Source organism: Triticum urartu, chromosome 1A (assembly GCF_056163025.1).
Source record: "Triticum urartu cultivar PI428250 chromosome 1A, HENAU_Tu73, whole genome shotgun sequence".
NCBI lineage: Eukaryota > Viridiplantae > Streptophyta > Magnoliopsida > Poales > Poaceae > Triticum > Triticum urartu.
Window position 1 is genome coordinate 10,637,887 of NC_141873.1, and position 144,179 is coordinate 10,782,065.

General features: G+C 43.6%; 3 long non-coding RNA genes and 10 pseudogenes across 3 annotated transcripts; 3 read left to right on the top strand and 10 right to left on the bottom strand.

Moving 5' to 3' along the window:
- Positions 1–485: 485 nt before the first annotated feature.
- Positions 486–1,399, bottom strand: LOC147988300 (uncharacterized). The gene is made up of 3 exons (XR_015610729.1): positions 1,102–1,399; positions 947–997; positions 486–710 (listed from the first exon to the last, which is right to left on the bottom strand). It is a non-coding gene; the product is annotated as an uncharacterized LOC147988300 (long non-coding RNA).
- A 752-nt stretch (positions 1,400–2,151) lies between these two features.
- LOC147988301 (glutenin, low molecular weight subunit PTDUCD1 pseudogene) lies at positions 2,152–3,416 on the top strand (annotated as a pseudogene).
- Positions 3,417–27,409: 23,993 nt separating this feature from the next.
- LOC147988302 (uncharacterized) lies at positions 27,410–29,608 on the bottom strand (annotated as a pseudogene).
- Positions 29,609–43,927: 14,319 nt separating this feature from the next.
- Positions 43,928–46,622, bottom strand: LOC147988303 (putative disease resistance protein RGA3; annotated as a pseudogene).
- Positions 46,623–50,058: 3,436 nt separating this feature from the next.
- On the bottom strand, positions 50,059–50,993 carry LOC147988304 (uncharacterized). The gene is made up of 3 exons (XR_015611180.1): positions 50,675–50,993; positions 50,520–50,570; positions 50,059–50,283 (listed from the first exon to the last, which is right to left on the bottom strand). It is a non-coding gene; the product is annotated as an uncharacterized LOC147988304 (long non-coding RNA).
- A 732-nt stretch (positions 50,994–51,725) lies between these two features.
- On the top strand, positions 51,726–52,990 carry LOC147988305 (glutenin, low molecular weight subunit PTDUCD1 pseudogene; annotated as a pseudogene).
- Positions 52,991–70,281: 17,291 nt separating this feature from the next.
- Positions 70,282–76,043, bottom strand: LOC147988306 (uncharacterized; annotated as a pseudogene).
- Positions 76,044–77,001: 958 nt separating this feature from the next.
- Positions 77,002–79,200, bottom strand: LOC147988307 (uncharacterized; annotated as a pseudogene).
- Positions 79,201–93,538: 14,338 nt separating this feature from the next.
- On the bottom strand, positions 93,539–95,661 carry LOC147988308 (putative disease resistance protein RGA3; annotated as a pseudogene).
- A 3,996-nt stretch (positions 95,662–99,657) lies between these two features.
- LOC147988309 (uncharacterized) lies at positions 99,658–100,574 on the bottom strand. The gene is made up of 3 exons (XR_015611569.1): positions 100,274–100,574; positions 100,119–100,169; positions 99,658–99,882 (listed from the first exon to the last, which is right to left on the bottom strand). It is a non-coding gene; the product is annotated as an uncharacterized LOC147988309 (long non-coding RNA).
- Positions 100,575–101,325: 751 nt separating this feature from the next.
- On the top strand, positions 101,326–102,560 carry LOC147988310 (gamma-gliadin B-I-like; annotated as a pseudogene).
- Positions 102,561–127,704: 25,144 nt separating this feature from the next.
- Positions 127,705–133,426, bottom strand: LOC147988311 (uncharacterized; annotated as a pseudogene).
- Positions 133,427–134,384: 958 nt separating this feature from the next.
- LOC147988312 (uncharacterized) lies at positions 134,385–136,583 on the bottom strand (annotated as a pseudogene).
- Between the last annotated feature and the right edge of the window lie 7,596 nt (positions 136,584–144,179).

The window sequence follows — 144,179 nt, forward strand, 5'->3', positions numbered from 1 at the left end:
AAGACCCGGTGGCAAGTGGTTAATTTCCTGTGCTTTTTTAGTGACACCTCTAACTAACACTGAAGGGGCATGACCGAGTTCAGAGATGAGCATAATAAGCTGTCAGATGACTATCCCATTTTGATATGGACAAAGGATACACTTAATATGCTGATATGATAAAACACAACTTGTCAATCTCCTGTTATTCGATGATGAAAGATACATATGAGTACGCGATATAATTTGGTGAGCATTTTTATCTTTGACGGATACAATTTGGTGAGCTTAATATGTTCCATTATTGTGAGACAGTGAAAACCGGCATAGGAGCCATATGGAATTCTTTTTATCCGCTAAATAATGAGATCGGCTTGACTAACTAAAATCAGATGATGCCTGACTTGGCAACCATACAACGAGGGCAAAAAAAAACAAAGACAGGGAGCTAGAACAACAGTGGTGTTAGAAGATAAATTCCAGTGCCCTTTTATTGATCGCTTCCTATGGCCATATAAATGAAATGAGATCTGGGACTCGGCCAGCTGCAACATGCCTCTAGCTAGAAAGCACATTTCCTCTGATGCACATATGAAATACGACAGTCCAAAACAGAATAAACACTGAGATTATACAGATGACTGGATGCTGTAACTAACTTGGACATCGCTCCACCGGAGATGAACTTTCTTCTCACACATCAGAGAGGAACGGAATGTCCTCCACTCCACCTGCATAGTGCGCAAAGGAGGAATTTGATGATTATTTGAACTTTTGAAGCGGCATCCACATAAAGCACAGAGTTACTCAGCTAGCAAAGCACATATGTACATCGCTGTTTGGCTATGCAGCTGAATTATGCTTCGTGCTGACCCTCCTGATTCACGCAGCTAGCATGGAGATGGGCACGCCTCTCTAATTCGTGTGAATCGAATAGCTGGAAGAGACGAACAGACAGGATCGATACCTTGTGTAGACGGGGAGGCCAGACTGGCTGCCAACGGAGGAACTCCGAGATCTTCTTGTCGAGTCCATCCACAATGGAAATAAAAAGAGCTGTTAGAAGAGGATACCAGAGAGGTTGAGGGTAGGAAAGAATGGGGAAGGGTAGCGAGTGGGTACCTCGAGAGGTGGCGGTGGTGGTGGGGGGCCGGATGCGGAGCATGGAAGGGAGGTTGACGCCTCCGCCGCCTCGCACGTACGTGGAGCGGCCGCGGGCAGTGGGATCCGGGAGAGGCTGTGCCGGCGAGCGGTCCGGCCGGGGAGGAGGAGGAGGAGGAAGGGAGACGAAGAAGACGCAGATCGGCGGAGTGTGGGCTGAGCTTCTAACGTTGGGGCCTCCGAAAACTATAGCCCAGTTCGAATTTGGTGCCCTAACACACACAATGCTTACGTTGGGCCTAATCTCTCACTCCAGGCTGGGGCCTCTGTTCCAGCCTCATCTACCATTCCCCCCCCCCCCAAAAAAAATCCTACACCCATAGATGAAACTATTTCTCAAAAAAAAACATAGATGGAACTGATTGTCTCAAAAAAGCCATGGAACTGATGATTTCTCTCTCTCAAAAAAAAGATGGAACCGATGATAACGTGTCTAGAGTTAGGACCCGATATATGCTAGTAGGAGTAGCTTGTAAGAAATTACCATCCTTTACATGTAAAGGGAATTCGATGAGTCATGTCATGCTCTCTAGGTGTTAGTTTATCTTATCATCTTAGAGAACAATACAAAGTTAGTTTTATGAAAAGCAACTGAGTCTAGAAGAACCCTCCACGTGCAAGGCTTTAATAATCAAGCATATCTTAACAGACCACACACGATTGCAAACTTAGTCCTACACAAGTTTTGTCTTTCTTGTTTATGGCTGACAACCTATACAAGGTTCCAAACTCGGTTGCAAAAGTGATACTATACAGATAAGTGTGTGACATGTAAAGTGAATAAGGCAAGTCATCTTTAGCAAGCATCAGGATTTCTATACTTTGTGTATGATCATGTGCACAACTAAAAAGCAACCTTGATGATCAATCCAAAAGTATGCTTGTAGCTAGCGCAACCTAACACAATGTACCAAAAATTCATTTCAGATGCATCCAAACAAAATTATTAAAGCTGATGCAAAGAAGGAAAGAGGTGGTGCCCGGGCTACTATAAATAGGCATGAAGTACAAATATCATCACAAGCACAAGCATCAAAACCAAGAAACACTAGTTAACACTAATCCACTATGAAGACCTTCCTCATCTTTGCCCTCCTCGCCGTTGCGGCGACAAGTGCCATTGCACAAATGGAGAATAGCCACATCCCTGGTTTGGAGAAACCATCGCAGCAACAACCATTACCAACACAACAAACATTATCGCACCAACAATAACAATCCATCCAACAACAACCACAACCATTTCCACAACAGCAACCATGTTCACAACAACAACAACAACAACAACAACAACAACAACCATTATCGCAGGAACAACAACCACCATTTTCACAACAACAACCACAATTTTCGCAGCAACAACTACCACCATTTTCACAGCAACAACCACCATTTTTGCAGCAGCAACAACCAGTACTACCGCAACAACCACCATTTTCACAACAACAACAACCAATTCTACCGCAACAACCACCATTCTCGCAACAACAACCAGTTCTACCGCAACCACAAATACCATTTGTTCATCCATCTATCTTGCAGCAGCTAAACCCATGCAAGGTATTCCTCCAGCAGCAATGCAGCCCTGTGGCAATGCCACAAAGTCTTGCTAGGTCGCAAATGTTGCAGCAGAGCAGTTGCCATGTGATGCAACAACAATGTTGCCTACAGTTGCCGCAAATCCCCGAACAATCGCGCTATGAGGCAATCCGTGCCATCATCTACTCGATCGTCCTACAAGAACAACAACAGTGTCAGGGTTTCAATCAACCTCAGCAGCAACAACCCCAACAGTCGGGCCAAGGTGTCTCCCAACCCCAACAGCAGTCGCAGTAACAGAAGCAGCTCGGACAATGTTCTTTCCAACAACCTCAACAACAGCAACTGGGTCAACGGCCTCAACAACAACAGGTACCACATGGTACCTTCTTGCAGCCACACCAAATAGCTCAACTTGAGGTGATGACTTCTATTGCACTCCGTACCCTGCCAACGATGTGCAGTGTCAACGTGCCGTTGTACGGCACCACCAGTAGTATGCCATCCAGCGTTGGCACCGGAGTTGGTGCCTACTGATAAGGAAATATCTCTAGTAATATATAGTTGGATCACCGTTGCTTATTCGATGCATATGTCGATGTAGCGGTGACAAATAAAGTGTCACACAGCGTCGTGTGTGACCCGCACAAAATAGTTTAAATTCTGAAATAATATACAAATAAAGTTTTATCTAGACAATGTTCGTACTGGTGTTGTGTGGATGTCGATCTGATTGCCATGCTTGCAAGTTCATAAATTCGTCTTGCCTGGTTACAAGAGCAACCTGGTGTGTTAATTAATTATTCATGTATTGCAATAATCAAGATTTAAATATAATAGTGTCATTGTAAAATTTGGGTTGAACTGAAGCAAGGACTAACATACAACTCTTTAATGGTTGCAGATCTGAGATCTTGTTTTTTATTGGTTTGTATCTGGTTCCGACTATTACCATTGTGTACAGTGAATGTAGGAGTAATCCAAACATACGTCTGTTAGTTAGGGCTAGTACTGTTGCGATCAGGCTTGCCGGTGATTATTGTACTTGTTGGAGTCTAGCTATGTGTACGTGTAGGTAGTAGTTTGATCCCGGTTAGGATTCCTGTCAGGTTCATGTTGATTCCGGTTAGGATTCTAGTAATCTAGTACGTGTAGGTCTTAGGTCGGTTGGTCAATGCATATATATATATATATATATATATATATATATATGCACGGCTACGTGAGTTTTGGTATTGAGTAAGAAAAATGAGAAAAGAAATAAAGAGGAAATAACGGCACGACAAGCGCCCTTGGCTATCAGCTTTTGTGCACGTGTGTTTATGTAATTTTATCTGATCGAACCTGAGGGTGAAATCCAAGAGTGAAAACACAAACCGGTTTTATCGCTAATTCTATTTGCTTTTTTTGGCAAATACGTTTATTGATTCTTTGCACATTAACTTGTCGTCGAGAAAAAGTCCAGCTTTTTCTTGAACTCCATAGACACCACTAGCTAGTTAATTTTAAATAAGTTTCCAGTTTTTTCCTTGTTTTTATGTCCTTTGACTGGTTGCAGAAAATCACTACATCAATCCACAACAATTATTGTGGTAGGTACAGAAAAGGAGTTGCTGGCAGAATGGTCTGGGGGAGGGGAGGGGGGGGGGGCTATTCTTTGCACATTATTTTGTTTTGTTATTTTCATGCTCTTATACTATACCACATTTGTTCTTGATGGAATGCAAAATAAGCAACCCAAGGTAGAAACCATATAACTTGAGAGTGTGGGTGTGTGTCTACTTCACATCCTTCTCCTCATGGGTCTTGCTAGTTCAAGAATAGAAGAATTAACATGGAAGCGTGGATATCCTAGTTGACTAGTGCAGTTAGTAATAGCAATAGCTATTCCTCATGAGGTTATACAAAGTATCATTTTAATTGGAAAGCAATAGCCCTCATGAGATCAGACAACCATACACAGTTCCAAAATAAACAAGGTGTTGGCATTAAATATGCAGGATTTTAATTAGTCAAATGGCTAAATTGAGGCACCGTCAGACATATTAGACAATGTGCACTGCAATTAAAACATGTCCATGAGCATGTAATCTAGAATATTGCAAGTAGAGCAATATATTATGTATTTATGTCAAACCATCCAATGCAGTTTTTCAAAATGACGTTCCATTGGCTATGACCTTAGCAAATGATACTAATTTTCTTTCGAAATACTACAAAAAGTTGCAGGATTGCAAATTAAACAATTACCTCCACTGACTAGACGTGAAAAAACACACCAACTTCGTAACCATAAAATATAATTCATCTTGAGCAGCACCTACCGTGCAGGGAGGAACACAATTGGTTTTCATGAATTCTTTAAATCTTGAATGCATCACATGCTTACTGCTGAGGAGAGAAGACCCGAAAGCAAGTGGTCACTTTATTGTCCTTATCTGATGGCACCTGCAATTAAGGTTGAGTACATGATCGAACTCAGAAGTGATCATAATCTGCTGGCAGATGATTATTTCTTGTTCATGTGAACATACATAATATTTAATGTACTAACATGATAAAAGACATCTCGGCAATCTCCAGTTATTCAATGATGAAAGGTATGTTATGAGTATGCGATCCAGTTTGGTGAGCTTAATATATGCTGTTATTGTGAGACAGTGAAAACTGGAATAAAGGGCCATGCGGAATTCTGTTTATCTGCTTAGCTAACTAAAATTAGATGAAGCATAGCTTTTAAACCATACTACGGCAACAACAAAATCGAACATAGAGAGCTAGAACAACAGTGAGACCAACATAACACTACTAGGGAAAAGCCTAGCAGCAGCACGGGTTTTGGGCCTCTCAGTAGCGCGGGGACCGGCGCTACTAATAAGGCGCTACAGCTAACGAATAGCTGTAGCGCTCTTTAGAAAAGGGCGCTGCTGATATTATTTGCAGCGCTGTTTACTGGGAAGCGCTACTGGTAAGGCGGCTCTACTGCTAAATCCCCCCCCCCCCGCTACTACTAGTTTTATCAGTTTTTTTCCCTGCATATTTGTTTTGTATTTGAATAGGCTTTATACAATAATCTTTAGCATATCATACACATACAAATGTAATCATAGCATATACATACAATTAGTCTCATCAAATCATGTCATCATCATAATCATCATCCAACACAAAGTGGTCTCTCATCATCATCTAGAAAATAGCGATACAAGTCTCGATTACTTGCAAATACATCGTCATCCATCTAAACAATGATATACGCGAGAAGAGCTATCACTTTGAGTACATGAGTTCGTATCCCTCTCTCGCATTAGCGTGAACGTAAACTAACTACTGCCTGTCGCTCGAAAACAGGAAAGCGGTACACCTGGGCCTGACACTCCGGCCACTTGTCGTATATATACTCCTGGCGTAGCACTTTTTTGCCATCTATGATCTATGCACCTGCATCGTCACATGAGTCGATGATATGCAACATATATAGTTGAGCAACAGAAAGAGATAGACTTGGCAAAAATAGAAACAACATATCATAAGCATAAATAACAAAGTTCATCGTACCCCACAATGCCCTAACTAGAGTGATTTTCGCTAGTCGAGGAGGAGGACGGTTTAATTACATCACAAATAAAGTTTCACCGTGCATAACTCAAAGTTTTGTCATACAGAAAGTATGGACTAAACGGACACATTGTCATATATCGACAATCACTCCAACATGTCGTTCCATCCATCCAAGTTAGGGAGATAGTCCTCGAGCTTAGTGAAAGGCTTCATGTCGAGACGCTGAGAGGCTATCCATGTTCGGACGTCTTCCCGCGACATTTATCCTTCTCCGTAGAACATCCGTGTTTTTCCGACGACCTCCTTCATGATGATTTGGGCAAGTTCGCGCTGGATGTTATAGAACTCAGCTCGAAGTCAATGATCCTCGATATCTCCTATGTCCTTTGCCCATTGCAGAATATGGGCATCGCCGGATCTAGGTGACATGCAAAGGTTCTGGTGATCCTGTTTATACTCCAGCATGTGGTGTAGGACATAGAATCCATCATTAAGAGAGTCGTTCGGTTGCTGGATGCACCAGAAGTCGGTCTTATGACCGAAGGCGACCCTGCCGCCCCTTCTCTTCTTGTACCTGACCTCTCCACCCCTTGCTTGGTAGTAAAACATAGAACTGTCGAGAACATCCTTGATGTGGGTGTAATCCCTTTTGTGAATGTTCTTCGACGAGTCCAAGTAAGGAGCGTGGGAGAATCGGGGGTAGAGGATGATGAGGACGGCGCGCCCGCCGCTGCGCAAAATAAGTACACCTCAAATTAATTAGCCTCCACCGTGTAAATGAATGATTGAAATCGAAGGAAGGATAGCAGCGCGGATGACTTACACGGGATGATAAGGCACGAGAATCGCCCCCTTGTCCTTATTGGCGAGCATGAAACTGACGATGTAATCCCTCGCGTATTCACGGTGCTTTGCGCAGACTCCCAAGAAGCCCTCGTGCATGTAGTACGGGTCAGCGACACAGATATGAGATATCTGCTCAACCCCGATGATGTAGTTCATGTGCAAGGCATAAAGGCGGACAAACATAAAATCCAGCTTCTTCATGTGAAACATGTCGAATATGTAATCGAATAGGAGGAAGAACTTATCCGCGGGGAAGCTGTCGATGTACGACATTTGCCGCGGAATGTTAACCACATAGAGTGGGTATCCTGCATCTTTCGAGGCGATGAGGCCTTTCTCTACCCGCAGCACATCGTCATGAAGTCTCCTTAGATCGCCGAATCTGACCCGTAGCGCTGTTGCAGGTAGGATTGGTTGACCGGGGATATGCCATTTATACACATCGGGGATATCTATACGGTCCTTAAGCCGAGGCGGCTGGATCATAGAATCAGCTTTTTTGCCTTTCCTCGCTCTCTTCCTAGACTTCTTTACTACCGGAAGGTCGTCCATAATACGTTGAGACGGCAATTCAAGCACCGACTCATGACACTCAAACCCTGAGGTGGCGCCAGTATAGACATACTGTTCAGCGCCATCGTCGTCCTCATCCTCATCCATGGCAACGTCATCAGCGACTAATGGAGCCTCTGTTGGGGAACGTAGTAATTTCAAAATTTTCCTACGCACACGCAAGATCATGGTGATGCATAGCAACGAGAGGGGAGAGTATGATCTGCGCACCCTTGTAGATCGACAACGGAAGCGTTTGGTTGATGTAGTCGTACGTCTCCACGGCCCGACCGATCAAGCACCGAAACTACGGCACCTCCGAGTTCTAGCACACGTTCAGCTCGATGACGATCCCCGGACTTCGACCCAGCAAAGTGTCAGGGAAGAGTTCCGTCAGCACGACGGCGTGGTGACGATCTTGATGTACTACCGTCGCAGGGCTTCGCCGAAGCACCGCTACAATATTATCGAGGACTATGGTGGAAGGGGGCACCGCACACGGCTAAGAATATGATCACATGGATCAACTTGTTTCTCTAGGGGGTGCCCCTGCCTCCGTATATAAAGGTTCAAGGGAGGGGGGCCGGCCGGCTAGGAGAGGCGCGCCAGGAGGAGTCCTACTCCCTCTGGGAGTAGGACTCCCCCCCTTTCCTAGTTGGAATAGGATTCGTGGAGGGGGGAAAGAGGAGAGAGAGGAGGAAGGGGGGCCGGCCCCCTCTCCTTGTCCAATTCGGACCAAGGGGGGGAGGGGTGCGCGGCCCATCTCTGGCCACCTCTCCTCTCTTCCACTAAGGCCCACTAAGGCCCATATACCTCCCGGGGGGTTCCGGTAACCTCCCGGTACTCCGGTAAAATCCCGATTTCACCCGGAATCGATATCCAAACATAGGCTTCCAATATATCAATTTTTATGTCTCGACCATTTCGAGACTCCTCGTCATGTCCGTGATCACATCCGGGACTCCGAACAACCTTCGGTACATCAAAATGCATAAACTCATAATATAACTGTCATCGTAACCTTAAGCGTGCGGACCCTACGGGTTCGAGAACAATGTAGACATGACCGAGACACGTCTCCGGTCAATAACCAATAGCGGAACCTGGATGCTCATATTGGCTCCTACATATTCTATGAAGATCTTTTATCGGTCAGACCGCATAACAACATACGTTGTTCCCTTTGTCATCGGTATGTTACTTGCCCGAGATTCAATCGTCGGTATCTCATACCTAGTTCAATCTTGTTACCGGCTAGTCTCTTTACTCGTTCTGTAATACATCATCCCGCAACTAACTCATTAGTTTCAATGCTTGCAAGGCTTAAGTGATGTGCATTACCGAGAGGGCCCAGAGATACCTCTCCGACAATCGGAGTGACAAATCCTAATCTCGAAATACGCCAACCCAACATTCACCTTTGGAGACACCTGTAGAGCTCCTTTATAATCACCCAGTTACGTTGTGACGTTTGGTAGCACACAAAGTGTTCCTCCGGAAACGGGAGTTGCATAATCTCATAGTCATAGGAACATGTATAAGTCATGAAGAAAGCAATAGCAACATACTAAACGATCGAGTGCTAAGCTAACGGAATGGGTCAAGTAAATCAAATCATTCTTCTAATGATGTGATCCTGTTAATCAAATAACAACTCTTTTGTTCATGGTTAGGAAACATAACCATCTTCGATTAACGAGCTAGTCTAGTAGAGGCATACTAGTGACACTCTGTTTGTCTATGTATTCACACATGTATTATGTTTCCGGTTAATACAATTATAGCATGAATAATAAACGTTTATCATGATATAAGGAAATAAATAATAACTTTATTATTGCCTCTAGGGCATATTTCCTTCAGTCTCCCACTTGCACTAGAGTCAATAATCTAGTTCACATCGCCATGTGATTCAACACTAATAGTTCACATCACCATGTGATTAACACCCATAGTTCACATTGTCATGTGACCTATACCCAAAGGGTTTACTAGAGTCAGTAATCTAGTTCACATCGTTTATGTGATTAACACCCAAAGAGTACTAAGGTGTGATCATGTTTTGCTTGTGAGATAATTTTAGTCAACGGGTCTGTCACATACAGATCCGTAAGTATTTTGCGAATTCTATGTCTACAATGCTCTGCACAGAGCTACTCTAGCTAATTACTCCCACTTTCAATATGTATCTAGATCGAGACTTAGAGTCATCCAGATCTGTGTCAAAACTTGCATCGACGTAACTTTTTACGACGAACCTTTTTGTCACCTCCATAATTGAGAAATATTTCCTTATTCCACTAAGGATAATTTTGACCGCTGTCCAGTGATCTACTCTTAGATCACTATTGTACTCCCTTGCTTAACACAGTGTAGGGTATACAATAGATCTGCAGCATGGCATACTTTATAGAACCTATGGATGAGGCATAGGGAATGACTTTCATTCTCTTTCTATCTTCTGCCGTGGTCGGGCTTTGAGTCTTACTCAATTTGACACCTTGTAACACAGCCAAGAACTCTTTCTTTGACTGTTCCAATTTTTGAACTACTTCAAAATATTGTCAAGGTATGTACTCATTAAAAAAAAATTATCAAGCATCTTGATCCATCTCTATAGATCTTGATGCTTAATATGTAAGCAGCTTCACCGAGGTCTTTCTTTGAAAAACTTCTTTCAAAATACTCCTTTATGCTTTGCAGAATAATTATACATTATTTTCGATCAACAATATGTCATTCACATATACTTATCAGAAATGTTGTAGTGCTCCCACTCACTTTCTTGTAAATACAGGCTTCACCGCAAGTATGTATAAAACTATATGCTTTGATCATCTCATCAAAGCGCATATTCCAACTCCGAGATGCTTGCACCAGTCCATAGATGGATCGCTGGAGCTTGCACATTTTGTTAGCACCTTTAGGATTGACAAAACCTTCTGGTTGTATCATATACAACTCTTCTTTAATAAATCCATTAAGGAATGCAGTTTTGTTTATCCATTTGCCAGATTTCATAAAAATGCGGCAATTGCTAACATGATTTGGACAGACTTAAGCATCGCTACGAGTGAGAAAATTTCATCGTAGTCAACACCTTGAACTTTGTCAAAAAACCTTTTTGACAAGTCTAGCTTTGTAGATAGTAACACTACTATCAGCGTCCGTCTTCCTCTTGAAGATCCATTTATTTTCTATGGCTTGCCGATCATCGGGCAAATCCATCAAAGTCCATACTTTGTTCTCATACATGGATCATATCTCAGATTTCATTGCCTCAAACCATTTCGCGGAATCTGGGCTCATCATCGCTTCCTCATAGTTCGCAAGTTCGTCATGTTCTAGTAACATGACTTCCAGAACAGGATTACTGTACCACTCTGGTGCGGATCTCACTCTGGTTTACCTACGAGATTCGGTAGTAACTTGATCTAAAGTTACATGATCATCATCATTAGCTTCCTCACTAATTGGTGTAGTAGTCACAGGAACTACTTTCCAATAAGGGAGCAGGTACAGTTACCTCATCAAGTTCTACTTTCCTCCCACTCACTTCTTTCGAGAGAAACTCCTTCTCTAGAAAGGATCCATTCTTAGCAACGAATGTCTTGCCTTCGGATCTGTGATAGAAGGTGTACCCAACAGTCTCCTTTGGGTATCCTATGAAGACACATTTCTCCGATTTGGGTTCAAGCTTATCAGGTTGAAGCTTTTTTACATAAGCATCGCAGCCCCAAACTTTAAGACACGACAACTTTGGTTTCTTGCCAAACCACAGTTCATAAGGTGTCGTCTCAACGGATTTTGATGGTGCCCTATTTAACGTGAATGCGGCCGTCTCTAAAGCATAACCCCAAAATGATAGCGGTAAATTTGTAAGAGACATCATAGATAGCACCATATCAAGTAAAGTACGATTACGACGTTCGGACACACCATTACGCTGAGGTGTTCCGGGTGGCGTGAGTTGCGAAACTATTCCGCACTGTTTCAGATGTAGACCAAACTCGTAACTCAAATATTCTCCTCCATGATTAGATCGCAGAAACTTTATTTTCTTGTTACGATGATTTTCAACTTCACTCTGAAATTCTTTGAACTTTTCAAATGTTTCAGACTTATGCTTCATTAAGTAGATATACCCAGATCTGCTCAAATCATCTGTGAAGGTCAGAAACTAATGATACCCGCCGCGAGCCTTAACACTCATCGGATCTCATACATCAGTATGTATTATTTCCAATAAGTCAGTTGCTCGCTCCATAGTTCCGGAGAACGGTGTTTTAGTCATCTTGCCCATGAGGCATGGTTCATAAGCATCAACTGATTCATAATCAAGTGAATCCAAAAACCCATTAGCATGGAGTTTCTTCATGCGCTTTACACCAATATGACCTAAACGGCAGTGCCACAAATAAGTTGCACTATCATTATTAACTTTGCATCTTTTGGTTTCAATATTATGATTATGTGTATCACTACGATCGAGATCCAACGAAGTATTTTCATTGGGTGTGTAACCATATAAGGTTTTATTCATGTAAACAGAACAACAATTTATTCTCTTACTTAAATGAATAACCGTATTACAATAAACATGATCAAATCATATTCATGCTCAACGCAAACACCAAATAACACTTATTCAGGTTCAACACTAATCCTGAAAGTATAGGGAGTGTGCGATGATGATCATATCAATCTTGGAACCACTTCCAACACACATCGTCACTTCACCCTTAACTAGTCTCTGTTTATTCTGCAACTCCCGTTTCGAGTTACTAATCTTAGCAACTGAACTAGTATCAAATACTGAGGGGTTGCTATAAACACTAGTAAAGTACACATCAATAACATGTATATCAAATATACTTATGTTCACTTTGCCATCCTTCTTATCTGCCAATCACTTGGGGTAGTTCCGCTTCCAGTGACCAGTCCCTTTGAAGTAGAAACACTTAGTCTCAGGCTTAGGACCAGACTTGGGCTTCTTCACTTGAGCAGCAACTTGCTTGCTGTTCTTCTTGAACTTCCCCTTCTTCCCTCTGCCCTTTTCTTGAAACTAGTGGTCTTGTCTACCATCAACACTTGATGTTTTTCTCGATTTCTACCTTCATCATTTTCCGCATTACGAAGAGCTTGGGAATCGTTTACGTTATCCCTTGCATATCATAGTTCATCACGAAGTTCTACTAACTTGGTGATGGTGACTAGAGAATTCTGTCAATCACTATCTTATCTGGAAGATTAACTCCCACTTGATTCAAGCGATTGTAGTACTCAGACAATCTGAGCACATGCTCATAGTTGAGCGATTCTTCTCCATCTTTTAGCTATAGAACTTGTTGGAGACTTCATATCTCTCAACTCGGGTATTTGCTTGAAATATTAACTTCAACTCCTGGAACATCTCATATGCTCCATGACGTTCAAAACGTCTTTGAAGTCCCGATTCTAAGCCATTAAGCATGGTGCACTAAACTATCAAGTAGTCATCATATTGAGCTAGCCAAACGTTCATAACGTCTGCATCTGCTCCTGCAATAGGTCCGTCACCTAGCGGTGCATCAAGGACATAATTCTTCTGTGCAGCAATGAGGATAAACCTCAGATCACGGATCCAATCCGCATCATTGCTACTAACATCTTTCAACACAATTTTCTCTAGGAACATATCAAAATAAACACAGGGAAGCAACAACGCGAGCTATTGATCTACAACATAATTTGCAAAATACTACCAGGACTAAGTTCATGATAAATTTAAGTTCAATTAATCATATTACTTAAGAACTCCCACTTAGATAGACATCCCTCTAATCATCTAAGTGATCACATGATCCAAATCAACTAAACCATAACCGATCATCACGTGAAATGGAGTAGTTTTCAATGGTGAACATCGCTATGTTGATCATATCTACTATATGATTCACGGTCGATCTTTCGATCTCAGTGTTCCGAGGCCATATCTCCATATGCTAGGCTCGTCAAGTTTAACCTGAGTATTCTGCATGTGCAAAACTGGCTTGCACCCGTTGTAGATGGACGTAGAGCTTATCACACCCGATCATCACGTGGTGTCTGGGCACGACGAACTCTGGCAACGGTGCATACTCAGGGAGAACACTTTTATCTTGAAATTTAGTGAGAGATCATCTTATAATGCTACCATCAATCAAAGCAAGATAAGATGCATAAAAGATAAACATCACATGCAATCAATATAAGTGATATGATATGGCCACCATCATCTTGTGCTTGTGATCTCCATCTTCGAAGCACCGTCGTGATCACCATCATCACCGGCGCGACACCTTGATCTCCATCGTAGTATCGTTGTCGTCTCGCCAATCTTATGCTTCCACGACTATCGCTACCGCTTAGTGATAAAGTAAACCATTACAGCACGATTGCATTGCATACAATAAAGCGACAACCATATGGCTCCTGCCAGTTGCCGATAACTCAGTTACAAAACATGACCATCTCATACAATAAAATTTAGCATCATGTCTTGACCATATCACATCGCAACATGCCCTGCAAAAACAAGTTAGACGTCCTCTACTTTGTTGTTGCATGTTTTACGTGGCTGCTACGGGCTTTAAGCAAGAACCAATCTTACTTACGCATCAAAACCACAACGATAGTTTGTCAAGTTGGTGCTGTTTTAACCTTCGCAAGGACCGGGCGTAGCCACACTCGGTTCAACTAAAGTTGGAGAAACTGTCACCCGTTAGCCACCTTTGTGCAAAGCACGTCGGGAGAACCGGTCTCGCGTAAGCGTACGCGTAATGTCGGTCCGGGCCACTTCGTCCAACAATACCGCCGAACCAAAGTATGACATGCTGGTAAGCAGTATGACTTATATCGCCCACAACTCACTTGTGTTCTACTTGTGCATATAATATCAACATATAAAACCTAGGCTCGGATGCCACTGTTGGGGAACGTAGTAATTTCAAAATTTTCCTATGCACACGCAAGGTCATGGTGATGCATAGCAACGAGAGGGGAGAGTATGATCTACGTACCCTTGTAGATCGACAACGGAAGCGTTTGGTTGATGTAGTCATACGTCTCCACGGCCCGACCGATCAAGCGCCGAAACTACGGCACCTCCGAGTTCTAGCACACGTTCAGCTCGATGACGATCCCCGGACTCCGATCCAGCAAAGTGTCGGGGAAGAGTTCCGTCAGCACGACGGCGTGGTGACGATCTTGATGTACTACCGTCGCAGGGCTTCGCCTAAGCACCGCTACAATATTATCGAGGACTATGGTGGAAGGGGGCACCGCACACGGCTAAGAATATGATCACGTGGATCAACTTGTTTCTCTAGGGGGTGCCCCTGCCTCCGTATATAAAGGTTCAAGGGAGGGGGGCCGGCCGGCTAGGAGAGGCGCGCCAGGAGGAGTCCTACTCCCTCTGGGAGTAGGACTCCCCCCCTTTCCTAGTTGGAATAGGATTCGTGGAGGGGGGGAAAGAGGAGAGAGAGGAGGAAGGGGGGCTGGCCCCCTCTCCTTGTCCAATTCAGACCAAGGGGGGGGGAGGGGCGCGCGGCCCATCTCTGGCCACCTCTCCTCTCTTCCACTAAGGCCCACTAAGGCCCATATACCTCCCGGGGGGTTCCGGTAACCTCCCGGTACTCCGGTAAAATCCCGATTTCACCCAGAACACTTCCGATATCCAAACATTGGCTTCCAATATATCAATTTTTATGTCTCGACCATTTCGAGACTCCTCGCCATGTCCGTGATCACATCCGGGACTCCGAACAACCTTCGGTACATCAAAATGCATAAACTCATAATATAACTGTCATCGTAACCTTAAGCGTGCGGACCCTACGGGTTCGAGAACAATGTAGACATGACCGAGAAACGTCTCTGGTCAATAACCAATAGCGGAACCTGGATGCTTATATTGGCTCCTACATATTCTACAAAGATCTTTTATCGGTCAGACCGCATAACAACATACGTTGTTCCCTTTGTCATCGGTATGTTACTTGCCGAGATTCGATCGTCGGTATCTCATACCTAGTTCAATCTTGTTACCGGCAAGTCTCTTTACTCGTTCTGTAATACATCATCCCGCAACTAACTCATTAGTTGCAATGCTTGCAAGACTTAAGTGATGTGCATTACCGAGAGGGCCTAGTGACAAATCCTAATCTCGAAATACGCCAACCCAACATGTACCTTTGGAGACACCTGTAGAGCTCCTTTATAATCACCCAGTTACGTTGTGACGTTTGGTAGCACACAAAGTGTTCCTCCGGCAAACGGGAGTTGCATAATCTCATAGTCATAGGAACATGTATAAGTCATGAAGAAAGCAATAGCAACATACTAAATGATCGGGTGCTAAGCTAATGGAATGGGCCATGTCAATCACATCATTCTCCTAATGATGTGATCCCGTTAATCAAATAACAACCACTTGTTCATGGTTAGGAAACATAACCATCTTTGATTAACGAGCTAGTCAAGTAGAGGCATACTAGTGACACTTTGTTTGTCTATGTATTCACACATGTATTATGTTTCCGGTTAATACAATTCTAGCATGAATAATAAACATTTATCATGATATAAGGAAATAAATAATAGCTTTATTATTGCCTCTAGGGCATATTTCCTTCACCGCCATGGGCCCTGGCGGTAGGGTACTGAAGCCTACCGCCAGTACCCCTGGCGGTAGGGTCCTGGGAGGTGGATAAGGGTGGAAGGGGCTGGATATTTCCTCCCCCACTCCTCACCCACTCATTCAGCCCACCCACTCCTCACCTCTCCCCCGAGCTCAAGTCTCCCCCTCTCTCATTTGTTTGGGATTTCTCCGGTGGATTCTTACTATTTTCATCACCCAAGGTAGCTCTCTCATTTCCCCTCATTTTGATTGGTTGATATCTTTGTTTAGTTTGCATTTGCTCATTTGGTTGCAAACCCTAGTTCATCATTTTGGTGCGGTTAAATCAATTACTATGATCCATTTAGGGTTATGTTTATGATTTCCTTATATATGATGTGCCTAGAATTGTTTGTAGAATTGTTTGTGTACCTAGATTTATTGCTAGTATTAGTGTACATAATAGGGGTTGGGTTAGGCTTAAGAAAGCAATTAAACCTAAGTTCACTTTAATAGCAACTTCTCAAAATGTAGGATGGCACCGTTCGTTTTCTTTGAAGTTTCTACTGAGGCGGCAGCGAAGCATGAACGTGAAGTGATTGAGGAAAAGATGAACTTCTGGATGGAAGCCATTGATGCGTTGAATGCGGCGTGTAGGGCCTTTTCACATTATTATTTCACTGATGACTGTTCCGAAAATTTAATCAAAAAAAAGGAGAGGAAGATGACCAAACTCAAGACGGCGGAAAAAAATGTAGGCCTGATCTTGCAATGCAAATTGCATTGTGTGCGACAAGGGGAGAATCTGCCGAGATAGACATGGGCAATCATGGCCAGGTCATTGATTGGTTAGTGAGCTAACCATTCTCGTCGGAAGAGAAGCAGGCTTCTCGTTGGGCATGGGTCAAAGCAAGAAATGATGTTATTTGTTGCAACCCGAGACTGTACGCCAAATAGAATTGCATAAGGCTATGTAATCTTTGTCATTTGTACTATAATGACATGTACACTTTTCTTGGTCGTCATTTGAACTACTATGACTTGTACCCTTAACATTTGAACTCATTAAGAACTTGGTGTTGTATGTCATATCAAGTAACCAAGTGTTGTACTCCATTGAATTTATTTTGTGTTTCGTTCTATGTCATCTTAAACCCGTATATTCATGTAGGATGGACATCTGATCCATGACTATGAACATAGCGTGTGAGAAGCTCATGTCGGAGCGACACCGTTGCTTGAAGAGTTGTGATGAGGCAAATGTGGCCATGAAGGATTGCAGCAAGTATCACATTATCGAGGAACCTTTTGATGCTAAGAAGAAAAATGCTTTCCGAAAGCTTGTGAACAAAAAAGAGAGGATGCTTGATGAGCCGCAAGACCGGGAATATGCTTGCAGACACGCTTTGGCAATTGAGATTGTGTTCACTGCCAGGAAAGAAGAATTCCGTGAGATGGACTTGAGGAAACCCGGCCAGGTCATAGGATGGGAAATCAAACAAGGTGTGTCAGAGAATCCGGCCCGCCGTGCTGCATGGGTTTGGTTCCGCGAAACGAATGGTGCGTTGGGTCATTGGGTAGGATCCACCGACTTTCAACTGAAGCGTAATCGAGCGCGTGACAATCAAATTGAATGTCTGATAAGTATGAGTGTTATGTTACCTATTTAGAAAATGTGTCGTCGAGCTTGAGCTATTAGTTTCAACCGATGTCATTCGAACCGGGTCATGTTTTAATTAGTTTGAACATGTGTTATTCGTGGATGTAATGAACTATGTTGAGTTGAGTTATGTATGTGCTTGCTAGTTGATCATTCTAATATTTGATAGAAGTTGGTATATTTTAAGATTTGGCCTTAGATGAGGGCAGAATAGAGAATTTCCTCTGTTTTTAACCCTACAGCCACACCCCCTGGTGGTAGGTTGCCGAAACCTACCGCCAGAGCCCATGGTGGTAGGGGTGGCACAGGGGTGGAATCGGTTCTGTTTCGAGGAAAAACCATCCCTTGGTGGTAGGGTCACACCCTACCACCACAGGCTCTGGCGGTAGGCTTACCCTACCGCTAAGGGGCGGATTTTTCTCATAACAGAACTGAATCCACCCACTATGCCGCCCCCTACCGCCATGGGCCCTGGCGGTAGGTTTCAGCAACCTACCGCCAGGGGGTGTGGCGGTAGGGTTAAAAACAGAGGACCTCCTCTGTTCTGCCCCTCACCTGAGCACAATAGTTTATAAAAATCCCCTTCAAGATGAAGGCATGCCTACAACAATTAAAGATGTTAAGTCAAAATATGAACACATTGACATGTAAAGAGGCAAATATATCAACACATGAACATATTAAAAGTAGTGCCATTCACATTATTTCAACCATCCGGATTGAGCAACACGTCGATAGGCCTTCCCCTATCAACCCGACATGTCCTAGAACCACCGGATCCATGTCCCCCTCTAAGTATTGTTCTTCCTCCATGGCCACGGCCCCCTCCAAGGCTAGTCCTTCCTCCACGGCCCACTCCAAGGCTAGTCCTTCCTCCACAGCCACGGCCCCCTCCAAGGCTAGTCCTCCCTACACGTGTTTGACTAGTGCACGTGTTGGTTCTAGGTTTCTTCGTGCATTTCCTAATGTTGTGTCCTGTTTCATTGCATTCTCCACAATTGTTGGTGTCCGGTGCCTCCATGAAATGACCACTACCAAATCCCTTCATTCCGGTGTATCCAGCTAGATCATCCATGTCACTCCTGAACCTCTTCTTTCTTCTTATTCCCCTCATAGGCACCATGAGTGTGGGATCTGGCACAATGTCTGGGCCGTGATACTCAGGCCAATGTGAGGCATCAAGGAAAGGATTAAACCGAGGCGCCCACGTCAACCTTGTTCGTTCCAATGTGAACTCGTGCAACCGCACCGTTGTGCCATCGGATATGGGCAAGTTTCTCGCCCATGTTGCGGTCATCAAATATGAGCAAGGCCAATGATACTTGTGTGGCCTCTCGCACTGGCACCAATGGTTTTTTATGTGCACCTCGTAAGAAACTCCACCATAAGACCTACCGTCCCTTGTTGTCCCACCCGGCTCATCGATTTGATAGATCATTTCTTTTTCATTATATTTGATCACTTGTTGTTTGGAAGACTTGCACGCTTGATGCAACAACCAATCCTGAACCTTGAATGGATAGTCCATCTTTTCGCGGATCCACTTGGCTGTGCTTTTAGAATGCTTTAGGAAGTACTCACTAAGCTTGATGAAAGTGTACTTGAGTATTGCGGTCACCATCAAGGAACGGACACCCTTCAACACGTTGGTGAAGCATTCCACCATGTTGCTTGCCATGTCCCCATATCGCATACCTCCTTCATCGTAAGCGCGTGACCACTTTTCATTATCCGGCTCGTGCCTAAGCAAGAATTATTTCCCCCCTTTGTTCTTCTCCAAAGCCTTGAGGAGTTTATCATATCAGATTTTGAATGTGTCGGTGTTGAATGCAATGCAAACAAGGGTAAGGTCTTTGCAAAACTCCTTGCTCTTGCATGCCCGGTAAAAGTTTGCAACAAAGTGTCTCATGCACCAACGGTGTTGAAGCTTTGGAAGACCAGGAATATCAACGTCTATTGCTTTGAGAATCCCATTATGGCGATCTGATATAATGCATACCTCTCGCTTGCCTATCACCTTGGTTCTCACATGCCCCATGAACCACTCCCAATTATCATCATGCTCCGAAGGCACCTAGGCAAATGCCACCGGCAACACGTTATCATTTGAAGAGTGGGCCATCGCCACCATCAATGTGCCCTTGTATTTTCCGGTCAAGAATGTACCATCTATAGACAAGACCGGCCGACAATACGTGAATGCCTCGATGCATTGTCCAAAGCTCTAGAAGGCACGGCGAAACACTCTGTCATTTGACTCCACCCGATGGCGCATGCCCGGGTTTCGATGAGCAATGGCTGCCAACATCTTCGGCAGAATGTTATATGCAGCCTCATAATCACCATGCAACATCCTAATAGCGTTTGCCTTGGCCATCCATGCCTTCTCATACTTGACCGGGTATCCGAATAGTTCCTCAATCGAACTCATGAGAAACTTGACCTTCACGATTGGATCATGTGCTATTTGATTCAACAATTTGTAGCCTAGATACTCAGACGTGAGTTGACGGTGTCCTTTGCTTCGGCCGGCCTTGTCCGGGGGTATGCACGTGTGAGTGCCAACACAACTCTTCAGCACCCATTGCCCGGTTTCTTTGATTTTTCTACCGCGGACCTTCCATTTGCAATCTTCTTGGTCACATATGACTGTGTACCAAACTTTTTGATTTGAATGACCAACAACAAACGGCCCATGGTTCCTAATGGCGTAGTCACACAACCATATCTTGAACTCTACCAAAGAACCAAACTTGATGCCTTTCTTCAAATGAGCATTCTCATCCTCATTTTCTGGCCGAGGATCACAGAATTTGGGGCACTGTGTTGGCCACCGTTAACAATAGCATTGTCTGCAAGACTGACATCCCTAAACAACGGCGGCCCTCTTTCCTTGCCGGTCAGCTTCTTGTAGATTTGATTTTCTTGCACAGTCAACCCATCCTCATCCAATTCTTCCTCCGGACCCTCGTCATCCGAGTTATACCCACACATACGGTTATAAGGGAGGGTACGGTCCATGTCTTGTTGCCCCACAATGACATCCAAGTTTCCAATGGGATTGTAATGAATCTCTTCAATCTCCGCGTAAGCATCCTCTTGAGCAACAATAGCATCATCATCAACATGACCACTAGCATCTTCTTGAACAAGAGGAATAGCATCAACTGGAGTACTATGGCGCTAGCATTGATATGATCTTCATTGGGTTGGCTACTTGGTGGTTGGCTAGAACAATTGGGAATATATACCTCTGCACTATCATCATGTATTGGGGAGGATGCATTGCGATTCAAATCAATTTGCAAGGGAGGAGGAGGATCAACCTTTGTGGCAAATATCTCAAGAGACTTGTCTTGTGATGCGTCTACTTTGTCCTTGTACACATTCCAATGCAATTGGGAGGTGATGGGCATACTCTTTAATCGAGACTTTACTCCCAATCCAACGTCATACCTCCCAATAAGCTTAACCTCGGCATTTGGGTCATTCCAATGTAAGACGCTTCTCACTTTAACTACAAGATCATCAAAGCTTGGACTTGTGTCAAAAACCATAGCCTCTTCCCCTTCATCGTCATTTCCAAGCATAAATGTCGTCTTGTCCAAATAATGAACATTTACGAGCTTATGCATCTAAGAAAATTGGAACAATAAAATCAATCCATATATGTCATCCAACCAACTCAAATGGACAAATAAACTAAATTATGCACAAATTGGACAAATAACTACTATTCATAATAAAGTTAACCTAACCCTAACCCCAAACATAACCACTATAACCCTAACCCTCAGCCTAACACTAACCCCTAACATAACCCTAACCCTTGCCATAAATGAGCCATAAATGCATCATAAATGTGTCATAAATGCACACAACAAGATCAACACCTAGGATTTGCAATAAATTGACCAAATCCACACAAAACAAAGATTTCAACCAATTAAAAGGAGGGTAAATGGCGGAGGTACCTTGGGTGATGAAAATGCCCCGGATCCACCAGTGAAATCTCAAGCAAATGGAGGGGATCTAGGGGGGGGGGGGGGCTGTGAGGGGGAGAGAGGGGGGAGAGGGGCTGAGCACGGGGAAGAAGATGAGTGGGGACGAAAATTGGTGGTGGGGCCCACAAACCAGCACCTCCCACCCTTATCCACCTCCCAGGACCCTACCGTCAGGGGTGCTGGTGGTAGGCTTCAGTACCCTACCGCCAGGGCCCATGGCGGTAGGCCCTTTTCCAAGTCAGCACGAGCCGACGGCCGTCAGTCGCCGTCCAGGGACCTACCGCCAGAGCCCATGGCGGTAAGGCGTGCAACCCTACCGCCACAACCCCTGGCGGTAGGCAAAAGGGTCAGATCCCGAAATTTTTCCAGAGGGGGGTTAGATCCTGAATTTGTTAGCCAAAAGGGTCAAAACATGAAATTCTACCGACAGAGGTGGGTGACGTGGGAGATGAGCTGATACATAGACTCAGAAGGGTCAAAGAAAGGCGGTGACTTGACAATAGGGTATGGGCTAAAAATAAAGATTTGAGATGAAAAGGATAGATAAGACAAAAAGGATTTGAAATCTACCTGTAACAACTTCATTGTCTACAGGTCTTAAATCATGTGAACCTATGTTTTAGTGACCACGCATGAAGCCTGCCGGGAACCTGAACCCGACCGCCAAATCCATGCAATCCACACTCATTGATCGGCCCACAACTCTTCATAGGAATCCAACTGTGCTACGAGGATCGATCAGGCTAGACATTTCAGAGGTGTTGACTGTTGACCTTGATCGATACGATGAGAACGTTGTGCTCCACGACCTAGAGGGAGACGGCCAGACGGCCAACACCATGCCGTCATGGGGGACCACAAGGTCGCCGGCAGGCCCCGACGCTGCCGCTGCCATCCGCCTCCATCAACGCTAGCTGCTTCCGTCCGTCGCCGTCTATCGTCCTCCGGCTCACGACGTTGCATGTTCCAGAGTCGGGACCCGATGATGGAGCCTCACGCCATGTATGCATGCGCTAGTAGTTCTACCTGTCCTGTACGCCGGACTCGTCTTTGATTTCTTTGCTTGTCCGCCTAGGTTTAGCCGTACTATAAAAATGATTCCAAAACAACACAAATCCAATCCTAGCTGGAGCCGACTCCAATCTATCTATACTATATATATATATGTATATATATATATGTATATATATATATATATATGTATATATATATATATATGTATATATATATATATATATATATATATATGGGGCACCTAGGTGCCTGGGCACCTAAGCCCGCTATAGTAAGTCATATTCGTTGTTGCATGATGTTTAATCCATGACATGATGGCTTTCCAAGTTTTATTTGCATGCACTACAACCATCATCGATCAATCATTGCTTTCCAAAAAATAATATACTACCGGTTCCAGCAATGGTTACTTTCCAAATGAAAACCAGATATTGTTTTTTCTATATTAATGCACTGTATTATTCAGTCCAAACATATGGCGTGCCCACATATGTACCCAACATATTTCTGGTTATGTATGTATATACCTAATGAAAGAGAAAAGATAAGTACATAACCTCTAATTTTTTAAGATACCAGAATGACCTAATAATACGAAACATCGTCCCAAAAGATTTGTACGTATAGTTAGGACGTTCTCACGTCTTTTTCTAATATTTTACATTTCAACGTATCTAGTATTTTTTTAAAGGTAGGGTCACACTTTTTGACGACTATTTTTCCTATACAAATTAAGGTGATCAAATAATATAAAGTGTGATCCTAATTATTTTTTACTTTTATTAAAATGTATGATGCATACCAATACCCACACACAAATTTTTACTTTTATTAGAAATATACAACATACTCACATAATCCCATAGTATATACCCAACGAACTTAAAAATAAAACAGTATACCTAAAAATAACTCACTAACATGTAAACTTAAAAAATGATATATCCAAGTCCCAACGTACTTATTACCCGATTAGAACATACGATATTCCTATAAATGAAATAACTCAAGTGCAAATATACCCGATGTGTATGCACACGTATATACCCGGCTATGTGAAAAAGGGTACGGAAATGTTAGGTATCTCGTCAACGTATATAAAGTAAAACATGGCTACGTATATACCTGCCTACATGAAATATAGCATCCATAGGTATGTGGTACCCAATGTGTATGCACTGGTATATACCCGGCTATGTGAAAAAGGGTACGGAAATGTTATAGGTATCTCGTAAACATATATACAGTAAAATATGGCTACGTATATACCTGGCTACATGAAATATGGCACATAGATATGTGATACCCAAAGCTGTAAAATGGTTGGGAAAGAAATAGTCACTACCAGAAACTCGACTTTTCCCCACGGCTAGAAACCCACAGGAAAAGTAAGATTACCGTCAGGAAATATTTTCCTGTCGGTCAGCCAACAGGGAAACTCCGCCAGGAATAAAGCGACAGGGAAATGTTTTTTTGCCTGACGGTGAACCAACAGGAATTATTTTCCTGGCGACTTTTCCTGTCAGTCACCCCCAGGAAAAATCCTTATCCGTCAGGTTTAGAAATCACTTACTGTGATGGTGCCCGTCAGGCAAAACATGCCAGGGAAAGGAAATTTCATGTCACGGTACCCCACAGGAAAATGCATAGCATCACATAGGATTGGAAATTGAGCTCAAGATGATTGACCATGCATTCAATCAATGAAGCCATCCGCTTAACACATATTAATCAATTTTTCAACAACAGGCAAACATCCAAAAACAATCTAGAGACATGACATAGAAGTTCCATACATATATTTGAGCAAGAGTGCCATACAACAGTCCAACACTCATACAAGTCAGCAACACTTAGTACTGATCTATCACACTGATCACCACTAATTATCATCCATCACACTGCCCAAAGCAATGCAGTGATAACAAAATACATGGATAGGAAACCTTCTAGGTTGATGATCAGGGACATTACATAAATACATATCACTCCATAGAAGTGAATGCAACAAAAGGATAAGCAGCTAAAGTTTGGCCAGGAGCATATGGTACTACTACACACATCCAAAATATCATAAAGTCCAGTAGTCATTAGTTGGCATGTAAGTAGACTAGTGACATCCTCCTCTGGAGGCACCATCAAGATTGAAGCCACAATTGTTATCGTCACCACCAATGTTCTCACCATCATTGTTGATTTCAATGTTGCCATGCCCGGCGTCATGGTCCATAGGGCCATCCTCTGAACTAACATGAGATGAATCGGTGTTTCCCTACAAAGTCATACACAACTTGATGAGAACAGGCACATAAGAACACATGATTTGAAGATATTTCAGTAATGTCCAACCATTTTATAAAAGGGCAGGTCTTGCTTTCAAATTAACCAGATTTCAATAGAAGCAAGCTGTTTACATCTCTGCCTTCTGGTGTGCTTCATGTTTCTTAAATCTTTTATCTAAAATGCATAAGATCTCATAATCGCATACACCAACGAACATAATAAAATATAGAAGGTTCACTATCAGCAGAAAAGAACATGGCCAAGCCTGCTAAATAACCACTTAATTAGAAAGATAACTTAGAACTAAATAATTACAAATTCTTAATCATGATATGAAAAGGAAAAACCGATCTACAGCTTACTTAGCACGCTGGCACACATTCATACAAAAGAAACATCTAGAAATACTCCTAGCTTGAACCAACAAGACAAGCTCCAGCTAATCAGAACTTTATAGGCAATCAGCAAGCAAGAGGTTTTACTAGCAATAAATGATAGGTTTCACTGGCAGTAGGCAATCAACAAGTAGTATGTTTCACTAGCAAACAGAGAGCCAACAAGAAGTAGGATATACTGACCTGTGTATGAGCATTAGATCGACCAAGAAGGAAACACTCCGGTAGCTCTTCTCCCATCTTTGCAAAAACCATCTGCCAAGAATAAAGTATACCATGGATTATGGTAAAACATATTTATTCAAACTTAAACAAGGATTCTAGTAAAGGACATTTACATTACCTTGAACGATTGGTCGTGCATTTCTGTTTTCCTTTTAGACTCTCATTTGCACGACGTAATTGCTCATTCTCTTGGATAGCATTCCGGTAAGCAATGGAAATAGATGGCTTCAGATTTGTTGTCCTAGCAGCGGAAAGAACAGCAGCTTTCTTCACAGCACCGGATGCAATCGCTACACGGCCATGAGGCATGCCACCTGATGTGTTGTACAAGACCCTTTCATCCAAATCTATGTCCTGCCAATTCTCTGGATATGCTTCCTTCATACCAGTAGAATAATCATCCTAGAACAACAACAATAAACTCATGTCGCACATAAATGACAAGCTAACACAAAAAAAAGGATAAGAGAAGGAACATACAAGGCGTTTTTGTGCTTTCTGGCTGCTGATTGCACCACTATTGCCATTTTCATCGAGGTTTTTCATACCAGATTTCATCACAGCATATGTGTTCATTATGGTGGCCTTCTCAGGTCCAAACTTATGTTCCTACAAGTGCAAACAGATAGTTAAGTGAAAGCATGCTACAGCCACTAAAGATAAATTGCAGTCAAATGTATATTCAGTTCATGTCTTACCAAAAATTGCCTATACTCCGTGAATGGTCGTGAACCTCCGCGATTTTGAGCAACATCTTCAGATTGCAAGAGGGATTTTTGGGCTCTGCACCTTGCTTCCTTGAACTCTTTTGAGCACCAATAACTACAAATGTGAGGCCATACAGTAGGACTAAACCAATCAACTCTGCTAGCTAAGTATTGTTCTAACGTTAGTTCCCTTGCACATGCCAGCTTGTCATCAAGCTCCTCTCCTTGGTCATCATAATATACATGTGTTTTAAACCAGTCAAAAAAATCCGGACCGCGGCCTGATTTCCAACCATTTAATCTTAACTCACGAATTTGCTTTGGTGTGGGTTTGGTTCTGCTCTTCCATTGTTCTTTATCAAATTGTCTGGCAATAAAAATTTTGGTATTAGTTGTGTAACAGAAAATTAAAAACTAAAGAGTTAACTTATCTAACTTGAATACGTACTTGAAGAAATCATCCATCTCTGGTATGTTGGTTAATATATATAGGAGAGCAACCTTGTACTCCTCTCTTGTAAGTGTACGATATCCCCGAGGGCTAACGCATCGTCCAGAGCATTGAAATATATCAAGATCACATGCAGGGGCGAAAGAAGAGGCTCCATCATCATATCGAGGTGCCTTATTTCTAACTGAATGGGCTTTAGGATTGAAGTACAATGATAGAAAATTTGTGGTCTCCTCAACTAGATAAGCTTCAACAACAGAACCCTCAACGCGAGCCTTATTACACACTTTTGGTTTAAGATTTCCAATGCATCTACATGTCCAGAGCAGCAACTTTGGATTAAAAATATAAACATACACATAGTATTTTATATGATAAACTAATAGTTTCATATTTACCTCTCATAGGGGTACATCCATCGAGATAGAACAGGGCCTCCTAGTCAAGCCTCATAGGAAAGATGTATGATTAAATGTTGCATGGGATTAAAGAAACCAGGAGGGAAGATCTTCTCTAATTTGCAAAGAAGCACAACAACATTCTCTTCCATTGAACGTACAACATCTCTGCTAAGTTGTTTTGCACACAATTGCCTATAGAAAAAACTTAGCTCGGCCAAACACAACCATATATCCTCAGGAGGGAAGCCACGGAATGCAGCAGGGAGCAAACGCTCGATAAAGATATGGTAGTCATGACTTTTCAGGCCAAAGACTTTTCTTTGAAACAAATTAACTCCACGTGATATGTTCGCTGCATATCCATCAGGAAACTTTAGTTCTCGGAACCATTTGAGAATGGTTATAATGTCGTCCTTACCAATGCAAAATGGTGCCATTGTCTTAAACCACTTTCCATTGTTCTTAAGCTTCAAATGCATATTAGGACGATCACAAATGTCAGCTAAATCTTGCCTTGCCTTCACATTATCTTTGGTTTTGCCAGGTATATCCAAGCATGTGTTCCATATTGCTTCAGCCACATTTTTTTCATTGTGCATCACATCAATGTTGTGTGGGAGCTTTAGCTTCGGAAAGTACTCAAGTTGGGAAAAGCAATTTATGTGGGTCCAATTGTGCAACTTGCCATAGTTTTCTGTATCAGCTACATTGTTGTACATGTGAGCACACAACTCCTCTCCCGTTAGACGCCTTGGTGGCCCCTCAAGCACTACTGTGTTCTTTCTAAATGCATTGGCTTGGTATCTGAATTCATGATCTATATGCAGAAAGCGTCTATGGCAATCAAACCAACAAGGCTTATGTCCATGTTGGAGCTGAAATGCATTGGAATCAGTCAAGCATATGTGGCAGGCTAGCTTACCATGGGTGCTCCATGCAGCAACCATACCAAGAGCAGGGAAATCATGGACCGACCATAGATACGCAGCCCTCATAGGGAAGTTCTGCTTCAGAGAAGCATCCCAAGTTTGTCGTCCCTCCCATAGTTCCATAAGTTCATCAACTAAAGGCTGCATCAGGACACTAAGTTTGTTCCCAGGATGTTCAGGACCTGGAATAACAAGGGACAGGAATATGTACTCTTTTTTCAAGAGCTTGCCAGGAGGGAGATTTAATGGAGAAGCAAACACTGGCCAACATGAGTACAGAGCACCATTTAGACGAAACGGTGTGAAACCATCCATTGCAAAAACTAATCTCACGTTTCTTGGGTCTCCCGAAAATGAGGGAAAATCCTTATCGAACTGTTGCCATGCTTCCCCATCACATGGATGAACCATGTTACCAGAAGTAGAAGGCCTATGTGATCGCATATCTTTTGCTGTCTCCTCATGTGCATATAGCCTTTGTAGTCTTTCTGTAAGGGGGAGGTACCGCAGAATTTTACGTGGAACTTTATTCTGGCCTTCTTCATAGCGGGATGTACCACAAAAGTCACACTTTTCTTTATGCAAGTTATCTTTGTAGAACAGCATACAATTGTTCTTACACACATCAATTTTCACATATGGCATACCTAGGCCCTCGATTAATTTCTTGGAATGGTAGAAGTCCTTCACCATATTAGACTCTCCGGGGAGAAGTTCATGGATAAGTTGCAAGACAGCATCGTAGTTTGCAATGGACATGTTGTACTGTGACTTTAAAGCTAGCAAACGAGCAATAGCAGAAAGATGTGAGTGTGTTGTGTTCTCATGGACTGGTTCATCGGCACTAGCAACCATCCTATAGAAGGCTTGGGCAGACGCAGATGGCTCCTCCTCAATAGGTGGGGGGTGCGGACCAGCCAGGTCAATTAACATTCTGTCCATCCGGTCAATTAAGATATCCTCATGATCTAACGAAGGCCCAGCCTCTTCACCCCTAACACCACGGCTCTCACCATGTGCAGTCCATATTTCATAGTTTTCCTTAAACCCATTGTAACACAAGTGCAACTCTATTGTGTCCCTTTCATGCCTACAGTGGTTCCGACACTTCATGCATGGACATGGACACTTGATAGTGTTACCTTCAGCTACACCGACAATAGAGAAGGCTTGATCTACGAAATGTTTAGTATTTTCAATCCATTCATTAGAGGGGGCTTTACCATGTTGCCAACCACTATACATCCATGTACGGTCTGCCATAAATAGCTCCGTGTTCATAGATATAAGCACATGAGTTACAAATTATCTCACAACAATGGGATACAACACACAGTATAACTTGCTTATGTAACATACGACAAGCAGTTCATCAACTGAGAAATGACAATGACTAATACTTAGGTAACAGCCAACACATCATCTTATTCATGCGCAAATTACCACGTCAAGAGAAGCAAATAGACTGCTAAGGTGTAAGAGGTACCTTAGGGTTTGCCTTGCACCTCACTGCAGCTATGTTATATGGCTTCCTTCCTTCCTTCCGCCACAAAGATTTCTCAATATGAAAGCAATAGTTACAATGGGCTGGCACCATTAAGCAAATGATTACTTTCATCTCCACAAAATAGAAGAGGAGCAACTTGCTTCTTAAACTGAATGCTTACCGCAAAAATGATTTTTCAAAAGAGGCTTCTACCAGTGACCTACAACTTCAACCACGGATGGATAATACGACAGGTTCAAGCTACAACACATCAAGCATAGAAAACGAGTCAACATGACATTATACTGCAATTCACTCATAAAAGTCATGATCAAATGTGCATAACTACCACTGAGAAAATAATATGTCTCATCTTCACATGCATACACTACATATCCAGAAGGCACATAGCTAGTAAGGGTAAATATATTACATGGATATTAAACATTCCAGTTTTTCAATGACTTGAGAATGGGATTGCTAACATCACACATAACAATACCACCCAAACTTTGGGCTGGCATACAAAGAGCAGTGCCATTTTTGCAACATCAAAGCTGAAAAATCAAAACACTTCAAAGGTAAACAAAGAAAGTCATTCTCATGCATAAGACTAATATTTTCACCAATGAGCCAACAAAAAAAAGAGCATTAGCCTTGCTGTTGTCGGACCTAGATTCTAAATAAATTATATAGGCAAGTGAATCAAGCAATATATCACGTATTCTTTGCTTTTGACGACCAAGGCACAGACTTACCACAACAAATGGAGTAGTTGTTCTGGACAAAAGGAGAGATGATGCAGTTACCGGATGAAAAACAACCCCACGATGGCCAATGGATACTTGCGAAATGAGGTGAACAGAGCAGCAGCAGGTCAGCAAGATTTCTACAACTACCCGCTCTGGGATCACCAAAGAGGAGAAATTAAGGCAAGGAGCAGGGCAGAGAGGAAGAGCAAAGTTACCGTGACGAAGTGGGAGACGATGGGAGGCGATGGGGATGGGAGAAGGGAGACCGGTAGTGGTGGGGTGTATCCGGTGATGGGGGCCGGAGAGAAGAGACCGGAGACCAGCGGTGGTGGCGGGAGGGCCGCGGTGGAGACCAGCGGTGGTGGTGGGAGGGTCGCGGTGGTGGTGAGAGGGGGCGGAGATGGAGGTGGGGTGGGGCGGCGCTGCAGGTGGGGTAGGGGCGGCGGCAGTAGGAGGGCGGCGGCGCTGGTGACAGGCCGTGGAGGTGTGGCTGGATCGGGGGAGGCGGCGGCCGGACTGTGGAGTCGCGGTGGTGGTGAGAGGGGGCGGCGATGGAGGTGGGATGGGGCCGCAGCAGTGGGAGGGCGGCGGCGGCGAGGTCGCTGGATCGGGATCGGGGGCGGCGGCGGGATGTGAGCTGGGAGGAGATGAATGGGGAATGGGTTCGCTAGGTTTCTTTTTTCTCGCTATTTTTATCTCCCGTAGGCTTTCACGCACAGGAAAATGGAACCCGCGGGAAGCTTCCAGTCTTTGGCCCGTGAACCTTCTTGTCTCTATTGGCGCGAGAAATAGAATTTTTTCGCGCGCGCAGCAATTGTTTTGGCGCGAACACAGGCGTGTTTGGGACGGGCTGGGCTGACTCTTTTCGCGTGGGCCAACTCACAGGACAATCCATTTTCCTGTGTGGCACCCTACCCTACAGCAAAATGAGTTATTTTCCTCGCAGCCAGAAAATGCCCGCCAGGCTCTCAAAAAAAAAGAAAAAGAAAATGCCCGCCAGGAAAATATATATTGCTGTGAGGTGCTTCGGGCCTCACAGGAAAATTGTTCACCGTGGGGAAAAGTACAGTTTCTGGTAGTGAGTATCTTAATTTGAAATAATAAAAGTGTTGTACGTATATTATATTATATTATATATATATACAAATAAAAGAAATAGGTATTCTTAGTCCGTCATGCTATATTATAGAAAACCCCCTGATGTTTCTGACATTAAACCCGCAGTACATATCAAATGTTTTTTAAAATAATCATATCTTATAAACCATAATTCCAAATTTAACATTTTATATATGGAATTTGATTAAAGAAATATATAGAATCTGAATATGATGTTATTTTACCTATTAACCTTAAAAAAATACTATCTAGGGTGCAATCTTAATCAACTGTGCATTATCCGTCTTTTTTTCATATCGGTACTGATCCGGATTGTGGATAAACATCTCAGCAAAATCAGAAATGAAGACGAAATTGAAGATCACTTGCCCGTTTCTTTGTACGTATTAAATCTACATGCAAGCCGTGTTTAAATAGAAGACATGTGGAATCTTGACTTGCGCTTTTGTAGGCAAAGACCATCTTTGTTTGGGTCGCAACTACAAATACTCAGATTATAGATCTTTTTTGAAAATTAAGAGCGCGTGGTATTCTTTTCTCCAGTTGCAACGCACGGGCCCTTTTGCTAGTGAGGGCCTATATAAAAATACAAGAGCAATCCGTCCATAGGAAAACCATCGAGTCCTCCCGGCCACATCGACATCGACAGAAACTTCCACGCCCTGGTTGGACCGCCGTCTCATCGTGATGGAGAGCGCAGCAACACCGTCGGCCATCGCCATGGAGGATAGCCAGAGCATCGAGACTTCGTCGGAGATATCCGTGGCCGACGTCCTGACGTCGTTGGAAAAACTATCGGCCGGCCTGGAGAGAGCTACAAGGTACTTCTGCGTGATCAACAAGGTCGACACCTGGGCTGCTGCGTGCTTGGGGCCGGAGCCGGTGGATGCCGCGGCATGTACCAGCACGCAGGCGGCGCTGCTCAAGTGCATAACCGATCCATCCGGCTGCGACTCGGAGGAACCACAGACAAAGGGGAACTCATTAGCAAATTAATTAGGGCGCTATGTCTAGTTTCATTATGGATACCACTATATTAGGTAGATTAGTTTCGAGTTTCTATGATGTACTACGTAGTAACTACTTTCAGATTCGTGTTATCAGCTTTCGGTACACTTGTCCTATACTCTTGTAAGCAGTTTAATTGCTCAGACATTTTATAGGAAATTTTCAAAAATATACACAGTAGGAACGAATTTCTTCCAGCAGTGTACTTTTAAATAGTGAATATAGATCTTAGCAGCTAATTAAATTCCTGGCGCTTTGCCTAAAAAGCAAGTGAACACCGATTATTCCTTGTTAGCGATCATCCATAAATGTTACTCGCAAGATATTAATTAGCTCAAGCCTGCTGAACTGATCTAGTGGGAAAGCCAGATAAGCTGGCAGCCGGCGAGGTCATCGCTGGCTTGTCTAGGGTCTCTTCGAGGTGCCGTGGGGTGTATCTCACCATGACCATGAATATTTATGCTTGAACGACATGATGATGATGATGCCGGTCGTCGCTTACATACATGCATGGCCATGCTTTTGGGCCTGTAGGCTAGTTGTAGCTTCGATGATCCTAATTAGTAGTGGTTACCTAATTTTGCTCGACCTGCCTATATATGTTAGCAACAACGTGTTGTATCATCATTGCACCACTACTGGAATCTGCTTTGACGCCGAGTTCTCTGATATTTCGCCGAGTTCATCCATGTCGGCTGGCCTCGTTACCTGATTAGCTAGTTAGCGCGCTATGTCTAGTTTCATGATGGATATCATAGTTAAATTAATTTCAAATTTTTATGATGTACTACATAGTAACTACTTTTAGATTCATGTTACTTGTTTCGATATAGTTGTCTTGCACTCTTCTAAGCAGTTTCACAGTTTTAAACCAAAAAATAATTGGCGCAGTGTACTTTTTAAATAGTGAGAGGAGTAGCGTTAGCAGTTAAATTCCCGCTCCTTCGCCTAAAAAATATCTACAGGAATTCAAAAGCCTTTCTAGCTGAATGATGAAAATCCCTCCGCCCCCACGTCGCTCCCTTAGGGGCTACTAGGGAAGCTCAACCCTAGCACCACCGAATGTGCCCCAATCTTGACTCTCCACCTCGTTGCCACCCGAGGGACCACCGTTGCACCACACGGTAGCCCAAGGAGGTGGCGGCAGCCTTGGCTGGTGGATCGACGTCGGTTGTGCAGTGAACGGCGCTCCTCGGTGTTGGCCGTCTTCCTCGGTCGCGGGGTTGGCGAGTTGGAGATGGGCGGTGCTTGTGCCATGGGTCTCCTCGATGGAGGCCGAACTAGATCACGAGCCATCCTTTCGCTTCAACCTTGCCAGCCTCCACTAGATCTTGCCTGTGGTGGCCTCTAGGCACCGAAGTTGGTTGTTTATGCATCGGACAAATCCGAGGCATGCCGACCACGACAACAATGACACCCATGGACATTGCCTTCCTTCTTGTAGGTACCGTCCAGGTTGTCCCGTTTCCACTCCTCCCCGTCGCCTCCTGAGGGACCGCTATTGCACCGCACGGTAGCCCAAGAAGGTGGCGGCAGCCTTGGCTGGTGGATCGATGTCGGCTTTGCGGTGACCGACGCTCGTCGATGCTGGTCGTCTTCCTCGGTCGCGGGGTTGGCGCGGTGGAGGTGGGTGGTGCTTGTGCCATAAGGTCTCCTCGATGGAGGCCGAAACATATCACCAGCCATCCTTCCGCTTCAACCTTGCCAGCCTCCACCAGATCTTGCCTCTGGTGCCCTCTGGTCACCGAAGTTGGTTGTTTATGCACCGACCAAATCCGAGGCGCGCTGACCATGATGACACACCCATGGGTGTCACCTCCCTTCTTATAGGAGACGTTCAGGTTGTCCCGTTTCCCCTCCTCCCCCCCCCCTTCTCGTGTACCCGATGAAAACATAGATGCAGTCTGAATTGGGTGGCAACAACCTTTCGGGCATTGTCACCCCCATGGATGTGCCATCATTGGTGGGCATGCAGTGGACGTGTGCCTTTTCTGGTTGTCTGGATGTGGATGGTAGCTTGGTCGGAGCCCGCCTACCAGTTGCTCTATGTGCAAGGTTGCTCATGTTCGTCTTTTTGGTCATCCTTCGCCCCTAGCCCCTAATCTGTCTGTGTCAGGATCTACCGTTGTGGCGACTTCTGACCAGACGCTTTGGTTGCTAGCTTGTTGTGGGTGAAACCCAGCTAACCCTATGTGACATGCTGCTCGTGGGCGACGTGCCATGTCTAGTTGGGTTGGTATCCCGACCCTCTCGGCTGGGCTCAGGTTTGACCGAGCCGCCTTTCGCGTCCCGCGGGTCGAAGGTGGATATGAGTGCGACCAAACCAGCTAGATCCCCACTATAAAGTCCAAGAAATCCTGGCACAGATGATAAAAGACATTCTTGCATGTCTTCCTTCTTAGGATATGAGTGCGACCAAACCAGCTAGATCCCCACTGACAAGTTTCTTCCTTCTCAGGGTGTTGTAATTTCACTCACCATTTTCTTACAATTTGTACCCTCTGATTCATGTATGTTTGTCACTGTTCTCATGTTAGTGTGTTGTTACCTTGTGGAAGACATTGCTATCACACTTGATCTCCATAGTGAAAAACACATGATCTGCCAAGGGCATTGCTGTTGGAGTTCCTCCTCTTCACTAGACCGTGGCTTGTTGGTTAGGGGTGTCGTGGGGGCTGTTGTTGTGGCCGGCTTGTTTGTCGAGGTTTGGTGGGGTTGTTGTGGTGGCTTTGGGCGAAATCTGAAGTCTTTGACGGGGGTTGATGCCGGTAACAACGACGCCCATGGCTGTCCTTATCCTTTTTGAAGGCGTCTCGGAAGATCTTACCCATTCATCTCCGGTTTGTGGTCATGAGGGCAGTGGAGCTTAGAGTTGACTGGTGTCGGCATTGTTGTTTCCTTTTTTTTAGTTTTTAGGTTTTTGCACGGTTGTCCCTTAATCAATAGCGCCATATTGTGGTTATTGGCATAGTTTCCCTTACAAACCAGACCATTATGTTACTTTTCCCCCATTTAATGATATCAGCAGAGCTCCTGCCTTCCACGTCAAAAAAAGTAAGATTAGAGAGAGCGGTCCAAGTCCATGGCATCACGACTAATGCGTGAAATGGGAATATACTAAGCTCAGCTTAGTCTTCAGCTCAATTTTTCAGATCAGCATGTCATAGCAAAGACACCCAGACAAGAACAATTGAGAAATGGAGACATGTACAGGGAAATTAGTAATGGTGGTGACTTTTTTCTATAGAAAAATCGAACCACTAGTGAAGCAGAAGAAAATTTCCGGGAAGGTTATGAAGCAAATCGCTGGACTGAACAAGTTAATGGAACATGATGTGTTGCGTGAGCATGACAGTTCTGAATCGCCCTTGCACAGCTGGAAGTAAACGGGGGTGTGATGACAGCGACACAGGGAAAACAGTGGTGGTGGCTATATGAAGAGTCGTTGGTCACATAATTTCGCATTGATTTCTTTTCTCAACAATAAGAGTTTACATCAGGAGAAGACAAATGGATGCATGAGTGCCCCTTTGGGCAACTAAATTATATATATGGATTTTTCATTGCAGATAATCACTTCTTCCATCCCTTCACCTTTTCTCCACCTTTTTGCCAGCACGTTATACCTAACCCGGCTAATTCCTTATTAACGAAAGACAATTCACACTTGATTTAGTTGCAGTACATTAGGAGCATCATATCCGGGCACCCAAATAATGGTGCCGAGTTGCCAGTCCTGCAATATATTGTGCAAGCTTTAGATATGATGGCAAAACACGAAATTGTAAGTAGACAGTGGGAAAGGACAATTGTTAACCTCTGGACAATCCACCATGGATATCAAACAGCCACTGGGATTTCCGGTTGGGTCTGAAATTCAGAAAAGCTTTTCAAAGTGAGTATCTAAGAGGACAGTAGTTGGAACCATCGACAACACTATTTTCTAGCACAAGCCAATACAGATTTACAGTATAGTAAATGTTATGATATTTTTGTTTTCCACCAATATTTCAGACAATTTGGAGGTGGATAAAGAGGTAAACAAATTAGTATTCATATCCCACTCACTTATTTGATATCCCAGTCCAGAAGGTATATATAGGACTTCCATACATCTCTAGTCTTGGTTAGGACTTCCTATGAAAACAAAACAGTATGAGCATAGGATATATAGGTATGAGCAAGCCATTCAGCAGATAGTTATCATGTCATATTGAACACGTGACTGCACTACAGAATCATGTGACTATTTGAGTTGCATGAGGAACAAAATGAATGAAAACATTGTGCTTGGCTGTAGGAGAACTCACACTAAAAGAACTGCGAGAAGTACGTAAATGTGAGAGTAGTTAAATGAAAATTGCATTTGAAACCAGTTATAGTCTTGAATGAACCGGAGTCAAGTCATCAACTTTCAAGAAGTAGAGCTTAACATAAATTTTATGTCAGCTAGTTGTGGTCACGCATGAGCGTCACCACTTGCTTGGCCAGGAAGAAGAGAGTAGTTCAGGTCCACTGAATCATGAAAATGTGTGAAATCGAAATTGGTCACATTTATCTTTGCCACATGCCCATTCTTGAAAGTTCCCATCAAAAGAAATTTTCTTATTTTATTCTTTGCCGCATGCCCATTCTTGAAAGTTCCGAGGAGTCTTAAAACCATGATTGCACAAGGACAGAAAATGCATTTACAAGTTGAGCACAAGTTCCTTTTTGATACATCTCTGTACACTGTACACTGTACACACGGGTACAGGATCCGCTATACCCGCCTGTGAAATACCCGCGGTTGTAAACAGCTAAAGGTCAATGGCTCAAACTCAGATTCATTTGGCAGAAAACAGACCCTATGGTTACTGATATCAACCCACCGCAATGCTGAGTGTTCAGCCCCAGTTTAAATTAGCCTGGTCCGTACGAGCAGTGCTAGCTGCCACTTTCCCTTCCTGCATCAATCAGGACAACATTGATTCCACACATGTCAAGAGGATCAAATATATTTTCAGACATTAGAGTAGTGACAGACTAATTGATAACATGATTAATTTCGATTTGTTCAAAGTAATATTAATCTAGTATGGCCATGGTTACGTAACAGCTTCAGTAAACAGCATGTGCAGAGCTAGGCAATGCACAGCTGTAATAGTACTACTTACTAGGCATGCTTGTGTTTGCGAATGACCACTGGTCACTCATCCAACAACCGGACCAAGATCTCTAACCAGTGGACGCTGTTGAAGGAGATAAGGATATTTTGCTTCACTTGACTTGCCGCATGCAAATGTAGCTCGATTCGTTTCAGACATGACTAGCATGTTTTTTTTTTGAAGGTCTATCACTAGCATGTGAATGGGTTGTTGTCGCCGCTCTTACTTGCTCACAGCAACGGGTCGTTAGTAGATGTACTGGGCCTGATTTCTTACTTCACTTGTCTTAATTTCCATGGATGCGCAGAGACAGCTGCAATGCCACTGAAAAGTGACAGCGCGGGCTCTCTCTTGCGCGCTCGGCAAGTGAGCGGTTGGTTGGTCAGCTACTCGAGCTAGGTCATGGTGGAACAATGAACCTTGCTGGAATAAACACAAACACCTGGCGGGCAGGTGGGTGGGTGGAAGCTGACCTCATGGCAGTGCGCGGGTGGTGTACTGTTTCGGCCAGCGAGCAGAACAGCTCGACGGCGGCGATGCGTCTTCACCCTTCCCAGCCATACCGCCTCCGCCTGCTCTCCGTGAGGAGCTCGGAGGATACCTTGTTGTCTAGACCATCTGCGATGGAAGTGAGAAGGGAGTTTAGAAGAGAATGCCAGAGAGGATCAGTGTGGGAATGAGCGAGTACCCAAAAATTTCTCGCTCCTCTCACATGTGGCAGTCAGCGCGCAACAACCTACGCGGCGGCGGCAGCGAGGGCTGGGGATCTGTCGCGTGGGGAACAGCCGGAGAGTCCAATGGTCTATTTTTTCCGAAAGTAATAATTTGACAAAAACGTATCCTAACACTGAGATTAACCAAACTCAAATTTATCACGTTGCAATTTTTGAAAAACAATTTTACAGAGAAGCGGTTATTGCTGCACCGAGGCATCGTGTCGCAACACATGTCTAGAAGCATATGCGTCTTCCTCCTTAAACATTTTGGGCACAAGTCTTTATGCTCCTCGTCGACGGCCAAGATGCGGAAGGCCATGACTGTGACCTCAACTACACCTAAGATCCGGACCATGATGCCCATGAGCAGCATGCGGAGCTTAGGACTGCAGCGTCATTGACTCGTTGTCCAGTGGCACAGACACAGGCTCCCGCTTTACAAAGAGAGTGGCGCGGCGAATGGACTCATACCGCCAAAGAGCGAGATGGCCGGAGGGGTTGGTGGCGTGAAAATACATGCATTTGTTTTCCTCCAATATTTCAGATGACTTGAGAGGGATAGAGAGGGATCAAATCTGAATTCATATCACACTCACATTGGCATCCAAGACCATGGTGTATATATAGGACTCCTATACATCTCTTGTCTCTTGATATCTCTTTTTAGGAAGAAAATAAATAAATTGTGAGCATGGGGTATGTGTTGAGCAAGTCATTCAAAATATGTTTATCTTATCATCTGACTAGACTACAGAATCATGTGATCATCCTGCTTGCATGTTTAGGTTAGCGTCCAATGACACGGTAGAAGAACTTAGTATACATGGTACTTTCATATGTACTATCACTCCAAGTGCGGTGCATCATGAAAGTCACATGAAACATGAGAATTGGTTCATTTTAGCTATCATTTCAGGTCCCTGTGAAGAACATCATATCATCCGTGTGATGGTATTAACTATTAAGCCATGTATTCCAGAGCTTATTAACATTTCTTTATTATGCAAGTACACTGAAAAATATAAGGCCTAATAAATTTATACAAGTGAGAAAAAAATCTTGGGTTTTGGCATTACTTGATTCTTCAGCACCTCTCAAGTTTCATCTGGAAAAGAAACCTGAGATCGACCGGATTAAGTGGATTAGAAGAGATCTCATTAGAATGTAAAAAGAAGAATGAAAGGAAAGGTCCACACTTAAACAAACTGATTACATGCCTTTGTGGGGGGGGGGGGTGTAAAATGGATTGGGGGTAGAGGGCATTTGAGCCAAGACAAATGATAATTAAGTTTTTATATAATTAATAAGACACATAAATTAATCAAAAGTAATGTGCCTAATTAGACCGATTCCAAATATTCCAAAAAAAAAGATCGATGCAAATACACGTTACATCAATATATGTTACGGTTATGTGCAGTCCATACAAACCTAGCTAATTAATGAGATACATTAATCAAGTACGTCGTCGTTTCACACTCCTCTCAAAGATAGTTTCGGTCTTAGGCAACGTAGTTCTGCACGTTCTTGTGGTGTACTCTTCTCCGTCGTAGTATTCCTCGTTGGAGACTCCATCCATTTTGACGATACTCATTTTGTGTCTCCTCAATGACAACACGACTCAGCTTTGTGGAGTCCGTTATGTACAAGCATTCGGCCAACTGTCTTTCATGTCCATCCTGATGATCTTCTTCATATTCAAGTGCCTCTTTGTCATTCCCACCTTCCGGCTCTTCATCAAAAGTGTTTTCCGCTTCTTCATTTGTTGCCCCTCGATATCGGAAACAATATCCTCCTCGTCCTCACTGTGTCTTGTCCACCATATATAAGCAGGCATAAAATCATGTTTGAACAAGTATATCTTCACATTGCTAGTAAAATGGTGGATCAAAACTATGTTTTGCCATTCTTACGTGGACATAATAACGCTATTTTACCCTTTTGATTCATATCTTCCATCACCGTCTTGAAGAATTCATTTATAGTTTGATATGTGCAATCATTGGATAGATCGAGCTGCCAACAAGGGGTATAAGACAAAATATAACCAATGAGGTCATAGCAAATTTTGGCTTCCCCATGCATCACTAAAATGGAACATATTGAGTGCTAGAAATTTGAAGAAACAAAAATTTGATGAAACATTTCTTAACGAAGTTAGTTCTCCCACCTAGAGAGACTAAGATGACCGGGCTAGTCGTTGATTCATCAAGGTGAGAGAGGCCAGGAGTAATGGAGTACTATTGTAGGTCGTGGGCATGTGGGGAGACTAATCTAGAGAGAGGATTTGGAGGAAGGGAGTGGTAGCTATAGGTGAGAGAGAAGCAGCATTTACAAGGCATGAACTCAAAATGGCACCACTAACTATGATTGTATATAACCATTTTCTGCGCTAGTGAATACATTTATTAGATTTCACAGGTGCATTGCTGTAGCAGTTCCCCTATACGAGTTCCCTTATAATTAGTCTGTCATATGTAGGCCACCTGCCAGTGACTAATCTCTCATCTCATCTCATCTCATCTCATCTCTCTCTCTCTCTCTCTCTCTCTCTCCCTCTCTCTCGCGCGCGCGTCCACGAAAAATGCCGGCAGAGGCGGGGAGCTTTGGCGACCAGCAACACAGCTGGCGAGGTCCAATGCAGCCACGGCGATCGTCAGATGTGGCAATGGCGTGCGAAGCTGTGAAGTGTCACACGGTTGGCTCCGGCCAACAATATATTTTTTATAGGGGCAAACACGGTGTTTTTAGGTGATCACCTAAAATATTTTCGGTATAAAGAAGTTGTTGGTGCGTGTTATATATTTGGCAACTTTTCCTAAAACTGGTAGTTTTAGGAGAAATGGAGACAATTGAAGATGCTTTTATATAGGGCAAATGTTCTGATTACTTGCAAAGTTTCATCACAGAATGAAATTCATGGGCGACGTGGCAAAGAAAACAAATTCAATGCTTCACAAAAGTTATTCTCAAAAACAGTTTGGAGTGCGAATTTTATTTTATTTTTCTCACGAATTCCATGAATGCCATTTCATGATGAAACTTTGCAAGCATTCAAAACTTTTGTCAATGTTTGCCAAGAAGTTCAGATTGTTTTGAATTTATTTTCTATTTCGCGGATTTTAGTATTCATATACCGAGCTCATATGAGCTGGAGCTGAGGACATTTACTAGTCATTTTGATAAGAATGATGTGTGATTGGTTTTTGGAAAACAAGTTTTAGTAGGAATTTAGGAAAACCGGTATTACTAACATACATTTTGAGTAATTTTGAGTAACTTCCCTTTTTTTGCGGGTGAAAGAAAGATTTTATTTCATCAATCAGGACATAAGTCATTCTTACAAATATCAGAGACGTCGCCTGGTCCCGTACCCAACCACACCACGGTGTGACCTTCTGTCCGTCCAAAGGAGGCCAGATAATGGCTTGCACCTTTTTGAGTAACTTCCTTTTTTGTACAGAGCTTCTCAAATATCATTTGACCAAAAACTTTGCAAGCACCTACAACTTTTATTCATAATCATTCCCAAAGTTTTATATTTTTTCAAAAATGTTTTGCTATATTTCCTTGCGTGGGTGTACCGAGCCGGGGTGTAGAAAAATCACTCTCATAGGCTTTTAGAAAAACAAGTTTGGGTTCTGAGGAGTCAGAAACGCCGTGGTGTCGATGAAGCCTTCCGAGAACATGAACCCGTCCGCCAAATCCATGCAATTCACAGTCATTGATCGGTTCACACCATGTCGTGGAGGAGCACGAGGTCCGGCAGGTGCCGCCGCTGCCGCTGCCATCCATCCCCGTCGCGGCTAGCTGCTGCCGTCTGTCGCCGTCCATCGTCCTCCGGGCTCATGGTGTTGCATGTCCAGAGCCGACACCCGACGCTGGAGCCTCACGCCATGCATGCGCTAGTAGTTGTACCTGTCCTGTAGACCGGACTAGTCTTTGATTTGTTTTCTTGTCCGCCTAGGTTTAGCCGTACTATGGTCGGTCACGAGAAATACTTTCCAAAACCAACACATATCAAATCCTAGTTGGACCCGACTCGTATCAGCGCGTACGTGCGCCTATAAAAATACAAGAGCAAGCAGATCCATGGGAAAACCATCGACATCGACAGAGACTTTCAAGCCCTGGTTGGACCCCCGTCTCATCGTGATGGAGAGCCCAGCAACACCGTCGGCCATCGCCATGGAGACGTCGTTGGAGAAGTCCGTGGCCGGCATCGTGGCAAATATGGAAAAAGTAACGGCCGGCCTCGAGTGTCCTAGCAGGTACTTCTGCGTGCTGGACAAGTTCGACAAATGGGCTTATGCGTGTTTGGGGCCGAAGCCGGACGCCGCGGCATGCACCAGAGCGCAAGCGGTGCTGCTCAAGTGCATAACCGATCCATCCACCTGCGACTCGCACGGGAACTCCAGCTAATTGATTCATCCACGCCGCCCGGCCTGATCATGAGCTAACTAGTTTGTTTGCGCGCTATGCTTGGCTAGTTTTATTATATGGATATCATAGGTAGTATTATTTCAGATTCGTCTTATTTGTTTCCGGTGGAGTTGTCTTGTACTGGTCTACTCGTGTAGACCACAGAATAATTGTTAGACTTTTTATTATATGAAAAATACGACAATATATGTACTAGTGGAAATTCCTTTAACTAGTGTGTGGAGTAGAGCTAGCAGCTAAATTCCTGCTGCTTCGCCTGGAAAAACGTCTACATGAATTCAGAAAGACATTGTAGGTGATTGGTGAAAAACCCCTCCGCAAAGGCATTGCTCCCTCCGGGGCGACTCGGGCACTTCAACCCTAGCGTAGCCGACCGCGCCCCCAATACCGACTCCCCTCCATGTTGCCACCCGAGAGGCCGGCGGTGCGCCGCATGGGAGCCGATGAAGGTGGCGGTGAGGATCTGCATGCCTTGTGCTTGGACAGGGGGCTTTATCTGTGGCGGCAACCTCGACCACTGGATCGATGTCGCCTCTGCAGCGACCGACACTCGTGGGTACTTGTTGAGTATTGTGATTAGATTGGAAACTTAGGATAGACTAGGAAGTATTGAGACTCGTCGGCACATACATATATATATGTATATATACATATATATATACACACACACATATATATATATATGTATATATGTATATATATGCCGACGAGTCTCAAGCAATAAACAACGATTTCACCAACCTCTTTCTATTCCCTTCTAACATGGTATCAGCCTAACTGATCCAAACCCTAGCCGCCGCTGCTGCTTCAGCTCCGCGCCGCCCCCGGGGCAGTTGGTCTCCATGACCACCACCAGGGGCCACACGGTCCAAACTTATGGTTCGTCCCGCCGGTCGTGTTGACTGGCTGCCCTAGAGTGTATTTTTTCCATGATCCGAAAGCCACTCAATTTGACTTAGTTCCTTAATTGCAACGACACATTCCTTTCCCATAACAGACATTGCAATATCATGCATAAGATCATGGATTTTGCATGTAGTTCTGAAACAATACTGCCCGTGGCCCTTAAATTCCTCTATGTCCAGAAAGAACGACCTTGATGCTAGCTCACTGAAAATATGTTTTCCAATGGTTTTAAGACGATCTTCCTCCTGTTCCGGGATAAAGCCATTTGTGATCCATAGTTGGATAAGCTCCTCCACATTAATCTTGCAATCCTTGGGAAATACATCACAAAAAGCAAAGCACTCCTTCATGTGTGATGGCAAGTCATTATAGCTGAGCTTTAGTATTTGCAAAATTCCAGTCTCATCGGTGCAAATGCTGCTTCTAGATGATAAAGCCTTCCATTCTTCTTCGCTGGTCTTGGTACGAAGTACAGAGCCCAATGCAGTTGCAGCTAAAGGAGAACCAGAACATCTCTTCACAATCTCAGCAACCATCTCGACTAGCTCGCCGGGCATTTCTTTCTCCGAACTGAATGCTTTGCATCAATAATTTCCTTTAAGAATCTATCGTCCAAATAAGTGAGACTGTAGGCTCTATATGCACCCATGATTTCAGCAACTTGTTTATCACGAGTGGTTGTCAACACTACACTACCCATGCCACCATGCAGACAAGCCTTCAGTGTTTCCCACTTATGGAACTCTGTTTTTCCATATATCATCCAATACAAGGAGATACCTCTGCCCGCTGACCAGTTTTTGAAGTCTATCGAGTGGTGGTTTGTATGTATCATCATTCTTCTTGGGAGACGCTTCAACTATACTCTTAGCCAGGGAGTTCACATCAGATGTATCAGATACACAGACCCAAAGCAGCAACTGGAAATGCTTCTAAACTTTAGGTTCATTGTATAGATGTTGTGCTAATGTAGTCTTGGCAAGGCCACCCATTCCAACAATGGGAATAATCATGAGATCTGAACTACTAACTTCACCAAGTAATATATCAACAATATTCTTCTTATCTTCGTGTCTGGATCTGCTGGCAATTTCTTGTGGGTCAATGATAACATTGTCCGTCTGCATCCATTTTTTGGACACAGGCAACAGTGGTCGGTACTTGAACCTAAAGGAATGCATCTCTGCTATGAGGACATAAATGACTTCAGAATCTGGCAAAGCTTACGGCCCATCTTGTAACGGAACACAATACGGTTGTGAGTAGGGAAGAGTTTAATTACATTGAACCCAAGCTTGGTGTAGTGCCCCTTCTTCTTGGCTTCACGACGGAGTGCTTCGTACTTGAATTCGTCGAAGACCTCATTTGCCTCATAAGCCACCGTCTTGAGCTCCTGGAACCAGGCTTTGGCCCCATCTCTATGCTCCATTGCCTGATTCTCGGCGTCGGTCATGGCGTCGAGTATGGCCGGAAGCTTGCGTTTGAGATTCTTTTGTTGCTCCTCCATTCCCTCCATCACCTTGTACTGGCCCAGGAAGGAGTTGGCCGTCTTGTTCACTAGCATGGACACCAGCGGCCGGATCACCATGGCGGCCACCACCTCCACCATTCGAATGCTCACACGATTGGCACTACAAAGGGAAACACGAGCACAGTGTGGAATGGAGAAGAGAATGTTGTGAGCACGATGTGCATTGCTTTGGTACTAATGAAACTGGAAGCCAAGGTGAGTATTGACTTTCTGGGAGCGAAGTCGGTGAGCTCGCGTTATGGGAACCAAAAACAACCATCCAATCTTGAACAGCTCAGCACTGGGCATTCTTTTTGGGCTGATGTATAATAGGACAACCAGCATACCACATTAATAGCTGGGGGCATCTTCATTTCTTATTGAGACAGAACCAGAGCGCAAGATGACACATGCAACTAAAATATTGCAAGTAGATCATTATATTCGGTACTAGTCGTCAACCCGTGCATTTGCACGGGCTGGTCCAGTTAATGCCTATTTGACATGAACATAAAGAAAATACAGTTATTATTATTACCAAATAAGCGATTCAGCTTCCGGTAACTACAGGTTATTTTCTATATTCGCAAGGAGAAGGGAACAATATATTTCATGGTCATATTCTTCTGTACCAAACTTAGCATGTAAGTTATGGCACATATCTTGCTTAATTGTTGCCCTCTAATTAGATTTTTTTCATGCAAATTAGTTTTCACTAATGATAACATGTACGAAATAATGGTCAAATATGTTTAGAACAATGCCACTTTCTAATATGTCATATTTTTTGGGACACAAATTGTACCTACAATCAGCCATAATGATTAATTAAGTTATTTATTACGCATTTTGAAGCTCGTTCCATGGATTTAATTATAAGTTAAATTAATACATGAAAACATGCAGGATTGAAGTATATAATTAAAATAATAATAAGTTATCGTGTGTTTAGCATGCCAAATTAAAGAAAAAATTAGTTAAGCATGAAATTTGACATGACAATTAGTTAAAAGGCATTTAAAAAACAACTGATATGAATAAGAATGTCTAAACTGCATGCGATGTTGTTGCCAACATTGAGAGAAACAAAAAAAATTGTACACACCATGGTCGCACTGATTTATAAGAACATTGGATGGATAGAACAATGGCTCAACTAAATCTCGTTTCAAGTGACAAAATATACTGCAGAAGTATGATCTGTGAAGAATTTTTATTTTAATTCATATACACGAAGGAAAAAAAAATCCTAGAATCTAAAGCAACAAATCATAAATTCATTGGTGAGTTATAAGGTCCAAAGAAAAATTATAATGATAATCGAGAAAAAAAAATCTTAAATAGATATAAAAGAGGTGCACCAACAGACAACTCCTGCCAAGGTAAAATGTAGCAATAGCTCTATGGGCTGGCTACTATAATTGGGCATCCAACTAATTGAATCAATAAAAATTACATGATATGGAGAATACAAAAGGAGTAGTTTAGTACTTCATGGCTAGGCAGAACATATTTTACATTTGATTCTGAGGTGGGAACATAATTTGCACGACAAAAGAGTTAATAACACACTCATATTAAAATAAATGTGAGAAATGTTTCTTCATTAGTAAATATACTATCTTTGATCTAGAAGAATCGTGTCTTTGCTTCAAAAACTCTGATGACTTGGGAAATTGTATGATAACTAAATATATAAGAGATTACAACATCAACTCATCTTAACAATTTATAATCTGAAGCATCCCGTCCTATTTTAGTAAAGGACATATGAGGCACATGCAAGTGAGTCCAGGCTTGTTATCCTGCGCTTTTCGTATCAAAAATAACTGCTAATAATTGGAGAGCAAAAGCCATAACTTAATATGTATATATGATTGCACTGTGGAAGGAATTAGCATCATCCAAGCTAGAATTTATCCAGCCCATTGACAATTCATTTTTTTTAGAAAATGTAATATAAATTTTAAGGACTCCCTTTATATGTGTTCTGAGCTTACAACTGTACATGGCTAAAGACCATATTAAAGTCCGAAGAAGGTAAATATTAATTTACGTACCAGTTTGGATGCATACTGGATCAAGTAGAAAGGAGAACTATCTCCTTGAACGTGCGCCTGCCGACGGGTAGACTGAAGCACAACCCTTGGTGTTTTTGCAAGGGGAATTTGAAGGAACTTGTATCCACTGATGATCTACACACCTACTGCAACCTTGATTGATGCACCGTTGTCCTGTCTGCAACCTTTTCCGGCAAGCAGCAACCAATTAACACACATTTAAAAGATCATGAACTATATTCCAACCTATACCCAGCGAACTACTTCATAATCACTATACTTGATCGCGCTAGTGTATTGGCCACTGCTCGTGATAATTATTTTGTAATACTAATCCAGAACTAAATTACAACATTGTTGAATATCCTTGGAATTACTCGCTCGGGAATGACCTACAGGACGCAGGTTGGCACATCGTTAGCAATAATAATCACGATCCATTAGGCATGACATCATCATGTGCCTTGGTTCCTGTACGTACACATAATCCGATCTTAGGTTATATAGTCAGCTAGTTGAGGCATTAAGACACATTTAGGCTATTAATCTACCAGTGAAGCAATAGAGAAAATTCAAGGTACGTACTTGTGGCCATCCAGCGATTTCTCGTGTGCCTCCGTGTGTGTTTATTTTTCTGCCGGCTGGCCGCTGTGTACATGTTCATGTTTTGGCACTGTAATCACTCACTCGGGGACCTGGAGGACACGGGGGAGGGGGGCACATCTGTGTACATTGTACGTCTATGATTTCTTTATCTTGAGTTGGACTTGGATGGTATGCTATTAGGACAATACATTAGCGTGGAGGCTTAAAATTATTAGTGTGGAGGCTGGAAGTTACATGGTTTAATCTACGCCATTATAACTTGGTCCCACCAGATAAACGGCTCATAATTTCTAATTAACGTGGTAATTTCTAGGGAGTCTCTAATTAGTATATGTATGTACGTATATGTATGTATGTATGTATGTATATGTATATGTATATGTATATGTATGTATGTATGTATGTATGTATGTATGTATGTATGTATGTATGTATGTATGTATAGATAGATGTATAGATAGACTTGCATCAGTACATCCAATCGAATCCAGTTTTTCAAAAGTGACGTTCCACTGGTTGTGACCTTAGCAGATGGTACGAATTTTCTATCCAAATACAAAGAGTTGCAGGAATGCAAATTGAACAATTAACTCCACTGGCTATACGTGTGACAGCACACCTACTGCGCAACTACAGCATATACTTATGTCAAGTGCCTGCTGTCCAGGTAGACCAGAATAATGGTGTTCTTGGATTAGTTGAATCTTCAATACATCACATACTTATCACCGAATCAAGTGGTTATTTTATTGTTCTTTTTTTTTGGAATGGCCTCTAATTATGATTGAGTACAGGATTGATCTCAGAACAGACATAATCGGCTGGCAGAGAATTATGCCCTGTTCATATAGTCTGATGCAACACACTACTCAGTTTTTAGAATTAAATATAGAATTTTAATCTGTTGACAACAAACGTAGAAACAATTAGAATTAGCCGCCCCAGTGAGATTATCTGCAGCATCATTTTAACCGGAAAGCAATTGCCCTAATGAGATCAGCCAACCATACACATTGCCAATATAAACAAGGTGGCTGGTATTAACGATGCAGGTTTTAAATTAATCAAGTGGCTAAACCGAGGTATCGACAGCCATATGGGACAATGTGCACTTCAGTTAGAAAATGAAAACTTGCAGGCAGTAAAATAATTTATGTCAGTACACCCAGGATATTGCAAATAGAGTATTAATTATGTATTTGTGTCAGTATATCCAATGCAGTTTTTCAAATGTGACGTCCCATTGGCTGTGACCTTAGCAAGTGGTATGAATTTTCGTTCTAAGTACTCCAAAAAGTTGCAGGAATGCAAATTAAACAATTACCTCCCATGTCTAGACGTGTGAGAGGACACCTACTGTGCAACTATAAAAATATAATTCAACTTGAGTACCTGCTGCACAGGGAGGACCACAATATTGGTTTTCGTGAACTCATTGAATCTTGAATGCAACACATGCTTCCTGCTGAAGAGAGAAGACCCGGTGGCAAGTGGTTAATTTCCTGTGCTTTTTTAGTGACACCTCTAACTAACACTGAAGGGGCATGACCGAGTTCAGAGATGAGCATAATAAGCTGTCAGATGACTATCCCATTTTGATATGGACAAAGGATACACTTAATATGCTGATATGATAAAACACAACTTGTCAATCTCCTGTTATTCGATGATGAAAGATACATATGAGTACGCGATATAATTTGGTGAGCATTTTTATCTTTGACGGATACAATTTGGTGAGCTTAATATGTTCCATTATTGTGAGACAGTGAAAACCGGCATAGGAGCCATATGGAATTCTTTTTATCCGCTAAATAATGAGATCGGCTTGACTAACTAAAATCAGATGATGCCTGACTTGGCAACCATACAACGAGGGCAAAAAAAAACAAAGACAGGGAGCTAGAACAACAGTGGTGTTAGAAGATAAATTCCAGTGCCCTTTTATTGATCGCTTCCTATGGCCATATAAATGAAATGAGATCTGGGACTCGGCCAGCTGCAACATGCCTCTAGCTAGAAAGCACATTTCCTCTGATGCACATATGAAATACGACAGTCCAAAACAGAATAAACACTGAGATTATACAGATGACTGGATGCTGTAACTAACTTGGACATCGCTCCACCGGAGATGAACTTTCTTCTCACACATCAGAGAGGAACGGAATGTCCTCCACTCCACCTGCATAGTGCGCAAAGGAGGAATTTGATGATTATTTGAACTTTTGAAGCGGCATCCACATAAAGCACAGAGTTACTCAGCTAGCAAAGCACATATGTACATCGCTGTTTGGCTATGCAGCTGAATTATGCTTCGTGCTGACCCTCCTGATTCACGCAGCTAGCATGGAGATGGGCACGCCTCTCTAATTCGTGTGAATCGAATAGCTGGAAGAGACGAACAGACAGGATCGATACCTTGTGTAGACGGGGAGGCCAGACTGGCTGCCAACGGAGGAACTCCGAGATCTTCTTGTCGAGTCCATCCACAATGGAAATAAAAAGAGCTGTTAGAAGAGGATACCAGAGAGGTTGAGGGTAGGAAAGAATGGGGAAGGGTAGCGAGTGGGTACCTCGAGAGGTGGCGGTGGTGGTGGGGGGCCGGATGCGGAGCATGGAAGGGAGGTTGACGCCTCCGCCGCCTCGCACGTACGTGGAGCGGCCGCGGGCAGTGGGATCCGGGAGAGGCTGTGCCGGCGAGCGGTCCGGCCGGGGAGGAGGAGGAGGAGGAAGGGAGACGAAGAAGACGCAGATCGGCGGAGTGTGGGCTGAGCTTCTAACGTTGGGGCCTCCGAAAACTATAGCCCAGTTCGAATTTGGTGCCCTAACACACACAATGCTTACGTTGGGCCTAATCTCTCACTCCAGGCTGGGGCCTCTGTTCCAGCCTCATCTACCATTCCCCCCCCCCCCCAAAAAAAATCCTACACCCATAGATGAAACTATTTCTCAAAAAAAAACATAGATGGAACTGATTGTCTCAAAAAAGCCATGGAACTGATGATTTCTCTCTCTCAAAAAAAAGATGGAACCGATGATAACGTGTCTAGAGTTAGGACCCGATATATGCTAGTAGGAGTAGCTTGTAAGAAATTACCATCCTTTACATGTAAAGGGAATTCGATGAGTCATGTCATGCTCTCTAGGTGTTAGTTTATCTTATCATCTTAGAGAACAATACAAAGTTAGTTTTATGAAAAGCAACTGAGTCTAGAAGAACCCTCCACGTGCAAGGCTTTAATAATCAAGCATATCTTAACAGACCACACACGATTGCAAACTTAGTCCTACACAAGTTTTGTCTTTCTTGTTTATGGCTGACAACCTATACAAGGTTCCAAACTCGGTTGCAAAAGTGATACTATACAGATAAGTGTGTGACATGTAAAGTGAATAAGGCAAGTCATCTTTAGCAAGCATCAGGATTTCTATACTTTGTGTATGATCATGTGCACAACTAAAAAGCAACCTTGATGATCAATCCAAAAGTATGCTTGTAGCTAGCGCAACCTAACACAATGTACCAAAAATTCATTTCAGATGCATCCAAACAAAATTATTAAAGCTGATGCAAAGAAGGAAAGAGGTGGTGCCCGGGCTACTATAAATAGGCATGAAGTACAAATATCATCACAAGCACAAGCATCAAAACCAAGAAACACTAGTTAACACTAATCCACTATGAAGACCTTCCTCATCTTTGCCCTCCTCGCCGTTGCGGCGACAAGTGCCATTGCACAAATGGAGAATAGCCACATCCCTGGTTTGGAGAAACCATCGCAGCAACAACCATTACCAACACAACAAACATTATCGCACCAACAATAACAATCCATCCAACAACAACCACAACCATTTCCACAACAGCAACCATGTTCACAACAACAACAACAACAACAACAACAACAACAACCATTATCGCAGGAACAACAACCACCATTTTCACAACAACAACCACAATTTTCGCAGCAACAACTACCACCATTTTCACAGCAACAACCACCATTTTTGCAGCAGCAACAACCAGTACTACCGCAACAACCACCATTTTCACAACAACAACAACCAATTCTACCGCAACAACCACCATTCTCGCAACAACAACCAGTTCTACCGCAACCACAAATACCATTTGTTCATCCATCTATCTTGCAGCAGCTAAACCCATGCAAGGTATTCCTCCAGCAGCAATGCAGCCCTGTGGCAATGCCACAAAGTCTTGCTAGGTCGCAAATGTTGCAGCAGAGCAGTTGCCATGTGATGCAACAACAATGTTGCCTACAGTTGCCGCAAATCCCCGAACAATCGCGCTATGAGGCAATCCGTGCCATCATCTACTCGATCGTCCTACAAGAACAACAACAGTGTCAGGGTTTCAATCAACCTCAGCAGCAACAACCCCAACAGTCGGGCCAAGGTGTCTCCCAACCCCAACAGCAGTCGCAGTAACAGAAGCAGCTCGGACAATGTTCTTTCCAACAACCTCAACAACAGCAACTGGGTCAACGGCCTCAACAACAACAGGTACCACATGGTACCTTCTTGCAGCCACACCAAATAGCTCAACTTGAGGTGATGACTTCTATTGCACTCCGTACCCTGCCAACGATGTGCAGTGTCAACGTGCCGTTGTACGGCACCACCAGTAGTATGCCATCCAGCGTTGGCACCGGAGTTGGTGCCTACTGATAAGGAAATATCTCTAGTAATATATAGTTGGATCACCGTTGCTTATTCGATGCATATGTCGATGTAGCGGTGACAAATAAAGTGTCACACAGCGTCGTGTGTGACCCGCACAAAATAGTTTAAATTCTGAAATAATATACAAATAAAGTTTTATCTAGACAATGTTCGTACTGGTGTTGTGTGGATGTCGATCTGATTGCCATGCTTGCAAGTTCATAAATTCGTCTTGCCTGGTTACAAGAGCAACCTGGTGTGTTAATTAATTATTCATGTATTGCAATAATCAAGATTTAAATATAATAGTGTCATTGTAAAATTTGGGTTGAACTGAAGCAAGGACTAACATACAACTCTTTAATGGTTGCAGATCTGAGATCTTGTTTTTTATTGGTTTGTATCTGGTTCCGACTATTACCATTGTGTACAGTGAATGTAGGAGTAATCCAAACATACGTCTGTTAGTTAGGGCTAGTACTGTTGCGATCAGGCTTGCCGGTGATTATTGTACTTGTTGGAGTCTAGCTATGTGTACGTGTAGGTAGTAGTTTGATCCCGGTTAGGATTCCTGTCAGGTTCATGTTGATTCCGGTTAGGATTCTAGTAATCTAGTACGTGTAGGTCTTAGGTCGGTTGGTCAATGCATATATATATATATATATATATATATATATATATATATGCACGGCTACGTGAGTTTTGGTATTGAGTAAGAAAAATGAGAAAAGAAATAAAGAGGAAATAACGGCACGACAAGCGCCCTTGGCTATCAGCTTTTGTGCACGTGTGTTTATGTAATTTTATCTGATCGAACCTGAGGGTGAAATCCAAGAGTGAAAACACAAACCGGTTTTATCGCTAATTCTATTTGCTTTTTTTGGCAAATACGTTTATTGATTCTTTGCACATTAACTTGTCGTCGAGAAAAAGTCCAGCTTTTTCTTGAACTCCATAGACACCACTAGCTAGTTAATTTTAAATAAGTTTCCAGTTTTTTCCTTGTTTTTATGTCCTTTGACTGGTTGCAGAAAATCACTACATCAATCCACAACAATTATTGTGGTAGGTACAGAAAAGGAGTTGCTGGCAGAATGGTCTGGGGGAGGGGAGGGGGGGGGGGGCTATTCTTTGCACATTATTTTGTTTTGTTATTTTCATGCTCTTATACTATACCACATTTGTTCTTGATGGAATGCAAAATAAGCAACCCAAGGTAGAAACCATATAACTTGAGAGTGTGGGTGTGTGTCTACTTCACATCCTTCTCCTCATGGGTCTTGCTAGTTCAAGAATAGAAGAATTAACATGGAAGCGTGGATATCCTAGTTGACTAGTGCAGTTAGTAATAGCAATAGCTATTCCTCATGAGGTTATACAAAGTATCATTTTAATTGGAAAGCAATAGCCCTCATGAGATCAGACAACCATACACAGTTCCAAAATAAACAAGGTGTTGGCATTAAATATGCAGGATTTTAATTAGTCAAATGGCTAAATTGAGGCACCGTCAGACATATTAGACAATGTGCACTGCAATTAAAACATGTCCATGAGCATGTAATCTAGAATATTGCAAGTAGAGCAATATATTATGTATTTATGTCAAACCATCCAATGCAGTTTTTCAAAATGACGTTCCATTGGCTATGACCTTAGCAAATGATACTAATTTTCTTTCGAAATACTACAAAAAGTTGCAGGATTGCAAATTAAACAATTACCTCCACTGACTAGACGTGAAAAAACACACCAACTTCGTAACCATAAAATATAATTCATCTTGAGCAGCACCTACCGTGCAGGGAGGAACACAATTGGTTTTCATGAATTCTTTAAATCTTGAATGCATCACATGCTTACTGCTGAGGAGAGAAGACCCGAAAGCAAGTGGTCACTTTATTGTCCTTATCTGATGGCACCTGCAATTAAGGTTGAGTACATGATCGAACTCAGAAGTGATCATAATCTGCTGGCAGATGATTATTTCTTGTTCATGTGAACATACATAATATTTAATGTACTAACATGATAAAAGACATCTCGGCAATCTCCAGTTATTCAATGATGAAAGGTATGTTATGAGTATGCGATCCAGTTTGGTGAGCTTAATATATGCTGTTATTGTGAGACAGTGAAAACTGGAATAAAGGGCCATGCGGAATTCTGTTTATCTGCTTAGCTAACTAAAATTAGATGAAGCATAGCTTTTAAACCATACTACGGCAACAACAAAATCGAACATAGAGAGCTAGAACAACAGTGAGACCAACATAACACTACTAGGGAAAAGCCTAGCAGCAGCACGGGTTTTGGGCCTCTCAGTAGCGCGGGGACCGGCGCTACTAATAAGGCGCTACAGCTAACGAATAGCTGTAGCGCTCTTTAGAAAAGGGCGCTGCTGATATTATTTGCAGCGCTGTTTACTGGGAAGCGCTACTGGTAAGGCGGCTCTACTGCTAAATCCCCCCCCCCCCGCTACTACTAGTTTTATCAGTTTTTTTCCCTGCATATTTGTTTTGTATTTGAATAGGCTTTATACAATAATCTTTAGCATATCATACACATACAAATGTAATCATAGCATATACATACAATTAGTCTCATCAAATCATGTCATCATCATAATCATCATCCAACACAAAGTGGTCTCTCATCATCATCTAGAAAATAGCGATACAAGTCTCGATTACTTGCAAATACATCGTCATCCATCTAAACAATGATATACGCGAGAAGAGCTATCACTTTGAGTACATGAGTTCGTATCCCTCTCTCGCATTAGCGTGAACGTAAACTAACTACTGCCTGTCGCTCGAAAACAGGAAAGCGGTACACCTGGGCCTGACACTCCGGCCACTTGTCGTATATATACTCCTGGCGTAGCACTTTTTTGCCATCTATGATCTATGCACCTGCATCGTCACATGAGTCGATGATATGCAACATATATAGTTGAGCAACAGAAAGAGATAGACTTGGCAAAAATAGAAACAACATATCATAAGCATAAATAACAAAGTTCATCGTACCCCACAATGCCCTAACTAGAGTGATTTTCGCTAGTCGAGGAGGAGGACGGTTTAATTACATCACAAATAAAGTTTCACCGTGCATAACTCAAAGTTTTGTCATACAGAAAGTATGGACTAAACGGACACATTGTCATATATCGACAATCACTCCAACATGTCGTTCCATCCATCCAAGTTAGGGAGATAGTCCTCGAGCTTAGTGAAAGGCTTCATGTCGAGACGCTGAGAGGCTATCCATGTTCGGACGTCTTCCCGCGACATTTATCCTTCTCCGTAGAACATCCGTGTTTTTCCGACGACCTCCTTCATGATGATTTGGGCAAGTTCGCGCTGGATGTTATAGAACTCAGCTCGAAGTCAATGATCCTCGATATCTCCTATGTCCTTTGCCCATTGCAGAATATGGGCATCGCCGGATCTAGGTGACATGCAAAGGTTCTGGTGATCCTGTTTATACTCCAGCATGTGGTGTAGGACATAGAATCCATCATTAAGAGAGTCGTTCGGTTGCTGGATGCACCAGAAGTCGGTCTTATGACCGAAGGCGACCCTGCCGCCCCTTCTCTTCTTGTACCTGACCTCTCCACCCCTTGCTTGGTAGTAAAACATAGAACTGTCGAGAACATCCTTGATGTGGGTGTAATCCCTTTTGTGAATGTTCTTCGACGAGTCCAAGTAAGGAGCGTGGGAGAATCGGGGGTAGAGGATGATGAGGACGGCGCGCCCGCCGCTGCGCAAAATAAGTACACCTCAAATTAATTAGCCTCCACCGTGTAAATGAATGATTGAAATCGAAGGAAGGATAGCAGCGCGGATGACTTACACGGGATGATAAGGCACGAGAATCGCCCCCTTGTCCTTATTGGCGAGCATGAAACTGACGATGTAATCCCTCGCGTATTCACGGTGCTTTGCGCAGACTCCCAAGAAGCCCTCGTGCATGTAGTACGGGTCAGCGACACAGATATGAGATATCTGCTCAACCCCGATGATGTAGTTCATGTGCAAGGCATAAAGGCGGACAAACATAAAATCCAGCTTCTTCATGTGAAACATGTCGAATATGTAATCGAATAGGAGGAAGAACTTATCCGCGGGGAAGCTGTCGATGTACGACATTTGCCGCGGAATGTTAACCACATAGAGTGGGTATCCTGCATCTTTCGAGGCGATGAGGCCTTTCTCTACCCGCAGCACATCGTCATGAAGTCTCCTTAGATCGCCGAATCTGACCCGTAGCGCTGTTGCAGGTAGGATTGGTTGACCGGGGATATGCCATTTATACACATCGGGGATATCTATACGGTCCTTAAGCCGAGGCGGCTGGATCATAGAATCAGCTTTTTTGCCTTTCCTCGCTCTCTTCCTAGACTTCTTTACTACCGGAAGGTCGTCCATAATACGTTGAGACGGCAATTCAAGCACCGACTCATGACACTCAAACCCTGAGGTGGCGCCAGTATAGACATACTGTTCAGCGCCATCGTCGTCCTCATCCTCATCCATGGCAACGTCATCAGCGACTAATGGAGCCTCTGTTGGGGAACGTAGTAATTTCAAAATTTTCCTACGCACACGCAAGATCATGGTGATGCATAGCAACGAGAGGGGAGAGTATGATCTGCGCACCCTTGTAGATCGACAACGGAAGCGTTTGGTTGATGTAGTCGTACGTCTCCACGGCCCGACCGATCAAGCACCGAAACTACGGCACCTCCGAGTTCTAGCACACGTTCAGCTCGATGACGATCCCCGGACTTCGACCCAGCAAAGTGTCAGGGAAGAGTTCCGTCAGCACGACGGCGTGGTGACGATCTTGATGTACTACCGTCGCAGGGCTTCGCCGAAGCACCGCTACAATATTATCGAGGACTATGGTGGAAGGGGGCACCGCACACGGCTAAGAATATGATCACATGGATCAACTTGTTTCTCTAGGGGGTGCCCCTGCCTCCGTATATAAAGGTTCAAGGGAGGGGGGCCGGCCGGCTAGGAGAGGCGCGCCAGGAGGAGTCCTACTCCCTCTGGGAGTAGGACTCCCCCCCTTTCCTAGTTGGAATAGGATTCGTGGAGGGGGGAAAGAGGAGAGAGAGGAGGAAGGGGGGCCGGCCCCCTCTCCTTGTCCAATTCGGACCAAGGGGGGGAGGGGTGCGCGGCCCATCTCTGGCCACCTCTCCTCTCTTCCACTAAGGCCCACTAAGGCCCATATACCTCCCGGGGGGTTTCGGTAACCTCCCGGTACTCCGGTAAAATCCCGATTTCACCCGGAATCGATATCCAAACATAGGCTTCCAATATATCAATTTTTATGTCTCGACCATTTCGAGACTCCTCGTCATGTCCGTGATCACATCCGGGACTCCGAACAACCTTCGGTACATCAAAATGCATAAACTCATAATATAACTGTCATCGTAACCTTAAGCGTGCGGACCCTACGGGTTCGAGAACAATGTAGACATGACCGAGACACGTCTCCGGTCAATAACCAATAGCGGAACCTGGATGCTCATATTGGCTCCTACATATTCTATGAAGATCTTTTATCGGTCAGACCGCATAACAACATACGTTGTTCCCTTTGTCATCGGTATGTTACTTGCCCGAGATTCAATCGTCGGTATCTCATACCTAGTTCAATCTTGTTACCGGCTAGTCTCTTTACTCGTTCTGTAATACATCATCCCGCAACTAACTCATTAGTTTCAATGCTTGCAAGGCTTAAGTGATGTGCATTACCGAGAGGGCCCAGAGATACCTCTCCGACAATCGGAGTGACAAATCCTAATCTCGAAATACGCCAACCCAACATTCACCTTTGGAGACACCTGTAGAGCTCCTTTATAATCACCCAGTTACGTTGTGACGTTTGGTAGCACACAAAGTGTTCCTCCGGAAACGGGAGTTGCATAATCTCATAGTCATAGGAACATGTATAAGTCATGAAGAAAGCAATAGCAACATACTAAACGATCGAGTGCTAAGCTAACGGAATGGGTCAAGTAAATCAAATCATTCTTCTAATGATGTGATCCTGTTAATCAAATAACAACTCTTTTGTTCATGGTTAGGAAACATAACCATCTTCGATTAACGAGCTAGTCTAGTAGAGGCATACTAGTGACACTCTGTTTGTCTATGTATTCACACATGTATTATGTTTCCGGTTAATACAATTATAGCATGAATAATAAACGTTTATCATGATATAAGGAAATAAATAATAACTTTATTATTGCCTCTAGGGCATATTTCCTTCAGTCTCCCACTTGCACTAGAGTCAATAATCTAGTTCACATCGCCATGTGATTCAACACTAATAGTTCACATCACCATGTGATTAACACCCATAGTTCACATTGTCATGTGACCTATACCCAAAGGGTTTACTAGAGTCAGTAATCTAGTTCACATCGTTTATGTGATTAACACCCAAAGAGTACTAAGGTGTGATCATGTTTTGCTTGTGAGATAATTTTAGTCAACGGGTCTGTCACATACAGATCCGTAAGTATTTTGCGAATTCTATGTCTACAATGCTCTGCACAGAGCTACTCTAGCTAATTACTCCCACTTTCAATATGTATCTAGATCGAGACTTAGAGTCATCCAGATCTGTGTCAAAACTTGCATCGACGTAACTTTTTACGACGAACCTTTTTGTCACCTCCATAATTGAGAAATATTTCCTTATTCCACTAAGGATAATTTTGACCGCTGTCCAGTGATCTACTCTTAGATCACTATTGTACTCCCTTGCTTAACACAGTGTAGGGTATACAATAGATCTGCAGCATGGCATACTTTATAGAACCTATGGATGAGGCATAGGGAATGACTTTCATTCTCTTTCTATCTTCTGCCGTGGTCGGGCTTTGAGTCTTACTCAATTTGACACCTTGTAACACAGCCAAGAACTCTTTCTTTGACTGTTCCAATTTTTGAACTACTTCAAAATATTGTCAAGGTATGTACTCATTAAAAAAAAATTATCAAGCATCTTGATCCATCTCTATAGATCTTGATGCTTAATATGTAAGCAGCTTCACCGAGGTCTTTCTTTGAAAAACTTCTTTCAAAATACTCCTTTATGCTTTGCAGAATAATTATACATTATTTTCGATCAACAATATGTCATTCACATATACTTATCAGAAATGTTGTAGTGCTCCCACTCACTTTCTTGTAAATACAGGCTTCACCGCAAGTATGTATAAAACTATATGCTTTGATCATCTCATCAAAGCGCATATTCCAACTCCGAGATGCTTGCACCAGTCCATAGATGGATCGCTGGAGCTTGCACATTTTGTTAGCACCTTTAGGATTGACAAAACCTTCTGGTTGTATCATATACAACTCTTCTTTAATAAATCCATTAAGGAATGCAGTTTTGTTTATCCATTTGCCAGATTTCATAAAAATGCGGCAATTGCTAACATGATTTGGACAGACTTAAGCATCGCTACGAGTGAGAAAATTTCATCGTAGTCAACACCTTGAACTTTGTCAAAAAACCTTTTTGACAAGTCTAGCTTTGTAGATAGTAACACTACTATCAGCGTCCGTCTTCCTCTTGAAGATCCATTTATTTTCTATGGCTTGCCGATCATCGGGCAAATCCATCAAAGTCCATACTTTGTTCTCATACATGGATCATATCTCAGATTTCATTGCCTCAAACCATTTCGCGGAATCTGGGCTCATCATCGCTTCCTCATAGTTCGCAAGTTCGTCATGTTCTAGTAACATGACTTCCAGAACAGGATTACTGTACCACTCTGGTGCGGATCTCACTCTGGTTTACCTACGAGATTCGGTAGTAACTTGATCTAAAGTTACATGATCATCATCATTAGCTTCCTCACTAATTGGTGTAGTAGTCACAGGAACTACTTTCCAATAAGGGAGCAGGTACAGTTACCTCATCAAGTTCTACTTTCCTCCCACTCACTTCTTTCGAGAGAAACTCCTTCTCTAGAAAGGATCCATTCTTAGCAACGAATGTCTTGCCTTCGGATCTGTGATAGAAGGTGTACCCAACAGTCTCCTTTGGGTATCCTATGAAGACACATTTCTCCGATTTGGGTTCAAGCTTATCAGGTTGAAGCTTTTTTACATAAGCATCGCAGCCCCAAACTTTAAGACACGACAACTTTGGTTTCTTGCCAAACCACAGTTCATAAGGTGTCGTCTCAACGGATTTTGATGGTGCCCTATTTAACGTGAATGCGGCCGTCTCTAAAGCATAACCCCAAAATGATAGCGGTAAATTTGTAAGAGACATCATAGATAGCACCATATCAAGTAAAGTACGATTACGACGTTCGGACACACCATTACGCTGAGGTGTTCCGGGTGGCGTGAGTTGCGAAACTATTCCGCACTGTTTCAGATGTAGACCAAACTCGTAACTCAAATATTCTCCTCCATGATTAGATCGCAGAAACTTTATTTTCTTGTTACGATGATTTTCAACTTCACTCTGAAATTCTTTGAACTTTTCAAATGTTTCAGACTTATGCTTCATTAAGTAGATATACCCAGATCTGCTCAAATCATCTGTGAAGGTCAGAAACTAATGATACCCGCCGCGAGCCTTAACACTCATCGGATCTCATACATCAGTATGTATTATTTCCAATAAGTCAGTTGCTCGCTCCATAGTTCCGGAGAACGGTGTTTTAGTCATCTTGCCCATGAGGCATGGTTCATAAGCATCAACTGATTCATAATCAAGTGAATCCAAAAACCCATTAGCATGGAGTTTCTTCATGCGCTTTACACCAATATGACCTAAACGGCAGTGCCACAAATAAGTTGCACTATCATTATTAACTTTGCATCTTTTGGTTTCAATATTATGATTATGTGTATCACTACGATCGAGATCCAACGAAGTATTTTCATTGGGTGTGTAACCATATAAGGTTTTATTCATGTAAACAGAACAACAATTTATTCTCTTACTTAAATGAATAACCGTATTACAATAAACATGATCAAATCATATTCATGCTCAACGCAAACACCAAATAACACTTATTCAGGTTCAACACTAATCCTGAAAGTATAGGGAGTGTGCGATGATGATCATATCAATCTTGGAACCACTTCCAACACACATCGTCACTTCACCCTTAACTAGTCTCTGTTTATTCTGCAACTCCCGTTTCGAGTTACTAATCTTAGCAACTGAACTAGTATCAAATACTGAGGGGTTGCTATAAACACTAGTAAAGTACACATCAATAACATGTATATCAAATATACTTATGTTCACTTTGCCATCCTTCTTATCTGCCAATCACTTGGGGTAGTTCCGCTTCCAGTGACCAGTCCCTTTGAAGTAGAAACACTTAGTCTCAGGCTTAGGACCAGACTTGGGCTTCTTCACTTGAGCAGCAACTTGCTTGCTGTTCTTCTTGAACTTCCCCTTCTTCCCTCTGCCCTTTTCTTGAAACTAGTGGTCTTGTCTACCATCAACACTTGATGTTTTTCTCGATTTCTACCTTCATCATTTTCCGCATTACGAAGAGCTTGGGAATCGTTTACGTTATCCCTTGCATATCATAGTTCATCACGAAGTTCTACTAACTTGGTGATGGTGACTAGAGAATTCTGTCAATCACTATCTTATCTGGAAGATTAACTCCCACTTGATTCAAGCGATTGTAGTACTCAGACAATCTGAGCACATGCTCATAGTTGAGCGATTCTTCTCCATCTTTTAGCTATAGAACTTGTTGGAGACTTCATATCTCTCAACTCGGGTATTTGCTTGAAATATTAACTTCAACTCCTGGAACATCTCATATGCTCCATGACGTTCAAAACGTCTTTGAAGTCCCGATTCTAAGCCATTAAGCATGGTGCACTAAACTATCAAGTAGTCATCATATTGAGCTAGCCAAACGTTCATAACGTCTGCATCTGCTCCTGCAATAGGTCCGTCACCTAGCGGTGCATCAAGGACATAATTCTTCTGTGCAGCAATGAGGATAAACCTCAGATCACGGATCCAATCCGCATCATTGCTACTAACATCTTTCAACACAATTTTCTCTAGGAACATATCAAAATAAACACAGGGAAGCAACAACGCGAGCTATTGATCTACAACATAATTTGCAAAATACTACCAGGACTAAGTTCATGATAAATTTAAGTTCAATTAATCATATTACTTAAGAACTCCCACTTAGATAGACATCCCTCTAATCATCTAAGTGATCACATGATCCAAATCAACTAAACCATAACCGATCATCACGTGAAATGGAGTAGTTTTCAATGGTGAACATCGCTATGTTGATCATATCTACTATATGATTCACGGTCGATCTTTCGATCTCAGTGTTCCGAGGCCATATCTCCATATGCTAGGCTCGTCAAGTTTAACCTGAGTATTCTGCATGTGCAAAACTGGCTTGCACCCGTTGTAGATGGACGTAGAGCTTATCACACCCGATCATCACGTGGTGTCTGGGCACGACGAACTCTGGCAACGGTGCATACTCAGGGAGAACACTTTTATCTTGAAATTTAGTGAGAGATCATCTTATAATGCTACCATCAATCAAAGCAAGATAAGATGCATAAAAGATAAACATCACATGCAATCAATATAAGTGATATGATATGGCCACCATCATCTTGTGCTTGTGATCTCCATCTTCGAAGCACCGTCGTGATCACCATCATCACCGGCGCGACACCTTGATCTCCATCGTAGTATCGTTGTCGTCTCGCCAATCTTATGCTTCCACGACTATCGCTACCGCTTAGTGATAAAGTAAACCATTACAGCACGATTGCATTGCATACAATAAAGCGACAACCATATGGCTCCTGCCAGTTGCCGATAACTCAGTTACAAAACATGACCATCTCATACAATAAAATTTAGCATCATGTCTTGACCATATCACATCGCAACATGCCCTGCAAAAACAAGTTAGACGTCCTCTACTTTGTTGTTGCATGTTTTACGTGGCTGCTACGGGCTTTAAGCAAGAACCAATCTTACTTACGCATCAAAACCACAACGATAGTTTGTCAAGTTGGTGCTGTTTTAACCTTCGCAAGGACCGGGCGTAGCCACACTCGGTTCAACTAAAGTTGGAGAAACTGTCACCCGTTAGCCACCTTTGTGCAAAGCACGTCGGGAGAACCGGTCTCGCGTAAGCGTACGCGTAATGTCGGTCCGGGCCACTTCGTCCAACAATACCGCCGAACCAAAGTATGACATGCTGGTAAGCAGTATGACTTATATCGCCCACAACTCACTTGTGTTCTACTTGTGCATATAATATCAACATATAAAACCTAGGCTCGGATGCCACTGTTGGGGAACGTAGTAATTTCAAAATTTTCCTATGCACACGCAAGGTCATGGTGATGCATAGCAACGAGAGGGGAGAGTATGATCTACGTACCCTTGTAGATCGACAACGGAAGCGTTTGGTTGATGTAGTCATACGTCTCCACGGCCCGACCGATCAAGCGCCGAAACTACGGCACCTCCGAGTTCTAGCACACGTTCAGCTCGATGACGATCCCCGGACTCCGATCCAGCAAAGTGTCGGGGAAGAGTTCCGTCAGCACGACGGCGTGGTGACGATCTTGATGTACTACCGTCGCAGGGCTTCGCCTAAGCACCGCTACAATATTATCGAGGACTATGGTGGAAGGGGGCACCGCACACGGCTAAGAATATGATCACGTGGATCAACTTGTTTCTCTAGGGGGTGCCCCTGCCTCCGTATATAAAGGTTCAAGGGAGGGGGGCCGGCCGGCTAGGAGAGGCGCGCCAGGAGGAGTCCTACTCCCTCTGGGAGTAGGACTCCCCCCCTTTCCTAGTTGGAATAGGATTCGTGGAGGGGGGGAAAGAGGAGAGAGAGGAGGAAGGGGGGCTGGCCCCCTCTCCTTGTCCAATTCAGACCAAGGGGGGGGGAGGGGCGCGCGGCCCATCTCTGGCCACCTCTCCTCTCTTCCACTAAGGCCCACTAAGGCCCATATACCTCCCGGGGGGTTCCGGTAACCTCCCGGTACTCCGGTAAAATCCCGATTTCACCCAGAACACTTCCGATATCCAAACATTGGCTTCCAATATATCAATTTTTATGTCTCGACCATTTCGAGACTCCTCGCCATGTCCGTGATCACATCCGGGACTCCGAACAACCTTCGGTACATCAAAATGCATAAACTCATAATATAACTGTCATCGTAACCTTAAGCGTGCGGACCCTACGGGTTCGAGAACAATGTAGACATGACCGAGAAACGTCTCTGGTCAATAACCAATAGCGGAACCTGGATGCTTATATTGGCTCCTACATATTCTACAAAGATCTTTTATCGGTCAGACCGCATAACAACATACGTTGTTCCCTTTGTCATCGGTATGTTACTTGCCGAGATTCGATCGTCGGTATCTCATACCTAGTTCAATCTTGTTACCGGCAAGTCTCTTTACTCGTTCTGTAATACATCATCCCGCAACTAACTCATTAGTTGCAATGCTTGCAAGACTTAAGTGATGTGCATTACCGAGAGGGCCTAGTGACAAATCCTAATCTCGAAATACGCCAACCCAACATGTACCTTTGGAGACACCTGTAGAGCTCCTTTATAATCACCCAGTTACGTTGTGACGTTTGGTAGCACACAAAGTGTTCCTCCGGCAAACGGGAGTTGCATAATCTCATAGTCATAGGAACATGTATAAGTCATGAAGAAAGCAATAGCAACATACTAAATGATCGGGTGCTAAGCTAATGGAATGGGCCATGTCAATCACATCATTCTCCTAATGATGTGATCCCGTTAATCAAATAACAACCACTTGTTCATGGTTAGGAAACATAACCATCTTTGATTAACGAGCTAGTCAAGTAGAGGCATACTAGTGACACTTTGTTTGTCTATGTATTCACACATGTATTATGTTTCCGGTTAATACAATTCTAGCATGAATAATAAACATTTATCATGATATAAGGAAATAAATAATAGCTTTATTATTGCCTCTAGGGCATATTTCCTTCACCGCCATGGGCCCTGGCGGTAGGGTACTGAAGCCTACCGCCAGTACCCCTGGCGGTAGGGTCCTGGGAGGTGGATAAGGGTGGAAGGGGCTGGATATTTCCTCCCCCACTCCTCACCCACTCATTCAGCCCACCCACTCCTCACCTCTCCCCCGAGCTCAAGTCTCCCCCTCTCTCATTTGTTTGGGATTTCTCCGGTGGATTCTTACTATTTTCATCACCCAAGGTAGCTCTCTCATTTCCCCTCATTTTGATTGGTTGATATCTTTGTTTAGTTTGCATTTGCTCATTTGGTTGCAAACCCTAGTTCATCATTTTGGTGCGGTTAAATCAATTACTATGATCCATTTAGGGTTATGTTTATGATTTCCTTATATATGATGTGCCTAGAATTGTTTGTAGAATTGTTTGTGTACCTAGATTTATTGCTAGTATTAGTGTACATAATAGGGGTTGGGTTAGGCTTAAGAAAGCAATTAAACCTAAGTTCACTTTAATAGCAACTTCTCAAAATGTAGGATGGCACCGTTCGTTTTCTTTGAAGTTTCTACTGAGGCGGCGGCGAAGCATGAACGTGAAGTGATTGAGGAAAAGATGAACTTCTGGATGGAAGCCATTGATGCGTTGAATGCGGCGTGTAGGGCCTTTTCACATTATTATTTCACTGATGACTGTTCCGAAAATTTAATCAAAAAAAAGGAGAGGAAGATGACCAAACTCAAGACGGCGGAAAAAAATGTAGGCCTGATCTTGCAATGCAAATTGCATTGTGTGCGACAAGGGGAGAATCTGCCGAGATAGACATGGGCAATCATGGCCAGGTCATTGATTGGTTAGTGAGCTAACCATTCTCGTCGGAAGAGAAGCAGGCTTCTCGTTGGGCATGGGTCAAAGCAAGAAATGATGTTATTTGTTGCAACCCGAGACTGTACGCCAAATAGAATTGCATAAGGCTATGTAATCTTTGTCATTTGTACTATAATGACATGTACACTTTTCTTGGTCGTCATTTGAACTACTATGACTTGTACCCTTAACATTTGAACTCATTAAGAACTTGGTGTTGTATGTCATATCAAGTAACCAAGTGTTGTACTCCATTGAATTTATTTTGTGTTTCGTTCTATGTCATCTTAAACCCGTATATTCATGTAGGATGGACATCTGATCCATGACTATGAACATAGCGTGTGAGAAGCTCATGTCGGAGCGACACCGTTGCTTGAAGAGTTGTGATGAGGCAAATGTGGCCATGAAGGATTGCAGCAAGTATCACATTATCGAGGAACCTTTTGATGCTAAGAAGAAAAATGCTTTCCGAAAGCTTGTGAACAAAAAAGAGAGGATGCTTGATGAGCCGCAAGACCGGGAATATGCTTGCAGACACGCTTTGGCAATTGAGATTGTGTTCACTGCCAGGAAAGAAGAATTCCGTGAGATGGACTTGAGGAAACCCGGCCAGGTCATAGGATGGGAAATCAAACAAGGTGTGTCAGAGAATCCGGCCCGCCGTGCTGCATGGGTTTGGTTCCGCGAAACGAATGGTGCGTTGGGTCATTGGGTAGGATCCACCGACTTTCAACTGAAGCGTAATCGAGCGCGTGACAATCAAATTGAATGTCTGATAAGTATGAGTGTTATGTTACCTATTTAGAAAATGTGTCGTCGAGCTTGAGCTATTAGTTTCAACCGATGTCATTCGAACCGGGTCATGTTTTAATTAGTTTGAACATGTGTTATTCGTGGATGTAATGAACTATGTTGAGTTGAGTTATGTATGTGCTTGCTAGTTGATCATTCTAATATTTGATAGAAGTTGGTATATTTTAAGATTTGGCCTTAGATGAGGGCAGAATAGAGAATTTCCTCTGTTTTTAACCCTACAGCCACACCCCCTGGTGGTAGGTTGCCGAAACCTACCGCCAGAGCCCATGGTGGTAGGGGTGGCACAGGGGTGGAATCGGTTCTGTTTCGAGGAAAAACCATCCCTTGGTGGTAGGGTCACACCCTACCACCACAGGCTCTGGCGGTAGGCTTACCCTACCGCTAAGGGGCGGATTTTTCTCATAACAGAACTGAATCCACCCACTATGCCGCCCCCTACCGCCATGGGCCCTGGCGGTAGGTTTCAGCAACCTACCGCCAGGGGGTGTGGCGGTAGGGTTAAAAACAGAGGACCTCCTCTGTTCTGCCCCTCACCTGAGCACAATAGTTTATAAAAATCCCCTTCAAGATGAAGGCATGCCTACAACAATTAAAGATGTTAAGTCAAAATATGAACACATTGACATGTAAAGAGGCAAATATATCAACACATGAACATATTAAAAGTAGTGCCATTCACATTATTTCAACCATCCGGATTGAGCAACACGTCGATAGGCCTTCCCCTATCAACCCGACATGTCCTAGAACCACCGGATCCATGTCCCCCTCTAAGTATTGTTCTTCCTCCATGGCCACGGCCCCCTCCAAGGCTAGTCCTTCCTCCACGGCCCACTCCAAGGCTAGTCCTTCCTCCACAGCCACGGCCCCCTCCAAGGCTAGTCCTCCCTACACGTGTTTGACTAGTGCACGTGTTGGTTCTAGGTTTCTTCGTGCATTTCCTAATGTTGTGTCCTGTTTCATTGCATTCTCCACAATTGTTGGTGTCCGGTGCCTCCATGAAATGACCACTACCAAATCCCTTCATTCCGGTGTATCCAGCTAGATCATCCATGTCACTCCTGAACCTCTTCTTTCTTCTTATTCCCCTCATAGGCACCATGAGTGTGGGATCTGGCACAATGTCTGGGCCGTGATACTCAGGCCAATGTGAGGCATCAAGGAAAGGATTAAACCGAGGCGCCCACGTCAACCTTGTTCGTTCCAATGTGAACTCGTGCAACCGCACCGTTGTGCCATCGGATATGGGCAAGTTTCTCGCCCATGTTGCGGTCATCAAATATGAGCAAGGCCAATGATACTTGTGTGGCCTCTCGCACTGGCACCAATGGTTTTTTATGTGCACCTCGTAAGAAACTCCACCATAAGACCTACCGTCCCTTGTTGTCCCACCCGGCTCATCGATTTGATAGATCATTTCTTTTTCATTATATTTGATCACTTGTTGTTTGGAAGACTTGCACGCTTGATGCAACAACCAATCCTGAACCTTGAATGGATAGTCCATCTTTTCGCGGATCCACTTGGCTGTGCTTTTAGAATGCTTTAGGAAGTACTCACTAAGCTTGATGAAAGTGTACTTGAGTATTGCGGTCACCATCAAGGAACGGACACCCTTCAACACGTTGGTGAAGCATTCCACCATGTTGCTTGCCATGTCCCCATATCGCATACCTCCTTCATCGTAAGCGCGTGACCACTTTTCATTATCCGGCTCGTGCCTAAGCAAGAATTATTTCCCCCCTTTGTTCTTCTCCAAAGCCTTGAGGAGTTTATCATATCAGATTTTGAATGTGTCGGTGTTGAATGCAATGCAAACAAGGGTAAGGTCTTTGCAAAACTCCTTGCTCTTGCATGCCCGGTAAAAGTTTGCAACAAAGTGTCTCATGCACCAACGGTGTTGAAGCTTTGGAAGACCAGGAATATCAACGTCTATTGCTTTGAGAATCCCATTATGGCGATCTGATATAATGCATACCTCTCGCTTGCCTATCACCTTGGTTCTCACATGCCCCATGAACCACTCCCAATTATCATCATGCTCCGAAGGCACCTAGGCAAATGCCACCGGCAACACGTTATCATTTGAAGAGTGGGCCATCGCCACCATCAATGTGCCCTTGTATTTTCCGGTCAAGAATGTACCATCTATAGACAAGACCGGCCGACAATACGTGAATGCCTCGATGCATTGTCCAAAGCTCTAGAAGGCACGGCGAAACACTCTGTCATTTGACTCCACCCGATGGCGCATGCCCGGGTTTCGATGAGCAATGGCTGCCAACATCTTCGGCAGAATGTTATATGCAGCCTCATAATCACCATGCAACATCCTAATAGCGTTTGCCTTGGCCATCCATGCCTTCTCATACTTGACCGGGTATCCGAATAGTTCCTCAATCGAACTCATGAGAAACTTGACCTTCACGATTGGATCATGTGCTATTTGATTCAACAATTTGTAGCCTAGATACTCAGACGTGAGTTGACGGTGTCCTTTGCTTCGGCCGGCCTTGTCCGGGGGTATGCACGTGTGAGTGCCAACACAACTCTTCAGCACCCATTGCCCGGTTTCTTTGATTTTTCTACCGCGGACCTTCCATTTGCAATCTTCTTGGTCACATATGACTGTGTACCAAACTTTTTGATTTGAATGACCAACAACAAACGGCCCATGGTTCCTAATGGCGTAGTCACACAACCATATCTTGAACTCTACCAAAGAACCAAACTTGATGCCTTTCTTCAAATGAGCATTCTCATCCTCATTTTCTGGCCGAGGATCACAGAATTTGGGGCACTGTGTTGGCCACCGTTAACAATAGCATTGTCTGCAAGACTGACATCCCTAAACAACGGCGGCCCTCTTTCCTTGCCGGTCAGCTTCTTGTAGATTTGATTTTCTTGCACAGTCAACCCATCCTCATCCAATTCTTCCTCCGGACCCTCGTCATCCGAGTTATACCCACACATACGGTTATAAGGGAGGGTACGGTCCATGTCTTGTTGCCCCACAATGACATCCAAGTTTCCAATGGGATTGTAATGAATCTCTTCAATCTCCGCGTAAGCATCCTCTTGAGCAACAATAGCATCATCATCAACATGACCACTAGCATCTTCTTGAACAAGAGGAATAGCATCAACTGGAGTACTATGGCGCTAGCATTGATATGATCTTCATTGGGTTGGCTACTTGGTGGTTGGCTAGAACAATTGGGAATATATACCTCTGCACTATCATCATGTATTGGGGAGGATGCATTGCGATTCAAATCAATTTGCAAGGGAGGAGGAGGATCAACCTTTGTGGCAAATATCTCAAGAGACTTGTCTTGTGATGCGTCTACTTTGTCCTTGTACACATTCCAATGCAATTGGGAGGTGATGGGCATACTCTTTAATCGAGACTTTACTCCCAATCCAACGTCATACCTCCCAATAAGCTTAACCTCGGCATTTGGGTCATTCCAATGTAAGACGCTTCTCACTTTAACTACAAGATCATCAAAGCTTGGACTTGTGTCAAAAACCATAGCCTCTTCCCCTTCATCGTCATTTCCAAGCATAAATGTCGTCTTGTCCAAATAATGAACATTTACGAGCTTATGCATCTAAGAAAATTGGAACAATAAAATCAATCCATATATGTCATCCAACCAACTCAAATGGACAAATAAACTAAATTATGCACAAATTGGACAAATAACTACTATTCATAATAAAGTTAACCTAACCCTAACCCCAAACATAACCACTATAACCCTAACCCTCAGCCTAACACTAACCCCTAACATAACCCTAACCCTTGCCATAAATGAGCCATAAATGCATCATAAATGTGTCATAAATGCACACAACAAGATCAACACCTAGGATTTGCAATAAATTGACCAAATCCACACAAAACAAAGATTTCAACCAATTAAAAGGAGGGTAAATGGCGGAGGTACCTTGGGTGATGAAAATGCCCCGGATCCACCAGTGAAATCTCAAGCAAATGGAGGGGATCTAGGGGGGGGGGGGGCTGTGAGGGGGAGAGAGGGGGGAGAGGGGCTGAGCACGGGGAAGAAGATGAGTGGGGACGAAAATTGGTGGTGGGGCCCACAAACCAGCACCTCCCACCCTTATCCACCTCCCAGGACCCTACCGTCAGGGGTGCTGGTGGTAGGCTTCAGTACCCTACCGCCAGGGCCCATGGCGGTAGGCCCTTTTCCAAGTCAGCACGAGCCGACGGCCGTCAGTCGCCGTCCAGGGACCTACCGCCAGAGCCCATGGCGGTAAGGCGTGCAACCCTACCGCCACAACCCCTGGCGGTAGGCAAAAGGGTCAGATCCCGAAATTTTTCCAGAGGGGGGTTAGATCCTGAATTTGTTAGCCAAAAGGGTCAAAACATGAAATTCTACCGACAGAGGTGGGTGACGTGGGAGATGAGCTGATACATAGACTCAGAAGGGTCAAAGAAAGGCGGTGACTTGACAATAGGGTATGGGCTAAAAATAAAGATTTGAGATGAAAAGGATAGATAAGACAAAAAGGATTTGAAATCTACCTGTAACAACTTCATTGTCTACAGGTCTTAAATCATGTGAACCTATGTTTTAGTGACCACGCATGAAGCCTGCCGGGAACCTGAACCCGACCGCCAAATCCATGCAATCCACACTCATTGATCGGCCCACAACTCTTCATAGGAATCCAACTGTGCTACGAGGATCGATCAGGCTAGACATTTCAGAGGTGTTGACTGTTGACCTTGATCGATACGATGAGAACGTTGTGCTCCACGACCTAGAGGGAGACGGCCAGACGGCCAACACCATGCCGTCATGGGGGACCACAAGGTCGCCGGCAGGCCCCGACGCTGCCGCTGCCATCCGCCTCCATCAACGCTAGCTGCTTCCGTCCGTCGCCGTCTATCGTCCTCCGGCTCACGACGTTGCATGTTCCAGAGTCGGGACCCGATGATGGAGCCTCACGCCATGTATGCATGCGCTAGTAGTTCTACCTGTCCTGTACGCCGGACTCGTCTTTGATTTCTTTGCTTGTCCGCCTAGGTTTAGCCGTACTATAAAAATGATTCCAAAACAACACAAATCCAATCCTAGCTGGAGCCGACTCCAATCTATCTATACTATATATATATATGTATATATATATATGTATATATATATATATATGTATATATATATATATATGTATATATATATATATATGTATATATATATATATATATATATATATGGGGCACCTAGGTGCCTGGGCACCTAAGCCCGCTATAGTAAGTCATATTCGTTGTTGCATGATGTTTAATCCATGACATGATGGCTTTCCAAGTTTTATTTGCATGCACTACAACCATCATCGATCAATCATTGCTTTCCAAAAAATAATATACTACCGGTTCCAGCAATGGTTACTTTCCAAATGAAAACCAGATATTGCTTTTTCTATATTAATGCACTGTATTATTCAGTCCAAACATATGGCGTGCCCACATATGTACCCAACATATTTCTGGTTATGTATGTATATACCTAATGAAAGAGAAAAGATAAGTACATAACCTCTAATTTTTTAAGATACCAGAATGACCTAATAATACGAAACATCGTCCCAAAAGATTTGTACGTATAGTTAGGACGTTCTCACGTCTTTTTCTAATATTTTACATTTCAACGTATCTAGTATTTTTTTAAAGGTAGGGTCACACTTTTTGACGACTATTTTTCCTATACAAATTAAGGTGATCAAATAATATAAAGTGTGATCCTAATTATTTTTTACTTTTATTAAAATGTATGATGCATACCAATACCCACACACAAATTTTTACTTTTATTAGAAATATACAACATACTCACATAATCCCATAGTATATACCCAACGAACTTAAAAATAAAACAGTATACCTAAAAATAACTCACTAACATGTAAACTTAAAAAATGATATATCCAAGTCCCAACGTACTTATTACCCGATTAGAACATACGATATTCCTATAAATGAAATAACTCAAGTGCAAATATACCCGATGTGTATGCACACGTATATACCCGGCTATGTGAAAAAGGGTACGGAAATGTTAGGTATCTCGTCAACGTATATAAAGTAAAACATGGCTACGTATATACCTGCCTACATGAAATATAGCATCCATAGGTATGTGGTACCCAATGTGTATGCACTGGTATATACCCGGCTATGTGAAAAAGGGTACGGAAATGTTATAGGTATCTCGTAAACATATATACAGTAAAATATGGCTACGTATATACCTGGCTACATGAAATATGGCACATAGATATGTGATACCCAAAGCTGTAAAATGGTTGGGAAAGAAATAGTCACTACCAGAAACTCGACTTTTCCCCACGGCTAGAAACCCACAGGAAAAGTAAGATTACCGTCAGGAAATATTTTCCTGTCGGTCAGCCAACAGGGAAACTCCGCCAGGAATAAAGCGACAGGGAAATGTTTTTTTGCCTGACGGTGAACCAACAGGAATTATTTTCCTGGCGACTTTTCCTGTCAGTCACCCCCAGGAAAAATCCTTATCCGTCAGGTTTAGAAATCACTTACTGTGATGGTGCCCGTCAGGCAAAACATGCCAGGGAAAGGAAATTTCATGTCACGGTACCCCACAGGAAAATGCATAGCATCACATAGGATTGGAAATTGAGCTCAAGATGATTGACCATGCATTCAATCAATGAAGCCATCCGCTTAACACATATTAATCAATTTTTCAACAACAGGCAAACATCCAAAAACAATCTAGAGACATGACATAGAAGTTCCATACATATATTTGAGCAAGAGTGCCATACAACAGTCCAACACTCATACAAGTCAGCAACACTTAGTACTGATCTATCACACTGATCACCACTAATTATCATCCATCACACTGCCCAAAGCAATGCAGTGATAACAAAATACATGGATAGGAAACCTTCTAGGTTGATGATCAGGGACATTACATAAATACATATCACTCCATAGAAGTGAATGCAACAAAAGGATAAGCAGCTAAAGTTTGGCCAGGAGCATATGGTACTACTACACACATCCAAAATATCATAAAGTCCAGTAGTCATTAGTTGGCATGTAAGTAGACTAGTGACATCCTCCTCTGGAGGCACCATCAAGATTGAAGCCACAATTGTTATCGTCACCACCAATGTTCTCACCATCATTGTTGATTTCAATGTTGCCATGCCCGGCGTCATGGTCCATAGGGCCATCCTCTGAACTAACATGAGATGAATCGGTGTTTCCCTACAAAGTCATACACAACTTGATGAGAACAGGCACATAAGAACACATGATTTGAAGATATTTCAGTAATGTCCAACCATTTTATAAAAGGGCAGGTCTTGCTTTCAAATTAACCAGATTTCAATAGAAGCAAGCTGTTTACATCTCTGCCTTCTGGTGTGCTTCATGTTTCTTAAATCTTTTATCTAAAATGCATAAGATCTCATAATCGCATACACCAACGAACATAATAAAATATAGAAGGTTCACTATCAGCAGAAAAGAACATGGCCAAGCCTGCTAAATAACCACTTAATTAGAAAGATAACTTAGAACTAAATAATTACAAATTCTTAATCATGATATGAAAAGGAAAAACCGATCTACAGCTTACTTAGCACGCTGGCACACATTCATACAAAAGAAACATCTAGAAATACTCCTAGCTTGAACCAACAAGACAAGCTCCAGCTAATCAGAACTTTATAGGCAATCAGCAAGCAAGAGGTTTTACTAGCAATAAATGATAGGTTTCACTGGCAGTAGGCAATCAACAAGTAGTATGTTTCACTAGCAAACAGAGAGCCAACAAGAAGTAGGATATACTGACCTGTGTATGAGCATTAGATCGACCAAGAAGGAAACACTCCGGTAGCTCTTCTCCCATCTTTGCAAAAACCATCTGCCAAGAATAAAGTATACCATGGATTATGGTAAAACATATTTATTCAAACTTAAACAAGGATTCTAGTAAAGGACATTTACATTACCTTGAACGATTGGTCGTGCATTTCTGTTTTCCTTTTAGACTCTCATTTGCACGACGTAATTGCTCATTCTCTTGGATAGCATTCCGGTAAGCAATGGAAATAGATGGCTTCAGATTTGTTGTCCTAGCAGCGGAAAGAACAGCAGCTTTCTTCACAGCACCGGATGCAATCGCTACACGGCCATGAGGCATGCCACCTGATGTGTTGTACAAGACCCTTTCATCCAAATCTATGTCCTGCCAATTCTCTGGATATGCTTCCTTCATACCAGTAGAATAATCATCCTAGAACAACAACAATAAACTCATGTCGCACATAAATGACAAGCTAACACAAAAAAAAGGATAAGAGAAGGAACATACAAGGCGTTTTTGTGCTTTCTGGCTGCTGATTGCACCACTATTGCCATTTTCATCGAGGTTTTTCATACCAGATTTCATCACAGCATATGTGTTCATTATGGTGGCCTTCTCAGGTCCAAACTTATGTTCCTACAAGTGCAAACAGATAGTTAAGTGAAAGCATGCTACAGCCACTAAAGATAAATTGCAGTCAAATGTATATTCAGTTCATGTCTTACCAAAAATTGCCTATACTCCGTGAATGGTCGTGAACCTCCGCGATTTTGAGCAACATCTTCAGATTGCAAGAGGGATTTTTGGGCTCTGCACCTTGCTTCCTTGAACTCTTTTGAGCACCAATAACTACAAATGTGAGGCCATACAGTAGGACTAAACCAATCAACTCTGCTAGCTAAGTATTGTTCTAACGTTAGTTCCCTTGCACATGCCAGCTTGTCATCAAGCTCCTCTCCTTGGTCATCATAATATACATGTGTTTTAAACCAGTCAAAAAAATCCGGACCGCGGCCTGATTTCCAACCATTTAATCTTAACTCACGAATTTGCTTTGGTGTGGGTTTGGTTCTGCTCTTCCATTGTTCTTTATCAAATTGTCTGGCAATAAAAATTTTGGTATTAGTTGTGTAACAGAAAATTAAAAACTAAAGAGTTAACTTATCTAACTTGAATACGTACTTGAAGAAATCATCCATCTCTGGTATGTTGGTTAATATATATAGGAGAGCAACCTTGTACTCCTCTCTTGTAAGTGTACGATATCCCCGAGGGCTAACGCATCGTCCAGAGCATTGAAATATATCAAGATCACATGCAGGGGCGAAAGAAGAGGCTCCATCATCATATCGAGGTGCCTTATTTCTAACTGAATGGGCTTTAGGATTGAAGTACAATGATAGAAAATTTGTGGTCTCCTCAACTAGATAAGCTTCAACAACAGAACCCTCAACGCGAGCCTTATTACACACTTTTGGTTTAAGATTTCCAATGCATCTACATGTCCAGAGCAGCAACTTTGGATTAAAAATATAAACATACACATAGTATTTTATATGATAAACTAATAGTTTCATATTTACCTCTCATAGGGGTACATCCATCGAGATAGAACAGGGCCTCCTAGTCAAGCCTCATAGGAAAGATGTATGATTAAATGTTGCATGGGATTAAAGAAACCAGGAGGGAAGATCTTCTCTAATTTGCAAAGAAGCACAACAACATTCTCTTCCATTGAACGTACAACATCTCTGCTAAGTTGTTTTGCACACAATTGCCTATAGAAAAAACTTAGCTCGGCCAAACACAACCATATATCCTCAGGAGGGAAGCCACGGAATGCAGCAGGGAGCAAACGCTCGATAAAGATATGGTAGTCATGACTTTTCAGGCCAAAGACTTTTCTTTGAAACAAATTAACTCCACGTGATATGTTCGCTGCATATCCATCAGGAAACTTTAGTTCTCGGAACCATTTGAGAATGGTTATAATGTCGTCCTTACCAATGCAAAATGGTGCCATTGTCTTAAACCACTTTCCATTGTTCTTAAGCTTCAAATGCATATTAGGACGATCACAAATGTCAGCTAAATCTTGCCTTGCCTTCACATTATCTTTGGTTTTGCCAGGTATATCCAAGCATGTGTTCCATATTGCTTCAGCCACATTTTTTTCATTGTGCATCACATCAATGTTGTGTGGGAGCTTTAGCTTCGGAAAGTACTCAAGTTGGGAAAAGCAATTTATGTGGGTCCAATTGTGCAACTTGCCATAGTTTTCTGTATCAGCTACATTGTTGTACATGTGAGCACACAACTCCTCTCCCGTTAGACGCCTTGGTGGCCCCTCAAGCACTACTGTGTTCTTTCTAAATGCATTGGCTTGGTATCTGAATTCATGATCTATATGCAGAAAGCGTCTATGGCAATCAAACCAACAAGGCTTATGTCCATGTTGGAGCTGAAATGCATTGGAATCAGTCAAGCATATGTGGCAGGCTAGCTTACCATGGGTGCTCCATGCAGCAACCATACCAAGAGCAGGGAAATCATGGACCGACCATAGATACGCAGCCCTCATAGGGAAGTTCTGCTTCAGAGAAGCATCCCAAGTTTGTCGTCCCTCCCATAGTTCCATAAGTTCATCAACTAAAGGCTGCATCAGGACACTAAGTTTGTTCCCAGGATGTTCAGGACCTGGAATAACAAGGGACAGGAATATGTACTCTTTTTTCAAGAGCTTGCCAGGAGGGAGATTTAATGGAGAAGCAAACACTGGCCAACATGAGTACAGAGCACCATTTAGACGAAACGGTGTGAAACCATCCATTGCAAAAACTAATCTCACGTTTCTTGGGTCTCCCGAAAATGAGGGAAAATCCTTATCGAACTGTTGCCATGCTTCCCCATCACATGGATGAACCATGTTACCAGAAGTAGAAGGCCTATGTGATCGCATATCTTTTGCTGTCTCCTCATGTGCATATAGCCTTTGTAGTCTTTCTGTAAGGGGGAGGTACCGCAGAATTTTACGTGGAACTTTATTCTGGCCTTCTTCATAGCGGGATGTACCACAAAAGTCACACTTTTCTTTATGCAAGTTATCTTTGTAGAACAGCATACAATTGTTCTTACACACATCAATTTTCACATATGGCATACCTAGGCCCTCGATTAATTTCTTGGAATGGTAGAAGTCCTTCACCATATTAGACTCTCCGGGGAGAAGTTCATGGATAAGTTGCAAGACAGCATCGTAGTTTGCAATGGACATGTTGTACTGTGACTTTAAAGCTAGCAAACGAGCAATAGCAGAAAGATGTGAGTGTGTTGTGTTCTCATGGACTGGTTCATCGGCACTAGCAACCATCCTATAGAAGGCTTGGGCAGACGCAGATGGCTCCTCCTCAATAGGTGGGGGGTGCGGACCAGCCAGGTCAATTAACATTCTGTCCATCCGGTCAATTAAGATATCCTCATGATCTAACGAAGGCCCAGCCTCTTCACCCCTAACACCACGGCTCTCACCATGTGCAGTCCATATTTCATAGTTTTCCTTAAACCCATTGTAACACAAGTGCAACTCTATTGTGTCCCTTTCATGCCTACAGTGGTTCCGACACTTCATGCATGGACATGGACACTTGATAGTGTTACCTTCAGCTACACCGACAATAGAGAAGGCTTGATCTACGAAATGTTTAGTATTTTCAATCCATTCATTAGAGGGGGCTTTACCATGTTGCCAACCACTATACATCCATGTACGGTCTGCCATAAATAGCTCCGTGTTCATAGATATAAGCACATGAGTTACAAATTATCTCACAACAATGGGATACAACACACAGTATAACTTGCTTATGTAACATACGACAAGCAGTTCATCAACTGAGAAATGACAATGACTAATACTTAGGTAACAGCCAACACATCATCTTATTCATGCGCAAATTACCACGTCAAGAGAAGCAAATAGACTGCTAAGGTGTAAGAGGTACCTTAGGGTTTGCCTTGCACCTCACTGCAGCTATGTTATATGGCTTCCTTCCTTCCTTCCGCCACAAAGATTTCTCAATATGAAAGCAATAGTTACAATGGGCTGGCACCATTAAGCAAATGATTACTTTCATCTCCACAAAATAGAAGAGGAGCAACTTGCTTCTTAAACTGAATGCTTACCGCAAAAATGATTTTTCAAAAGAGGCTTCTACCAGTGACCTACAACTTCAACCACGGATGGATAATACGACAGGTTCAAGCTACAACACATCAAGCATAGAAAACGAGTCAACATGACATTATACTGCAATTCACTCATAAAAGTCATGATCAAATGTGCATAACTACCACTGAGAAAATAATATGTCTCATCTTCACATGCATACACTACATATCCAGAAGGCACATAGCTAGTAAGGGTAAATATATTACATGGATATTAAACATTCCAGTTTTTCAATGACTTGAGAATGGGATTGCTAACATCACACATAACAATACCACCCAAACTTTGGGCTGGCATACAAAGAGCAGTGCCATTTTTGCAACATCAAAGCTGAAAAATCAAAACACTTCAAAGGTAAACAAAGAAAGTCATTCTCATGCATAAGACTAATATTTTCACCAATGAGCCAACAAAAAAAAGAGCATTAGCCTTGCTGTTGTCGGACCTAGATTCTAAATAAATTATATAGGCAAGTGAATCAAGCAATATATCACGTATTCTTTGCTTTTGACGACCAAGGCACAGACTTACCACAACAAATGGAGTAGTTGTTCTGGACAAAAGGAGAGATGATGCAGTTACCGGATGAAAAACAACCCCACGATGGCCAATGGATACTTGCGAAATGAGGTGAACAGAGCAGCAGCAGGTCAGCAAGATTTCTACAACTACCCGCTCTGGGATCACCAAAGAGGAGAAATTAAGGCAAGGAGCAGGGCAGAGAGGAAGAGCAAAGTTACCGTGACGAAGTGGGAGACGATGGGAGGCGATGGGGATGGGAGAAGGGAGACCGGTAGTGGTGGGGTGTATCCGGTGATGGGGGCCGGAGAGAAGAGACCGGAGACCAGCGGTGGTGGCGGGAGGGCCGCGGTGGAGACCAGCGGTGGTGGTGGGAGGGTCGCGGTGGTGGTGAGAGGGGGCGGAGATGGAGGTGGGGTGGGGCGGCGCTGCAGGTGGGGTAGGGGCGGCGGCAGTAGGAGGGCGGCGGCGCTGGTGACAGGCCGTGGAGGTGTGGCTGGATCGGGGGAGGCGGCGGCCGGACTGTGGAGTCGCGGTGGTGGTGAGAGGGGGCGGCGATGGAGGTGGGATGGGGCCGCAGCAGTGGGAGGGCGGCGGCGGCGAGGTCGCTGGATCGGGATCGGGGGCGGCGGCGGGATGTGAGCTGGGAGGAGATGAATGGGGAATGGGTTCGCTAGGTTTCTTTTTTCTCGCTATTTTTATCTCCCGTAGGCTTTCACGCACAGGAAAATGGAACCCGCGGGAAGCTTCCAGTCTTTGGCCCGTGAACCTTCTTGTCTCTATTGGCGCGAGAAATAGAATTTTTTCGCGCGCGCAGCAATTGTTTTGGCGCGAACACAGGCGTGTTTGGGACGGGCTGGGCTGACTCTTTTCGCGTGGGCCAACTCACAGGACAATCCATTTTCCTGTGTGGCACCCTACCCTACAGCAAAATGAGTTATTTTCCTCGCAGCCAGAAAATGCCCGCCAGGCTCTCAAAAAAAAAGAAAAAGAAAATGCCCGCCAGGAAAATATATATTGCTGTGAGGTGCTTCGGGCCTCACAGGAAAATTGTTCACCGTGGGGAAAAGTACAGTTTCTGGTAGTGAGTATCTTAATTTGAAATAATAAAAGTGTTGTACGTATATTATATTATATTATATATATATACAAATAAAAGAAATAGGTATTCTTAGTCCGTCATGCTATATTATAGAAAACCCCCTGATGTTTCTGACATTAAACCCGCAGTACATATCAAATGTTTTTTAAAATAATCATATCTTATAAACCATAATTCCAAATTTAACATTTTATATATGGAATTTGATTAAAGAAATATATAGAATCTGAATATGATGTTATTTTACCTATTAACCTTAAAAAAATACTATCTAGGGTGCAATCTTAATCAACTGTGCATTATCCGTCTTTTTTTCATATCGGTACTGATCCGGATTGTGGATAAACATCTCAGCAAAATCAGAAATGAAGACGAAATTGAAGATCACTTGCCCGTTTCTTTGTACGTATTAAATCTACATGCAAGCCGTGTTTAAATAGAAGACATGTGGAATCTTGACTTGCGCTTTTGTAGGCAAAGACCATCTTTGTTTGGGTCGCAACTACAAATACTCAGATTATAGATCTTTTTTGAAAATTAAGAGCGCGTGGTATTCTTTTCTCCAGTTGCAACGCACGGGCCCTTTTGCTAGTGAGGGCCTATATAAAAATACAAGAGCAATCCGTCCATAGGAAAACCATCGAGTCCTCCCGGCCACATCGACATCGACAGAAACTTCCACGCCCTGGTTGGACCGCCGTCTCATCGTGATGGAGAGCGCAGCAACACCGTCGGCCATCGCCATGGAGGATAGCCAGAGCATCGAGACTTCGTCGGAGATATCCGTGGCCGACGTCCTGACGTCGTTGGAAAAACTATCGGCCGGCCTGGAGAGAGCTACAAGGTACTTCTGCGTGATCAACAAGGTCGACACCTGGGCTGCTGCGTGCTTGGGGCCGGAGCCGGTGGATGCCGCGGCATGTACCAGCACGCAGGCGGCGCTGCTCAAGTGCATAACCGATCCATCCGGCTGCGACTCGGAGGAACCACAGACAAAGGGGAACTCATTAGCAAATTAATTAGGGCGCTATGTCTAGTTTCATTATGGATACCACTATATTAGGTAGATTAGTTTCGAGTTTCTATGATGTACTACGTAGTAACTACTTTCAGATTCGTGTTATCAGCTTTCGGTACACTTGTCCTATACTCTTGTAAGCAGTTTAATTGCTCAGACATTTTATAGGAAATTTTCAAAAATATACACAGTAGGAACGAATTTCTTCCAGCAGTGTACTTTTAAATAGTGAATATAGATCTTAGCAGCTAATTAAATTCCTGGCGCTTTGCCTAAAAAGCAAGTGAACACCGATTATTCCTTGTTAGCGATCATCCATAAATGTTACTCGCAAGATATTAATTAGCTCAAGCCTGCTGAACTGATCTAGTGGGAAAGCCAGATAAGCTGGCAGCCGGCGAGGTCATCGCTGGCTTGTCTAGGGTCTCTTCGAGGTGCCGTGGGGTGTATCTCACCATGACCATGAATATTTATGCTTGAACGACATGATGATGATGATGCCGGTCGTCGCTTACATACATGCATGGCCATGCTTTTGGGCCTGTAGGCTAGTTGTAGCTTCGATGATCCTAATTAGTAGTGGTTACCTAATTTTGCTCGACCTGCCTATATATGTTAGCAACAACGTGTTGTATCATCATTGCACCACTACTGGAATCTGCTTTGACGCCGAGTTCTCTGATATTTCGCCGAGTTCATCCATGTCGGCTGGCCTCGTTACCTGATTAGCTAGTTAGCGCGCTATGTCTAGTTTCATGATGGATATCATAGTTAAATTAATTTCAAATTTTTATGATGTACTACATAGTAACTACTTTTAGATTCATGTTACTTGTTTCGATATAGTTGTCTTGCACTCTTCTAAGCAGTTTCACAGTTTTAAACCAAAAAATAATTGGCGCAGTGTACTTTTTAAATAGTGAGAGGAGTAGCGTTAGCAGTTAAATTCCCGCTCCTTCGCCTAAAAAATATCTACAGGAATTCAAAAGCCTTTCTAGCTGAATGATGAAAATCCCTCCGCCCCCACGTCGCTCCCTTAGGGGCTACTAGGGAAGCTCAACCCTAGCACCACCGAATGTGCCCCAATCTTGACTCTCCACCTCGTTGCCACCCGAGGGACCACCGTTGCACCACACGGTAGCCCAAGGAGGTGGCGGCAGCCTTGGCTGGTGGATCGACGTCGGTTGTGCAGTGAACGGCGCTCCTCGGTGTTGGCCGTCTTCCTCGGTCGCGGGGTTGGCGAGTTGGAGATGGGCGGTGCTTGTGCCATGGGTCTCCTCGATGGAGGCCGAACTAGATCACGAGCCATCCTTTCGCTTCAACCTTGCCAGCCTCCACTAGATCTTGCCTGTGGTGGCCTCTAGGCACCGAAGTTGGTTGTTTATGCATCGGACAAATCCGAGGCATGCCGACCACGACAACAATGACACCCATGGACATTGCCTTCCTTCTTGTAGGTACCGTCCAGGTTGTCCCGTTTCCACTCCTCCCCGTCGCCTCCTGAGGGACCGCTATTGCACCGCACGGTAGCCCAAGAAGGTGGCGGCAGCCTTGGCTGGTGGATCGATGTCGGCTTTGCGGTGACCGACGCTCGTCGATGCTGGTCGTCTTCCTCGGTCGCGGGGTTGGCGCGGTGGAGGTGGGTGGTGCTTGTGCCATAAGGTCTCCTCGATGGAGGCCGAAACATATCACCAGCCATCCTTCCGCTTCAACCTTGCCAGCCTCCACCAGATCTTGCCTCTGGTGCCCTCTGGTCACCGAAGTTGGTTGTTTATGCACCGACCAAATCCGAGGCGCGCTGACCATGATGACACACCCATGGGTGTCACCTCCCTTCTTATAGGAGACGTTCAGGTTGTCCCGTTTCCCCTCCTCCCCCCCCCCCTTCTCGTGTACCCGATGAAAACATAGATGCAGTCTGAATTGGGTGGCAACAACCTTTCGGGCATTGTCACCCCCATGGATGTGCCATCATTGGTGGGCATGCAGTGGACGTGTGCCTTTTCTGGTTGTCTGGATGTGGATGGTAGCTTGGTCGGAGCCCGCCTACCAGTTGCTCTATGTGCAAGGTTGCTCATGTTCGTCTTTTTGGTCATCCTTCGCCCCTAGCCCCTAATCTGTCTGTGTCAGGATCTACCGTTGTGGCGACTTCTGACCAGACGCTTTGGTTGCTAGCTTGTTGTGGGTGAAACCCAGCTAACCCTATGTGACATGCTGCTCGTGGGCGACGTGCCATGTCTAGTTGGGTTGGTATCCCGACCCTCTCGGCTGGGCTCAGGTTTGACCGAGCCGCCTTTCGCGTCCCGCGGGTCGAAGGTGGATATGAGTGCGACCAAACCAGCTAGATCCCCACTATAAAGTCCAAGAAATCCTGGCACAGATGATAAAAGACATTCTTGCATGTCTTCCTTCTTAGGATATGAGTGCGACCAAACCAGCTAGATCCCCACTGACAAGTTTCTTCCTTCTCAGGGTGTTGTAATTTCACTCACCATTTTCTTACAATTTGTACCCTCTGATTCATGTATGTTTGTCACTGTTCTCATGTTAGTGTGTTGTTACCTTGTGGAAGACATTGCTATCACACTTGATCTCCATAGTGAAAAACACATGATCTGCCAAGGGCATTGCTGTTGGAGTTCCTCCTCTTCACTAGACCGTGGCTTGTTGGTTAGGGGTGTCGTGGGGGCTGTTGTTGTGGCCGGCTTGTTTGTCGAGGTTTGGTGGGGTTGTTGTGGTGGCTTTGGGCGAAATCTGAAGTCTTTGACGGGGATTGATGCCGGTAACAACGACGCCCATGGCTGTCCTTATCCTTTTTGAAGGCGTCTCGGAAGATCTTACCCATTCATCTCCGGTTTGTGGTCATGAGGGCAGTGGAGCTTAGAGTTGACTGGTGTCGGCATTGTTGTTTCCTTTTTTTTAGTTTTTAGGTTTTTGCACGGTTGTCCCTTAATCAATAGCGCCATATTGTGGTTATTGGCATAGTTTCCCTTACAAACCAGACCATTATGTTACTTTTCCCCCATTTAATGATATCAGCAGAGCTCCTGCCTTCCACGTCAAAAAAAGTAAGATTAGAGAGAGCGGTCCAAGTCCATGGCATCACGACTAATGCGTGAAATGGGAATATACTAAGCTCAGCTTAGTCTTCAGCTCAATTTTTCAGATCAGCATGTCATAGCAAAGACACCCAGACAAGAACAATTGAGAAATGGAGACATGTACAGGGAAATTAGTAATGGTGGTGACTTTTTTCTATAGAAAAATCGAACCACTAGTGAAGCAGAAGAAAATTTCCGGGAAGGTTATGAAGCAAATCGCTGGACTGAACAAGTTAATGGAACATGATGTGTTGCGTGAGCATGACAGTTCTGAATCGCCCTTGCACAGCTGGAAGTAAACGGGGGTGTGATGACAGCGACACAGGGAAAACAGTGGTGGTGGCTATATGAAGAGTCGTTGGTCACATAATTTCGCATTGATTTCTTTTCTCAACAATAAGAGTTTACATCAGGAGAAGACAAATGGATGCATGAGTGCCCCTTTGGGCAACTAAATTATATATATGGATTTTTCATTGCAGATAATCACTTCTTCCATCCCTTCACCTTTTCTCCACCTTTTTGCCAGCACGTTATACCTAACCCGGCTAATTCCTTATTAACGAAAGACAATTCACACTTGATTTAGTTGCAGTACATTAGGAGCATCATATCCGGGCACCCAAATAATGGTGCCGAGTTGCCAGTCCTGCAATATATTGTGCAAGCTTTAGATATGATGGCAAAACACGAAATTGTAAGTAGACAGTGGGAAAGGACAATTGTTAACCTCTGGACAATCCACCATGGATATCAAACAGCCACTGGGATTTCCGGTTGGGTCTGAAATTCAGAAAAGCTTTTCAAAGTGAGTATCTAAGAGGACAGTAGTTGGAACCATCGACAACACTATTTTCTAGCACAAGCCAATACAGATTTACAGTATAGTAAATGTTATGATATTTTTGTTTTCCACCAATATTTCAGACAATTTGGAGGTGGATAAAGAGGTAAACAAATTAGTATTCATATCCCACTCACTTATTTGATATCCCAGTCCAGAAGGTATATATAGGACTTCCATACATCTCTAGTCTTGGTTAGGACTTCCTATGAAAACAAAACAGTATGAGCATAGGATATATAGGTATGAGCAAGCCATTCAGCAGATAGTTATCATGTCATATTGAACACGTGACTGCACTACAGAATCATGTGACTATTTGAGTTGCATGAGGAACAAAATGAATGAAAACATTGTGCTTGGCTGTAGGAGAACTCACACTAAAAGAACTGCGAGAAGTACGTAAATGTGAGAGTAGTTAAATGAAAATTGCATTTGAAACCAGTTATAGTCTTGAATGAACCGGAGTCAAGTCATCAACTTTCAAGAAGTAGAGCTTAACATAAATTTTATGTCAGCTAGTTGTGGTCACGCATGAGCGTCACCACTTGCTTGGCCAGGAAGAAGAGAGTAGTTCAGGTCCACTGAATCATGAAAATGTGTGAAATCGAAATTGGTCACATTTATCTTTGCCACATGCCCATTCTTGAAAGTTCCCATCAAAAGAAATTTTCTTATTTTATTCTTTGCCGCATGCCCATTCTTGAAAGTTCCGAGGAGTCTTAAAACCATGATTGCACAAGGACAGAAAATGCATTTACAAGTTGAGCACAAGTTCCTTTTTGATACATCTCTGTACACTGTACACTGTACACACGGGTACAGGATCCGCTATACCCGCCTGTGAAATACCCGCGGTTGTAAACAGCTAAAGGTCAATGGCTCAAACTCAGATTCATTTGGCAGAAAACAGACCCTATGGTTACTGATATCAACCCACCGCAATGCTGAGTGTTCAGCCCCAGTTTAAATTAGCCTGGTCCGTACGAGCAGTGCTAGCTGCCACTTTCCCTTCCTGCATCAATCAGGACAACATTGATTCCACACATGTCAAGAGGATCAAATATATTTTCAGACATTAGAGTAGTGACAGACTAATTGATAACATGATTAATTTCGATTTGTTCAAAGTAATATTAATCTAGTATGGCCATGGTTACGTAACAGCTTCAGTAAACAGCATGTGCAGAGCTAGGCAATGCACAGCTGTAATAGTACTACTTACTAGGCATGCTTGTGTTTGCGAATGACCACTGGTCACTCATCCAACAACCGGACCAAGATCTCTAACCAGTGGACGCTGTTGAAGGAGATAAGGATATTTTGCTTCACTTGACTTGCCGCATGCAAATGTAGCTCGATTCGTTTCAGACATGACTAGCATGTTTTTTTTTTGAAGGTCTATCACTAGCATGTGAATGGGTTGTTGTCGCCGCTCTTACTTGCTCACAGCAACGGGTCGTTAGTAGATGTACTGGGCCTGATTTCTTACTTCACTTGTCTTAATTTCCATGGATGCGCAGAGACAGCTGCAATGCCACTGAAAAGTGACAGCGCGGGCTCTCTCTTGCGCGCTCGGCAAGTGAGCGGTTGGTTGGTCAGCTACTCGAGCTAGGTCATGGTGGAACAATGAACCTTGCTGGAATAAACACAAACACCTGGCGGGCAGGTGGGTGGGTGGAAGCTGACCTCATGGCAGTGCGCGGGTGGTGTACTGTTTCGGCCAGCGAGCAGAACAGCTCGACGGCGGCGATGCGTCTTCACCCTTCCCAGCCATACCGCCTCCGCCTGCTCTCCGTGAGGAGCTCGGAGGATACCTTGTTGTCTAGACCATCTGCGATGGAAGTGAGAAGGGAGTTTAGAAGAGAATGCCAGAGAGGATCAGTGTGGGAATGAGCGAGTACCCAAAAATTTCTCGCTCCTCTCACATGTGGCAGTCAGCGCGCAACAACCTACGCGGCGGCGGCAGCGAGGGCTGGGGATCTGTCGCGTGGGGAACAGCCGGAGAGTCCAATGGTCTATTTTTTCCGAAAGTAATAATTTGACAAAAACGTATCCTAACACTGAGATTAACCAAACTCAAATTTATCACGTTGCAATTTTTGAAAAACAATTTTACAGAGAAGCGGTTATTGCTGCACCGAGGCATCGTGTCGCAACACATGTCTAGAAGCATATGCGTCTTCCTCCTTAAACATTTTGGGCACAAGTCTTTATGCTCCTCGTCGACGGCCAAGATGCGGAAGGCCATGACTGTGACCTCAACTACACCTAAGATGCGGACCATGATGCCCATGAGCAGCATGCGGAGCTTAGGACTGCAGCGTCATTGACTCGTTGTCCAGTGGCACAGACACAGGCTCCCGCTTTACAAAGAGAGTGGCGCGGCGAATGGACTCATACCGCCAAAGAGCGAGATGGCCGGAGGGGTTGGTGGCGTGAAAATACATGCATTTGTTTTCCTCCAATATTTCAGATGACTTGAGAGGGATAGAGAGGGATCAAATCTGAATTCATATCACACTCACATTGGCATCCAAGACCATGGTGTATATATAGGACTCCTATACATCTCTTGTCTCTTGATATCTCTTTTTAGGAAGAAAATAAATAAATTGTGAGCATGGGGTATGTGTTGAGCAAGTCATTCAAAATATGTTTATCTTATCATCTGACTAGACTACAGAATCATGTGATCATCCTGCTTGCATGTTTAGGTTAGCGTCCAATGACACGGTAGAAGAACTTAGTATACATGGTACTTTCATATGTACTATCACTCCAAGTGCGGTGCATCATGAAAGTCACATGAAACATGAGAATTGGTTCATTTTAGCTATCATTTCAGGTCCCTGTGAAGAACATCATATCATCCGTGTGATGGTATTAACTATTAAGCCATGTATTCCAGAGCTTATTAACATTTCTTTATTATGCAAGTACACTGAAAAATATAAGGCCTAATAAATTTATACAAGTGAGAAAAAAATCTTGGGTTTTGGCATTACTTGATTCTTCAGCACCTCTCAAGTTTCATCTGGAAAAGAAACCTGAGATCGACCGGATTAAGTGGATTAGAAGAGATCTCATTAGAATGTAAAAAGAAGAATGAAAGGAAAGGTCCACACTTAAACAAACTGATTACATGCCTTTGTGGGGGGGGGGGGGGTGTAAAATGGATTGGGGGTAGAGGGCATTTGAGCCAAGACAAATGATAATTAAGTTTTTATATAATTAATAAGACACATAAATTAATCAAAAGTAATGTGCCTAATTAGACCGATTCCAAATATTCCAAAAAAAAAGATCGATGCAAATACACGTTACATCAATATATGTTACGGTTATGTGCAGTCCATACAAACCTAGCTAATTAATGAGATACATTAATCAAGTACGTCGTCGTTTCACACTCCTCTCAAAGATAGTTTCGGTCTTAGGCAACGTAGTTCTGCACGTTCTTGTGGTGTACTCTTCTCCGTCGTAGTATTCCTCGTTGGAGACTCCATCCATTTTGACGATACTCATTTTGTGTCTCCTCAATGACAACACGACTCAGCTTTGTGGAGTCCGTTATGTACAAGCATTCGGCCAACTGTCTTTCATGTCCATCCTGATGATCTTCTTCATATTCAAGTGCCTCTTTGTCATTCCCACCTTCCGGCTCTTCATCAAAAGTGTTTTCCGCTTCTTCATTTGTTGCCCCTCGATATCGGAAACAATATCCTCCTCGTCCTCACTGTGTCTTGTCCACCATATATAAGCAGGCATAAAATCATGTTTGAACAAGTATATCTTCACATTGCTAGTAAAATGGTGGATCAAAACTATGTTTTGCCATTCTTACGTGGACATAATAACGCTATTTTACCCTTTTGATTCATATCTTCCATCACCGTCTTGAAGAATTCATTTATAGTTTGATATGTGCAATCATTGGATAGATCGAGCTGCCAACAAGGGGTATAAGACAAAATATAACCAATGAGGTCATAGCAAATTTTGGCTTCCCCATGCATCACTAAAATGGAACATATTGAGTGCTAGAAATTTGAAGAAACAAAAATTTGATGAAACATTTCTTAACGAAGTTAGTTCTCCCACCTAGAGAGACTAAGATGACCGGGCTAGTCGTTGATTCATCAAGGTGAGAGAGGCCAGGAGTAATGGAGTACTATTGTAGGTCGTGGGCATGTGGGGAGACTAATCTAGAGAGAGGATTTGGAGGAAGGGAGTGGTAGCTATAGGTGAGAGAGAAGCAGCATTTACAAGGCATGAACTCAAAATGGCACCACTAACTATGATTGTATATAACCATTTTCTGCGCTAGTGAATACATTTATTAGATTTCACAGGTGCATTGCTGTAGCAGTTCCCCTATACGAGTTCCCTTATAATTAGTCTGTCATATGTAGGCCACCTGCCAGTGACTAATCTCTCATCTCATCTCATCTCATCTCATCTCTCTCTCTCTCTCTCTCTCTCTCTCTCTCCCTCTCTCTCGCGCGCGCGTCCACGAAAAATGCCGGCAGAGGCGCGGAGCTTTGGCGACCAGCAACACAGCTGGCGAGGTCCAATGCAGCCACGGCGATCGTCAGATGTGGCAATGGCGTGCGAAGCTGTGAAGTGTCACGCGGTTGGCTCCGGCCAACAATATATTTTTTATAGGGGCAAACACGGTGTTTTTAGGTGATCACCTAAAATATTTTCGGTATAAAGAAGTTGTTGGTGCGTGTTATATATTTGGCAACTTTTCCTAAAACTGGTAGTTTTAGGAGAAATGGAGACTGTTGAAGATGCTTTTATATAGGGCAAATGTTCTGATTACTTGCAAAGTTTCATCACAGAATGAAATTCATGGGCGACGTGGCAAAGAAAACAAATTCAATGCTTCACAAAAGTTATTCTCAAAAACAGTTTGGAGTGCGAATTTTATTTTATTTTTCTCACGAATTCCATGAATGCCATTTCATGATGAAACTTTGCAAGCATTCAAAACTTTTGTCAATGTTTGCCAAGAAGTTCAGATTGTTTTGAATTTATTTTCTATTTCGCGGATTTTAGTATTCATATACCGAGCTCATATGAGCTGGAGCTGAGGACATTTACTAGTCATTTTGATAAGAATGATGTGTGATTGGTTTTTGGAAAACAAGTTTTAGTAGGAATTTAGGAAAACCGGTATTACTAACATACATTTTGAGTAATTTTGAGTAACTTCCCTTTTTTTGCGGGTGAAAGAAAGATTTTATTTCATCAATCAGGACATAAGTCATTCTTACAAATATCAGAGACGTCGCCTGGTCCCGTACCCAACCACACCACGGTGTGACCTTCTGTCCGTCCAAAGGAGGCCAGATAATGGCTTGCACCTTTTTGAGTAACTTCCTTTTTTGTACAGAGCTTCTCAAATATCATTTGACCAAAAACTTTGCAAGCACCTACAACTTTTATTCATAATCATTCCCAAAGTTTTATATTTTTTCAAAAATGTTTTGCTATATTTCCTTGCGTGGGTGTACCGAGCCGGGGTGTAGAAAAATCACTCTCATAGGCTTTTAGAAAAACAAGTTTGGGTTCTGAGGAGTCAGAAACGCCGTGGTGTCGATGAAGCCTTCCGAGAACATGAACCCGTCCGCCAAATCCATGCAATTCACAGTCATTGATCGGTTCACACCATGTCGTGGAGGAGCACGAGGTCCGGCAGGCGCCGCCGCTGCCGCTGCCATCCATCCCCGTCGCGGCTAGCTGCTGCCGTCTGTCGCCATCCATCGTCCTCCGGGCTCATGGTGTTGCATGTCCAGAGCCGACACCCGACGCTGGAGCCTCACGCCATGCATGCGCTAGTAGTTGTACCTGTCCTGTAGACCGGACTAGTCTTTGATTTGTTTTCTTGTCCGCCTAGGTTTAGCCGTACTATGGTCGGTCACGAGAAATACTTTCCAGAACCAACACATATCAAATCCTAGTTGGACCCGACTCGTATCAGCGCGTACGTGCGCCTATAAAAATACAAGAGCAAGCAGATCCATGGGAAAACCATCGACATCGACAGAGACTTTCAAGCCCTGGTTGGACCCCCGTCTCATCGTGATGGAGAGCCCAGCAACACCGTCGGCCATCGCCATGGAGACGTCGTTGGAGAAGTCCGTGGCCGGCATCGTGGCAAATATGGAAAAAGTAACGGCCGGCCTCGAGTGTCCTAGCAGGTACTTCTGCGTGCTGGACAAGTTCGACAAATGGGCTTATGCGTGTTTGGGGCCGAAGCCGGACGCCGCAGCATGCACCAGAGCGCAAGCGGTGCTGCTCAAGTGCATAACCGATCCATCCACCTGCGACTCGCACGGGAACTCCAGCTAATTGATTCATCCAGGCCGCCCGGCCTGATCATGAGCTAACTAGTTTGTTTGCGCGCTATGCTTGGCTAGTTTTATTATATGGATATCATAGGTAGTATTATTTCAGATTCGTCTTATTTGTTTCCGGTGGAGTTGTCTTGTACTGGTCTACTCGTGTAGACCACAGAATAATTGTTAGACTTTTTATTATATGAAAAATACGACAATATATGTACTAGTGGAAATTCCTTTAACTAGTGTGTGGAGTAGAGCTAGCAGCTAAATTCCTGCTGCTTCGCCTGGAAAAACGTCTACATGAATTCAGAAAGACATTGTAGGTGATTGGTGAAAAACCCCTCCGCAAAGGCATTGCTCCCTCCGGGGCGACTCGGGCACTTCAACCCTAGCGTAGCCGACCGCGCCCCCAATACCGACTCCCCTCCATGTTGCCACCCGAGAGGCCGGCGGTGCGCCGCATGGGAGCCGATGAAGGTGGCGGTGAGGATCTGCATGCCTTGTGCTTGGACAGGGGGCTTTATCTGTGGCGGCAACCTCGACCACTGGATCGATGTCGCCTCTGCAGTGACCGACACTCGTGGGTACTTGTTGAGTATTGTGATTAGATTGGAAACTTAGGATAGACTAGGAAGTATTGAGACTCGTCGGCACATACATATATATATGTATATATACATATATATATACACACACACACACATATATATATATATATATATATGTATATATGTATATATATGCCGACGAGTCTCAAGCAATAAACAACGATTTCACCAACCTCTTTCTATTCCCTTCTAACATGGTATCAGCCTAACTGATCCAAACCCTAGCCGCCGCTGCTGCTTCAGCTCCGCGCCGCCCCCGGGGCAGTTGGTCTCCATGACCACCACCAGGGGCCACACGGTCCAAACTTATGGTTCGTCCCGCCGGTCGTGTTGACTGGCTGCCCTAGAGTGTATTTTTTCCATGATCCGAAAGCCACTCAATTTGACTTAGTTCCTTAATTGCAACGACACATTCCTTTCCCATAACAGACATTGCAATATCATGCATAAGATCATGGATTTTGCATGTAGTTCTGAAACAATACTGCCCGTGGCCCTTAAATTCCTCTATGTCCAGAAAGAACGACCTTGATGCTAGCTCACTGAAAATATGTTTTCCAATGGTTTTAAGACGATCTTCCTCCTGTTCCGGGATAAAGCCATTTGTGATCCATAGTTGGATAAGCTCCTCCACATTAATCTTGCAATCCTTGGGAAATACATCACAAAAAGCAAAGCACTCCTTCATGTGTGATGGCAAGTCATTATAGCTGAGCTTTAGTATTTGCAAAATTCCAGTCTCATCGGTGCAAATGCTGCTTCTAGATGATAAAGCCTTCCATTCTTCTTCGCTGGTCTTGGTACGAAGTACAGAGCCCAATGCAGTTGCAGCTAAAGGAGAACCAGAACATCTCTTCACAATCTCAGCAACCATCTCGACTAGCTCGCCGGGCATTTCTTTCTCCGAACTGAATGCTTTGCATCAATAATTTCCTTTAAGAATCTATCGTCCAAATAAGTGAGACTGTAGGCTCTATATGCACCCATGATTTCAGCAACTTGTTTATCACGAGTGGTTGTCAACACTACACTACCCATGCCACCATGCAGACAAGCCTTCAGTGTTTCCCACTTATGGAACTCTGTTTTTCCATATATCATCCAATACAAGGAGATACCTCTGCCCGCTGACCAGTTTTTGAAGTCTATCGAGTGGTGGTTTGTATGTATCATCATTCTTCTTGGGAGACGCTTCAACTATACTCTTAGCCAGGGAGTTCACATCAGATGTATCAGATACACAGACCCAAAGCAGCAACTGGAAATGCTTCTAAACTTTAGGTTCATTGTATAGATGTTGTGCTAATGTAGTCTTGGCAAGGCCACCCATTCCAACAATGGGAATAATCATGAGATCTGAACTACTAACTTCACCAAGTAATATATCAACAATATTCTTCTTATCTTCGTGTCTGGATCTGCTGGCAATTTCTTGTGGGTCAATGATAACATTGTCCGTCTGCATCCATTTTTTGGACACAGGCAACAGTGGTCGGTACTTGAACCTAAAGGAATGCATCTCTGCTATGAGGACATAAATGACTTCAGAATCTGGCAAAGCTTACGGCCCATCTTGTAACGGAACACAATACGGTTGTGAGTAGGGAAGAGTTTAATTACATTGAACCCAAGCTTGGTGTAGTGCCCCTTCTTCTTGGCTTCACGACGGAGTGCTTCGTACTTGAATTCGTCGAAGACCTCATTTGCCTCATAAGCCACCGTCTTGAGCTCCTGGAACCAGGCTTTGGCCCCATCTCTATGCTCCATTGCCTGATTCTCGGCGTCGGTCATGGCGTCGAGTATGGCCGGAAGCTTGCGTTTGAGATTCTTTTGTTGCTCCTCCATTCCCTCCATCACCTTGTACTGGCCCAGGAAGGAGTTGGCCGTCTTGTTCACTAGCATGGACACCAGCGGCCGGATCACCATGGCGGCCACCACCTCCACCATTCGAATGCTCACACGATTGGCACTACAAAGGGAAACACGAGCACAGTGTGGAATGGAGAAGAGAATGTTGTGAGCACGATGTGCATTGCTTTGGTACTAATGAAACTGGAAGCCAAGGTGAGTATTGACTTTCTGGGAGCGAAGTCGGTGAGCTCGCGTTATGGGAACCAAAAACAACCATCCAATCTTGAACAGCTCAGCACTGGGCATTCTTTTTGGGCTGATGTATAATAGGACAACCAGCATACCACATTAATAGCTGGGGGCATCTTCATTTCTTATTGAGACAGAACCAGAGCGCAAGATGACACATGCAACTAAAATATTGCAAGTAGATCATTATATTCGGTACTAGTCGTCAACCCGTGCATTTGCACGGGCTGGTCCAGTTAATGCCTATTTGACATGAACATAAAGAAAATACAGTTATTATTATTACCAAATAAGCGATTCAGCTTCCGGTAACTACAGGTTATTTTCTATATTCGCAAGGAGAAGGGAACAATATATTTCATGGTCATATTCTTCTGTACCAAACTTAGCATGTAAGTTATGGCACATATCTTGCTTAATTGTTGCCCTCTAATTAGATTTTTTTCATGAAAATTAGTTTTCACTAATGATAACATGTACGAAATAATGGTCAAATATGTTTAGAACAATGCCACTTTCTAATATGTCATATTTTTTGGGACACAAATTGTACCTACAATCAGCCATAATGATTAATTAAGTTATTTATTACGCATTTTGAAGCTCGTTCCATGGATTTAATTATAAGTTAAATTAATACATGAAAACATGCAGGATTGAAGTATATAATTAAAATAATAATAAGTTATCGTGTGTTTAGCATGCCAAATTAAAGAAAAAATTAGTTAAGCATGAAATTTGACATGACAATTAGTTAAAAGGCATTTAAAAAACAACTGATATGAATAAGAATGTCTAAACTGCATGCGATGTTGTTGCCAACATTGAGAGAAACAAAAAAAATTGTACACACCATGGTCGCACTGATTTATAAGAACATTGGATGGGTAGAACAATGGCTCAACTAAATCTCGTTTCAAGTGACAAAATATACTGCAGAAGTATGATCTGTGAAGAATTTTTATTTTAATTCATATACACGAAGGGAAAAAAAATCCTAGAATCTAAAGCAACAAATCATAAATTCATTGGTGAGTTATAAGGTCCAAAGAAAAATTATAATGATAATCGAGAAAAAAAAATCTTAAATAGATATAAAAGAGGTGCACCAACAGACAACTCCTGCCAAGGTAAAATGTAGCAATAGCTCTATGGGCTGGCTACTATAATTGGGCATCCAACTAATTGAATCAATAAAAATTACATGATATGGAGAATACAAAAGGAGTAGTTTAGTACTTCATGGCTAGGCAGAACATATTTTACATTTGATTCTGAGGTGGGAACATAATTTGCACGACAAAAGAGTTAATAACACACTCATATTAAAATAAATGTGAGAAATGTTTCTTCATTAGTAAATATACTATCTTTGATCTAGAAGAATCGTGTCTTTGCTTCAAAAACTCTGATGACTTGGGAAATTGTATGATAACTAAATATATAAGAGATTACAACATCAACTCATCTTAACAATTTATAATCTGAAGCATCCCGTCCTATTTTAGTAAAGGACATATGAGGCACATGCAAGTGAGTCCAGGCTTGTTATCCTGCGCTTTTCGTATCAAAAATAACTGCTAATAATTGGAGAGCAAAAGCCATAACTTAATATGTATATATGATTGCACTGTGGAAGGAATTAGCATCATCCAAGCTAGAATTTATCCAGCCCATTGACAATTCATTTTTTTTAGAAAATGTAATATAAATTTTAAGGACTCCCTTTATATGTGTTCTGAGCTTACAACTGTACATGGCTAAAGACCATATTAAAGTCCGAAGAAGGTAAATATTAATTTACGTACCAGTTTGGATGCATACTGGATCAAGTAGAAAGGAGAACTATCTCCTTGAACGTGCGCCTGCCGACGGGTAGACTGAAGCACAACCCTTGGTGTTTTTGCAAGGGGAATTTGAAGGAACTTGTATCCACTGATGATCTACACACCTACTGCAACCTTGATTGATGCACCGTTGTCCTGTCTGCAACCTTTTCCGGCAAGCAGCAACCAATTAACACACATTTAAAAGATCATGAACTATATTCCAACCTATACCCAGCGAACTACTTCATAATCACTATACTTGATCGCGCTAGTGTATTGGCCACTGCTCGTGATAATTATTTTGTAATACTAATCCAGAACTAAATTACAACATTGTTGAATATCCTTGGAATTACTCGCTCGGGAATGACCTACAGGACGCAGGTTGGCACATCGTTAGCAATAATAATCACGATCCATTAGGCATGACATCATCATGTGCCTTGGTTCCTGTACGTACACATAATCCGATCTTAGGTTATATAGTCAGCTAGTTGAGGCATTAAGACACATTTAGGCTATTAATCTACCAGTGAAGCAATAGAGAAAATTCAAGGTACGTACTTGTGGCCATCCAGCGATTTCTCGTGTGCCTCCGTGTGTGTTTATTTTTCTGCCGGCTGGCCGCTGTGTACATGTTCATGTTTTGGCACTGTAATCACTCACTCGGGGACCTGGAGGACACGGGGGAGGGGGGCACATCTGTGTACATTGTACGTCTATGATTTCTTTATCTTGAGTTGGACTTGGATGGTATGCTATTAGGACAATACATTAGCGTGGAGGCTTAAAATTATTAGTGTGGAGGCTGGAAGTTACATGGTTTAATCTACGCCATCATAACTTGGTCCCACCAGATAAACGGCTCATAATTTCTAATTAACGTGGTAATTTCTAGGGAGTCTCTAATTAGTATATGTATGTACGTATATGTATGTATGTATGTATGTATATGTATATGTATATGTATATGTATGTATGTATGTATGTATGTATGTATGTATGTATGTATGTATAGATAGATGTATAGATAGACTTGCATCAGTACATCCAATCGAATCCAGTTTTTCAAAAGTGACGTTCCACTGGTTGTGACCTTAGCAGATGGTACGAATTTTCTATCCAAATACAAAGAGTTGCAGGAATGCAAATTGAACAATTAACTCCACTGGCTATACGTGTGACAGCACACCTACTGCGCAACTACAGCATATACTTATGTCAAGTGCCTGCTGTCCAGGTAGACCAGAATAATGGTGTTCTTGGATTAGTTGAATCTTCAATACATCACATACTTATCACCGAATCAAGTGGTTATTTTATTGTTCTTTTTTTTTGGAATGGCCTCTAATTATGATTGAGTACAGGATTGATCTCAGAACAGACATAATCGGCTGGCAGAGAATTATGCCCTGTTCATATAGTCTGATGCAACACACTACTCAGTTTTTAGAATTAAATATAGAATTTTAATCTGTTGACAACAAACGTAGAAACAATTAGAATTAGCCGCCCCAGTGAGATTATCTGCAGCATCATTTTAACCGGAAAGCAATTGCCCTAATGAGATCAGCCAACCATACACATTGCCAATATAAACAAGGTGGCTGGTATTAACGATGCAGGTTTTAAATTAATCAAGTGGCTAAACCGAGGTATCGACAGCCATATGGGACAATGTGCACTTCAGTTAGAAAATGAAAACTTGCAGGCAGTAAAATAATTTATGTCAGTACACCCAGGATATTGCAAATAGAGTATTAATTATGTATTTGTGTCAGTATATCCAATGCAGTTTTTCAAATGTGACGTCCCATTGGCTGTGACCTTAGCAAGTGGTATGAATTTTCGTTCTAAATACTCCAAAAAGTTGCAGGAATGCAAATTAAACAATTACCTCCCATGTCTAGACGTGTGAGAGGACACCTACTGTGCAACTATAAAAATATAATTCAACTTGAGTACCTGCTGCACAGGGAGGACCACAATATTGGTTTTCGTGAACTCATTGAATCTTGAATGCAACACATGCTTCCTGCTGAAGAGAGAAGACCCGGTGGCAAGTGGTTAATTTCCTGTGCTTTTTTAGTGACACCTCTAACTAACACTGAAGGGGCATGACCGAGTTCAGAGATGAGCATAATAAGCTGTCAGATGACTATCCCATTTTGATATGGACAAAGGATACACTTAATATGCTGATATGATAAAACACAACTTGTCAATCTCCTGTTATTCGATGATGAAAGATACATATGAGTACGCGATATAATTTGGTGAGCATTTTTATCTTTGACGGATACAATTTGGTGAGCTTAATATGTTCCATTATTGTGAGACAGTGAAAACCGGCATAGGAGCCATATGGAATTCTTTTTATCCGCTAAATAATGAGATCGGCTTGACTAACTAAAATCAGATGATGCCTGACTTGGCAACCATACAACGAGGGCAAAAAAAAACAAAGACAGGGAGCTAGAACAACAGTGGTGTTAGAAGATAAATTCCAGTGCCCTTTTATTGATCGCTTCCTATGGCCATATAAATGAAATGAGATCTGGGACTCGGCCAGCTGCAACATGCCTCTAGCTAGAAAGCACATTTCCTCTGATGCACATATGAAATACGACAGTCCAAAACAGAATAAACACTGAGATTATACAGATGACTGGATGCTGTAACTAACTTGGACATCGCTCCACCGGAGATGAACTTTCTTCTCACACATCAGAGAGGAACGGAATGTCCTCCACTCCACCTGCATAGTGCGCAAAGGAGGAATTTGATGATTATTTGAACTTTTGAAGCGGCATCCACATAAAGCACAGAGTTACTCAGCTAGCAAAGCACATATGTACATCGCTGTTTGGCTATGCAGCTGAATTATGCTTCGTGCTGACCCTCCTGATTCACGCAGCTAGCATGGAGATGGGCACGCCTCTCTAATTCGTGTGAATCGAATAGCTGGAAGAGACGAACAGACAGGATCGATACCTTGTGTAGACGGGGAGGCCAGACTGGCTGCCAACGGAGGAACTCCGAGATCTTCTTGTCGAGTACATCCACAATGGAAATAAAAAGAGCTGTTAGAAGAGGATACCAGAGAGGTTGAGGGTAGGAAAGAATGGGGAAGGGTAGCGAGTGGGTACCTCGAGAGGTGGCGGTGGTGGTGGGGGGCCGGATGCGGAGCATGGAAGGGAGGTTGACGCCTCCGCCGCCTCGCACGTACGTGGAGCGGCCGCGGGCAGTGGGATCCGGGAGAGGCTGTGCCGGCGAGCGGTCCGGCCGGGGAGGAGGAGGAGGAGGAAGGGAGACGAAGAAGACGCAGATCGGCGGAGTGTGGGCTGAGCTTCTAACGTTGGGGCCTCCGAAAACTATAGCCCAGTTCGAATTTGGTGCCCTAACACACACAATGCTTACGTTGGGCCTAATCTCTCACTCCAGGCTGGGGCCTCTGTTCCAGCCTCATCTACCATTCCCCCCCCCCAAAAAAAAAAATCCTACACCCATAGATGAAACTATTTCTCAAAAAAAAACATAGATGGAACTGATTGTCTCAAAAAAGCCATGGAACTGATGATTTCTCTCTCTCAAAAAAAAAGATGGAACCGATGATAACGTGTCTAGAGTTAGGACCCGATATATGCTAGTAGGAGTAGCTTGTAAGAAATTACCATCCTTTACATGTAAAGGGAATTCGATGAGTCATGTCATGCTCTCTAGGTGTTAGTTTATCTTATCATCTTAGAGAACAATACAAAGTTAGTTTTATGAAAAGCAACTGAGTCTAGAAGAACCCTCCACGTGCAAGGCTTTAATAATCAAGCATATCTTAACAGACCACACACGATTGCAAACTTAGTCCTACACAAGTTTTGTCTTTCTTGTTTATGGCTGACAACCTATACAAGGTTCCAAACTCGGTTGCAAAAGTGATACTATACAGATAAGTGTGTGACATGTAAAGTGAATAAGGCAAGTCATCTTTAGCAAGCATCAGGATTTCTATACTTTGTGTATGATCATGTGCACAACTAAAAAGCAACCTTGATGATCAATCCAAAAGTATGCTTGTAGCTAGCGCAACCTAACACAATGTACCAAAAATTCATTTCAGATGCATCCAAACAAAATTATTAAAGCTGATGCAAAGAAGGAAAGAGGTGGTGCCCGGGCTACTATAAATAGGCATGAAGTACAAATATCATCACAAGCACAAGCATCAAAACCAAGAAACACTAGTTAACACTAATCCACTATGAAGACCTTCCTCATCTTTGCCCTCCTCGCCGTTGCGGCGACAAGTGCCATTGCACAAATGGAGAATAGCCACATCCCTGGTTTGGAGAAACCATCGCAGCAACAACCATTACCAACACAACAAACATTATCGCACCAACAATAACAATCCATCCAACAACAACCACAACCATTTCCACAACAGCAACCATGTTCACAACAACAACAACAACAACAACAACAACAACCATTATCGCAGGAACAACAACCACCATTTTCACAACAACAACCACAATTTTCGCAGCAACAACTACCACCATTTTCACAGCAACAACCACCATTTTTGCAGCAGCAACAACCAGTACTACCGCAACAACCACCATTTTCACAACAACAACAACCAATTCTACCGCAACAACCACCATTCTCGCAACAACAACCAGTTCTACCGCAACCACAAATACCATTTGTTCATCCATCTATCTTGCAGCAGCTAAACCCATGCAAGGTATTCCTCCAGCAGCAATGCAGCCCTGTGGCAATGCCACAAAGTCTTGCTAGGTCGCAAATGTTGCAGCAGAGCAGTTGCCATGTGATGCAACAACAATGTTGCCTACAGTTGCCGCAAATCCCCGAACAATCGCGCTATGAGGCAATCCGTGCCATCATCTACTCGATCGTCCTACAAGAACAACAACAGTGTCAGGGTTTCAATCAACCTCAGCAGCAACAACCCCAACAGTCGGGCCAAGGTGTCTCCCAACCCCAACAGCAGTCGCAGTAACAGAAGCAGCTCGGACAATGTTCTTTCCAACAACCTCAACAACAGCAACTGGGTCAACGGCCTCAACAACAACAGGTACCACATGGTACCTTCTTGCAGCCACACCAAATAGCTCAACTTGAGGTGATGACTTCTATTGCACTCCGTACCCTGCCAACGATGTGCAGTGTCAACGTGCCGTTGTACGGCACCACCAGTAGTATGCCATCCAGCGTTGGCACCGGAGTTGGTGCCTACTGATAAGGAAATATCTCTAGTAATATATAGTTGGATCACCGTTGCTTATTCGATGCATATGTCGATGTAGCGGTGACAAATAAAGTGTCACACAGCGTCGTGTGTGACCCGCACAAAATAGTTTAAATTCTGAAATAATATACAAATAAAGTTTTATCTAGAAAATGTTCGTACTGGTGTTGTGTGGATGTCGATCTGATTGCCATGCTTGCAAGTTCATAAATTCGTCTTGCCTGGTTACAAGAGCAACCTGGTGTGTTAATTAATTATTCATGTATTGCAATAATCAAGATTTAAATATAATAGTGTCATTGTAAAATTTGGGTTGAACTGAAGCAAGGACTAACATACAACTCTTTAATGGTTGCAGATCTGAGATCTTGTTTTTTATTGGTTTGTATCTGGTTCCGACTATTACCATTGTGTACAGTGAATGTAGGAGTAATCCAAACATATGTCTGTTAGTTAGGGCTAGTACTGTTGCGATCAGGCTTGCCGGTGATTATTGTACTTGTTGGAGTCTAGCTATGTGTACGTGTAGGTAGTAGTTTGATCCCGGTTAGGATTCCTGTCAGGTTCATGTTGATTCCGGTTAGGATTCTAGTAATCTAGTACGTGTAGGTCTTAGGTCGGTTGGTCAATGCATATATATATATATATATATATATATATATATATATATATATATATATATATATATATATGCACGGCTACGTGAGTTTTGGTATTGAGTAAGAAAAATGAGAAAAGAAATAAAGAGGAAATAACGGCACGACAAGCGCCCTTGGCTATCAGCTTTTGTGCACGTGTGTTTATGTAATTTTATCTGATCGAACCTGAGGGTGAAATCCAAGAGTGAAAACACAAACCGGTTTTATCGCTAATTCTATTTGCTTTTTTTGGCAAATACGTTTATTGATTCTTTGCACATTAACTTGTCGTCGAGAAAAAGTCCAGCTTTTTCTTGAACTCCATAGACACCACTAGCTAGTTAATTTTAAATAAGTTTCCAGTTTTTTCCTTGTTTTTATGTCCTTTGACTGGTTGCAGAAAATCACTACATCAATCCACAACAATTATTGTGGTAGGTACAGAAAAGGAGTTGCTGGCAGAATGGTCTGGGGGAGGGGAGGGGGGGGGGGGGGGCTATTCTTTGCACATTATTTTGTTTTGTTATTTTCATGCTCTTATACTATACCACATTTGTTCTTGATGGAATGCAAAATAAGCAACCCAAGGTAGAAACCATATAACTTGAGAGTGTGGGTGTGTGTCTACTTCACATCCTTCTCCTCATGGGTCTTGCTAGTTCAAGAATAGAAGAATTAACATGGAAGCGTGGATATCCTAGTTGACTAGTGCAGTTAGTAATAGCAATAGCTATTCCTCATGAGGTTATACAAAGTATCATTTTAATTGGAAAGCAATAGCCCTCATGAGATCAGACAACCATACACAGTTCCAAAATAAACAAGGTGTTGGCATTAAATATGCAGGATTTTAATTAGTCAAATGGCTAAATTGAGGCACCGTCAGACATATTAGACAATGTGCACTGCAATTAAAACATGTCCATGAGCATGTAATCTAGAATATTGCAAGTAGAGCAATATATTATGTATTTATGTCAAACCATCCAATGCAGTTTTTCAAAATGACGTTCCATTGGCTATGACCTTAGCAAATGATACTAATTTTCTTTCAAAATACTACAAAAAGTTGCAGGATTGCAAATTAAACAATTACCTCCACTGACTAGACGTGAAAAAACACACCAACTTCGTAACCATAAAATATAATTCATCTTGAGCAGCACCTACCGTGCAGGGAGGAACACAATTGGTTTTCATGAATTCTTTAAATCTTGAATGCATCACATGCTTACTGCTGAGGAGAGAAGACCCGAAAGCAAGTGGTCACTTTATTGTCCTTATCTGATGGCACCTGCAATTAAGGTTGAGTACATGATCGAACTCAGAAGTGATCATAATCTGCTGGCAGATGATTATTTCTTGTTCATGTGAACATACATAATATTTAATGTACTAACATGATAAAAGACATCTCGGCAATCTCCAGTTATTCAATGATGAAAGGTATGTTATGAGTATGCGATCCAGTTTGGTGAGCTTAATATATGCTGTTATTGTGAGACAGTGAAAACTGGAATAAAGGGCCATGCGGAATTCTGTTTATCTGCTTAGCTAACTAAAATTAGATGAAGCATAGCTTTTAAACCATACTACGGCAACAACAAAATCAAACATAGAGAGCTAGAACAACAGTGAGACCAACATAACACTACTAGGGAAAAGCCTAGCAGCAACACGGGTTTTGGGCCTCTCAGTAGCGCGGGGACCGGCGCTATTAATAAGGCGCTACAGCTAACGAATAGCTGTAGCGCTCTTTAGAAAAGGGCGCTGCTGATATTATTTGCAGCGCTGTTTACTGGGAAGCGCTACTGGTAAGGCGGCTCTACTGCTAAATCCCCCCCCCCCCCGCTACTACTAGTTTTATCAGTTTTTTTCCCTGCATATTTGTTTTGTATTTGAATAGGCTTTATACAATAATCTTTAGCATATCATACACATACAAATGTAATCATAGCATATACATACAATTAGTCTCATCAAATCATGTCATCATCATAATCATCATCCAACACAAAGTGGTCTCTCATCATCATCTAGAAAATAGCGATACAAGTCTCGATTACTTGCAAATACATCGTCATCCATCTAAACAATGATATACGCGAGAAGAGCTATCACTTTGAGTACATGAGTTCGTATCCCTCTCTCGCATTAGCGTGAACCTAAACTAACTACTGCCTGTCGCTCGAAAACAGGAAAGCGGTACACCTGGGCCTGACACTCCGGCCACTTGTCGTATATATACTCCTGGCGTAGCACTTTTTTGCCATCTATGATCTATGCACCTGCATCGTCACATGAGTCGATGATATGCAACATATATAGTTGAGCAACAGAAAGAGATAGACTTGGCAAAAATAGAAACAACATATCATAAGCATAAATAACAAAGTTCATCGTACCCCACAATGCCCTAACTAGAGTGATTTTCGCTAGTCGAGGAGGAGGACGGTTTAATTACATCACAAATAAAGTTTCACCGTGCATAACTCAAAGTTTTGTCATACAGAAAGTATGGACTAAACGGACACATTGTCATATATCGACAATCACTCCAACATGTCGTTCCATCCATCCAAGTTAGGGAGATAGTCCTCGAGCTTAGTGAAAGACTTCATGTCGAGACGCTGAGAGGCTATCCATGTTCGGACGTCTTCCCGCGACATTTATCCTTCTCCGTAGAACATCCGTGTTTTTCCGATGACCTCCTTCATGATGATTTGGGCAAGTTCGCGCTGGATGTTATAGAACTCAGCTCGAAGTCAATGATCCTCGATATCTCCTATGTCCTTTGCCCATTGCAGAATATGGGCATCGCCGGATCTAGGTGACATGCAAAGGTTCTGGTGATCCTGTTTATACTCCAGCATGTGGTGTAGGACATAGAATCCATCATTAAGAGAGTCGTTCGGTTGCTGGATGCACCAGAAGTCGGTCTTATGACCGAAGGCGACCCTGCCGCCCCTTCTCTTCTTGTACCTGACCTCTCCACCCCTTGCTTGGTAGTAAAACATAGAACTGTCGAGAACATCCTTGATGTGGGTGTAATCCCTTTTGTGAATGTTCTTCGACGAGTCCAAGTAAGGAGCGTGGGAGAATCGGGGGTAGAGGATGATGAGGACGGCGCGCCCGCCGCTGCGCAAAATAAGTACACCTGAAATTAATTAGCCTCCACCGTGTAAATGAATGATTGAAATCGAAGGAAGGATAGCAGCGCGGATGACTTACACGGGATGATAAGGCACGAGAATCGCCCCCTTGTCCTTATTGGCGAGCATGAAACTGACGATGTAATCCCTCGCGTATTCACGGTGCTTTGCGCAGACTCCCAAGAAGCCCTCGTGCATGTAGTACGGGTCAGCGACACAGATATGAGATATCTGCTCAACCCCGATGATGTAGTTCATGTGCAAGGCATAAAGGCGGACAAACATAAAATCCAGCTTCTTCATGTGAAACATGTCGAATATGTAATCGAATAGGAGGAAGAACTTATCCGCGGGGAAGCTGTCGATGTACGACATTTGCCGCGGAATGTTAACCACATAGAGTGGGTATCCTGCATCTTTCGAGGCGATGAGGCCTTTCTCTACCCGCAGCACATCGTCATGAAGTCTCCTTAGATCGCCGAATCTGACCCGTAGCGCTGTTGCAGGTAGGATTGGTTGACCAGGGATATGCCATTTATACACATCGGGGATATCTATACGGTCCTTAAGCCGAGGCGGCTGGATCATAGAATCAGCTTTTTTGCCTTTCCTCGCTCTCTTCCTAGACTTCTTTACTACCGGAAGGTCGTCCATAATACGTTGAGACGGCAATTCAAGCACCGACTCATGACGCTCAAACCCTGAGGTGGCGCCAGTATAGACATACTGTTCAGCGCCATCGTCGTCCTCATCCTCATCCATGGCAACGTCATCAGCGACTAATGGAGCCTCTGTTGGGGAACGTAGTAATTTCAAAATTTTCCTACGCACACGCAAGATCATGGTGATGCATAGCAACGAGAGGGGAGAGTATGATCTACGTACCCTTGTAGATCGACAACGGAAGCGTTTGGTTGATGTAGTCGTACGTCTCCACGGCCCGACCGATCAAGCACCGAAACTACGGCACCTCCGAGTTCTAGCACACGTTCAGCTCGATGACGATCCCCGGACTTCGATCCAGCAAAGTGTCGGGGAAGAGTTCCGTCAGCACGACGGCGTGGTGACGATCTTGATGTACTACCGTCGCAGGGCTTCGCCGAAGCACCGCTACAATATTATCGAGGACTATGGTGGAAGGGGGCACCGCACACGGCTAAGAATATGATCACATGGATCAACTTGTTTCTCTAGGGGGTGCCCCTGCCTCCGTATATAAAGGTTCAAGGGAGGGGGGCCGGCCGGCTAGGAGAGGCGCGCCAGGAGGAGTCCTACTCCCTCTGGGAGTAGGACTCCCCCCCTTTCCTAGTTGGAATAGGATTCATGGAGGGGGGAAAGAGGAGAGAGAGGAGGAAGGGGGGCCGGCCCCCTCTCCTTGTCCAATTCGGACCAAGGGGGGGAGGGGTGCGCGGCCCATCTCTGGCCACCTCTCCTCTCTTCCACTAAGGCCCACTAAGGCCCATATACCTCCCGGGGGGTTCCGGTAACCTCCCGGTACTCCGGTAAAATCCCGATTTCACCCGGAACACTTTCGATATCCAAACATAGGCTTCCAATATATCAATTTTTATGTCTCGACCATTTCGAGACTCCTCGTCATGTCCGTGATCACATCCGGGACTCCGAACAACCTTCGGTACATCAAAATGCATAAACTCATAATATAACTGTCATCGTAACCTTAAGCGTGCGGACCCTACGGGTTCGAGAACAATGTAGACATGACCGAGACACGTCTCCGGTCAATAACAAATAGCGGAACCTGGATGCTCATATTGGCTCCTACATATTCTATGAAGATCTTTTATCGGTCAGACCGCATAACAACATACGTTGTTCCCTTTGTCATCGGTATGTTACTTGCCCGAGATTCAATCGTCGGTATCTCATACCTAGTTCAATCTTGTTACCGGCAAGTCTCTTTACTCGTTCTGTAATACATCATCCCGCAACTAACTCATTAGTTTCAATGCTTGCAAGGCTTAAGTGATGTGCATTACCGAGAGGGCCCAGAGATACCTCTCCGACAATCGGAGTGACAAATCCTAATCTCGAAATACGCCAACCCAACATTCACCTTTGGAGACACCTGTAGAGCTCCTTTATAATCACCCAGTTACGTTGTGACGTTTGGTAGCACACAAAGTGTTCCTCCGGAAACGGGAGTTGCATAATCTCATAGTCATAGGAACATGTATAAGTCATGAAGAAAGCAATAGCAACATACTAAACGATCGAGTGCTAAGCTAACGGAATGGGTCAAGTAAATCAAATCATTCTTCTAATGATGTGATCCCGTTAATCAAATAACAACTCTTTTGTTCATGGTTAGGAAACATAACCATCTTCGATTAACGAGCTAGTCTAGTAGAGGCATACTAGTGACACTCTGTTTGTCTATGTATTCACACATGTATTATGTTTCCGGTTAATACAATTATAGCATGAATAATAAACATTTATCATGATATAAGGAAATAAATAATAACTTTATTATTGCCTCTAGGGCATATTTCCTTCAGTCTCCCACTTGCACTAGAGTCAATAATCTAGTTCACATCGCCATGTGATTCAACACTAATAGTTCACATCACCATGTGATTAACACCCATAGTTCACATTGTCATGTGACCTATACCCAAAGGGTTTACTAGAGTCAGTAATCTAGTTCACATCGTTTATGTGATTAACACCCAAAGAGTACTAAGGTGTGATCATGTTTTGCTTGTGAGATAATTTTAGTCAACGGGTCTGTCACATACAGATCCGTAAGTATTTTGCGAATTCTATGTCTACAATGCTCTGCACAGAGCTACTCTAGCTAATTACTCCCACTTTCAATATGTATCTAGATCGAGACTTAGAGTCATCCAGATCTATGTCAAAACTTGCATCGACGTAACTTTTTACGACGAACCTTTTTGTCACCTCCATAATTGAGAAATATTTCCTTATTCCACTAAGGATAATTTTGACCGCTGTCCAGTGATCTACTCTTAGATCACTATTGTACTCCCTTGCTTAACACAGTGTAGGGTATACAATAGATCTGCAGCATGGCATACTTTATAGAACCTATGGATGAGGCATAGGGAATGACTTTCATTCTCTTTCTATCTTCTGCCGTGGTCGGGCTTTGAGTCTTACTCAATTTGACACCTTGTAACACAGCCAAGAACTCTTTCTTTGACTGTTCCAATTTTTGAACTACTTCAAAATATTGTCAAGGTATGTACTCATTAAAAAAAACTTATCAAGCATCTTGATCCATCTCTATAGATCTTGATGCTTAATATGTAAGCAGCTTCACCGAGGTCTTTCTTTGAAAAACTTCTTTCAAAATACTCCTTTATGCTTTGCAGAATAATTATACATTATTTTCGATCAACAATATGTCATTCACATATACTTATCAGAAATGTTGTAGTGCTCCCACTCACTTTCTTGTAAATACAGGCTTCACCGCAAGTCTGTATAAAACTATATGCTTTGATCATCTCATCAAAGCGCATATTCCAACTCCGAGATGCTTGCACCAGTCCATAGATGGATCGCTGGAGCTTGCACATTTTGTTAGCACCTTTAGGATTGACAAAACCTTCTGGTTGTATCATATACAACTCTTCTTTAATAAATCCATTAAGGAATGCAGTTTTGTTTATCCATTTGCCAGATTTCATAAAAATGCGGCAATTGCTAACATGATTTGGACAGACTTAAGCATCGCTACGAGTGAGAAAATTTCATCGTAGTCAACACCTTGAACTTTGTCAAAAAACCTTTTTGACAAGTCTAGCTTTGTAGATAGTAACACTACTATCAGCGTCCGTCTTCCTCTTGAAGATCCATTTATTTTCTATGGCTTGCCGATCATCGGGCAAATCCATCAAAGTCCATACTTTGTTCTCATACATGGATCATATCTCAGATTTCATTGCCTCAAACCATTTCGCGGAATCTGGGCTCATCATCGCTTCCTCATAGTTCGCAAGTTCGTCATGTTCTAGTAACATGACTTCCAGAACAGGATTACTGTACCACTCTGGTGCGGATCTCACTCTGGTTTACCTACGAGATTCGGTAGTAACTTGATCTAAAGTTACATGATCATCATCATTAGCTTCCTCACTAATTGGTGTAGTAGTCACAGGAACTACTTTCCAATAAGGGAGCAGGTACAGTTACCTCATCAAGTTCTACTTTCCTCCCACTCACTTCTTTCGAGAGAAACTCCTTCTCTAGAAAGGATCCATTCTTAGCAACGAATGTCTTGCCTTCGGATCTGTGATAGAAGGTGTACCCAACAGTCTCCTTTGGGTATCCTATGAAGACACATTTCTCCGATTTGGGTTCGAGCTTATCAGGTTGAAGCTTTTTTACATAAGCATCGCAGCCCCAAACTTTAAGACACGACAACTTTGGTTTCTTGCCAAACCACAGTTCATAAGGTGTCGTCTCAACGGATTTTGATGGTGCCCTATTTAACGTGAATGCGGCCGTCTCTAAAGCATAACCCCAAAATGATAGCGGTAAATTTGTAAGAGACATCATAGATAGCACCATATCAAGTAAAGTACGATTACGACGTTCGGACACACCATTACGCTGAGGTGTTCCGGGTGGCGTGAGTTGCGAAATTATTCCGCACTGTTTCAGATGTAGACCAAACTCGTAACTCAAATATTCTCCTCCATGATTAGATCGCAGAAACTTTATTTTCTTGTTACGATGATTTTCAACTTCACTCTGAAATTCTTTGAACTTTTCAAATGTTTCAGACTTATGCTTCATTAAGTAGATATACCCAGATCTGCTCAAATCATCTGTGAAGGTCAGAAACTAATGATACCCGCCGCGAGCCTTAACACTCATCGGATCTCATACATCATTATGTATTATTTCCAATAAGTCAGTTGCTCGCTCCATAGTTCCGGAGAACGGTGTTTTAGTCATCTTGCCCATGAGGCATGGTTCATAAGCATCAACTGATTCATAATCAAGTGATTCCAAAAACCCATTAGCATGGAGTTTCTTCATGCGCTTTACACCAATATGACCTAAACAGTAGTGCCACAAATAAGTTGCACTATCATTATTAACTTTGCATCTTTTGGTTTCAATATTATGATTATGTGTATCACTACGATCGAGATCCAACGAAGTATTTTCATTGGGTGTGTAACCATATAAGGTTTTATTCATGTAAACAGAACAACAATTTATTCTCTTACTTAAATGAATAACCGTATTACAATAAACATGATCAAATCATATTCATGCTCAACGCAAACACCAAATAACACTTATTCAGGTTCAACACTAATCCTGAAAGTATAGGGAGTGTGCGATGATGATCATATCAATCTTGGAACCACTTCCAACACACATCGTCACTTCACCCTTAACTAGTCTCTATTTATTCTGCAACTCCCGTTTCGAGTTACTAATCTTAGCAACTGAACTAGTATCAAATACTGAGGGGTTGCTATAAACACTAGTAAAGTACACATCAATAACATGTATATCAAATATACTTATGTTCACTTTGCCATCCTTCTTATCTGCCAATCACTTGGGGTAGTTCCGCTTCCAGTGACCAGTCCCTTTGCAGTAGAAACACTTAGTCTCAGGCTTAGGACCAGACTTGGTCTTCTTCACTTGAGCAGCAACTTGCTTGCTGTTCTTCTTGAACTTCCCCTTCTTCCCTCTGCCCTTTTCTTGAAACTAGTGGTCTTGTCTACCATCAACACTTGATGTTTTTCTCGATTTCTACCTTCATCATTTTCCGCATTACGAAGAGCTTGGGAATCGTTTACGTTATCCCTTGCATATCATAGTTCATCACGAAGTTCTACTAACTTGGTGATGGTGACTAGAGAATTCTGTCAATCACTATCTTATCTGGAAGATTAACTCCCACTTGATTCAAGCGATTGTAGTACTCAGACAATCTGAGCACATGCTCACTAGTTGAGCGATTCTTCTCCATCTTTTAGCTATAGAACTTGTTGGAGACTTCATATCTCTCAACTCGGGTATTTGCTTGAAATATTAACTTCAACTCCTGGAACATCTCATATGCTCCATGACGTTCAAAACGTCTTTGAAGTCCCGATTCTAAGCCATTAAGCATGGTGCACTAAACTATCAAGTAGTCATCATATTGAGCTAGCCAAACGTTCATAACGTCTGCATCTGCTCCTGCAATAGGTCCGTCACCTAGCGGTGCATCAAGGACATAATTCTTCTGTGCAGCAATGAGGATAAACCTCAGATCACGGATCCAATCCGCATCATTGCTACTAACATCTTTCAACACAATTTTCTCTAGGAACATATCAAAATAAACACAGGGAAGCAACAACGCGAGCTATTGATCTACAACATAATTTGCAAAATACTACCAGGACTAAGTTCATGATAAATTTAAGTTCAATTAATCATATTACTTAAGAACTCCCACTTAGATAGACATCCCTCTAATCATCTAAGTGATCACATGATCCAAATCAACTAAACCATAACCGATCATCACGTGAAATGGAGTAGTTTTCAATGGTGAACATCGCTATGTTGATCATATCTACTATATGATTCACGGTCGATCTTTCGATCTCAGTGTTCCGAGGCCATATCTGCATATGCTAGGCTCGTCAAGTTTAACCTGAGTATTCTGCATGTGCAAAACTGGCTTGCACCCGTTGTAGATGGACGTAGAGCTTATCACACTCGATCATCACGTGGTGTCTGGGCACGACGAACTCTGGCAACGGTGCATACTCAGGGAGAACACTTTTATCTTGAAATTTAGTGAGAGATCATCTTATAATGCTACCATCAATCAAAGCAAGATAAGATGCATAAAAGATAAACATCACATGCAATCAATATAAGTGATATGATATGGCCACCATCATCTTGTGCTTGTGATCTCCATCTTCGAAGCACCGTCGTGATCACCATCATCACCGGCGCGACACCTTGATCTCCATCGTAGTATCGTTGTCGTCTCGCCAATCTTATGCTTCCACGACTATCGCTACCGCTTAGTGATAAAGTAAACCATTACAGCACGATTGCATTGCATACAATAAAGCGACAACCATATGGCTCCTGCCAGTTGCCGATAACTCAGTTACAAAACATGACCATCTCATACAATAAAATTTAGCATCATGTCTTGACCATATCACATCGCAACATGCCCTGCAAAAACAAGTTAGACGTCCTCTACTTTGTTGTTGCATGTTTTACGTGGCTGCTACGGGCTTTAAGCAAGAACCAATCTTACCTACGCATCAAAACCACAACGATAGTTTGTCAAGTTGGTGCTGTTTTAACCTTCGCAAGGACCGGGCGTAGCCACACTCGGTTCAACTAAAGTTGGAGAAACTGTCACCCGTTAGCCACCTTTGTGCAAAGCACGTCGGGAGAACCGGTCTCGCGTAAGCGTACGCGTAATGTCGGTCCGGGCCACTTCGTCCAACAATACCGCCGAACCAAAGTATGACATGCTGGTAAGCAGTATGACTTATATCGCCCACAACTCACTTGTGTTCTACTCGTGCATATAACATCAACATATAAAACCTAGGCTCGGATGCCACTGTTGGGGAACGTAGTAATTTCAAAATTTTCCTATGCACACGCAAGGTCATGGTGATGCATAGCAACGAGAGGGGAGAGTATGATCTACGTACCCTTGTAGATCGACAACGGAAGCGTTTGGTTGATGTAGTCATACGTCTCCACGGCCCGACCGATCAAGCGCCGAAACTACGGCACCTCCGAGTTCTAGCACACGTTCAGCTCGATGACGATCCCCGGACTCCGATCCAGCAAAGTGTCGGGGAAGAGTTCCGTCAGCACGACGGCGTGGTGACGATCTTGATGTACTACCGTCGCAGGGCTTCGCCTAAGCACCGCTACAATATTATCGAGGACTATGGTGGAAGGGGGCACCGCACACGGCTAAGAATATGATCACGTGGATCAACTTGTTTCTCTAGGGGGTGCCCCTGCCTCCGTATATAAAGGTTCAAGGGAGGGGGGCTGGCCGGCTAGGAGAGGCGCGCCAGGAGGAGTCCTACTCCCTCTGGGAGTAGGACTCCCCCCCTTTCCTAGTTGGAATAGGATTCGTGGAGGGGGGGAAAGAGGAGAGAGAGGAGGAAGGGGGGCCGGCCCCCTCTCCTTGTCCAATTCAGACCAAGGGGGGGGGAGGGGCGCGCGGCCCATCTCTGGCCACCTCTCCTCTCTTCCACTAAGGCCCACTAAGGCCCATATACCTCCCGGGGGGTTCCGGTAACCTCCCGGTACTCCGGTAAAATCCCGATTTCACCCAGAACACTTCCGATATCCAAACATTGGCTTCCAATATATCAATTTTTATGTCTCGACCATTTCGAGACTCCTCGCCATGTCCGTGATCACATCCGGGACTCCGAACAACCTTCGGTACATCAAAATGCATAAACTCATAATATAACTGTCATCGTAACCTTAAGCGTGCGGACCCTACGGGTTCGAGAACAATGTAGACATGACCGAGAAACGTCTCTGGTCAATAACCAATAGCGGAACCTGGATGCTTATATTGGCTCCTACATATTCTACAAAGATCTTTTATCGGTCAGACCGCATAACAACATACGTTGTTCCCTTTGTCATCGGTATGTTACTTGCCCGAGATTCGATCGTCGGTATCTCATACCTAGTTCAATCTTGTTACCGGCAAGTCTCTTTACTCGTTCTGTAATACATCATCCCGCAACTAACTCATTAGTTGCAATGCTTGCAAGACTTAAGTGATGTGCATTACCGAGAGGGCCCAGAGATACCTCTCCGACAATCAGAGTGACAAATCCTAATCTCGAAATACGCCAACCCAACATGTACCTTTCGAGACACCTGTAGAGCTCCTTTATGATCACCCAGTTACGTTGTGACGTTTGGTAGCACACCAAGTGTTCCTCCGGCAAACGGGAGTTGCATAATCTCATAGTCATAGGAACATGTATAAGTCATGAAGAAAGCAATAGCAACATACTAAACGATCGGGTGCTAAGCTAATGGAATGGGTCATGTCAATCACATCATTCTCCTAATGATGTGATCCCGTTAATCAAATAACAACTCTTTTGTTTATGGTTAGGAAACATAACCATCTTCGATTCACGAGCTAGTCAAGTAGAGGCATACTAGTGACACTTTTTTTGTCTATGTATTCACACAAGTATTATGTTTCCGGTTAATACAATTCTAGCATGAATAATAAACATTTATCATGATATAAGGAAATAAATAATAACTTTATTATTGCCTCTAGGGCATATTTCCTTCAGCCTCCTCCTTACCCCGTCCGCTATCACCCAACCCGACACCCGATGCTAATTGGGTAGGTGGGGTGTTGATGTTCATACCTTGCCAAGGCTGCGTGCTCGTGGGTGTGCTCCCGGCCGGCTCCAGACGAAGCAGACTCTTTGGCCACAATAGGACCCACCCATTGCAACAATCACCAAGCCGCCGCGGTGTCTCGTCGTCATCCCCCACTAGTATTGGAGGAGGCAAATTCTTGTGGCCCGGTTTGACACTGGCCACGGAAACCTTGAAGACGTTCGGGGGGATCGGCCGGCTGTGGAACAATGGTTCCTTCGGCTCCATTATCGTCGCCTTACCCACGTCCACCTTCTGGTCGCCGATGGTGTACAATATGGTGCACGGGGTTTCGTCGGCCTGCAAAGAAAAGTCTGTGACGTGAGACATCTGAAAGGCAATGAAAACGGGAGATTATACATTTATATTGAAGGGGGCCGGTGTGACAGATACCGTGAGGGCGTCGAGCTCAGCCAAAGACGAAGCACCGCCGAGCACGTCTGGTGCGGGAGCCGGTGCGGGAGCAGGTGCAGCTGCAGGTGCTGGTGCAACGCTAGTCAAGCTGCTCCCCGCCAAGAAGTCGGCAAGGGGAAAGTCCGCTGCATTTTTTTTCTGGATTTTGCCTGGTCCAATTGAAAACGGCCGGAACCAAGGAAATAGAAATATCTACAGCCACCTGTTTTGCGGCAGCTACCGCTGTTGCGACTGTCTGAGTTGATTTCTTCTCAACCGCAATCTCAACCTTCTTGTCGATGTTTTCTTCATTTAACCTCCGTCTTTCCTTTCTCTCCTTCGTGGTCTCACGGCAGTACTTCTTCCACGTGGCGCCGTCTCCGATACCGTGCACGCGTCCATACGATGGTCAAGTATCCACCGGTTGTCGTTTCAATATGTTCAACGCCCGGTTGAATGGAGTGTCCCACTTGGGCCTCGCCAATGCCTCAGACGAGGAGTCACTTTCAGCCGCAATCCTGTGCTGCTCTCTCTGCAAAAGGCACAAGGATCGTTTACAAATATGACTAATGTGTGCAGTCGAATTGATCAGAAACTAAAATTACTAGCAGTATCATGAACTCCGTAATGACCGGTTTTGTCTCGTAAACCGTCTTCACTGGGTCCCAATGGTGCCGGGCCCTGAGGACGTCACGCTCCTGCGGGACGGTGAACTCCGCCAAGGGGTCTGGGATGCCCAGACTCGCGGCTTCCGCATCCTCCTTGGCCCATTTGGACGTTTTTCCGCCGTAACCACGACTTTCGAGGTGGTGGCTCCCAATGTTCCTCTCTTGAAGCCCCTTCATGTACTTAGACTTTTTTTTGGCAGCTTCAGCCTCGCAAGCCTCCTTGAATATTTGAAACTGCTCTTCCGTGATTGTCGGATTATCCTTTACAATCTCGGAGTAGGGTTTCTTCTTATTGATGATATTTGCTTTCACTCGATTTTTCCAGGCGGCCAACGCGTCGCTAAACTTGGTCATGGCGTGTTTGTTTATCTCCTTCATTGCCGGGTCCTCATCTGGATCTTCATAATCCTTCTCATTCCGGCCCGGAACAAGAATATCTGGTGAAACTTCTTTAGGAGGGAGCTCCTCATATTTTCTATCTTTTGTAGTTTCTCATCGTTGATGGTGGCGGTTGTCCGTATGATGCAGCCTATTTGACTGCCGTAGCACGAGCACGCTTCCTCGGGCGCTGGCTCAAAATTGTCGTCGTCCACCTCCGTGACCACCAGTCTAGTAGTCTTGAGTTTATTAGGAAGTCATTGCCTCTTTGCTTTTGGTTCTACACCGGCTCCGCTCCCCGAGGTAGCGCCGGTCTCAGTCTCAGCACCGGTCTCGATGCCGGTCTGAGTCTGAGCGCCGGTCTCAGTCTCAGCACCGGTCTGCGTGTCGGTCTCAGTCCCCGATGCCACCGGTGGGCCCAGCAACAACATCGGTTGATCGTCGGCAAGGCTAAAAAATTCGTCTGCCGCCCGATAGACGTCGTCGCAATCACCAGAACCCTGTCCTTCATCGTTGCTAGCCATGTTTCCTATGATTAAATCTAGTCAATTAATTTTAGATCTAATAAAATGAATAATTACATAAAAAAGGCCTATTGTTTTGCAGGAACGTTGACTCCTTCCTGGTGCGGCAAATCCCGGGCACTCGATATGTCCTAGTTTGTAGCACAAGTCATGCCGAAATTCACGGAAAATTTCGGCATGACCTTTGCTAAAAGTGGACAAATCGAGAACCTGAAATTTACCGGAACGGAAATGAATCAACATTCCGGCAAAACATATATAGGCCACTCAGCTTCATTGAAACAACAAAGCCACTTGGGCACAAACAACATGACCACTTCAATGAAAAGATATAATCAACAATAAAATTCTAGGAAGGGATCATCTTTAAAATAAAACTTGCCTAAATAACCTAGATAATTAACCTAATTAAACTAGTTAACCTGACTAGTTCTCTGTCAAAGCCCTAACTAATTTTTTGCACTGACCTAGGTAATTAACCTAATTAAACTAGTTAACCTAACTACTTCTCTGTCAAAGCCCTAACTAAATTTTTGCCCTAACCTAGATAATTAACATAATTAAACTAGCTAACCTATGCATGAGAGAGAGGAGGGGTGGGGGCTTACAGAGGATGGCCCCGGTGGTGGCGAGGGAGGCAGTGGTGGCGAGGGAGGCGGGGGCGTCTCCGGTGACGGCAAGGGAGGCAGTTGTGGCAAGGGAGGATCCGGTGGCGTCGACGGCGGCACCGGTGGCGTTGATGAGGCCGCGCGGCTCCGTGGCGTTGGGGGCGGCTCCGGTGGCGTCGACGACGCATGGCTCTGGTGGCTCCGGGAGCGTCGACATCGGAGGAGACGGCGGCGAATTGGGGAGACGGCGGCGGGGTGGGTCGAGAGATTTGGGGGGCAAGTGGTGGCCGGGGGGAAACGGTTTTTTGGTTAAGTCAAAACTAGCGGTAGCGCGTTCCGCAAAACACGCTATAGCTAAGGTAGCTATAGCACTTTTTCCAAAACGCGCTACTGCTATACCTATGTAATTTTCTCCCTTTTTTATTTCCTTTTCTGTTTCTATAGCGGGGGTCCTCGAAAGGCGCTGCAGCTACGTTAGCTATAGCGCCTCTTACTAACACACGCTACAGCTATGCCTTTCTCTGTTTTTTCGCTTTTTCATTTATTTTGCTTTACATTTTATTTTTTCTTTCTCCTTTTTCTGTTTCTTTTATTTTCATTTACTTTTCTATTTGTTTTTCATTTTATTTTATTTCCATTAGCAGTAGCGCTCTTACTGGGAAACGCACTGCTACTCCTGCCCTAGCGGTAGCGCGCTTCCTGCAAGCCCGCTACTGCTATGCGTAGCCTATCATTCCATCAATGGAAATATTAGTAGTAGCGCTTTTACGGCCACACGCGCTACTGCTACAATCGTATCTGCAGCGCGGTTTATTCTGAACCGCTACTGCTATCTAGCACTAGCGCCCTTTTTTGACCCGTGCTGTTGCTAAATTTCTGTGTATAAGGTTAATTTACCCTAGTAGTGTAACCCAAATTGGCACCCAAAAATTAGTACACGGATTAGCAGAACCTCGGGATCAACACATTCATAAATTAGCACAAATTTTTGGTATTAAGCAATAAATCACTAATGTGTCCTCTGATACACATATGAAATATGACAGGACAAACAGATTAGGCACTGCGATATAGAGATGATTGGACGCTATAACTTACTTTTTGATATCACTCCACCACCAAGTGGATGAACTTCATAAGAGCTTTCTTCTCGGTTATCAGAGAGAAAAGACGGAACTTCGAATCCAATTGCTTCCCCTCCGCCTGTGCAGCGCGCAGACAAAAAAATTGATGATTATTGAAGTGACATCCACAGAAAGCAGCACAGAGTTATTCGAGCTAGCAAAGCACATATCTACATCATTATCAGGCTATGCAACTGTGTTATGCCTTCTGGCCCGCTTGATTCATGTAGCTGGCATGCCAATGGGCGTGCCCCTCAAATTATATTCTTCTGAATCGAATCACGGAAGAGACGGATGAACGTGACCAATACCTGTGTTGAAGGGAAGGCCGGACTGGCTGTCGTGATCATATGGAGACCTTGTTGTCGAGACCATCTGGGAGACGAAGGAAGACGGGAGGTCAGAAGAGGACACCAGAGAGGTTGAGGGTAGGACATCGGAAGGGAAGGGGGATGAGTGAGTAGCTTGAACCATGGCGGTGGTGGGGGCGGCCTGGAGGGCGCGGAAGGTGATAGGGAAGATGGCACTAACGACATAGACGGACAGCGAGCGGCAGCCGTGGCGGTACGGCCGGCGAGGAGGACGAAGAATGGAGAGGAAGACGCATATAGGCCAAGTGTGAGGTGGGCTTGTGACGTTGGGTCTCGGAAAAACATGGTCCACTTTAGAATTTGGTTCCCGTATGTTGGGCCTAATCACTCGCTCAGCATGTGGGCCTCTGTTTCAACCTCATCTATCATTTCCCTCAAAGAAAAAACACATTTACCACCCTTAAAAAAAAGAACATTTACCCTTACTCTAAGAGATGGGGGATCCATGGATCTTTGCATGGCATGTAGATTGTCAATTTCTGTGTTACTTTTGTGTGTCCTCTGCGGTGACGTTTTGACCATGGAGACGATGTCGTGTGGATGGGTGATGGGACCCTCCGGCTCCATTCCTGTCATGGCCATGAATTACACCCTATGTTGGGGAGTTAGTTTTCTCCCGTTTGTGTCGCATCTATATCTAATGGCTTATTGTGCTAGATGGATAAAGACTGTGGGCCAACCAAAATGGGCTTGTGTCGTGATGTGAAGGCTATAAGAGAAGAGCAACATTGTCCTAAAGAAGGATATAGAAAATAACTGAATTGAGTGTTTTGCTTTCTCCTTCCCTGACATCTTCTCCTAGTCATCTGTATCCTCTCATTCCTCACCCGCAAACAAAGAAACCTTTCGCTCCTCAAGGATGTAGCTGCTATACAGAAGGAGCTTGCTGAAAGTGCATCTTGACATGTCTCAAATGTATCTATAATTTCTGATTGTTTGATGCTTTTACATTATAACTTTTATATACTTTTTATATCTATTTGTATACTTTCTATATCTATTTATATTAGTGTCACTTTAGCGCCGGTTCGTGCCGAACCGGTACTAAAGGGGGGAGGGCTTTAGTGCCGGTTATGGAACCGGCACTAAAGACCTTTACGAACCGGGACTAAAGCCCGGTTCTGCACTAGTGGGAAGAGGAGGCGAGGATCAACTGTCGAGCGTTTGTGCATTCCTCGAAATCGCCATCATGGGAATGAGATGTTTATGCAAGACTATTTCGCGAAGAATCCTACATACCCTCCGCACCTCTTCCGGAGAAGGTATCGAATGCGCTGATCCCTCTTTGTGAAACTTCTTCAAGTTTGCGAGGCAAATTGCCGGTATTTTACTCAAAGAAGAAATGTTGCTGGCTTAAAGGTATTTAGTGCATATCAAAAAATCTCTGCAGCTATGCGGGTGATTGCATATGGTGTTCCGGCTGACTATGCCGATGAGTATCTTCGCATTGGTGAAGATAGCACAATTGAGTCTGTGCGTAGATTTGCAAAAGTGATCATCCGTGTCTTTGGTCCTGAGTATCTTCAGGCACCCAATGAAGATGACACAAAGAAATTGATGGCATCTAATGAGAGAAGAGGTTGGCCTGGCATGCTAGGCAGCATTGATTGTATGCATTTGACTTGGAAAAATTGCCCTAAGGCATGGCAAGGAATGTATTGTGGCAAGTCTCGTGATGCAACAATTGTGCTAGAGGCCGTAGCATCTGAGGATATGCATTTGGCATTACTTTTTTGGTATGCTGGGCACTCTCAATGATATCAATGTGTTGCAACGGTCTCATTTGTTTGCTGGGCTTGCTAGTGGTGATGCTTCTGCTTGCAACTACACTATCAATGGGCATGAATACACAAAGGGGTACTATCTTACAGATGGTATATACCCACCTTGGTGCATGTTTGTCAAGAGCATCAAAGAACCCAAAACAAAAAAACAATGTGAATTTGCAAGGGTGCAAGAGGCAGCCCGAAAAGCCATTGAAAGAGCATTCGGTGTTTTGCAATCTAGGTTTGCCATTGTCCGTGGTCCTGCTCGTTTTGGGGATAAGAAAACCTTGAAGAACATCATGACATGCTGTGTTATCCTACACAATATGATTCTTGAAGATGAGAGAGGAATGAACTTAGAATTCTTTTAAGACAATGTGGGTAGCCGTGTCAATCCAGCTAGAGACCCAAACCGCATTAGAGCTTTTCTTCATACATACAAGGAGATTGAAAATGCAGACACACACTTTCAACTTCAGGAGGATCTCATTGAGCACCATTGGCAAAGGGCTAGACAATGACTTTTTTTGTATTCATTTGTATTTGTATTCATGACAAGTTTTGTATTGCATTATTTAAGTTTGCAATGGTGATTTGAATAATTATTTGTAATGCGGATGATTATTGTATTATGTTTGATTTGAATAATTCAGTCTTTTTTCGATTGTTGGATTTGATACTTGCGGGCCGATGATATGCGGGATGCAGCGGCGCAAAGAGCAGACCCCGCAAAGCCGACCCGTAAAAAGGTATATTCCACGAATATATTATTTTACGGATCCGTTTGGGGGGTCTGCATTTGTGCCAGCCCGAGCCAGCCGGCAAAAGCGGTTTTGCGAACTGCAAACGCGTTTTGCGAGCCGGCGGGATGCGGGGTCTGCTAGAGTTGCTCTAAGGGATGGGGTTGTGTGATTCGGCTTTTGCATTTTCTCGAGAGAGAAAAAAAGTACTCCCTCCGTCATTTCCTTAGTACATTTTCCTTCGTCATTTCGCATAATATATGATGTTGTTACATCCAATAGTATGAGACGGAGGGAGTATTTTCTTAGTACATTTTTCTAATCCATGAGCTTCAAATATTAATGTTACAATTTTGCTGCAGATGTCAGCGAGAAAAGAAGGGGTGTAATTTAGCCATAATCATGTACGCCTAGACTTGCTCGCTCTCGAGAAAATGACGGCGGCGGTGGCGGGATCTCGTCTTGGTGGAGCTCTCGCGAGCCGGGGTACTCGCGGCGGCGGGCGGTAGTGGACGGTCGGCGCGGAGCGTGTGTCCAGCGTTGCTGTTGCTGGTGGAGGCGGCGCCTGGGCGTGGGGGTGGCGCAGAGGTCGCCGGGTGAGGCGTGTGCAGGGCGACGCTGCGCGGCTACATCTGGGAGATTGCAGATCTGGCGGTTTTGGGCCAGCGTTGATTCACGCGACTACTTTGTGCTTGCGGGATCCGGCGATGGGGGGCATGGCTGCCACTCGAGGTGGTCACGTCGAACGGCTAGGTGTGGCTGTGCAGAGGGCGCGAGGGGGCTTCGAGCTGCGCAAATCTGGTGCTTGGGGGCGCGGCTCGGAGGCCCAGGGCGGTGCAGTGAGGTGGCGTCATGGTGGTGGTTGATCTACCGGCTCCAGCGGGCGCGTGTGACAGCGGTCAGGAAACGTGGCAAGGATGCCGGGGCAGCGGCCCCGGAGCGATGGCTGCATCGGCATGGGCTGCTTCGGCAGTTGGGGACGGTGGATTCGGTGTGATGCCCACGGATCTGGCCCCGGAAAACGTGTCGTCTCTCTGTCGCATGGGGTGCTGCTGTTGGGGAACGTTGCAGAAAACAAAATTTTTCCTACTCGTTTCACCAAGATCATCTAGGAGTTCATCTAGCAACGAGTCATTGGATGCATCTACATACCTTTGTAGATCGCGCACGGAAGCGTTCAAAAGAACGGTGATGATGTAGTCGTACTCGACGTGATCCAAATCACCGATGACCAGCGCCGAACGGACGGCACCTCCACGTTCAACACACGTACGGGACGGGAGACGTCTCCTCCTTCTTGATCCAGCAAGGGGAAAGGAGAGGTTGATGAAGATCCAGCAGCACGACGGCGTGGTGGTGGATGCAGGGCGTCACAGAAGCAGGGCTTCGCCAAGACTGCGAGAGAGAGATGTTTATGATTTTGGTGCGGTTAAATCAATTACTATGATCCCTTTAGGGTTATGTTTATGATTTCCTTATATATGATGTGCCTAGAATTGTTTGTAGAATTGTTTGTGTACCTAGATTTATTGCTAGTATTAGTGTACATAATAGGGGTTGGGTTAGGCTTAAGAAAGCAATTAAACCTAAGTTCACTTTAATAGCAACTTCTCAAAATGTAGGATGGCACCGTTCGTTTTCTTTGAAGTTTCTACTGAGGCGGCGGCGAAGCATGAACGTGAAGTGATTGAGGAAAAGATGAACTTCTGGATGGAAGCCATTGATGCGTTGAATGCGGCGTGTAGGGCCTTTTCACATTATTATTTCACTGATGACTGTTCCGAAAATTTAATCAAAAAAAAGGAGAGGAAGATGACCAAACTCAAGACGGCGGAAAAAAATGTAGGCCTGATCTTGCAATGCAAATTGCATTGTGTGCGACAAGGGGAGAATCTGCCGAGATAGACATGGGCAATCATGGCCAGGTCATTGATTGGTTAGTGAGCTAACCATTCTCGTCGGAAGAGAAGCAGGCTTCTCGTTGGGCATGGGTCAAAGCAAGAAATGATGTTATTTGTTGCAACCCGAGACTGTACGCCAAATAGAATTGCATAAGGCTATGTAATCTTTGTCATTTGTACTATAATGACATGTACACTTTTCTTGGTCGTCATTTGAACTACTATGACTTGTACCCTTAACATTTGAACTCATTAAGAACTTGGTGTTGTATGTCATATCAAGTAACCAAGTGTTGTACTCCATTGAATTTATTTTGTGTTTCGTTCTATGTCATCTTAAACCCGTATATTCATGTAGGATGGACATCTGATCCATGACTATGAACATAGCGTGTGAGAAGCTCATGTCGGAGCGACACCGTTGCTTGAAGAGTTGTGATGAGGCAAATGTGGCCATGAAGGATTGCAGCAAGTATCACATTATCGAGGAACCTTTTGATGCTAAGAAGAAAAATGCTTTCCGAAAGCTTGTGAACGAAAAAGAGAGGATGCTTGATGAGCCGCAAGACCGGGAATATGCTTGCAGACACGCTTTGGCAATTGAGATTGCGTTCACTGCCAGGAAAGAAGAATTCCGTGAGATGGACTTGAGGAAACCCGGCCAGGTCATAGGATGGGAAATCAAACAAGGTGTGTCAGAAAATCCGGCCCGCCGTGCTGCATGGGTTTGGTTCCGCGAAACGAATGGTGCGTTGGGTCATTGGGTAGGATCCACCGACTTTCAACTGAAGCGTAATCGAGCGCGTGACGATCAAATTGAATGTCTGATAAGTATGAGTGTTATGTTACCTATTTAGAAAATGTGTCGTCGAGCTTGAGCTATTAGTTTCAACCGATGTCATTCGAACCGGGTCATGTTTTAATTAGTTTGAACATGTGTTATTCGTGGATGTAATGAACTATGTTGAGTTGAGTTATGTATGTGCTTGCTAGTTGATCATTCTAATATTTGATAGAAGTTGGTATATTTTAAGATTTGGCCTTAGATGAGGGCAGAATAGAGAATTTCCTCTGTTTTTAACCCTACAGCCACACCCCCTGGTGGTAGGTTGCGGAAACCTACCGCCAGAGCCCATGGTGGTAGGGGTGGCACAGGGGTGGAATCGGTTCTGTTTCGAGGAAAAACCATCCCTTGGTGGTAGGGTCACACCCTACCACCACAGGCTCTGGCGGTAGGCTTACCCTACCGCTAAGGGGCGGATTTTTCTCATAACAGAACTGAATCCACCCACTATGCCGCCCCCTACCGCCATGGGCCCTGGCGGTAGGTTTCAGCAACCTACCGCCAGGGGGTGTGGCGGTAGGGTTAAAAACAGAGGACCTCCTCTGTTCTGCCCCTCACCTGAGCACAATAGTTTATAAAAATCCCCTTCAAGATGAAGGCATGCCTACAACAATTAAAGATGTTAAGTCAAAATATGAACACATTGACATGTAAAGAGGCAAATATATCAACACATGAACATATTAAAAGTAGTGCCATTCACATTATTTCAACCATCCGGATTGAGCAACACATCGATAGGCCTTCCCCTATCAACCCGACATGTCCTAGAACCACCGGATCCATGTCCCCCTCTAAGTATTGTTCTTCCTCCATGGCCACGGCCCCCTCCAAGGCTAGTCCTTCCTCCACGGCCCACTCCAAGGCTAGTCCTTCCTCCACAGCCACGGCCCCCTCCAAGGCTAGTCCTCCCTACACGTGTTTGACTAGTGCACGTGTTGGTTCTAGGTTTCTTCGTGCATTTCCTAATGTTGTGTCCTGTTTCATTGCATTCTCCACAATTGTTGGTGTCCGGTGCCTCCATGAAATGACCACTACCAAATCCCTTCATTCCGGTGTATCCAGCTAGATCATCCATGTCACTCCTGAACCTCTTCTTTCTTCTTATTCCCCTCATAGGCACCATGAGTGTGGGATCTGGCACAATGTCTGGGCCGTGATACTCAGGCCAATGTGAGGCATCAAGGAAAGGATTAAACCGAGGCGCCCACGTCAACCTTGTTCGTTCCAATGTGAACTCGTGCAACCGCACCGTTGTGCCATCGGATATGGGCAAGTTTCTCGCCCATGTTGCGGTCATCAAATATGAGCAAGGCCAATGATACTTGTGTGGCCTCTCGCACTGGCACCAATGGTTTTTTATGTGCACCTCGTAAGAAACTCCACCATAAGACCTACCGTCCCTTGTTGTCCCACCCGGCTCATCGATTTGATAGATCATTTCTTTTTCATTATATTTGATCACTTGTTGTTTGGAAGACTTGCACGCTTGATGCAACAACCAATCCTGAACCTTGAATGGATAGTCCATCTTTTCGCGGATCCACTTGGCTGTGCTTTTAGAATGCTTTAGGAAGTACTCACTAAGCTTGATGAAAGTGTACTTGAGTATTGCGGTCACCATCAAGGAACGGACACCCTTCAACACGTTGGTGAAGCATTCCACCATGTTGCTTGCCATGTCCCCATATCGCATACCTCCTTCATCGTAAGCGCGTGACCACTTTTCATTATCCGGCTCGTGCCTAAGCAAGAATTATTTCCCCCCTTTGTTCTTCTCCAAAGCCTTGAGGAGTTTATCATATTAGATTTTGAATGTGTCGGTGTTGAATGCAATGCAAACAAGGGTAAGGTCTTTGCAAAACTCCTTGCTCTTGCATGCCCGGTAAAAGTTTGCAACAAAGTGTCTCATGCACCAACGGTGTTGAAGCTTTGGAAGACCAGGAATATCAACGTCTATTGCTTTGAGAATCCCATTATGGCGATCTGATATAATGCATACCTCTCGCTTGCCTATCACCTTGGTTCTCACATGCCCCATGAACCACTCCCAATTATCATCATGCTCCGAAGGCACCTAGGCAAATGCCACCGGCAACACGTTATCATTTGAAGAGTGGGCCATCGCCACCATCAATGTGCCCTTGTATTTTCCGGTCAAGAATGTACCATCTATAGACAAGACCGGCCGACAATACGTGAATGCCTCGATGCATTGTCCAAAGCTCTAGAAGGCACGGCGAAACACTCTGTCATTTGACTCCACCCGATGGCGCATGCCCGGGTTTCGATGAGCAATGGCTGCCAACATCTTCGGCAGAATGTTATATGCGGCCTCATAATCACCATGCAACATCCTAATAGCGTTTGCCTTGGCCATCCATGCCTTCTCATACTTGACCGGGTATCCGAATAGTTCCTCAATCGAACTCATGAGAAACTTGACCTTCACGATTGGATCATGTGCTATTTGATTCAACAATTTGTAGCCTAGATACTCAGACGTGAGTTGACGGTGTCCTTTGCTTCGGCCGGCCTTGTCCGGGGGTATGCACGTGTGAGTGCCAACACAACTCTTCAGCACCCATTGCCCGGTTTCTTTGATTTTTCTACCGCGGACCTTCCATTTGCAATCTTCTTGGTCACATATGACTGTGTACCAAACTTTTTGATTTGAATGACCAACAACAAACGGCCCATGGTTCCTAATGGCGTAGTCACACAACCATATCTTGAACTCTACCAAAGAACCAAACTTGATGCCTTTCTTCAAATGAGCATTCTCATCCTCATTTTCTGGCCGAGGATCACAGAATTTGGGGCACTGTGTTGGCCACCGTTAACAATAGCATTGTCTGCAAGACTGACATCCCTAAACAACGGCGGCCCTCTTTCCTTGCCGGTCAGCTTCTTGTAGATTTGATTTTCTTGCACAGTCAACCCATCCTCATCCAATTCTTCCTCCGGACCCTCGTCATCCGAGTTATACCCACACATACGGTTATAAGGGAGGGTACGGTCCATGTCTTGTTGCCCCACAATGACATCCAAGTTTCCAATGGGATTGTAATGAATCTCTTCAATCTCCGCGTAAGCATCCTCTTGAGCAACAATAGCATCATCATCAACATGACCACTAGCATCTTCTTGAACAAGAGGAATAGCATCAACTGGAGTACTATGGCGCTAGCATTGATATGATCTTCATTGGGTTGGCTACTTGGTGGTTGGCTAGAACAATTGGGAATATATACCTCTGCACTATCATCATGTATTGGGGAGGATGCATTGCGATTCAAATCAATTTGCAAGGGAGGAGGAGGATCAACCTTTGTGGCAAATATCTCAAGAGACTTGTCTTGTGATGCGTCTACTTTGTCCTTGTACACATTCCAATGCAATTGGGAGGTGATGGGCATACTCTTTAATCGAGACTTTACTCCCAATCCAACGTCATACCTCCCAATAAGCTTAACCTCGGCATTTGGGTCATTCCAATGTAAGACGCTTCTCACTTTAACTACAAGATCATCAAAGCTTGGACTTGTGTCAAAAACCATAGCCTCTTCCCCTTCATCGTCATTTCCAAGCATAAATGTCGTCTTGTCCAAATAATGAACATTTACGAGCTTATGCATCTAAGAAAATTGGAACAATAAAATCAATCCATATATGTCATCCAACCAACTCAAATGGACAAATAAACTAAATTATGCACAAATTGGACAAATAACTACTATTCATAATAAAGTTAACCTAACCCTAACCCCAAACATAACCACTATAACCCTAACCCTCAGCCTAACACTAACCCCTAACATAACCCTAACCCTTGCCATAAATGAGCCATAAATGCATCATAAATGTGTCATAAATGCACACAACAAGATCAACACCTAGGATTTGCAATAAATTGACCAAATCCACACAAAACAAAGATTTCAACCAATTAAAAGGAGGGTAAATGGCGGAGGTACCTTGGGTGATGAAAATGCCCCGGATCCACCAGTGAAATCTCAAGCAAATGGAGGGGATCTAGGGGGGGGGGGCTGTGAGGGGGAGAGAGGGGGGAGAGGGGCTGAGCACGGGGAAGAAGATGAGTGGGGACGAAAATTGGTGGTGGGGCCCACAAACCAGCACCTCCCACCCTTATCCACCTCCCAGGACCCTACCGTCAGGGGTGCTGGTGGTAGGCTTCAGTACCCTACCGCCAGGGCCCATGGCGGTAGGCCCTTTTCCAAGTCAGCACGAGCCGACGGCCGTCAGTCGCCGTCCAGGGACCTACCGCCAGAGCCCATGGCGGTAAGGCGTGCAACCCTACCGCCACAACCCCTGGCGGTAGGCAAAAGGGTCAGATCCCGAAATTTTTCCAGAGGGGGCTTAGATCCTGAATTTGTTAGCCAAAAGGGTCAAAACATGAAATTCTACCGACAGAGGTGGGTGACGTGGGAGATGAGCTGATACATAGACTCAGAAGGGTCAAAGAAAGGCGGTGACTTGACAATAGGGTATGGGCTAAAAATAAAGATTTGAGATGAAAAGGATAGATAAGACAAAAAGGATTTGAAATCTACCTGTAACAACTTCATTGTCTACAGGTCTTAAATCATGTGAACCTATGTTTTAGTGACCACGCATGAAGCCTGCCGGGAACCTGAACCCGACCGCCAAATCCATGCAATCCACACTCATTGATCGGCCCACAACTCTTCATAGGAATCCAACTGTGCTACGAGGATCGATCAGGCTAGACATTTCAGAGGTGTTGACTGTTGACCTTGATCGATACGATGAGAACGTTGTGCTCCACGACCTAGAGGGAGACGGCCAGACGGCCAACACCATGCCGTCATGGGGGACCACAAGGTCGCCGGCAGGCCCCGACGCTGCCGCTGCCATCCGCCTCCATCAACGCTAGCTGCTTCCGTCCGTCGCCGTCTATCGTCCTCCGGCTCACGACGTTGCATGTTCCAGAGTCGGGACCCGATGATGGAGCCTCACGCCATGTATGCATGCGCTAGTAGTTCTACCTGTCCTGTACGCCGGACTCGTCTTTGATTTCTTTGCTTGTCCGCCTAGGTTTAGCCGTACTATAAAAATGATTCCAAAACAACACAAATCCAATCCTAGCTGGAGCCGACTCCAATCTATCTATACTATATATATATATATATGTATATATATATATATATATATGTATATATATATATATATATATATATATATATGAGGCACCTAGGTGCCTGGGCACCTAAGCCCGCTATAGTAAGTCATATTCGTTGTTGCATGATGTTTAATCCATGACATGATGGCTTTCCAAGTTTTATTTGCATGCACTACAACCATCATCGATCAATCATTGCTTTCCAAAAAATAATATACTACCGGTTCCAGCAATGGTTACTTTCCAAATGAAAACCAGATATTGTTTTTTCTATATTAATGCACTGTATTATTCAGTCCAAACATATGGCGTGCCCACATATGTACCCAACATATTTCTGGTTATGTATGTATATACCTAATGAAAGAGAAAAGATAAGTACATAACCTCTAATTTTTTAAGATACCAGAATGACCTAATAATACGAAACATCGTCCCAAAAGATTTGTACGTATAGTTAGGACGTTCTCACGTCTTTTTCTAATATTTTACATTTCAACGTATCTAGTATTTTTTTAAAGGTAGGGTCACACTTTTTGACGACTATTTTTCCTATACAAATTAAGGTGATCAAATAATATAAAGTGTGATCCTAATTATTTTTTACTTTTATTAAAATGTATGATGCATACCAATACCCACACACAAATTTTTACTTTTATTAGAAATATACAACATACTCACATAATCCCATAGTATATACCCAACGAACTTAAAAATAAAACAGTATACCTAAAAATAACTCACTAACATGTAAACTTAAAAAATGATATATCCAAGTCCCAACGTACTTATTACCCGATTAGAACATACGATATTCCTATAAATGAAATAACTCAAGTGCAAATATACCCGATGTGTATGCACACGTATATACCCGGCTATGTGAAAAAGGGTACGGAAATGTTAGGTATCTCGTCAACGTATATAAAGTAAAACATGGCTACGTATATACCTGCCTACATGAAATATAGCATCCATAGGTATGTGGTACCCAATGTGTATGCACTGGTATATACCCGGCTATGTGAAAAAGGGTACGGAAATGTTATAGGTATCTCGTAAACATATATACAGTAAAATATGGCTACGTATATACCTGGCTACATGAAATATGGCACATAGATATGTGATACCCAAAGCTGTAAAATGGTTGGGAAAGAAATAGTCACTACCAGAAACTCGACTTTTCCCCACGGCTAGAAACCCACAGGAAAAGTAAGATTACCGTCAGGAAATATTTTCCTGTCGGTCAGCCAACAGGGAAACTCCGCCAGGAATAAAGCGACAGGGAAATGTTTTTTTGCCTGACGGTGAACCAACAGGAATTATTTTCCTGGCGACTTTTCCTGTCAGTCACCCCCAGGAAAAATCCTTATCCGTCAGGTTTAGAAATCACTTACTGTGATGGTGCCCGTCAGGCAAAACATGCCAGGGAAAGGAAATTTCATGTCACGGTACCCCACAGGAAAATGCATAGCATCACATAGGATTGGAAATTGAGCTCAAGATGATTGACCATGCATTCAATCAATGAAGCCATCCGCTTAACACATATTAATCAATTGTTCAACAACAGGCAAACATCCAAAAACAATCTAGAGACATGACATAGAAGTTCCATACATATATTTGAGCAAGAGTGCCATACAACAGTCCAACACTCATACAAGTCAGCAACACTTAGTACTGATCTATCACACTGATCACCACTAATTATCATCCATCACACTGCCCAAAGCAATGCAGTGATAACAAAATACATGGATAGGAAACCTTCTAGGTTGATGATCAGGGACATTACATAAATACATATCACTCCATAGAAGTGAATGCAACAAAAGGATAAGCAGCTAAAGTTTGGCCAGGAGCATATGGTACTACTACACACATCCAAAATATCATAAAGTCCAGTAGTCATTAGTTGGCATGTAAGTAGACTAGTGACATCCTCCTCTGGAGGCACCATCAAGATTGAAGCCACAATTGTTATCGTCACCACCAATGTTCTCACCATCATTGTTGATTTCAATGTTGCCATGCCCGGCGTCATGGTCCATAGGGCCATCCTCTGAACTAACATGAGATGAATCGGTGTTTCCCTACAAAGTCATACACAACTTGATGAGAACAGGCACATAAGAACACATGATTTGAAGATATTTCAGTAATGTCCAACCATTTTATAAAAGGGCAGGTCTTGCTTTCAAATTAACCAGATTTCAATAGAAGCAAGCTGTTTACATCTCTGCCTTCTGGTGTGCTTCATGTTTCTTAAATCTTTTATCTAAAATGCATAAGATCTCATAATCGCATACACCAACGAACATAATAAAATATAGAAGGTTCACTATCAGCAGAAAAGAACATGGCCAAGCCTGCTAAATAACCACTTAATTAGAAAGATAACTTAGAACTAAATAATTACAAATTCTTAATCATGATATGAAAAGGAAAAACCGATCTACAGCTTACTTAGCACGCTGGCACACATTCATACAAAAGAAACATCTAGAAATACTCCTAGCTTGAACCAACAAGACAAGCTCCAGCTAATCAGAACTTTATAGGCAATCAGCAAGCAAGAGGTTTTACTAGCAATAAATGATAGGTTTCACTGGCAGTAGGCAATCAACAAGTAGTATGTTTCACTAGCAAACAGAGAGCCAACAAGAAGTAGGATATACTGACCTGTGTATGAGCATTAGATCGACCAAGAAGGAAACACTCCGGTAGCTCTTCTCCCATCTTTGCAAAAACCATCTGCCAAGAATAAAGTATACCATGGATTATGGTAAAACATATTTATTCAAACTTAAACAAGGATTCTAGTAAAGGACATTTACATTACCTTGAACGATTGGTCGTGCATTTCTGTTTTCCTTTTAGACTCTCATTTGCACGACGTAATTGCTCATTCTCTTGGATAGCATTCCGGTAAGCAATGGAAATAGATGGCTTCAGATTTGTTGTCCTAGCAGCGGAAAGAACAGCAGCTTTCTTCACAGCACCGGATGCAATCGCTACACGGCCATGAGGCATGCCACCTGATGTGTTGTACAAGACCCTTTCATCCAAATCTATGTCCTGCCAATTCTCTGGATATGCTTCCTTCATACCAGTAGAATAATCATCCTAGAACAACAACAATAAACTCATGTCGCACATAAATGACAAGCTAACACAAAAAAAAGGATAAGAGAAGGAACATACAAGGCGTTTTTGTGCTTTCTGGCTGCTGATTGCACCACTATTGCCATTTTCATCGAGGTTTTTCATACCAGATTTCATCACAGCATATGTGTTCATTATGGTGGCCTTCTCAGGTCCAAACTTATGTTCCTACAAGTGCAAACAGATAGTTAAGTGAAAGCATGCTACAGCCACTAAAGATAAATTGCAGTCAAATGTATATTCAGTTCATGTCTTACCAAAAATTGCCTATACTCCGTGAATGGTCGTGAACCTCCGCGATTTTGAGCAACATCTTCAGATTGCAAGCGGGATTTTTGGGCTCTGCACCTTGCTTCCTTGAACTCTTTTGAGCACCAATAACTACAAATGTGAGGCCATACAGTAGGACTAAACCAATCAACTCTGCTAGCTAAGTATTGTTCTAACGTTAGTTCCCTTGCACATGCCAGCTTGTCATCAAGCTCCTCTCCTTGGTCATCATAATATACATGTGTTTTAAACCAGTCAAAAAAATCCAGACCGCGGCCTGATTTCCAACCATTTAATCTTAACTCACGAATTTGCTTTGGTGTGGGTTTGGTTCTGCTCTTCCATTGTTCTTTATCAAATTGTCTGGCAATAAAAATTTTGGTATTAGTTGTGTAACAGAAAATTAAAAACTAAAGAGTTAACTTATCTAACTTGAATACGTACTTGAAGAAATCATCCATCTCTGGTATGTTGGTTAATATATATAGGAGAGCAACCTTGTACTCCTCTCTTGTAAGTGTACGATATCCCCGAGGGCTAACGCATCGTCCAGAGCATTGAAATATATCAAGATCACATGCAGGGGCGAAAGAAGAGGCTCCATCATCATATCGAGGTGCCTTATTTCTAACTGAATGGGCTTTAGGATTGAAGTACAATGATAGAAAATTTGTGGTCTCCTCAACTAGATAAGCTTCAACAATAGAACCCTCAACGCGAGCCTTATTACACACTTTTGGTTTAAGATTTCCAATGCATCTACATGTCCAGAGCAGCAACTTTGGATTAAAAATATAAACATACACATAGTATTTTATATGATAAACTAATAGTTTCATATTTACCTCTCATAGGGGTACATCCATCGAGATAGAACAGGGCCTCCTAGTCAAGCCTCATAGGAAAGATGTATGATTAAATGTTGCATGGGATTAAAGAAACCAGGAGGGAAGATCTTCTCTAATTTGCAAAGAAGCACAACAACATTCTCTTCCATTGAACGTACAACATCTCTGCTAAGTTGTTTTGCACACAATTGCCTATAGAAAAAACTTAGCTCGGCCAAACACAACCATATATCCTCAGGAGGGAAGCCACGGAATGCAGCAGGGAGCAAACGCTCGATAAAGATATGGTAGTCATGACTTTTCAGGCCAAAGACTTTTCTTTGAAACAAATTAACTCCACGTGATATGTTCGCTGCATATCCATCAGGAAACTTTAGTTCTCGGAACCATTTGAGAATGGTTATAATGTCGTCCTTACCAATGCAAAATGGTGCCATTGTCTTAAACCACTTTCCATTGTTCTTAAGCTTCAAATGCATATTAGGACGATCACAAATGTCAGCTAAATCTTGCCTTGCCTTCACATTATCTTTGGTTTTGCCAGGTATATCCAAGCATGTGTTCCATATTGCTTCAGCCACATTTTTTTCATTGTGCATCACATCAATGTTGTGTGGGAGCTTTAGCTTCGGAAAGTACTCAAGTTGGGAAAAGCAATTTATGTGGGTCCAATTGTGCAACTTGCCATAGTTTTCTGTATCAGCTACATTGTTGTACATGTGAGCACACAACTCCTCTCCCGTTAGACGCCTTGGTGGCCCCTCAAGCACTACTGTGTTCTTTCTAAATGCATTGGCTTGGTATCTGAATTCATGATCTATATGCAGAAAGCGTCTATGGCAATCAAACCAACAAGGCTTATGTCCATGTTGGAGCTGAAATGCATTGGAATCAGTCAAGCATATGTGGCAGGCTAGCTTACCATGGGTGCTCCATGCAGCAACCATACCAAGAGCAGGGAAATCATGGACCGACCATAGATACGCAGCCCTCATAGGGAAGTTCTGCTTCAGAGAAGCATCCCAAGTTTGTCGTCCCTCCCATAGTTCCATAAGTTCATCAACTAAAGGCTGCATCAGGACACTAAGTTTGTTCCCAGGATGTTCAGGACCTGGAATAACAAGGGACAGGAATATGTACTCTTTTTTCAAGAGCTTGCCAGGAGGGAGATTTAATGGAGAAGCAAACACTGGCCAACATGAGTACGGAGCACCATTTAGACGAAACGGTGTGAAACCATCCATTGCAAAAACTAATCTCACGTTTCTTGGGTCTCCCGAAAATGAGGGAAAATCCTTATCGAACTGTTGCCATGCTTCCCCATCACATGGATGAACCATGTTACCAGAAGTAGAAGGCCTATGTGATCGCATATCTTTTGCTGTCTCCTCATGTGCATATAGCCTTTGTAGTCTTTCTGTAAGGGGGAGGTACCGCAGAATTTTACGTGGAACTTTATTCTGGCCTTCTTCATAGCGGGATGTACCACAAAAGTCACACTTTTCTTTATGCAAGTTATCTTTGTAGAACAGCATACAATTGTTCTTACACACATCAATTTTCACATATGGCATACCTAGGCCCTCGATTAATTTCTTGGAATGGTAGAAGTCCTTCACCATATTAGACTCTCCGGGGAGAAGTTCATGGATAAGTTGCAAGACAGCATCGTAGTTTGCAATGGACATGTTGTACTGTGACTTTAAAGCTAGCAAACGAGCAATAGCAGAAAGATGTGAGTGTGTTGTGTTCTCATGGACTGGTTCATCGGCACTAGCAACCATCCTATAGAAGGCTTGGGCAGACGCAGATGGCTCCTCCTCAATAGGTGGGGGGTGCGGACCAGCCAGGTCAATTAACATTCTGTCCATCCGGTCAATTAAGATATCCTCATGATCTAACGAAGGCCCAGCCTCTTCACCCCTAACACCACGGCTCTCACCATGTGCAGTCCATATTTCATAGTTTTCCTTAAACCCATTGTAACACAAGTGCAACTCTATTGTGTCCCTTTCATGCCTACAGTGGTTCCGACACTTCATGCATGGACATGGACACTTGATAGTGTTACCTTCAGCTACACCGACAATAGAGAAGGCTTGATCTACGAAATGTTTAGTATTTTCAATCCATTCATTAGAGGGGGCTTTACCATGTTGCCAACCACTATACATCCATGTACGGTCTGCCATAAATAGCTCCGTGTTCATAGATATAAGCACATGAGTTACAAATTATCTCACAACAATGGGATACAACACACAGTATAACTTGCTTATGTAACATACGACAAGCAGTTCATCAACTGAGAAATGACAATGACTAATACTTAGGTAACAGCCAACACATCATCTTATTCATGCGCAAATTACCACGTCAAGAGAAGCAAATAGACTGCTAAGGTGTAAGAGGTACCTTAGGGTTTGCCTTGCACCTCACTGCAGCTATGTTATATGGCTTCCTTCCTTCCTTCCGCCACAAAGATTTCTCAATATGAAAGCAATAGTTACAATGGGCTGGCACCATTAAGCAAATGATTACTTTCATCTCCACAAAATAGAAGAGGAGCAACTTGCTTCTTAAACTGAATGCTTACCGCAAAAATGATTTTTCAAAAGAGGCTTCTACCAGTGACCTACAACTTCAACCACGGATGGATAATACGACAGGTTCAAGCTACAACACATCAAGCATAGAAAACGAGTCAACATGACATTATACTGCAATTCACTCATAAAAGTCATGATCAAATGTGCATAACTACCACTGAGAAAATAATATGTCTCATCTTCACATGCATACACTACATATCCAGAAGGCACATAGCTAGTAAGGGTAAATATATTACATGGATATTAAACATTCCAGTTTTTCAATGACTTGAGAATGGGATTGCTAACATCACACATAACAATACCACCCAAACTTTGGGCTGGCATACAAAGAGCAGTGCCATTTTTGCAACATCAAAGCTGAAAAATCAAAACACTTCAAAGGTAAACAAAGAAAGTCATTCTCATGCATAAGACTAATATTTTCACCAATGAGCCAACAAAAAAAAGAGCATTAGCCTTGCTGTTGTCGGACCTAGATTCTAAATAAATTATATAGGCAAGTGAATCAAGCAATATATCACGTATTCTTTGCTTTTGACGACCAAGGCACAGACTTACCACAACAAATGGAGTAGTTGTTCTGGACAAAAGGAGAGATGATGCAGTTACCGGATGAAAAACAACCCCACGATGGCCAATGGATACTTGCGAAATGAGGTGAACAGAGCAGCAGCAGGTCAGCAAGATTTCTACAACTACCCGCTCTGGGATCACCAAAGAGGAGAAATTAAGGCAAGGAGCAGGGCAGAGAGGAAGAGCAAAGTTACCGTGACGAAGTGGGAGACGATGGGAGGCGATGGGGATGGGAGAAGGGAGACCGGTAGTGGTGGGGTGTATCCGGTGATGGGGGCCGGAGAGAAGAGACCAGAGACCAGCGGTGGTGGCGGGAGGGCCGCGGTGGAGACCAGCGGTGGTGGTGGGAGGGTCGCGGTGGTGGTGAGAGGGGGCGGAGATGGAGGTGGGGTGGGGCGGCGCTGCAGGTGGGGTAGGGGCGGCGGCAGTAGGAGGGCGGCGGCGCTGGTGACAGGCCGTGGAGGTGTGGCTGGATCGGGGGAGGCGGCGGCCGGACTGTGGAGTCGCGGTGGTGGTGAGAGGGGGCGGCGATGGAGGTGGGATGGGGCCGCAGCAGTGGGAGGGCGGCGGCGGCGAGGTCGCTGGATCGGGATCGGGGGCGGCGGCGGGATGTGAGCTGGGAGGAGATGAATGGGGAATGGGTTCGCTAGGTTTCTTTTTTCTCGCTATTTTTATCTCCCGTAGGCTTTCACGCACAGGAAAATGGAACCCGCGGGAAGCTTCCAGTCTTTGGCCCGTGAACCTTCTTGTCTCTATTGGCGCGAGAAATAGAATTTTTTCGCGCGCGCAGCAATTGTTTTGGCGCGAACACAGGCGTGTTTGGGACGGGCTGGGCTGACTCTTTTCGCGTGGGCCAACTCACAGGACAATCCATTTTCCTGTGAGTGGCACCCTACCCTACAGCAAAATGAGTTATTTTCCTCGCAGCCAGAAAATGCCCGCCAGGCTCTCAAAAAAAAAGAAAAAGAAAATGCCCGCCAGGAAAATATATATTGCTGTGAGGTGCTTCGGGCCTCACAGGAAAATTGTTCACCGTGGGGAAAAGTACAGTTTCTGGTAGTGAGTATCTTAATTTGAAATAATAAAAGTGTTGTACGTATATTATATTATATTATATATATATACAAATAAAAGAAATAGGTATTCTTAGTCCGTCATGCTATATTATAGAAAACCCCCTGATGTTTCTGACATTAAACCCGCAGTACATATCAAATGTTTTTTAAAATAATCATATCTTATAAACCATAATTCCAAATTTAACATTTTATATATGGAATTTGATTAAAGAAATATATAGAATCTGAATATGATGTTATTTTACCTATTAACCTTAAAAAAATACTATCTAGGGTGCAATCTTAATCAACTGTGCATTATCCGTCTTTTTTTCATATCGGTACTGATCCGGATTGTGGATAAACATCTCAGCAAAATCAGAAATGAAGACGAAATTGAAGATCACTTGCCCGTTTCTTTGTACGTATTAAATCTACATGCAAGCCGTGTTTAAATAGAAGACATGTGGAATCTTGACTTGCGCTTTTGTAGGCAAAGACCATCTTTGTTTGGGTCGCAACTACAAATACTCAGATTATAGATCTTTTTTGAAAATTAAGAGCGCGTGGTATTCTTTTCTCCAGTTGCAACGCACGGGCCCTTTTGCTAGTGAGGGCCTATATAAAAATACAAGAGCAATCCGTCCATAGGAAAACCATCGAGTCCTCCCGGCCACATCGACATCGACAGAAACTTCCACGCCCTGGTTGGACCGCCGTCTCATCGTGATGGAGAGCGCAGCAACACCGTCGGCCATCGCCATGGAGGATAGCCAGAGCATCGAGACTTCGTCGGAGATATCCGTGGCCGACGTCCTGACGTCGTTGGAAAAACTATCGGCCGGCCTGGAGAGAGCTACAAGGTACTTCTGCGTGATCAACAAGGTCGACACCTGGGCTGCTGCGTGCTTGGGGCCGGAGCCGGTGGATGCCGCGGCATGTACCAGCACGCAGGCGGCGCTGCTCAAGTGCATAACCGATCCATCCGGCTGCGACTCGGAGGAACCACAGACAAAGGGGAACTCATTAGCAAATTAATTAGGGCGCTATGTCTAGTTTCATTATGGATACCACTATATTAGGTAGATTAGTTTCGAGTTTCTATGATGTACTACGTAGTAACTACTTTCAGATTCGTGTTATCAGCTTTCGGTACACTTGTCCTATACTCTTGTAAGCAGTTTAATTGCTCAGACATTTTATAGGAAATTTTCAAAAATATACACAGTAGGAACGAATTTCTTCCAGCAGTGTACTTTTAAATAGTGAATATAGATCTTAGCAGCTAATTAAATTCCTGGCGCTTTGCCTAAAAAGCAAGTGAACACCGATTATTCCTTGTTAGCGATCATCCATAAATGTTACTCGCAAGATATTAATTAGCTCAAGCCTGCTGAACTGATCTAGTGGGAAAGCCAGATAAGCTGGCAGCCGGCGAGGTCATCGCTGGCTTGTCTAGGGTCTCTTCGAGGTGCCGTGGGGTGTATCTCACCATGACCATGAATATTTATGCTTGAACGACATGATGATGATGATGCCGGTCGTCGCTTACATACATGCATGGCCATGCTTTTGGGCCTGTAGGCTAGTTGTAGCTTCGATGATCCTAATTAGTAGTGGTTACCTAATTTTGCTCGACCTGCCTATATATGTTAGCAACAACGTGTTGTATCATCATTGCACCACTACTGGAATCTGCTTTGACGCCGAGTTCTCTGATATTTCGCCGAGTTCATCCATGTCGGCTGGCCTCGTTACCTGATTAGCTAGTTAGCGCGCTATGTCTAGTTTCATGATGGATATCATAGTTAAATTAATTTCAAATTTTTATGATGTACTACATAGTAACTACTTTTAGATTCATGTTACTTGTTTCGATATAGTTGTCTTGCACTCTTCTAAGCAGTTTCACAGTTTTAAACCAAAAAATAATTGGCGCAGTGTACTTTTTAAATAGTGAGAGGAGTAGCGTTAGCAGTTAAATTCCCGCTCCTTCGCCTAAAAAATATCTACAGGAATTCAAAAGCCTTTCTAGCTGAATGATGAAAATCCCTCCGCCCCCACGTCGCTCCCTTAGGGGCTACTAGGGAAGCTCAACCCTAGCACCACCGAATGTGCCCCAATCTTGACTCTCCACCTCGTTGCCACCCGAGGGACCACCGTTGCACCACACGGTAGCCCAAGGAGGTGGCGGCAGCCTTGGCTGGTGGATCGACGTCGGTTGTGCAGTGAACGGCGCTCCTCGGTGTTGGCCGTCTTCCTCGGTCGCGGGGTTGGCGAGTTGGAGATGGGCGGTGCTTGTGCCATGGGTCTCCTCGATGGAGGCCGAACTAGATCACGAGCCATCCTTTCGCTTCAACCTTGCCAGCCTCCACTAGATCTTGCCTGTGGTGGCCTCTAGGCACCGAAGTTGGTTGTTTATGCATCGGACAAATCCGAGGCATGCCGACCACGACAACAATGACACCCATGGACATTGCCTTCCTTCTTGTAGGTACCGTCCAGGTTGTCCCGTTTCCACTCCTCCCCGCCGCCTCCTGAGGGACCGCTATTGCACCGCACGGTAGCCCAAGAAGGTGGCGGCAGCCTTGGCTGGTGGATCGATGTCGGCTTTGCGGTGACCGACGCTCGTCGGTGCTGGTCGTCTTCCTCGGTCGCGGGGTTGGCGCGGTGGAGGTGGGTGGTGCTTGTGCCATAAGGTCTCCTCGATGGAGGCCGAAACATATCACCAGCCATCCTTCCGCTTCAACCTTGCCAGCCTCCACCAGATCTTGCCTCTGGTGCCCTCTGGTCACCGAAGTTGGTTGTTTATGCACCGACCAAATCCGAGGCGCGCTGACCATGATGACACACCCATGGGTGTCACCTCCCTTCTTATAGGAGACGTCCAGGTTGTCCCGTTTCCCCTCCTCCCCCCCCCCCCCCTTCTCGTGTACCCGATGAAAACATAGATGCAGTCTGAATTGGGTGGCAACAACCTTTCGGGCATTGTCACCCCCATGGATGTGCCATCATTGGTGGGCATGCAGTGGACGTGTGCCTTTTCTGGTTGTCTGGATGTGGATGGTAGCTTGGTCGGAGCCCGCCTACCAGTTGCTCTATGTGCAAGGTTGCTCATGTTCGTCTTTTTGGTCATCCTTCGCCCCTAGCCCCTAATCTGTCTGTGTCAGGATCTACCGTTGTGGCGACTTCTGACCAGACGCTTTGGTTGCTAGCTTGTTGTGGGTGAAACCCAGCTAACCCTATGTGACATGCTGCTCGTGGGCGACGTGCCATGTCTAGTTGGGTTGGTATCCCGACCCTCTCGGCTGGGCTCAGGTTTGACCGAGCCGCCTTTCGCGTCCCGCGGGTCGAAGGTGGATATGAGTGCGACCAAACCAGCTAGATCCCCACTATAAAGTCCAAGAAATCCTGGCACAGATGATAAAAGACATTCTTGCATGTCTTCCTTCTTAGGATATGAGTGCGACCAAACCAGCTAGATCCCCACTGACAAGTTTCTTCCTTCTCAGGGTGTTGTAATTTCACTCACCATTTTCTTACAATTTGTACCCTCTGATTCATGTATGTTTGTCACTGTTCTCATGTTAGTGTGTTGTTACCTTGTGGAAGACATTGCTATCACACTTGATCTCCATAGTGAAAAACACATGATCTGCCAAGGGCATTGCTGTTGGAGTTCCTCCTCTTCACTAGACCGTGGCTTGTTGGTTAGGGGTGTCGTGGGGGCTGTTGTTGTGGCCGGCTTGTTTGTCGAGGTTTGGTGGGGTTGTTGTGGTGGCTTTGGGCGAAATCTGAAGTCTTTGACGGGGGTTGATGCCGGTAACAACGACGCCCATGGCTGTCCTTATCCTTTTTGAAGGCGTCTCGGAAGATCTTACCCATTCATCTCCGGTTTGTGGTCATGAGGGCAGTGGAGCTTAGAGTTGACTGGTGTCGGCATTGTTGTTTCCTTTTTTTTAGTTTTTAGGTTTTTGCACGGTTGTCCCTTAATCAATAGCGCCATATTGTGGTTATTGGCATAGTTTCCCTTACAAACCAGACCATTATGTTACTTTTCCCCCATTTAATGATATCAGCAGAGCTCCTGCCTTCCACGTCAAAAAAAGTAAGATTAGAGAGAGCGGTCCAAGTCCATGGCATCACGACTAATGCGTGAAATGGGAATATACTAAGCTCAGCTTAGTCTTCAGCTCAATTTTTCAGATCAGCATGTCATAGCAAAGACACCCAGACAAGAACAATTGAGAAATGGAGACATGTACAGGGAAATTAGTAATGGTGGTGACTTTTTTCTATAGAAAAATCGAACCACTAGTGAAGCAGAAGAAAATTTCCGGGAAGGTTATGAAGCAAATCGCTGGACTGAACAAGTTAATGGAACATGATGTGTTGCGTGAGCATGACAGTTCTGAATCGCCCTTGCACAGCTGGAAGTAAACGGGGGTGTGATGACAGCGACACAGGGAAAACAGTGGTGGTGGCTATATGAAGAGTCGTTGGTCACATAATTTCGCATTGATTTCTTTTCTCAACAATAAGAGTTTACATCAGGAGAAGACAAATGGATGCATGAGTGCCCCTTTGGGCAACTAAATTATATATATGGATTTTTCATTGCAGATAATCACTTCTTCCATCCCTTCACCTTTTCTCCACCTTTTTGCCAGCACGTTATACCTAACCCGGCTAATTCCTTATTAACGAAAGACAATTCACACTTGATTTAGTTGCAGTACATTAGGAGCATCATATCCGGGCACCCAAATAATGGTGCCGAGTTGCCAGTCCTGCAATATATTGTGCAAGCTTTAGATATGATGGCAAAACACGAAATTGTAAGTAGACAGTGGGAAAGGACAATTGTTAACCTCTGGACAATCCACCATGGATATCAAACAGCCACTGGGATTTCCGGTTGGGTCTGAAATTCAGAAAAGCTTTTCAAAGTGAGTATCTAAGAGGACAGTAGTTGGAACCATCGACAACACTATTTTCTAGCACAAGCCAATACAGATTTACAGTATAGTAAATGTTATGATATTTTTGTTTTCCACCAATATTTCAGACAATTTGGAGGTGGATAAAGAGGTAAACAAATTAGTATTCATATCCCACTCACTTATTTGATATCCCAGTCCAGAAGGTATATATAGGACTTCCATACATCTCTAGTCTTGGTTAGGACTTCCTATGAAAACAAAACAGTATGAGCATAGGATATATAGGTATGAGCAAGCCATTCAGCAGATAGTTATCATGTCATATTGAACACGTGACTGCACTACAGAATCATGTGACTATTTGAGTTGCATGAGGAACAAAATGAATGAAAACATTGTGCTTGGCTGTAGGAGAACTCACACTAAAAGAACTGCGAGAAGTACGTAAATGTGAGAGTAGTTAAATGAAAATTGCATTTGAAACCAGTTATAGTCTTGAATGAACCGGAGTCAAGTCATCAACTTTCAAGAAGTAGAGCTTAACATAAATTTTATGTCAGCTAGTTGTGGTCACGCATGAGCGTCACCACTTGCTTGGC